General features: G+C 53.7%; 2 protein-coding genes across 2 annotated transcripts; both read right to left on the bottom strand.

Moving 5' to 3' along the window:
* Nucleotides 1–44,505: 44,505 nt before the first annotated feature.
* On the bottom strand, nt 44,506–73,311 carry SLC7A5 (solute carrier family 7 member 5). Its single transcript, XM_055412984.2, has 10 exons — nt 72,682–73,311; nt 60,795–60,920; nt 52,472–52,577; nt 52,052–52,096; nt 51,534–51,657; nt 51,034–51,137; nt 50,569–50,665; nt 49,725–49,874; nt 47,958–48,135; nt 44,506–46,920 (listed from the first exon to the last, which is right to left on the bottom strand). Exons 1-10 carry the CDS (start codon nt 73,211–73,213, stop codon nt 46,865–46,867), a joined length of 1,518 nt encoding a protein of 505 aa, XP_055268959.1. The 5' UTR covers nt 73,214–73,311; the 3' UTR covers nt 44,506–46,864.
* A 17,141-nt stretch (nt 73,312–90,452) lies between these two features.
* CA5A (carbonic anhydrase 5A) lies at nt 90,453–114,406 on the bottom strand. The gene is made up of 7 exons (XM_055411134.2): nt 114,250–114,406; nt 111,790–111,987; nt 100,127–100,245; nt 97,301–97,396; nt 97,109–97,171; nt 93,346–93,501; nt 90,453–90,596 (listed from the first exon to the last, which is right to left on the bottom strand). The coding sequence occupies exons 1-7, from the start codon at nt 114,404–114,406 to the stop codon at nt 90,453–90,455; spliced, it is 933 nt and encodes a 310-aa protein (XP_055267109.2).
* Nucleotides 114,407–116,561: the final 2,155 nt, after the last annotated feature.

Genomic DNA, 116,561 nt, shown 5'->3' with positions numbered 1-116,561 from the left:
ATGAGATTCTTCAGTCAAGAATACTGGAGTGGGTTGCCAAAGAAGTCCGAGAATCCTGATTAGGTAGCAAAATCAACTTAGAGCCAATCAATTTATTAATCAGTGAGCAGCCAGGGAGGAGTGCTTTTTCAGCCAACTCGAAGCCTTGTCCATAAATCTAGTCTTCAGGAAGGAAAATATAATTGGGGAACTGTGAGGGTGGGGGTAGACTAGAATTCAGGCTGCTGCTGTCCCCAGCACTGATGGGAGGAGAATGGGAGGACATTCCAGATGACAGAGAAAAGAACCAGCTAGAAATTAGTCAGAAGGGAATGCAGAATTTCACAGGAACCTGGCCCCGACCCTGCAGACATAATTACCCTCAACGGTGAGCAACAAGGGGTCAAAGCCTCAATATTGCCTCTCAGAAATTGTTACATTCCCTCTAGTGCAATATGGCTAAGAACATACCTAATCTTTGTATTCTTTTCTGAGAATTGGGTAATCTAGAGGCAATGCACTTGAAGCAAGATGGCCCTTCAGTCACAGCATGTCTGTTTGCAACACATTATAGTGGTCGCCTCTTAAGAGCTACAAAAGGTGGATCCTATTCCCTACTGAAGATTTGGAAGGATCTGGTAGATGCAGGATTCAATACTTAAATTATCTGAAAGAATCTTGAGGCTAAATTGGAAGGTTCTTGGAATTAATAGTGTCATGGTGATTTACGTGAGGTTGAAACTCTCATTACCAAAAAAGAAGGAGAAGAGAAAATTTAAAATGAGATCAGAATCCAAAAATAGTAGAAAGATGAAGTACAGAGTCCTATTTTAGTGAAATTCACATTTTTGAAATTTTAATGAATAATCTTAAATCTAGCCTATCATTAACATTTGCTGCTGCTGCTAAGTCGCTTCAGTCATGTCCAACTCTGTGCGACCCCATGGACGGCAGCCCACCAGGCTCCCCCATCCATGGGATTCTCCAGGCAAGAACACTGGAGTGGGTTGCCATTTCCTTCTCCAATGTGTGAAAGTGAAAGTGAAGTCGCTCAGTAACGTCCGACTCTTCGAGGGTCATGGACTGCAGCCCAGCAGGCTCCTCCATCCATGGGATTCTCCAGGCAAGAGTACTGGAGTTGGGTGCCATCACCTTCTACAAGCGTACCTTTTGTGTAGTCAGGCGCCCTCTGCTGTCTTCAAGTTGAAATCCAGAAGAGAAAAAAAGATTAACAATGTGTCTAACTTCTAATCATCCTGACCAGGAACAGTGTAACAGGAGAGATGTTCCAAGTGTGCTACAGATGAAGTAGATCTCTGTACTTAACCACTTGGAAAGTGATCATGTTAAACCTGACCACCTACTGCACAGAACTCCTGAGAGAATCAAATGAAATAAATTTTTTCAAAAGCTTAGAGAAAAAGCAAAATACAAATTTAAGAGATTCTGTGTGCTGCACAGTTGGGTCACAGTGGTTGTGGACTGACAGATGATCATTTCATTTAACAACATTCAGTGGTTACTACAACTTGGCAACGTTGTACAGGACACATGAGATACAAAACAGAAGACCCAGCCACCAGCTTCCAGGAGATTTTGTTCTAATGAGACAAGCTTGATGGCATTCCTCAAATGCTTTGTGAAATGAAGCTGGGAATAAGGACAGGAGGAGGGGATAGGGGGAAGGGGGAAGAGAAGGGCAGGAGTGACTTCAAAACCTTTGTTTCATATGTTTTGTCTGGCTTTCTAGACATTTTGTTGTACCCACGCGTTCCGGGAAACAAACTCACTCAGAAGGACAATGCAGATAGTGGAGTGCAGTTTATTACACTGGCGGGCCCAAGGCAGAGCTTCCTCTTAGCCAAGGACCCCGACCAGCATTTGTGAAAATCTTTTATACCCCATGTGTACGTGTCTGAACCCACTACTACAAATTCCTTGAGACTTACAGAAACCAAGGAAAATACAATCCCAATAACTCCATCATTCACGTGCTATGTGCTCATGTGCTCAAACAGTCAAACAGTTAGCCAATAATCAATAAGCCTGAGGTTACACTCCGATAAATACAGAAAAATTTACGGCCTGTCTGGAGGAAGGGGTTGATTAGTGTATGTTTTTTCTTAGGCGATGAGTAACAGAAATACGATCTTCAAGGTTCCCCTGTCTGGAGGGGGTCTAAACACTAAACACATAGGCACTAAACGCAGAGTTCAGAGTCCATTGAAAAGGTGGCCGAGCATGATCAGCATGAACAGGCCTAAGATGGAGTCCAGGCCCTATGAATTCCTTCTTCAATTTGAGGGGAAACAGTAAATCCAGGCTCTTTGCTTCTTCATGGCTGATAGCAAGATTTTCACCTTTCTGGGATTCAAGTGTTTAATTTTCAAACATTTGGAGATGTTTTTTATTATTTATTTGTAATTCAATTCATTGATTTGAGAGCTTTAATTCTGTTTCAGCTTCATCCTACAAAATTTAATATTTGTGCTTTGATTTTCATTCCACTTGAGATACTTCCCAATTCCCTTTTTGAGTTCTTCTTTGGCCCTTGGGTTGTTTAGAAGTGTGTTAGTTTGTTTCCAGATATTTGGAGATGTTCTAAAGATCCTTCTGGAAAGTAATTTTCTTTTTCTCTAACTACTTTTTATTTTACCTTCCTCTCTATTATACTGCTGTCTCACTAAGATATGTTTATTTCTTTTTATTCACCTTGCTTGGGAATGGCTGGTCCCCACGAAGCCATGAGTGGCAGCCTTACCAGGTCCAGGATTTCTCTGTCACCCTCCCTTCAGAAGATGCTGTTGCTCCTTTCTCTTCTGGGGCTCCCTTCTCCTTTCCTTTGGCTTTCTTAACCTCTCTTCATTTCCCCCATTTTCCCTCTGTTTGTCCCTGTGCTGCACTTCTGGATAATCCCTCCTTCTGGAAAATTCCACCTACTGGTTCATGAATTGTTTGCTGAACCCCATCAAATCTGTCTAATTTGTCCATGTAACTTTTGATTATGATTAGTAATTTTCAGAGGTTCTATTTTTCTCAAATATGCTGGGTCACTTTTACAGCTTTCAGTTCTCTGCAGACATTTTCAAGCGTGTCGTGTCCTTAGAGGAAGTATATCAATCCGTTTGTGCTGCAGTGACGCTGCTTCTGTCTTGAAGAACTGCTTGTGATTAACCTTTGAAAGACTTCAGCCAGAGCATCTTTCTCCTGGGGGAATTTCTTTTGCTGCTGCCATGGGCACTGGCAGCCCCTGATATCCAGTCCAGATTGTCTTTTGGACAATCCAGGTGATGCAACTTGAGGCTGAAAATCCAAGGAAGGGCTGGGATGTGGTCACAGTGTCTCAGGGACCTTGCCTTCCCACCCTGCTTGGCACTGGGGTGACTTCCCCAGTTGCTGGGGTTCTGGGGAGCCAGCTTACTGCTGCTGTGTCAGGATCCTCAGGGTGTCTCTCTTCTTCTGCAGGGTATCTCCTCTCAGATCCACCCCCATGCTCCCGAGGATTTGCTGAGATCTCCTTGTACATCAGGGCTTCCCTGGTGGCTCAGATGGTAAAGAATCTGCCTGCAATGTGGGAGACCTGGGTTCAGTCCCTGGGTTGGGAAGATCCCCTTGAGGAGGGCAACCCACTCCAGTATTCTTGCCTGGAGAACCCCCATGGACAGAGGAGCCTGGTGGGCTACAGTCCCTGGGATTGCAAAGAGTTGGAACCACTGAGTGACTAACACAGCACTCCTTACACTTCAAGCTTGTTGAACTGAAGTAAAGTGTGGCAATGCCTGCTCATGCCCAGAAGAGACTCTTCCCTAAGCCCAGCCTCTACCCAATTTTTTCATATGTGCTTCTGGTTAGGTTCCCATTTGGTGATTCTTGACTCCTTGTTAGCTTTCCAATGCCATTAAGAAGACTCATTTCAATGTTTATCCATCATTTTCTAGTTTGTATAGAAGGATTGCTCCAAATAACCTAGTCTACCATACTACAGCACTGCTCAGTCTTTAAATGGTATTTTTCAGTGTGCCATTAATATATACTAAGTTTAAAATTTGGAAAATACAGGCACGTACGATGAAGGAAACCCCAAAGTCACTGGGACTCCCCTGGTGGTCCAGCAGTTAAGAATCCACCTGCCAACGCAGGGAACACAGGTTCAATCCCTGGTCTGGGAAGATTACATGCTGTGGGACAACTAAGCCCGTGTGTCACAGCTACTGAGCCCTCACTCTAGAGCCCATCCTCTGCGACAAGAGAAACCCCCACGATGAGAAGCCTGCACAGATGCAACTAGAGAAAGCCTGCAGCCAGCAATGAAAACCCAGCATCCAGCACAACCAAAAATAAACAAATCATGAATTAATTTAGAAAACCAGGGCTCCATGCTGTAGTTTCACTCAGCTGCTTGGCTCTCAGGTGCAGGGACTGCTTCATTGTTGCTTTTGCCAGCCAATAGTGCAGGAAGTGGAACGGAAGACAGAGCCCTGCGGCTATGCTAACTGCAGCATCGCAGCGAGTCTGGGAGCAAGCAGGGTGTGAGGAAGCTGAGGACCCTGCACGCTGCCCTGTGAGCCTGCAGCCGTGCATCTGTTTACCAGCCACTGGATCCCCTAAACCTACCCAGATGCAGCCCAAAGCCAGCTCCCCCCCACATGGGGTTTGGAGGCACCAGCCTAGAGGACATGCAGTCTGTGAAACTGCACATCTGTTCCTAAGGTTAAATTTGTTTTTTAAAAGGTAAAACTCCTTGACCACATAGTTGGCGACATTGGTGGGTTTTGAGTTTTTAAATCCCTTTAACATCACATGGTCTTCCCAGGTGGTACAATGGTAAAGAATCCCACTGCCAGTGCAGGAGATGTGGGTTCTATCCCTAAGTCCCTGGAGAAGGAAATGACAACCCACTCCAGTATTCTTGCCTGGGAAATCCCATAGACAGTAGGAGCCTGGCGGGCTACAGTCCATGGGGTCAGAAAAAGTCGGATACGACTTAGTGTCAGCAACAACAATATCACCCTCACAACAATTCTGAGTCTCTGGCCCTTTAATCCTCCCTGACCCAGGAACCAGCTCAGCTTTCAAGCTTGACCATCTCACAGTCAACAACTTATGCTCAGGGTTCATAGCTGTAGCCCCTTAAGTCTCAGCTGCCAGGTTTTGAAAACAGATGGCATTCACTAACCCTCCTAATTCTCCAGAAGGACTGTTCTGAGTACCTTCTCCATCTGGGAGGAGGCCACTTTCTAAAACCCTTCGCAGAAACGAAGCTCAGAAACCCAAGTTGTGGGTGCATCCTCCTGTCCTGGGTCACATTCGTGAATGATGCAATTAATAGAAAATATGTAAAATGCAGCAAAGACTGCTTTTACATCAAAATCTACCTGAGGGTTGGAATGTTGTTAGAGGCATTTAGAAACTGGATAGGAGAACTGATTACGTACTGCCTGGTATTTCAGAGGCGTGCCAGGAGTAATGTTCATGTTATCTGATTTCCGAGAAAATCAAGATTTTCCATTAATGCATTTCCTCGAACCGTATGAGCATACTTCAGAGCTTATTGCATCAGTCATCTGTGTACCGTCTCTTTCATCCACTAGATGTCAGTCTCCTCAGGCTGTGTCTTACTCCCCTTTGTATCCCCGGGACAAAAATGTTGCTCTCTGTGTTAATACATTATGAATAAACAGTGAATGAATAAAACTCCCCAAATGACAGTACAACTTTATGCAGAGAACGTTTGTCCAGCACGGTCAGAGAGAGGGTATGTTTCAGTTGGTTAAATATTTCAGAGTAACGACCTGTATATAGACCATTTGTTCCCAAAGACTGAGAACCACACACATTTGAAACGAAAATTCAAGGGAGATAAAAATGAAGATCAAGAAAGATCTATTAGAGGGGAATGTAGGGCCAGTGAGTAAATGGGATGTAAGGCCCTCTGAATAAGATGCCCATCCTACCCACCCTGTGAAGCAGCTTCGATGGCAAGCTTGATCCTCACATTGCAAACTTTTAACTCTGCTCCTTAACATCCCCTCTAAGGGATCCAGGGTCAGCTCTCATCCCAATTCCTGTCTCATCAGTTCAGTTCAGTTCAGTCGCTCAGACATGTCCAACTCTTTCCAACCCCATGCACTGCAGCACACCAAGCTTCCCTGTCCATCACCAACTCCCACAGCTTAATCAAACTCATGTCCTTCAAGTTGGTGATGCCATCCAACCATCTCATCCTCTGTTGTCCCCTTCTCCTCCTGCCTTCAGTCTTTCCCAGAATCAGGGTCTTTTCTAATGAGTTGGCTCTTTGCATCACATGGTCAAAGTATTGGAGTTTCAGCTTCAGCATCAGTCCTTCCAATGACTATTCAGGATTGATTTCCTTTAGGATGGACTGGTTGGATCTTCTTGTAGTCCAAGGAACTCTCAAGAGTCTTCTCCAACACCAACTCAATGTTAAAGCATCAATTCTGCAGCACTCAGCTTTCTTCACAGTCCAACTCTCACATCCATACATGACTACTGGAAAAACCATAACTTTGACTAGATGGACCTTTGTTGGCAAAGTAATGTCTCTGCTTTTTAATACACTGTCTAGGTTTGTCATAGCTTTTCTTCCAAGGAGCAAGTGTCTTTTAATCTCATGGCTGCAGTCACCATCTGCAGTGATTTTGGAGCCCAAGAAATAAAGTCTCTTTCTGTTTCCATGTTTCCCCATCTATTTGCCATGAAGTAATGGGACCGGATACCATGATCTTAGTTTTCTTAGTTTTTTGAGTTTTAAGTCAACTTTCTCACTCTCCTCTTTCACTTTCATCAAGAGACTCTTTAGTTCTTCTTCACTTTCTGCCATAAGGGTGGTGTCATCTGCATACTTGCTGTTTTTCCTTCCTCCCTTCTGTTGAGTGGAAGTAAAAGACACAACATAAAAGTTGTCAGTTAAGCTTTATTTCCAAAAACATGGAGTTTTTAAAGTACCCTTGACATTCATTTCTCATATAAATGCTTTCTTCTTTGCAATCAGCCTCTGTGTTTTTACAGTCTTTTAACTTTACTGAGGTTTTCAACAACTAAATCAAAAATTTCTTGGTAAATGTCACATTGCATTTGAAAATATGTGGGTTATTTTCACTTATTTTTTGATATTGATTTCTAACATAATTCCACAGTGATAATAGAAAGACTCTGTATGATTTCAACACCTTTAGAGCATGAAATTTTTGCACCTTGCTTTATGTCCCTGGATATGCTCCAGTGTCTCCTGGTCTATAGTCTATAGGAACTTGAATAGAATTTGTATCTTGCTGTTGTGTGAAAATTGTATAAATCTTACTTATGTTGAATTGGTTCATAGTGCTTTTAAGGTCTACTATTTCTTACTTTTCTGTGTGTTCATTCTATCAATTTTGAGAGTTTGATATTCAAACTCCAACTAAAAATTTTAATTCACCTACTTAAAAAAAATAACTGTAATATACAGTGGAACTACACGTAACTTTGTTCTGTAGTTCCCAGAAGTGAAGTCGCTCAGTCGTGTCTGACTCTTTGCGATCCCATGGACTGTAGCCTACCAGGCTTCTCTGTCCATGGGATTTTCCAGGCAAGAGTACTGGAGTGGGTTGCCATTTCTGCAGTTCCCAAGTCTCCTGTAAATGTGTTATCATACTTTCATAATTTAAAAGATAAAAAGAAAGTTTTTTCGGGGGACTTCCTGAGGACCACACCCCCCTCTCTCTCACAGGGCTCTGAGGAACTACTCCGAAGAGGAAAAGGAGGGGTCGGGATATAGAAGAACTGTTTTACTGGAAAAAACATGTGATCAAAGACACAAAGACTGCAGCTATTCACAAAGGACAGCCTCCTCAAGTTAATGGTTTTACTGTGCTTCTCTGTGTAGGAAAAGATGTGAGAATCTAGGGTCGTTGAAGGTTTTCCCTAGGTATGTAACCAAACTGTCTGGGAGGCCTGCATCCGCAACAGAGCACTTCCTGTTTTTCTCCACCTGATTCCCACCGCCGCCACCCAGCTCTGTTGGTGGGTGACTGCCAAAGGCTTGATCCCCATAGAACTGGAGTGGAGGGAGACTTTTTTCTCTTTACTCTCCTTTCCTCCCTTTCTTCTCTCTTTCCCTTTCTTTCTCCACCCCCCTTCCTTCCTTAGTATTTTTTGCTCTGGCCTGAGAAGGAAGGCCCGGGGTGGGCAGAGGGAAATTCCACCTCGATGGGCCCCGCAAGCACTGCCAATGATAAGAGTGAAAATATGTGTGTGTGATAAGTTGCTTCAGTCACGTCTGACTCTTTGACACCCTATGGACCATAGCCTGTCAGGCTCCTCTGTCCATAGGATTCTCCAAGCAGGAATACTGGAGTGGGTTGCCATGACCTCCTCCAGGGAATCTTCCTGACCCAGGGATTGAACCTGCATCTCCTGCATTGGCCTGTGGATTCTTTACCACTGAGCCACCTGGGAAGCCCCTGTGGCTGCTGAGTAAAAACAAAAAAAAGTAGATTTTTCGGGGAAATGGGTGTGAAGCAGGAAGGCAGGGGCAGGGTGCAACCTTTGAAAGAATGAAAGAATGTTGAGTCTGAGGACATAACATAAACTGATTAGAACCAAATGGGTCCAAGATGGTGGACAAGATGGCTTCCACTAGATCTTGAGCCTCATTATATGCTCATTGTAACACACCAGTAAATGGCACACCCACAGGCCCTGTGACAGTTCCAAAGCTGACTGTCAAAGATCAAAAAGTGGGTATGGCACGATTCTTGGGAATCTCTGCCTCTTCTCCAAAATAGTTGGAATAATCCTCCCACTCATTGGCCTATGAAATTATTTATAAAAGTTAACGACACCATATTTGGAGGCCGGTCTAAAATGGCTCACATTCTTGTCTTGGAATGTGTTTCTCTCTAAATAAATCCACTCCTTACCTAAGACTTTGTCTCTCACTGAATTCTTTCTCCGAGGAGACATCAAGAACCTGAGCATCATTAAGTCTTAAAACCAAGTGAATGATTTCGGAAGACAGTGGGGTTTGGCCAGGTTCCGTCAGGGGGACACGCTGACTGAAACCTCCCACCCTGGCAGGCACTATAATAACCATTTGCATGAGTTATTTTATGACAGGAGGTCCTGGTAAGGAACACAGGTCTAATTAGCCACCACCAACCAAGAGAGTTCAGGAAAAGTCTAAAGGAGACGCCACGTGTCCAACCATCTCCCAGAATCCTTCTTGCTGGCGTCCATCTTGGCTGAGCATTGCATGCGCCACCAGGAAGGACCCTGAGTCAGAGTGATTGGCCAAAGAAAACCCGGAAACTACTCCTATCACCATAAAACCTGAGACTGTGAGCCATGTGGCAGAGCAGTTCTCCTGGGTTCCCTTACCCTGCTACTTCCTGCCAGGGCATTCTTCCCAATAGTCTCTTGCTTTGTCAGCACGTGTGTCTCCTTGGACAATTCATTTCCCAGTGTTAGACAAGGGCCCGCTCTCCAGCTCCAGAAGGGGTCCCCCTTCCTGCAACAGTTCAAGTCCCAGCCCCATGCGTTCAAGTCCCAACCTGAGGAACATGGTTTCAGGTGGAGGCTGATCAAAGCAAATGCCAGTGACATTGCTATGAAGCTGTGCAAGGCCCCTGTGTTCCCCTGCCACCTGGACCTTCCCTCTGAAGTGGGAGTCCACTCTAAGTCCTTGAATCCCACTGAAATGTCTGCCATCCCAGCCTCTCAAATAGCATCTCTCCAGGATGACACCATCAACTAATGGTCTTATAAATAATGCAGCTGCTCTGCATCACATGTCATCAGGGAAACGCAAGTTACAGCAGCTGGGAGGCACCCTCACACACTGATCAGAATGCCCCAGACCCAGGACACTAACATCCAAGGCTGGTGAGGAGGTGTTGCATATTTTTACGTGAGTAATGTTGGGGAAGACATTTTCCTCTACAACTTCTAGGTTCTTCTGGCTGGTCTATGAATCAGATTAACAGGAGAAAAATCAAAGTTTAATAACATGTGTACATAGGAGAGATCCAGAAAAACTGCACAACTCACCAAAATGGCCAAAACCCTCACCTTAAATACCATTTTCAGCTACAGATGAAATAGGATGATGGAGTGGTTTGGGACATCAAAGGGGCAGAAGATAATTCACCTGGACTTTTTTGCTGGGCCAGCAGAGACAATGGGACATGGAGTGGACTCTGACCACAGACCCTGCTGAGTCCCCCACCCCACCCAACCACATTCTTGTAGACATCTTTATTGACAGTCCTATTCTGGGAACAAGCTCTCTATCTAAATCCTTTGGGCAGTTGGAGAAATGTCAAAGTTTCTTTCTGAGGCTTTTAGGGCCTTGATTGTCTTCAATTTGAAGTGATTTGCAGGCCAGAGACATTTTGGGTGGCAAATTTTGTTCCCCTACAGTAATGTATTTAAAAGAAAATACATAAAAAGAAAGCAAAAGTTGCTCAGTTGTGCCTGACTCTTTGGGACCCTGTGGACTGTATCCCGCCAGGCTCCTTGGTCCATGGCATTCTCCAGGCAGGAATACTGGAGTGGGTTGCCATTTCCTCTTCCAGGGGATCCTCCCAACCCAGGGATCAAACCTGCATCTCCTGCTTTTCAGGCAGATTCTTTGCCATCTGAGCCACCAAGGGCTCTAGTGTATTTAATGTTACAATCCATTCATCCAAAAAGAGAAGCAAACCTGTAGGAGCAATGCTGTGAAGAAGTCAGGGTACAGTGGGTAGGGTCTCATGAGCCAATGAGGGTTGAGGAGCAGCCCCGTGGTGCCAGTGGGTCACCAGCTCCCGTGGCTGGAAGCCAGGCCCTGGACACGGGCTGTAGACACAGTCCCCACAGGTGAAAGGGGCCTGAGGGGTGAGCTCACCCCCCGGCATACACCCTCAGGACCCCCAGCCTGCAAAGGCGCCCGGGGATAGGAAGGGCCTGAGGCTCCCGTGGGGCACACAGGCGGCATAGAAGCTGGAAGGACCATTCAGTTCAGGCCAGTTCAGTTCAGTTGCTCAGTCATGTCTGACTCTTTGCGACCCCATGGACTGCAGCACACCAGACTTCACTGTCCATCACCAACTCCCAGTGCTTGCTCAAACTCATGTCCATCGAGTCAGTGATGCCATCTAACCATCTCATCCTCTGTCGTCCCCTTCTCCTGCCTTCAGTCTTTCCCAGCATCAGGGCCTTTTCCAATGAGTCAGTTCTTCGCATCAGGTGGCCAAAGTATTGGAGCTTCAGTATCAGTCCTTCCAATGAATATTCAGGACTGATTTCCTTCAGGATGGACTGGTTGGACCTCCTTGCAGTCCAAGGGACTCTCAAGAGTCTTCTCAAACACCACAGTTCAAAAGCATCAATTCTTCGGCGATCAGCTTTCTTTATGGTCCAACTCTCACATCCATACACAATCACTGGAAAAACCATAACTTTGACTAGATGGACATTTGTTGGTAAAGTAATGTCTCTGCTTTTTAATATGCTGTCTAGGTTGGTCATAACTTTTTTTCCAAGAAGCAAGCGTCTTTTAATTTCATGGCTGCAGTCACCATCTGCAGTGATTTTGGAGCCCAAGAAAAATAAAGCCTGTCACTGTTTCTGTTGTTTTCCCATCTATTTGCCATGAAGTGATGCAATACAGGAACCTACCACCAGAGGTCAGGCCTTCCCCACTGACGGCCTCTGGCCATGTGACAATGGCCTTGCATGATCCCCGCATGGCATCAGGGAAGAGCCTGCTAGAAAGCTCCTGGCATCGGAAGCAGAAGCACCCGCAGCCTTCCGTGGCTGGAACTGTGCCCCCCGTGGCCATCACACTGAAGGTGGCCGGTCCCCAGGCAGGCGGCCAAGAGGGACCAGACAGGAGGGGCTGGACTAGAGGTGACTGGGAAAAGTGGCTCTTCAGAACTAACTTTCACCTCCCCGATGTGTTAGGAGCAGCTTGGGTTTTTTTGACTGCACTGTGTGGAATTTTAGGGATTTGTGGGATTTTAGTTCCTGGACCAGAGGTCAAACCTGGCCCCCAGCATCAGCTTTGGCAGTTCAGGGTCCTAATCATTGGACTTCCTGAAATTCTCAGAAGGTGTGTTTTTAAGAGGGACTTCCATGCCAGCTTTGGGGTCATTTTACAGGGTGAACCAAGGTCAGACGGGCCTGCCGGCCTTCACACATATAGGACACAGGGGAAGGCCTGGCCTGAGCCCTGGGGCCCCAGGGGAGTGGAAAGACAGTGGGGGTGGGAAAGGATTGTTTGTGATCCCTAGCATCAGCCGCCCAGTGTCCTCAGGCGTCCATGGAGACCCAACAGTCCTCCCTGCTGCCCGCCAGGTGAGGAGAGCCCAACCGGAGCTGAATGGAGGCCAACTGCTTGTTCTTAAAATCTTAACCTTCATCTCCGCCATCAAAGTGTGGAGAACGAGAGCCGACACGCCTCTCTGCTTCTGGCGCTTAAACCCACGCAGCTCTACCCACGGGGTCTAAAATGGGCTCCTGGCCCTGCCTCCTGCCCTCCTGCCCTCCGCCCTGCACCTGCTCTCTCCCCTCCCCACACTTACTGCTTTCACCTTTGGCCTCCTTTTTTTTAAAATCAGATACACATTTTTTTTTCTTTTGGAATATTTTTAGATTTACAAAAAAGTTGCAAGATAGTTCTGAGATTTTGTATGTTCGTCTTCCAGGACATCGGTCGTTCGTTCGTTTGTTCCGTCGCTCAGTCGTGTCCGACTCTTTGCGACCCCTCGGACTGTAGCCTACCGGGCTTCTCCGTCCATGGGATTCTCCAGGCAAGAATACTGGAGTGGGTTACCGTTTCCTTCTCCAGGGGATCTTCCAGACCAGGACATTGGTAAATCAGTAGAAAGGAGAAACCAACACGGGGACACAGGGATGTGACCATCAACTCAACTACAGATGCTATTTGGATTCAGCTGGTTTCCCCATGAATGCCTGGTCCCACTCAGGATCTCACGCAGGTCACGATGTTGCATTCAGAGGTCACAAACTTCTCAGGATGTGGTTTCTAAAGCACCCAGTGCCCGCCAGCTGTGCACTGCACAACCCCCCTCCCCAGCCCCCCACTGCCAGATCCCACCACTGCTGCTCTGGGGAGAAAACACGCCCTTGACTGAAAGTCCAGGTTGTCTCTGAAATGCCTCGGGGCTCCAGATGGAGACTGATGGACCTTGCTTTGCCTGCTCCCAGCAGTCCCCACACTGGCCTTCCTCCATCCATCCCTCTGGGGTCCCCTTGGCCTCCTCTCAGCTCCCAGAGATACAAAGATGCAGAGTTTTCCAGAAAGGGAATAGTCTCGAGTCTTATATGGCATTAGGGATTAAAGCTTTTCTGAGAGTCCCAATGCTTAGAGGTCACTCCTGTGACTCTGGCCCTTTCTACCCTGCCCACCCCTGCAGAGTCTCCCCTGAGCCCCACAGCTGGAGCAGTGACACAGGGCATCATTTGAGACTCACTTCCATGCAGCAAGACAGGTCTTTACTCTAGAAAACAGGAGGGAATCTGTAAGTCTTGCTCAGGCTGAGTCTCCAGGTAACCTCGATGCCTTGGCCAGGGGGTCAGAACAACCCCCTGGGGTAAGGGATGCAGAAATCAAAACATCCCCGCTGGGCACCAAAGTGACTTGTCTCTCCTGCTCGCTCAGGGGCCACCAGCCACAGGGCGATTGCATCCATTCAATCCTGACTTCACTGTGATTGTGAAATGAGGCCAAAGCCAGGGATGAGAGGAGCACTGTTTTTCTGAATCAGTGACCACGGTGGAAGCCACAATAACCTCGCCAGGCCGCGTCACTAACCAAGTCCCTGGCTCAGAACCTCTTGGGTGGCTCAGACTTGGACAGACTGGACCGTCTCCTTTCTAGTCTTTCTGCGGTGGCCTCGGAACAGTATTGGGGTGGGAAAACCAAGACCCCTGCACACCTGGGTGGGTGGTGCTTGGGGAGGCGATGAGGCTGAGGGGCTGTGTCCCGTGCCCACCCGGGGGCAGAGGCTCCACCTGTGAGCTCCGTGCCCACGGCTGTCCCTCTCCTCACTGCTCCTCCCCAGGCCCCAGACAGTTCATTCCGCACGGCTGCCCCCGCAGTCATCTTTCCATTTCCCTTCCCCCTGTGCTGGCCCCGCAGAATACCCCTGGCTTTACTTTGTAAATCTGGGAACATCCGGAAACAGCACAGAGCCGCTGAGTCTGCAGCCAGGACCTGGGGTCCCAAGCCCCGGGCTGCAGGGTCCTCACCCGGGTAGTTTCCGAAGCCAGCAGAGGTCGGGAGCACAGTGGCAGCTGCCAGCTCCTGTTCAGCTGTCCCCTGGCTCAGGGACCATCCCTTCTCCTGGTTTCCTGTGGTTACCCCACACTCCCACCTCCATCTACTCAGGACAATGAGACCCGACAAACCTATTCCTACCACGTGGCAGTGAAGCAGAAATTACCCCCAAGCCTGGTGGTAAATGGACTGGGTGACAGTGACACGTCCGTGTGGGCTCCTGATGGTGATAGGTGCAGGGCTGTGGAACCCAAAGTTCCCCGTGGGTCAGGCTGAATGGGGCCTCTGGGAACCTCTAACAGCTTAAAAAATAAAGGCTAGTTTACTTTTCTTTGTCTGCATTTGCAGCATGTGGGATCTTAGTTCTCTGCTCAGGGATCAACTCCAGGCACCCAGCACTGGGAATGCAGAGTAAAAGTCAACACACTACCGTAGGTAACATAGATAACTAACGGGGACCTACTCTGTAGCACAGGGAGTTTTGTACTCAGTATTCTGTAATAACCTACAAGGGGAAAGAATCTGAAGAAGAATGTATATATTCTAAAAAGCCAGCCACTGTGGCTTGAGCAACCTCATTTCCTCCAGGAGCTCACTAAGGGTCTCAAGGACCCCTGGGATGACAAAATTAGAATGTCCCTTAATTAATCTGTCCCACAATCTTTGTTTCCTTTTCAGTTATAAAAAACTTTTCTTTGCCTTCTACTTCTCTCAGAGCATTATTTATTGTGCTTCTTAACTCTTGCGCTCCTTGTCATTTAGTCTTCACGCCGGAAACAATTTTTTATTTCCTTTTTTCTTTTGGCCCTGCAGCATCTTCATGGTCCAACCAGGGGTAGAACCTTGACCCCCGCCTTGAAAGCAAGGAGTCCCATCCACTGTGCTGCCTGTCAGGGAAGTTTCTTTCCTGTTTTAAATTCTCTTCTTGAGTCTATCATTTCTGAGTTTTAAAAACTGACTTACAGTGGTGTTTTTCTCAGGCTTTGTATCATTGTCTGAAACTTTTTAGCTCACTTTGAGACGGTGAGTTCTGGGTTTATCTCTTTTTCAGATGCTCCTTCTAAGCCTTCCCCTTCCTCCTCTGTAAGGAGTGTCACTCTGCTGCTTGTTCTCCTTTTTCTTGTAGTAACTTGTGTATGGAATTTGACCTTGATACTTTTCTGTTGCTTCTTATGTGAATTTAATCTTCATGAGCTTTTAGCAGGAGGCTTGGCACAAAGGCTTTTCCTGTTTCACAGATGCCCTCCTGCTGTACACACAAAACACACACACACACGGTAAGGGTGACAACCCCCCCGCATCCACACCCTCCCCTCCACCTCATTTGTCTCCATCACCCCTAACGAGCTGTGGTTCCTCAACTTCATTTCTAAAAGCCAGGTGGATCTGTGGACCAGAGTGCGGTGTCAGCCGCCGCTTGCGTTCTCTGCTCCTCTCCTGCACGGCCCACAAGTCTGCATTTGGCGCGTTCCTTGATTCCAACCGGGGCCTGGGAGGCAAGAGGAACCAAGACCAGCAGGGACGTGAAGCTGGAAAGAAGCAGCCTCTCAGACTTGTCCGGTCGGGTTGAGTAGGCCGTTAATCCACTAGAACGAGAGCCCAGCATTCTTGGGTCCCTCCGGCTGTTTCATTCTTTGGGAATTAGCACATAGGATCCTGCAAGTTTCAACAAACGAGGCCAGGAGAGGGGAGCGGGTCATGCCCCAAGCATCTGAGGCCGTGGTCCCTGGTGGAACACGAGGTCCCTGCATCCACGAGGCAGTTACAGGTCAGTTTCAAATGTCCACCCCGCGCCATAAAGGGGGCTTAATGAGGAGACAGAAATTCACTGTGTGAAACCTGTCACGTGCTCACTGTGAGTGGGGTTGTGGGTGAGGGGCTTCTGACGGCAGACCCCCACAGCAGCCCCCAGCCTCTCAGAGGCTACATGTGATCATTCCGGGCGCCTTGGACCCTCTCCTATGGAAGTTTGCTTTTGGCCTCTTTGCCGGGCACCTTGGGGTCTCCAGATCTCCACGCTGTTTTCCATTTCTCTGCAGAACCCAGAGAAGACTCGCCTCACTGGCCTTCCATCTGCTTGGCTGGTGAGCACATCTCTTCAGCCATAGGCAAAAATCCTGCAACATTGCATTCTCCGGAGATAATCTTCTAACTCGCTATAATTAACAAGCACGCCAGACTGTGTGAAGGTCCCTGGGCCTCAGGGCAGGCACAGCAAATGTGCTGGGACCCGGCCGTGGCTGCTTCTTGGGCTTGGCTGCCACTGATCTCCAAGCATCACACCCTCTGGCTCCCCAAAGCTCTCCCACCCAGAAGGAAAGGGCCACACTCTGCTGCCAAGATGTGGGTGTCATTTGTCTCACGGTCACAGAGCTGAGCCAGGCTGTGGCACTCCACCAATAAATATTATCATCTGCTGCCGGTAGCTAAGGCCAAGCTGGGATCTGGGAGTGGAGGTCAGAGGAGCAACGTTCCCAGATGGCACAGGGTTGTAGGGGGGACAAGGGAGAAGCAGGTGCCTCCCTCCCTGGGTTGTTGGTGAGAGTTGGCAGAAACGGCTTCTGCTGAAGTGGCAGAATGAAAGTCCAGGGGCCAAGACTTGGGCCCCGGGGCCAACACTGCTCCTTCTGTTGTCCCCAGCCGAGGCCAAGAGCCCTTTGTGTGTCTGAATAACTGGCCGAGGACCGGACAGCACACTGTGCCAAGACTGGCGACGGGCTGGCTTGAGCTCGGCAGCCTCTGCTGAATCCCTCGGCACTTTACAAACATTTGGCGAGCGTGGTCAGCGAACTCTGGGCACTCAGAGGCCGAGGTGTTCACAGAACTCACAGCTGGTCCTCAGAGAGGGACGGACAGGAACAGATGCATGGACCCACAGGTAACCTGGGGCAATGAAAAGTATGTGAATGCAGTAAACAGGGCAGCCCCGTAGGCAGGATGGAGTCTCCTGTGGGGCAGAGGCTGAAGGGGACCTGCTGTGGTGACCTGGGGTCAGACACTGCTGTGCCCTGAAAGGCGGCTGGGGGAGAGGCAGGACAGCTTCCCACAGGGCAGTGGGCATGAAGAGGGGTTTGGACTCTGTTCTGAACACCAGGGCAGTATGCCGGGCTGTGACACAAAGGGACCTGCCACCTAGAGAAACGGCACTCTGGCCTCGGCGGAGCAATAGAAGTCTGGGGAGGTCGGTGGGGTGACCACGACCTGAGCCAGGGGGACCTGTAGGTGTGCGGCCCCACGTGGCAGAAGAGGCTCTGCAGGGGGATAAAGTGAGGCCCTTGAGGTGAGAAATGGCCCTGGATCATCTGAGGGTCCCAATGTCATCACCCGGATCTTTATCAGGGAGATGGGAGGTCAGGGTCAGAGGAGGAGAGGCGACGACAGAAGCAGAGGTCAGACATGGGGCCTCGAAAAGTTCGAGGGGAGTGTCCATTCTTAACCCTCCAGCTTCTGGTGGCCAGCAGGCCTTGGCATCTGGGCTTGTCACTGCACGTTTCCAACCTCTGTCCAGCTTCACATGGTCTTCTCTCTGTGTCTCCATGTCTTCACATAAAGCCGCCAGTCACTGAATTTAGGGCCCACCCTCACCCAGCATGAGGCAGAATAGTGTCCCCCAGAAAAAACATGTCCAAGTCCTGACCCCAGAGACCTGGGAATGTGACCTTATTTGAAAACAGGGTCTTTGCAGATCTAATTAAGTTACGAACTCCAATGATGGGTATCCTTAAAGACGCAAAAGAGGCAGATTTGAGACACACAGATGCTGACTCTTCCAGTGACCATGTGAGCGCAGAAGCAGATGTTGGAGTGATGCAGCCGGGAAACACCAGGAGCCCCAGGAGCTTGAAGAAACTGCAAGTGTTAGTCGCTCAGTCGTGTCCGACTCTTCGCAGCCCCATGGACTGTAACCTGCCAGGCTCCTCTGTCCATGGAATTCTCCAGCAAGAATACTGGAGTGGGATGCCATGCCCTTCTCAAGGGCATCTTCCCAATCCAGGGATCGAACCTGGGTGTCCGGCGTTGCAGACAGATTCTTTACCATCTGAGCCACCAGGGTAAAGCTGGAAGAAGCAGGAAAAGTTCGAGGATTAATCTTATTCATGTCACCTTGACTGGGCCACAGCTTTGTGTTCCAACACAATTCTAAGTATTTCTCTGAGGATGTCTTTGGATGAAAGTAACATGTAAATCTGTGGGCTGAGTATGCAGATTGCCTTCTGTAGTGTGGGTGGGCCTCATCTAATCTGTCAACGGCCTGAATAGAACAAAAAGGCCAACCTCTTCTGAGAAAGAGAAAGTTCTTCCTGCTCAGTGGCCTTGGAACTGGGACAACAGTTTTCCAGGGAACCTGGAGGAACTGACTTGATGCCTGTGGTGACCAGACCATAGGAGGTTGGTAGCTTCCATTTCCTGTCCCGGGACAGTCACTCCTGGACCCCAGAATTTCCCTGTAAGGCCTCTGACCACAGGGAGACCCTCAGGGTCTGGGAAGCCCCAAGGAAAGGCTGCATGGAGAGAAAGATGTGTGTCCAGCCCCCAAAACTCCAGCCACACCAGGCCAGGACCAAGAAGCAGGAGATGATTCCAGACTCTAGGTCTACCTGCCCCATGATTGCAGCTCTGTGAGACCTGCTGAGTCAGGTCTCAAGAAGCACCTGCTGAGCCCAACTGCCTGGAGCCAGGAGCCCTCATAATAAATTGTTTTAAGCTGTTAACCTTGGGGCTGATTTTGTAACCAAGCAGGAGGCCCCTCCGGGGGCCCTCCGGGGACAGGCCTTCCCCTTTATTCTCTGCTTTAGCTCCTCTCTGAAGTACCTGTTGAATAGATACAATATCTGATGCACATTTCCTGAGTTGTTTTGTAGACATGAAAACTCCCCACCAAATGGAAGATGTAACTACTTGATGACCATGAGCACACAGCCCTAGGCTTCCTGGAGCCTAAGGACTGATAATGTTAACTTCTGTGATACTACCCTAATTACCTCACCACCAGCCAATCAGAGAAGTGTGCACAAGCTGATCACAGACCCCGCGAACTGCCTCCTGGCTTTGAAAAATGCTTTGCCAAAAACCCTGCAGAGAATTTGGGGCTCTTTAAGGCCCAAGCCACCTGTCTCCTTGCTTGGCCCTTCCATAAACCTTGCTCTGCTTTAAACTCCCACGTTTCAGTAGGTGTGGCATCACCGTACGTGGCCTCACTGTGCGTTGGGCACAGGAACTTGTGCTAACAATTTCTTCCATGGCAATAGCTAGAGCAAGTCAGTGGCTTGGGGAGAACTTGAAGTCTTCCCCACTGGGGAGATGCTTTGGGCAGGGACAACCCCATAGGGAGGCTTGACTCGTGGATGGCCTCTCTGATGGATACCCCATCCTCTGCTGGAGGAAGTCCAGGCCAGGGTGCCTTTGTGCAGTGCATGAACTGTGGCACTGTACATGGCAGCTCTGAGTGGAGGCCTCACCACACACAGAAGGAAGTGGGAAATGTCTCCACCAGTGTCCCCACCACTCCTCCACTGCATCCATCACTCACTCATCACGGGGTCCCTCCCTCATCCTGGCCTGTTTTGGCTGCCAGGGAGCTTAGCCAAACATGGAGCAAGGGGAAGGTGCCAGCGGAGGCAGGCCTGGGTGCCAGGAGAGGGCAGAGGAGGTGTAGGGAAGGTACCAGCAAGGCCTTGGGGCCAGTGGGCCAGGACTTGACCCCTCCTCTCGGGCACGGGTCTGTAGTCTCTGCTTGTCCTGGCCTTGTCTAGCCCAAGGTGAGCCCTTTTGAAGTCTGTTGCTGGGGACGATTAACAGGAGCCCCGATCCAGAACCCAGCAGCACTCCCCCGCACCGCACCCCTCTCCTGCAGGCGGGTGTGCCTCCCGCTGCCCTCTTTCTGGCCTCCCTGACCCCTGGTGTCGCAATCCAGTCTGCTGTCTGGACCTGAGAAGCTGGGTGCTGGCGCCTCTCTCTGCCCCTCCAGACGCTGACCCCGCTCCCCCACCCTCTGCAGACATCCCAGGGTCCCCTTGCCTTGGGCGGTCCTGGCTCCTGCCCTCGGCTAACCCTCATCCCGGAGGGTGACCCCTAGGCCGCCCTCCGTGGGCACCGCCTGCTCCACCAAGCCCCTGCCAGTGGGGAACTGAAGGGAGAACAACAGTTTCGAGCACACATGAGAAAAGCCTCGTCCTCACTCTGGCTCCAGAAAACCCCCAAGAGATGTGGAGTAAGGGGCCTCCACCAGGAGAGGGTTGTGTTCTGTATTGCACATCCTCGGGCCTGATGGGAGTTGCAGGGCAGAAAGAGGAAACCTGGCCCCTCCTCCCTCCTCACCGGACGCCGACGCTTCATGGTTCACGTCAGGGCCCCACGTGGCCTTGCCGGTCTCATCCGGCTGCCCGACCGTGGTGGTGGAGAACTGGGGCAGGTGACCCGGCCTCCCCAGAGTCTCGCATCCTCCCGTGTAGTGACAGCAGCAGAGTGAAACTAATGCCCACTGCTTGGCGACAGAGTCTGTCCCCTGACCAGACCCTAGGGCGGGCTCCTCCGAGCACGCTTTCAATGAGGCCTCATCCCTGGGCACGTGCTCAGGGGCCCGATTCCATAAAGAAGTCTGCTTAGTTAGCTCAGCCAGCTTCCCCCACCTTGGTATCTGACCCCCTCAATATACAACCCAACCAACTCCTCCTCCCTACCCTTCCCGGAGGAAGTCTCTGACCCCTAGGCTGCCTCCAGCAGGAGGCCTGTTGGCCAGAGTCCCCTCCCCTCCCTCTTGTCCCTTCCCATGAGGGGACCCAGTGACCCCACCTGCCCCTCAGCTGTGACCCTCCCTTTCCGACGCCGTTTTCCAGGCTGAGCCCAGTCTCTCTCCCTCCTGCAAATCCATCCCTACACCCACTGTCTGGAGGGGCCCCCCCACAACCTTAGCACGTGTGATGAGTCATGCTTTCCTTGACGACCAACCGACCGACCGTGCTTCACTTTGGAGGGAAGGAAGGGAGTCAGAGTCCCTGGCGCCTAGAGCTGGAGGCAGCAGACTCTCTCCCCACCTTCCCAGGAAACTGATTTCTAAGAGGGAGACTTCTGTTCTTGGGACGTCAGAGCAGCTGCTAGGGGCGCCTCGGGAGACCTCCAAGAGGACCCATATGAGCCCACCTGGCCCGGGAATACGTGTTCACGTCAGGCAGTGGGGAGAAACTTCCACTCCTGGGGAGCCCCCTCCCTGCAGCCCAGCCTCGAAGAGGGAAGCAGAGCCCAGGCTGAGGGCAACCAGCCTCCAAAGAAGCCACAGCAGAGAAGCCCGAGGGCTGGGGCGATGTGGGTGTGGCACTGGAAGCCAGAGCTGCAGAACCAGACCAGACAGGACTGGACAGGAGGTCCGCTGGGCAGAGCAGGGGAGGAGAGCTAGGGGTCTCCAGGCCGGCACCCTCAGGATGCAGGGCAACGGCAGGCGGCAGTTTTGACCATCAACACCTGTGGGGGGCAGTGCAGTGGCATCTGGGAGGTGGAGACCAGGCATGCTACTCAACAGCCTACAGTGCACAGGACACACCCCCAGACCCCCAAGCTCATGTGGGGGTCAGGAAGCCCTGCCATTGCCACGTGCTCTTCATACAGGCAACCATGACACCAGGACATTCGTGTGGTCAGCGCCCCCACCCTGGGGACAGCTAGGCAAAAGCGCCCTCACTCTGCAGTCACTCTGCTCCCACATCTCGGAAGCCTCACCGAGCCCAGGACCTGAAGCCCCTCCCAGAGTCCCCGGTGCTGCTGAAGCAAGGCTTCTGTCCCTCCTGGGGGCCTGCCCTGTCCCTGACAGAGGGCGGCATCTGGGGAGATGCTCCCGTGGTCACTGGGGTCTCCCCTTGCCCTCTGCTCTCACAGCGTTGCTCGGGGCTTCAGGAGGGTGCAGGCTCCTTCTGAGGGTCCCCCTCCCCCTCCGGCAGAATTCCAGCGCGCCCGCTGGCTCCCCACCGAGCCGAGCGCTGGGCGGCGCCACCTCCCGCCGGCTCTTTCCGAGACCGCTGCGGCTGTCTGTTCACTCGCACTTCCCACTTGAACGGCTGTTCTGGGAGGCGGCGCAATCTGAGAGCATCTTGCATCAGCCGCCAGCCTCTGCATGAGGGGGAGGGGCGGAGAGCCTGCACCCGGATTCACTGATGCCAGGAGACCAGTGTCCCTGGGGGCTTCTTTCTCAACAGAAGGCGCTCCATCTTTTCTGCCCTGTTCAGCCCTTGTGTAACCGGAGACCAGGCTGCAATGGGCCAGCGCTGCAGCTTGGAACGGCTCCGACAGGTGCCCACTTCCACCTGGCTCTGAGTCACCTCCCTGCACAGAAGGGCAGGGGAGGGCAGGGCAGGGCGGGCAGTACCCGGGAGCCAAGACTGGTGTCTGCAACTCGGTCTGATGCAATGAGGTCTTGGAGAGGGCAACTGTGTTAGAGCGCAGATGTGCAAACCAGGACGCAGGCACCGCAGGGATGAAGAAGAGACCTCTCCTGGGAAGCAGTTCTGATCAACCCCTGAAAGGCATGGGGGGAGGGTGATGCTTGGCAGTGCCTGGAGATACTTTTGGTTGTCACAGCGTGGGGGGTGTGTGGTGAATTGTTACTGGCATCTAGTAGGTGCAGGTCAGAGATGCTGCTCAGTATCCTACAATGCATATGGCACCCTATCCCCACGCCCCACCAACCAGAGTGATTCGGCCCCAGATGTCCATAGCCAAGAGGGAAATGCTGGCTCAGAGAAAGACAGCTATATTACAGCTTTTATTTACGTCTGTCCCTGACACAGAAGAGGAAAGTGGTGGTGCCCACGCAGCTTAGTCTCCATCTCAGGCCTACCTGGATGACAGCGATCCACTCATTCCCCCTTCCCCCGTCTCTCTCTGGGGCCTTTACACCTATAGAGCCCCTTTGTGATGCCAACTGCAGGCAGACGCTAGGGAGCACAGGTGTTTGGACCAGGGCACATGTCACCCTATTCTAGGGGTTCTCTGATGCGGTGGACTTATGTGGGTTACTTCTTTCTCGGAGATGGTCTGTATACTGGCCAGGAGTTGAAATCTCATGTCTCCAGGAGCTGGAGCCAGAAAAGAAAGGAGTTGACTGGGTGGGTGGAGGTGACGGTTACGTGCCTGGGTAGGTGTTGGGCTCACCAGCCAATTCAGTCCCTGGGGACGGAGACTCTTACATTGCTAGATCCTTGGGTGGGTTTCATTTTTTTTTTTTTAATTTTAAGAAAAACTATTAGAAATTTTATTATTTTTTAATGTGAAGTTTACTGATTTTTTTTAATCACAAATAAGGCTTTTAATTATTTAGCTTCTTACAGTACTCACATAACAGAAACTGACAAATCCACGTTGCTGTTTAGTCGCTAAGTCATGTCTGATTCTTTGCAACCCCATGGACTGTAGTCACTGGGCCCAGGAGAAAGGAGCAGTGACCCCACAGGAGACTGACCCAGGCTGCCTGTGAGTGTCCAGGAGTCTCCGGCGGAGGCGTGGGTGGGCGGTGGCCTGCTGCAGGGTCGGGGGCACTGAGCAGGACACTGAAAGATGAACTCCCCAGGTCGGTAGGTGCCCAATATGCTACTGTAGAAGAGTGGAGAAAAAACTCCAGAAAATCATAGCAAAAACAACACCCAGTTATGGATGTGACTGGTGATGGAAGTCCGATGCTGTAAAGAACAATATTGCATAGGAACCTGGAATGTTAGGTCCATGAATCAAGGTAAATTGGAAGTGGTCAAACAGGAGATGGCAAGACTGAACATCGACATTTTAGGAATCAGTGAACTGAAATGGACTGGAATGGGCAAGTTTAACTCAGATGACCATTGTCTTTACTATTGTGGGCAAGAATCCCTTAGAAGAAATGGAGTAGCCCTCATAGACAACAAAAAATCCAAAATGCAGTACTTGGGTGCGATCTCAAAAATGACAGAATAATCTCTGTTCATTTCCAAACCATTCAATATCACAGTAATCCAAGTCTATGCCCCAACCAGTAATGCTGAAGAAGCTGAAGTTGAATGGTTCTATGAAGACCTACAAGACCTTCTAGAACTAACACCCAAAAATGGTGCTTTTGGGTGTTGGATGGATGGATGTCCTTTTCATTAGAGGGGACTGGAATGCTGAAGTAGGAAGTCAAAAAATACCTGGAGTAACAGGCAAATTAGGCCTTGGAGTACAGAATGAAGCAGGGCAAAGACTAACAGAGTTTTGCCACGAGAACGCAGTGGTCACAGCAAACACCCTCTTCCAACAGCACAAGAGAAGACTCTACACATGGACATCACCAGATGGTAAATACAAAAATCAGATTGATTATATTCTTTGCAGCCAAAGATGGAGAAGTTCTATACAGTCAGCAAAAACAAGACCAGGAGCTGACTGGGGCTCAGATCATGAGCTCCTTGTCAAATTCACACCTAAAATGAAGAAAGTAGGGAAAACCACTAGACAATTCAGGTATTACCTAAATCAAATCCCTTATGATTGTACAGTGGAAGTGACAAATAGATTCAAGGGATTAAATCTGATAGACTGGGTGCCTGAAGAACTATGGACAGAGGTTCGTTACATTGTATAGAAGGTATCTTCCAAGAAAAGAAATGCAAAAAGGCAAAATGGTTGTCTGAGGAGGCCTTACAAATAACTGAGAAGCTAAAGGCAAAGGAGAAAAGGAAAGATATACCCATTTGAATGCAGAGTTCCAAAGAATAGCAGAGTTGAGAGTTGGACTATAAAGAAAGCTGAGTGCCAAAGAATTGATGCTTTTGGACCGTGGTGTTGGAGAAGACTCTTGAGAGTCCCTTGGACTGCAAGGAGAGCAAACCAGTCAATCCTAAAGGAAATCAGTCGAGAATTTTCATTGGAATGACTGATGCTGAAGCTGAAACTCCAATACTTTGGCCATCTGATGTGAAGAGCTGACTCATTGGAAAAGACCCTGTTGCTAGGAAAGATAGAAGGCAGGAAGAGAAGGGGATGACAGAAGGTGAGATGGTTGGATGGCATCACCAACTCGATGGACATGAATTTGAACAAGCTGTGGGAGTTGGTGATGGACAGGGAAGCCTGGTGTGCTCGCAAAGAGTCAGACTTGACTGAGGAACTGAACTGAACTGAAAGAATAATGAAATATAAGAAAGGCTTCCTCAGTGGTCAATGCAAAGAAATTGAGAAAAACAACAGAATGAAAAGACTAGAGATCTCTTCAAGAAATTAGAGATACCAAGGGAACATTTCATGCAAAGATGGGCTCAATAAAGAATAGAAATGGTATGGACCTAACAGAGGCAGACGTTATTAAGAGATGGCAAGAATACACAGAAGAACAGTACAAAAAAGATCTTCATGACCCAGATAACCACAATGGTGTGATCACTCACCTAGAGCCAGACATCCTGGAGTCTGAAGTCAAGTGGGCCTTAGGAAGCATCACTATGAACAAAGCTAGCAGAGGTGAGGGAATTTCAGGTGAGTTATTTCAAATCCTAAAAGATGATGCTGTGAAAGTGCTGCACTCAATATGCCAGCAAATTTGGAAAACTCAGCAGTGGCCATAGGACTGGAAAAGATCAGTTTTCATTCCAATCACAAAGAAAGGCAATGCCAAATAATGTTCAAACTACTGCATAATTGCACTCATCTCACACGCTAGCAAAGTAATGCTCAAAATTCTCCAAGTCAGGTTTCAACAGTGTATGAACCATGAACTTCCAGATGTTCAAGTTGGATTTACAAAAGGCAGAGGAACCACAGATCAAATTGCCAACATCCGTTGGATCATCAAAAGAGCAAGAGAGTTCCAGAAAAACCTCTATTTCTGCTTTATTGACTATGTCAAAGCCTTTGACTGTGGATCACAAAAACTGTGGAAAGTTCTTAAAGAGATGGGTATACCAGACCACCTGACCTGCCTCCTGAGAAATCTGTATGCAGGTCAAGAAGCAACAGTTAGAAATGGACATGGAACAACAGACTAGTTCCAAAGGAGTACATCAGGGCTGCATATTGTTACCCTGCTTATTTAATTATAAGTTTAAATAACTTATTTAACATCATGCAAAATGCCGGGCTGGATGAAGCACAAGCTGGAATCAAGATTGCTGGGAGAAATATCAATAACCTCATATATGCAGATGACACCACCTTTATGGCAGAAAGTGAAGAGTAAGAAAGTAAAGAGTCTCTTGATGAAAGTGAAAGAGGCGAGTGAAAAAGTTGGCTTAAAGCTCAACATTCAGAAAACTAAGATCATGGCATCCAGTCCCATCACTTCATGGCAAATACATGAGGAAACAGTGGAAACAGTGAGAGACTTTATTTTCTTGGGCTCCAAAATCACTGCAGATGGTGACTGCAGCCATGAAGTTAAAAGATGCTTGCTCCTTGGAAGAAAAGCAATGACCAACCTAGATAGCATATTAAAAACCAGAGACATTACTTTGCCAACAAAGGTGCATCTAGTCAAAGCTATGTTTTTTTTTAGTAGTCACGTATGGATGTGAGAGTTGGACTAGAAACGAAGCTGAGCACTGAAGAACTGATACTTTTGGACTGTGGTGTTGGAGAAGACTCTTGAGAGTCCCTTGGACTGCAAGGAAATCCAACCAGTCCATGGTAAAGGATATCAGTCCTGAATATTCATTGGAAAGACTGATGCTGAAGCTGAAACTCTAATACTCTGGCCACCTGATAGGAAGAACTAACTCATTGGAAAAACCCTGATGCTAGGAAAGATTGAAGGCAGGAGGAGAAGGGGACAACAGAAGATGAGATGATTGGATGGCATCACCAGTTGGTGATGGAAGTGAGTTTGAGCAAGCTCTGAGCGTTGGTGATGGACAGGGAAGCCTGGCATGCTGCAGTGCATGGTGTTGCAAAGAGTCGGACATGATTGAGTGACTGAACTGAACTGGACTGTAGTCTGTCAGGTTTGTCTGTCCTTGGGATTTCCCAGGCAAGAATACTGGAGTGGGTTGTCATTTCCCTTTTCACCAATTTTTAAATATTAATGAGTATTATTTGAAAATATTGTGTGCAGGGGAAAGTAGTCTGTGGTCCCCTATCAGCTGACCCTGTGCTGATCAGGCAGGTCCCAGAGCCCAGAGTGACTGTGGCTTCACCCGCTCAACTGAGAGCTGTTCCCACGTGGTCCGGGCAACAAGCTGTGATGGACTGTGTCACTCAGCTGCTGAAGGACACTCACTTCAGGGCTCGAGGCTGAGAACATGTGAGAAGGGGATGGGAAGCGGGAGGCGGTGAGACCCAGGATCTAGTCTATGGTTGTGAAACAGGAGGGAAGAGGATAGGGCAGAACTTTAAAAGAATGACATAGCTGTAGGACAAGACATAAACTGGTTAAAATCCACTAGGACCAAGACGGTGTAAGATTTGACCTTCATTGGACCTTGAGCCATCCAGACTTCCCTGGTGGCTCAGAAGGTAGAGCGGCTGCCTACTATGCGGGAGACCTGGGTTCAAACCCTGGATCGGGAAGATCTCCTGGTAAAGGAAATGGCAATCCACTCCAGTATTCTTGCCTGGAAAATCCCAGGGAGGGGGGAGCCTGGTAGACTACAGTCAATGGGGTCGCGGACAGGACTGAGCGACTTCACTTTGAGCCTCATCCTACGCTCATTGTAACACATCAGCATGAGCTAGGTGACACACCCACTGGCACCCTGAAGTCTCCCTTCCCTGAGAGCCAGAGGGAGTCCGGGTCCTCTGAGCATGAGCTGCTCATATTTCTTTTTGGCTGTCTGATTTCCTGGGGTTTCCCAAACCCTAGTCATCCCACGACTCAATCAACCCCCTCACTTTCTCTTTAGTTGCTTGTCCTCTCAATATTTTTCTATAAATTGACTCTCTTTATTTACTTAAAGGGAAAACCAGAAATAAACAGAAGCTCTATACAGTTAGCAAAAACAAGACCAGGAGCTGACTGTGGCTCAGATCATAAACTCCTTATTGCCAAATTCAGACTTAAACTGAAGAAAGTAGGGAAAATCACAAAACCATTCAGATATGACCTAAATCAAATCCCTTATGATTATACAGTGGAAGTGAGAAATAGATTTAAGGGACTAGATCTGATTGATAGAGTGCCTGATGAACTATGGACGGAGGTTTGTGACATTGTACAAGAGACAGGGATCAAGACCATCCCCATGGGAAAGAAACACGAAAAAGCAAAATGGCTGTCTGGGGAGGGCTTACAAATAGCTGTGAAAAGAAGAGAAGTGAAAAGTAAAGGAGAAAAGGGAAGATATAAGCATCTGAATGCAGAGTTCCAAAGAATATCAAGAAGAAATAAGAAAGCCTTCCTCAGCGATCAATGCAAAGGAATAGAGGAAAAAAACAGAATAGGAAAGACTAGAGATCTCTTCAAGAAAATTAGAGATATCAAGGGAACATTTCATGCAAAGATGGGCTCGATAAAGGACAGAAATGGTATGGACCTAACAGAAGCAGAAGATATTAAGAGGTGGCAAGAACACACAGAAGAACTGTACAAAAAAGATCTTCACAACCAAGATAATCACGATGGTGTGATCACTGACCTAGAGCCAGACATCTTGGAATGTGAAGTCAAGTGGGCCTTAGAAAGCATCACTACGAACAAAGCTAGTGGAGGTGATGGAATTCCGGAAAGATGATACTGGAAGTATCACTGAAAGTGCTGCACTCAATATGCCAGCAAATTTGGAAAACTCAGCAGTGGCCACAGGACTGGAAAAGGTCAGTCTTCATTCCAATCCCAAAGAAAGGCAATGCCAAAGAATGCTCAAACTACCTCACAATTGCACTCATCTCTGCTGCTGCTGCTGTTGCTAAGTCGCTTCAGTCGTGTCCGACTCTGTATGACCCCATAGACGGCAGCCGACCAGGCTCTGCCGTCCCTGGGATTCTCCAGGCAAGAACACTGGAGTGGGTTGCCATTTCCTTCTCCAATGTGTGAAAGTAAAAAGTGAAAGTGAAGTCGCTCAGTCGTGTCCGACTAGTAGCGACCCCATGGACTGCAGCCCACCAGGCTCCTCTGTCCATGCGATTTTCTAGGCAGGAGTACTGGAGTGGCTTGCCATTGCCTTCTCCGCACTCATCTCACACGCTAGTAAAGTCATGCTCAAAATTCTCCAAGCCAGGCTTCAGCAATATGTGAACCGTGAACTTCCAGATGTTCAAGCTGGATTTAGAAAAGGCAGAGGAACCAGAGATCAAATTGCCAACATCTGCTGGATCATGGAAAAAGCAAGAGAGTTCCAGAAAAACATCTATTTCTGCTTCATTGACTATGCCAAAGCCTTTGATTGTGTGGATCACAATAAACTGTGGAACATTCTGAAAGAGATGGGAATACCAGACCACCTGACCTGCCTCTTGAGAAACCTGTATGCAGGTCAGGAAGCAACAGTCAGAACTGGACATGGAACAACAGACTGGTTCCAAATAGGGAAAGGAGTACGTCAAGGCTGTATATTGTCACCCTGCTTATTTAACTTCTATGCACAGTACATCATGAGGAATGGTGGGCTGGAAGAAACACAAGCTGGAATTAAGATTGCCGGGAGAAATATCAATAACCTCAGATATGCAGACAACACCACCCTTATGGCAGAAAGTGAAGAGGAACTAAAAAGCCTCTTGATGAAAGTAAAAGAAGAAAGTGAAAAAGTTGGCTTGAAGCTCAACATTCAGAAAACTAAGATCATGGCATCTGGTCCCATCACTTCATGGGAAATAGATGGAGAAACAGTGGAAACAGTGTCAGACTTTATTTTTTTGGGCTCCAAAATCACTGCAGATGCTGATTGCAGCCATGAAATTAAAAGACGCTTACTCCTTGGAAAGAAAGTTATGACCAACCTAGAGAGCATATTAAAAAGCAGAGACATTACTTTGCCAACCAAGGTCTGTCTAGTCAAGGCTGTGGTTTTTCCCGTGGTCATGTATGGATGTGAGAGTTGGACTGTGAAGAAAGCTAATCGCCGAAGAATTGATGCTTTTGAACTGTGGTGCTGGAGAAGACTCTTGAGAGTCCCTTGGACTGCAAGGAGATCCAACCAGTTCATTCTAGAGGAGATCAATCCTGGGTGTTCATTGGAAGGACTGATGCTAAAGCTGAAACTCCAATACTTTGGCCACCTCATGCGACGAGTTGACTCGCTGGAAAAGAGTCTGATGCTAGGAGGGATTGGGGGTGGGAGGAGACGGGGACGGCAGAGAATGAGATGGCTGGATGGCATCACTGACTCGATGGACATGAGTTTGAGTGAACTCCAGGAGTTGGTGATGGACAGGGAGGCCTGGCGTGCTGTGATTCATGGGGTCGCGGAGAGTCGGACACGACTGAGCGACTGAAGTGAACGGACTGAACTGTAAAAACATGAACCAAGTGGCACCTTAGATTTCGAGGGGAACAGAATTTGCCCCCCAAATGTGTCTTTTTGGAACATTACTGTAAGCTGGTTATTTTCCAGGAAACAGCAGACGTGGCGGGGGTGGGGGGAACTCTGAAAAGCAAGTAAAAGTTACCCTTTTGCCAGAAACACTGACATTTGTAAGAGAAATCTCCAGCTGTCAGGTGGCCTCCCCCTCTGTACTGAGAAGGAAAGAACTGTGTCTCTAGAATGTCTCATCGATGAGGAAGTCATGACCTAAATTTGCATCAGTCTCACTCTGGGCCACTGGGCTTTTCCTGCTAAGCCCCACACCTGACTCTCCCCCACGCTCAACAACCTCTTTTGTCTTTAGCTGAAGACTTTATTTAAGGTGAGGGTTTTGGCCCTTATACTTTCATTTGAGTTTTCTCCTATTAGTCAGTTTCCTGTCGGTTTTAATTCCTAGACCATCCACAAGAACCTAGAAACGTAGAGGAAAGCTTCCTCCTCCAATCACAGACAGTAGCGGGTTTGGCTGTTTTGCCAGAGAATCAGGACTCCAGGTCTGCCAAAAAGGAGATTCACAAGTGTTGCGAGGCACCCTAACTGGGGCTTTCTCGATGCCACTGGAGGGGCTGTGAAGGGGCGGATGAGGGCAGGGCACCTTCAGTGGGGCTGCCATGCCCCTGGCTACCTGGCTCAGCTGGCTTGCAGAGCCTGGGAACCAGGCCCCCTCCCCCTCCTAACTGGGAGCCTGAGGCCAGCAGCTCCTGGGAAGGTGGGGTAAGAGTTGGGACAGAGCATCCAGTCAGAGCAGAGGAGAGGCAGGTGACGGGCACCTGCACCCCAGGCATGTGCCCCCAAGAAATGAGAATCATCAGTGATCACCACGGCAAAGCAGAAACAACCCAGACATCCGTCCACTGAGTGATAATACTCCAGCCAAACAGCAGAATACCGCTCACCGTCAGAAGGAATAAACACTGACACAGCTATGATTTGACAGACCCTTGACAGCATCATGCTGAGTGAAGGAAGCCATCACGAAAGCCCACATGTCGCATGGTTCTGATAGCTTAACGGTGAACGGTGTCAGATTCGTGATCTCTGAAGATTTAACTTCAGGACCAGGGACCAGACTTGATCACTCAAGAGCTTTTGCATAGCAGAGTTTTATTAAAGTATAAACAGGGACAGAGAAAGCTTCTGACATAGACATCAGAAGCGGGGCGGAGAGTGCCCGCCTTGCTAGTGTTAGTAAGGGAGTTATATACTTTTTAAAATTAGTTATTACAATAAATCAAAAGATTGTCTCAAGGTCGTAAAAATTTTCCCAGACCCACTCCCATAATTTACATTTTAAGATAACAGGATTCAGTTCAGTTCAGTTCAGTCGCTCAGTCGTGTCCGACTCTCCGCGACCCCATGAATCACAGCACGCCAGGCTTCCCTGTCCATCACCAACTCCCGAGTTCACTCAAATTCATGTCCATCGAGTCGGTGATGCCATCCAGCCATCTCATTCTCTGCCGTCCTCGTCTCCTCCCACCCCCAATCCCTCCTAGCATCAGACTCTTTTCCAGTGAGTCAACTCGCATTGGAGTTTCAGCTTCAGCATCAGGATTAGCCAGAAGGTTTTTGGGAAGGAGAAACTGTCCTCAAGCAGGATACATTGTTGTCATAAAATCCTTAGTACAGAGTTCAAACTGAGTTGTTTGTTGTGTAATCATCAGTTCCTGGCTTAAAGAAAAAAACGTTTTATGTGACTAAGACTAAAGAATGTAGAGGAAAAAAAAGATGTTTGTCCTTTCCTCCTCCTTGAGAATTCCAGACCCCTTTCTCCTCCTCAGGGACCCCAGACTTCTTATCCACCTGTGTAGGAATTGACTCTGTCAGTTCTGCATGTGTGAAACGGCAAGTCCAGAGCGACAGTGCAGGGGCTGGGACAGAGGATGGGGGTGACCACCAGTGGCTGCAGCGGTTCCTTCTTGGGTGACAGAAACATTCTGCGGCTAGACAGAGGTGCTGGTTGTACAACACTGTGAAGGTACTGAATGCCACTGAATTGTAATTTTAAAAATGACTGATTTTACATTGCATGAGTTATTCCTTTTTTTTTTTTTTGCTGCACTGCACAGCTTGCAGTTGTCCGTTTCTCAACCAGGGACAGAACCCAGGCCAGTGCAGTGAAAGCTCTCAGTCCTAACCACTAGGGCACCAGGGAACTCTCTATATCTCGATTTAAAAGTTTTTTAAAAACAAATTTTTGAAAAGAAAGAAACTCGGGAAGAGAAGAGACAGAGATGGCTTATGACCTGAGACTGACGAGAAGCTCAGTGCAGTGGGCTCCCCCAAGCCCCCAGGGCAAGGGCCATCATGCTCAGCCAATTGCTCTGGCCCCCGAAGGACATAAAGAATGGACACAACCAGGAGAGGAGGGGACCCTGAGGCCCAGGCCTGCGTTTTGTGGGGACCCCTCCTGCTTCCCCTGTGCAGTCCCTCCTCAATCCCCCAGGCCCTCTGGGACATTGTTGCTGCTTCTCCCCAACCGCCGTCCTCCTCTGACCAGCGGCTCCTCGCCCGGCCACGTGGCCCACAGTGAAGAAACAAAGCGCGGCCAGTGTCCAGGCTGACAGAGATGTCCTGAGGTCACCGTCTCTCTCCAGACTCATGGACACCCACACACACGCCTGACGCTGGGAGGTGACAGCCGTCTGCCAGCTCATCTGAATGGTGGCGCCCACGTAATCCTCCTGCCGGACGGGAGATTCCTCCCCATTAGAAAAACCTACCCACATGGAAATGATGAGGTTGGGCTGTGGGGGGCTAGAGACCAGTCAGGCCTGCAGGGCTACCCTGACCTGGGGCACCCCAGGGGAGTGGCCGGGACCACCTATGCCAGATATGCCAGGGGCTGGTGACAAACGCCTTGTTTATCAGTGAGACGGTGATCCCCTAATTCACCTCCACCCGGAAACACAGATGTGATCTGACTTGGAAACAGGGTCTCTGCAGATAGAGACAGCTGAATTTAGATGAGGTCCAAACTGAGGTTAGGGTGGTCCGATGAGCAGTGTCCTTACATCTGAGGCGCATACACAGAGGAGATGCCATGTAACAATGGAGGCAGAGCCTGGAGGGAGACAGCCACCACCCGAGGGACGCCTGGAGCCCCTAGGAGTTGGAAGAGGCAAGAGGGACCTTCTCCAAAAGGCCTGTGGAGGGAGCCCAGCCCTGCAACCCCTTGATTTCAGACTCCTGGTCTCCAGGCTGGAGGAAAGAGATTTCTGTTATTCTAAAGCCCCCCAGCTCTGGGTCATCTGAGCCCAAGACACCCGGCCGGGGGGAATATGTGGCCTCAGGGCCCAGATCCTTCACAGGCCTCTGGGCTGATGCTGAGACTGGCTCCGGCCTCACCCACAGCTTCCCCCAGCCTGCCTCTCACATCCCCATGGGAGCGGCAGCTGCTGTACTGAATGGCCTCAGCCTGGCATCCACGTGGATCTGCCGCACGGTGACTCACAGAGCTGGTTCTGAGAAGCACGGCTCACCGTTAGGGCACTGCGGAGGCAGACGGAGCTCACCCATATCCACACAGCCATGACGACCACCCAGAGCTTGGGACGCTGAGGGCAGACATCCCTGCCCTGCCTCAACCCAAAAGCAGTCCCACAGGACAGCTAGGGTGCCCATCCCTCCAACCCAGGCAAAGCGTGGCTCAGGGGGGCCTGGACGGGCAAACAGCCACAGGCTGGAGCCCGATGGCCGTGGAGGGAGGGGCGGCCGTACCCGCTCGTACTCATCTCCTGCTGGAACCAGAAGTGGTCAGTGCTCTCTTCTGAGTTTGAGTCCTCAACACAGCCAGGACACCTGTAACCCCACTGCGGCTTGGCTGCCTGGAGGGTCCCTGGAGAGGGTCTTCTCTGAGCCGGAGCCGGGAGTTCTGCCCAGCCTGACCACAGCAAAGGGCCTGCATTCCCTGATGGTCTGAGTCCTTTGAGACGAAGCTGCCTGAAGGAGGAAGAGATTCTCCTCAATAAGGGGCACCTGGGCCCAGGGCAGACCCAGACCGATCAGGACAGAGCGATGGACCTGATGGGGCCCTTGTCCTCCGGGGACAATCCCCAGCCTCAGACCCAGGGCTTGGCTTCTGGTCACCGTAGAGCTCTGGTGCTGCTGAAGAAGGCTGAACCCCTGGGTTTGGCATGCCTGGCCCCAGCTCCAGTGCTGGGTGTAAATTAGGAAACAGAGAAATTCTTTCATGGAAGTCTGCTGCATCCGAGTGCTTATTCCAGAAACACAACTAGGAAAATGCCTGGAGAAGGGCGCTGGGCTCTGGGATGACAGGTGACCCAGTGGGGTTAGAGGTCAGTCTGAAAAGGCCTCGCTGAGCACGTGACACATGACTGGCACCAGGAGGAGACAGGTGAGGGAGATTTGGGGCCATATAAGGCTCCCAACGGAGCCTGGTCTGCCTGCACTGGCTGGGGATACGGGGCGGGGCGACCTGGTGAGTGAGGGGAAGGCAGGGGGTGGGACGGACCACCAGGGTCTTATGGATTTGGGGGTCTGTTAAGTGTGACAGGAAGCGGCACCTAGGATAGGTTGTCTGGTCCTAAGAGCAGGGTGTGGAATGGTCATCCAAGTTGTGGGGTCCCACACCCTCTGGCCATTTCTGTCTGGGTCTGTGGTTCTGACTTAATCCTAATTAATTAGCCTAATCAACGCTAATCCAGAAATGGAAGTGCGGGCTATCACAGTGTGCAGGGTCAGTCCTGGGAGATGACCCTCATGTTGGGGGCACATGGAGGCTGAGAGGCTGGCATCTTAACCAGGAGCCCATGGTAGCCCAGCTCTGCACCCCCTCCCTCCCACCCCTGGCCTCCTCCTCGCCCTCACTGTCCAGGGCAGTTATCCTATAGGGTGAGGGCAGGGAGCAGAGACAGGAGGCCCCACTGGTCTGTCTGCTTCACCTCTGGCTCCCCATTCACCATTGTTTGCAGGGAGTGTTGTTTGCTCCGAAGTGTAAAGAGTCCAGTCTGGATGGGGGTGTTGTCAAGTTTTCTGAGACCCCCCAGCTTCACCCCCCCCACCCCCCCCCACCACCCCCACAACCATCTGGGTCGAGTTTCCAGGTGGACTTCGGCACAGACCAAGCTTGGAGATCTTCACATCAGGATGCAGGGAGAGCCTGATGCTGGCAGAGTCCCATGGAACCTCCCATGGGTTAAGATGATGCCCCACCCATTCATGTCCACCCAGAGCCTCAGGCTGGGATGCTGTTTGGAAATAGGGACATTACAGATGGAATTATGGTGAGGATCTCAAGATGACTTATCCTGGACTAGGATGGGCCCTAAATCCCGTGAAAGAGTTCTTATAAGAGAAGGGGAAATGCACACAGCCTCAGAGACACAGGGAGAGGCCACTTGAGGATGGAGGCTGAGGTTGGATGGATAGAGAGGCAGGAAGGACCCTCCCTGGAATCTCAGGGGATCACTGCCCTGCCCACACCTTGACTGTGGACCTCAGACACCTGGACCTCAATGGGATAGATTCCTGTTGTCAAAGCCTCTGGGTTGCGCTAAGCGGAACAGGACACTGGTTCAAAGGTGTGTCTCCAGCACAGACTTTCTGGGACGCCGTCACACAGGGCAGCGTGCGGTCTGGGCATCTCTCATCCAGCATGCGGTTTGTGGAACTGCTGAGCGTGGCTGTGGCTGGCTCTTCGTCCTCACAGGCTTCCTACCCACAGGTGACCTCGCCACAGTCCCTGTCTTCACAGTTCATGGAGCCCCGGGTAGTCCCCAGTGTGAGCTGCAGTGACTGGAACGTTCTCAAACATGCCCTGCACACATCTTGAAATCTGTGCTGGGTACACACCCAGAAGCGGATTTGTGAGTCATGAGCTCCAGCAAGTGCTGCCTCACCGTTTCCAAAGGATTGAACTCACTTATATCCCCCCCCGCCTGGGAGAGGGAAAGGGATTGAGTGATCTGGGGGAGAGTTGGCCAAATGGAATTTGTGCCGCCTGCATGATCCTGAAAACCAGGTAGAGAGCTTGACTAAACCGGTCCTGATCCCTGGGATCGAGGTGTTTAGTTTGTCTTGGCAGAATTAATGATTCCCCTCCTTGCCCTGGCCTGTGGGGCCCTGCACTCTGGGAGACGAGCATCAGGACCTAGGTGGGAATACACTGCCGCGGGCCTAGTCTCCCGAGTGGTCCCCAGTGCCTCGTGGTTGATGAGAGATGAAGATTTCCCTTTGGAAGGAGCCAGAGAAAGAAGCAGGCATGGAGAGGAGCCCAGACCAGGAGGATGGACTTTCCAGCTCCAGAAATGAGTGGGAATGCTAGTGAAACTGTCCAGCTCAGGTTGGGACTCGAACCCAGCCAACACCCTGCTTGGGGCTCTAACTCACGTGGCTGTGACTTGATCCAGCCAAAACCCATGGTCTTCCAACTGACCTGGTTTCAGGACCTACTGAAACTCCGGTTCTTGGTGTCTCACTGCAGAAAAGATTCAGTAAGAGACAAACTGATAACTAAGAAGTGGATTTATTCAAAGAGAAACTTCACAGTCAGAGTGTGGGCTGTCACAGAGGGCGAGTGTGGCCCCGGAATGTGGCGTGGTTAGCGGTTTTTTTTTTCACCTTTCAGCTTTTAAGGGCTGGGTATCAGTCCTGGGTGTTCATTGGAAGGACTGATGCTGAAGCTGAAACTCCAATACTTTGGCCACCTCATGCGAAGAGTTGACTCACTGGAAAAGACTCTGATGCTGGAGGGGATTGGGGGCAGGAGGAGAAGGGGACGACAGAGAATGAGATGGCTGGATAGCATCACCGACTCGATGGACATTAGTTTGGGTGAACTCCAGGAGTTGGTGATGGACAGGGAGGCCTGGCGTGCTATGATTCATGGGGTCGCAGAGTCGGACACGACTGAGCGACTGAACTGAACTGAATTTTGTAGACTAATGAGTGGGAAGATTATTCCAACTATTTCTCAGAAGTGGTGGAGATTTCCAGGCATTTTGCGAGTCAACCTTGACCTGTACTGGCCCCTCTGGTGTGTCATTTTACTCGCTGATGTGTCACAACGAGAGTGTACTGAGCATCCAGGTCTAGCTTGACTTGTCTGCCATCTTGGACCCAGTTGGTTCTACTCAGCTTACATTGTGGTCTCAGGTTCTGTCATTCTTTCAAAGGTTGTGCCCTGCCCCTTCCAGTAGGCGGGTGCCCAGGGTTTGGTCCGGGCTGCCCCATAGCACCAGCCCCCACAGCCCCTAGCCCCACTTTCCATGTGGACCACTGAAAAGGGAAGAACGTATAAGTGGAAGAGACCCTCCTCTCTTGGGTGGGCTCCCAGCAGCACCTCCGAGCCAGGGATGTAAGGCTTATTGGGGTGGCCCTGTTGCAGGAAGGGGGACCCCTTCTAGGGCCAGAGAGCAGGCTCTTGTCTAACACTGGGAAATGAATTGTCCTAGGAGATCCACGAGCTGACAAAGTAAGAGAACTTATTGGGAAGGGGTGCCTGGGCAGAGAGCAGTAGGGTAAGGGAACCCAGGAGAACTGCTTGGCCACGTGGCTCCCAGTCTCAGGTTAAAGCCTGAGATGTGATGGATTAGTTTCCGGGTTTTCTTTGGCCAATCATTCTGACTCAGGGTCCTTCTGGGTGGCGAGAGCATTGCTCAGCCAAGATGGACACCAGCGAGGATTCTGGGAGGTGGTTGGACACGCGGTGTCACCGTTTGACCTTTTCTTAACTCTTCCAGTTGGTGGTGGTTTGTTAGTTGCCTGTTCCTTCCTAAAATAACTGTCGTAAATAACTCATGCAAATGGTTACTCTGGGGCCTGGCCAGGGCGGGTGGCCTCAGTCAGCGTGTTTCCCCTAGCAGCTCCACATCCCACTGAGCTGCACTTGGTCACAGCCAAGGCCCCAGCTGACCCCACAGGAGCTCTGGGGCCGGGGAGGCTCTGGGCTTGTCCTGAAACTGAGCAGGTTCCCCTGGGGCTCCCAGGCGCAGAGGGCCTTTCGTCCCCTGTTTCCTACAGGCAAGTCTCCGCACTCCATGCCCTTTCCTGAGTTCCAGAGGCAGGTTCCAACAGTTGCTAATCAAGGGAGAAGCAGCCAGGAAACCGCTGAGATGAGACCGCCATGTGAGGTGAGATCGAGGGCGTGCAGGCCCTGCTCACACCCTAAGCTTGTCAGGGAGCCCACCTTTGAACCGTTGTTATAAAACCCTCATCAAATCCTTTTGGGTCAGCACACATAGTTTTTTTGGGCAGGACCCCCCGCTGTGGTCCCCTTTGCCTGACGAAGCAATAAAGCTATCATTTTCTACTGCTGCTGCTAAGTCACTTCAGTCATGTCCGACTCTGTGTGACCCCATAGATGGAAGCCCACCAGGCTCCCCCATCCCTGGGATTCTCCAAGCAAGAACACTTGAGTGGGTTGCCATTTCCTTCTCCATCATTTTCTATTTCTCCCCAAATTCGATCTCTGAGGTTTGATTCGGCGCTGCAAAGAGGGGCCGATATTTCGGTAACGGCTGGGGACAACCAGGGACATGTCCAGTTGTCCCTGGATGCTGGGGTTAGCGCTGGGTGAGGGGTCCCCTAGGCCAAGGGCAAGTGGGGAGGCCCAGTTGAGAGCGATCAGCGGCCACCCGGGGAGGTGGGACACCTGCGGTCCTGGGCACTCGGCTACTGGAGCTCCTCGGGGGAGAGGTGTTGGTGGCAGCCTCTCCCCCGCTCCTGGGGAGCCGTGCTCTGAGTGTGTGGAGCTCTCTCTCAGGCTGCATCCAGAGCAGTAGCGGTTTAAGAACTCACACCGCGTCCCAGGGAAGAAAACGGCCTCTTCCTGGCACTGTGCCAGAGGCCCCCCACATGTTTCCTGGGGGTTCCCCCAGCCACTGGCTGCTCCTGGAGCAGGTGCTGGACCTGTCTGTCCCTGGAGTGTGCAGTGGGATTAGGGTCCCGGAGGGAAGGCGGATGCTGCACTGACCTGGCCGCTTCCCTTAGCCCTCCCCACTTCCCACACCCACCTTCCAGGTGGAAAAACCGAGGCTCAGGTGGAGGAGGTGGCGTTGCTCAGGCTGTTGTAGCTGGAGAGTGGAGGGCCACGACACTACACAGACACGGCCAGTGCTCATATCCTGCAAAGCTCACGGGGTAACTCATCCCCTTTCTCTGGCTTTCATGCGTTTCTGGGAGCCCCCAGCTGCCCACATTTTCTTAGAGACAAGTGAGGGAAAGAAATGCTAACAGGCAGCTCATGATATTCTGTGGACCTTGAGGTGCCAAGAGGCCCCAGGATCCCAGGGCCCAGAGAGGGTGTGCTCTGTGTGTGGGGGTGGGGGGGCAAGAGGAATTTGCAGGTGAGGAGGAGGAACAGGTGCAAAGCTCTGGGGGTCTCCCAGCTGCTGTGAGAACATGCTGGTGCGTGAGGTACAGAGGGAGGGGCGGTGGGTCAGTAAAGTCAGAAGGGCAGGTGCAGGGGCGGATGTGTAAGGCCCTGGGGGTGTTAATGGAGGTGGGTCTTTGTCTCAGATGCAATAGACCCTGAGTCATATCCGACTGAGGGGTGTGATCCTGGGGTCTGCAGGGCACATCAAAGACCCACCGCGAGATCCAGGGGACGGCCAGGCAGCCGAGCCTCCACTGCACATTTAAAAACACGTCCAGGGAAGTGTGTGAATGTTTCGTGCCCAGCAGGATAAACTTCCACCCGACTAGATCTAAACACAGAACAGTGCCAGCATCCCAGGGAGCCTGCTGAGTTTTTAAAAGCTAATTTGAAAGTAATGCTTTTGTGAATGTGTAAATCACCCGTGTGATCGAAAACTCCAGAGGTGCAAAGTGTGCAAGATGGGCATCCTTCCCCAGGGACTCAAGGCTCTTCCTGCAGGCACCAGGGCAACGACTACTGCAGGGTGGAGCACCGCCCCGCAACAACTCCTGGCCACCGCCCACCTGCAAAGACCCTCCATACTCAGGGAAATACACTTGATAGTCTTTTCTCCTTTTTTTGGTATAAATGGTAGGTGTTGGAGAAGACTTGAGAGTCCCTTGGACTGCAACGAGATCAAACCAGTCAATTCTGAAGGAATTCAACCCTGAATATTCATTGGAAGGACTGATGCTGTAGCTGAAACTCCAATACTTTGGCCACCTGATGTGAAGAGTCGACTCATTGGAAAAGACCCTGATGCTGGGAAAAATTGAAGGCAGAAGGAGAAGTGGGTGACAGAGGAAGATATGGTTAGATAACAGTACTGAATCAATGGACATGAATTTGAGCAAACTCCAGGAGATAGGGAAGGACAGGGAAGCCTGGTGTGCTGCAGTCCAGGGGGTTGTAAAGAGTCAGACATGACTGAGCGACTGAACAGCAGCCACATCCACCATTCCACACACTGCTTAGCAGCACACTCTGTTTATAAGGCAAGTCTTCCATCTCTTTCTTCCTTTTTTTGCTGATGGGTTCATTGAGACATAGTTCACACACTGAACAAGTCCCCCGACAGTTTCCAGAGCATCTGCCAGGGTTATGCAACTGCCACCACAGAACTGTCTCATCACCATGTTGGCCTCCACGGTCTCCATCCATCGTGGGCTTGAGCCAGTTTCTTTTTAAAAAACATTTTTTATTTAAAACATTTATTTAATTGCAGGATAATTACTTTATGATATTTTGATGTTTTTTGTCATACATCAATAGGAATCGACCACAGGTATACATGTGTCCCCTCCATCCTTAAAGCCAGTTTCTTTAGCCAGCTTCCTATTGCTCTGCCGGCGGTTTAAAGAGATCAGGTGGCCTCAGCACCTGTTTCCTGCTTCCCTGCGGTGGGCATGTGAGTCAGACTTCAACCATGCATGCATACTCATCACCCTGGGACTCTATGCAGCACCCGGGTTACTGGCCGATGGGCTATCTACCGCTGGACAGGTGGCCCTGGTAACCTGAGGGCTCGTGGGTGAACAGAGGTGGGCAAGGCCAGGCTCACGTCCACGGCCCTCAGAAGGGTGTCAGGCAGCAGGAAGCAGTGGGAGCCGGCAGGGGTGGGGGGCAGTGTGCCAGGTACCACAGGAGAAAACAGCCCAGCTTCATTAAGATGGGACTGAACTTCCTGGAGAAGAACCCCCGCTGACAGCCCCTTCCCCTGTGCTCTGGAACTGCCCCCAAGACCAGAGGACACTTCCTGTTCCCCTGTGACAAGGCCACATGTGGCCCCCGGAGGGACCGCTTGTCCTTCGCCCTCTGACCCAGGGGATGGATTGCTCATAACCAGACTCTGGTGACTCCCCTCCCTGCCCAGACCCCTGAGCTGACAGCTGCTCCTGAAACAGGTTGCCTGGAGGGGTAACCTCCCCACGGCCCTCCTGGCTGCACTCACCCCACACACACGCTGGCCCTCTCTGACCCCTTCCTCTCCCTGTGGAGACCCTTGGCCTCCTCCCCTCTCTCCCCCATCCTGCCCCAAACGCGGGCCCAATCTTCAGTCAGGCCCTCTCTGCAGTGACCATCCCACATCCCTCCTTCCTCTGGCCAGATCTGTCTCCTGCGTGTCAGCTCTCTCCCTGTGAGGTCCACAGCCCAGAAATAGAACAGGAACAGCTCTTCTGGAACAGTAGGGGCTCAGCCCCTCATCCCCAGGGCTCCTTGAGACCCAGGCAGGCTGTCCCATGGAACCACTGTCAGAGCCTGGAACACATCATGGCAGCTAAAGGAATGGGTGGGGGTTGCAATCAGGTCCAGGCGGCCTCCCGCTCCCCCAGCTACCAGGACAGAGCAGACCTGACAATGGAAGAACCAGCTTCGGGGGCTGTATAGGCAGATTAGGTGGAACTTTCCTGGAGGTGAGGGGCAGCCCAGCCTGTCTTGGCTGGGAGGCCCAGTCAGCCCTGAGGACCTTGCCCTGGACACGTCCCTTTCCCAAGTTCAGGGGCCTGGTTAGGACCCAGAGTGCCTGGGTGGCCACTACCTGCCCAGGCTTGGAAGAGCTGGGACCAGAGGTGGGCAGGGACAGGCGCACACCACTCTGGGCCCTGAGCCCTCCTTCTTGGGGAGGAAGTAAGAGCCCTTCTGGGGGACACGTGCTGTCCTCCAGCCAGCCTGCAGAGGGCTACGAGGGAAACTTCCGTGCGCGTCTTAGATCCAGAGAGGAAATGTTCTCCTCCATGAAAACGGGTAGAGACAAGTTCTGCGAAGATCTGATCACCCGGGGCGCTGGTGTGATTTAAACTTAAGTGTTTTAGTTAATTACAGTTGAGTTCCTACTTGCAGAATTAAGTCACCCTTTGGCTGAAGGACAAAGATCTGGGTCTTGCCAGAGCTGGACCCCTAGAAGTAGGGCCTGCAGCCTGGACCTGTGTGACGTGGCCATGCACAAGAAGGAATTTAGGAGCAGTTTCTGGCAGGAGGGCAAAGGTCCTGGGGCCACAAGGAGCTGCTCGCCTGGGGCAGACTCCTGAGCACAGAGATCCCCTTTGGGGATGGGGGTATTCTCTCCAGGTCTTTGGTCCCGCTTCACCATCTCGGAGGCCAGGGAAGGGTCATGTATTTAAGATGCACAGAACCGGTCTTGTCCCGAAGCAGGAGCACAAGGTGGGCACTGCTTCCTCCCTGGGAGCTTGTGACAGCTCAGTTTCCCAGCTCTCCCCTGGGCCCCTCCCACTCTGCCTGGGATCCAGTTCTGTGTGCCTGGCCCCCATCCCCAGAGCCAGGCGAGATCCCACGCCCTTGTGGTGGTTTTGGCTAACCCCTGATGTTAGAGACCCCTGCCTCGCTGCCCACACCCCCATCCTACCAGCCCCTTCCCAAGAATATGGGGACCACGAAGAGAGAGGTCTCCTGCAGGAGTCAGCACCCCTCCACCTTCTTCCCATTCTCCAAACAAACATTCTCTCTGCCTGGATGTCCGGGGTTTGAGCGACACAGGCTGTTGGGTGAACATGCCCGGTTCTTCTCCCAGCCCCCAAGCGACATTTCTCTTCCCCCCACCCAGAGGACCCAGACCCGCCAGCTCTGCACGGACCACGTGTGTGTTGGGCAATTTGCTTGGGCTGGTTTGAGGCCTGTCCTATTTGTGTCCAGCCCTGTTTCCATCATCGGCAATGGCAGGCACACACCCTCCCCTCACTGCTGCTGTTGGAACGGACGGGGATGTCAATGCGCATGTCCACATCTCACGGAGCTGACCCGGGACTTTGTCCAGCTGGGCCCCTGGAGCAATTGAGGGGCTGCAGGATGGACAAAAGCATGGGCAGAGGACCTGCTGAGGGCAGCACCGGGACCCAAGCCCAGGGGCTGGAGCGAACACCGCAGCGGAGGCCCCAAGGCCCCACGTCCCAACAGATAGGGCTGGCTCAGCAGCTGCTGTGGACAGGCTGTGGCAGCCCAGAGGTGCCCTTCCCATTCTGGCACACCTACACCTGGCTGTGCAAGGCCCCGCAAGGAATGGAGTTTGCCATCAACAAGTGAGGGCTGGCATGGCTCTCGGCCCTGCTCCATCCTGAGGCTGTGTTGTGGAAGCTTGCCTTTCCCTCTGACCCCAAGCTGGCATGTTCCTCCCCCTGCTGCCGATCCCTGCCTGGTGACTCCAAGGCCTACAGGTACCAGGAGGCCAAGCCCATCTGCTCACCTCTTCTCGGCTTCAATACCTCTCCCAAGAAGTGGCTCCAAGTTCCGGCTCAGTGCCCTTGCCTCCTCCCTGGCCTTGCTCACCTGCCTGTTAATGAGTGAATGAGCGAGTGCAGTGACTAAATGAGCCGGGCAAGGAGCTGTGTGATCACCACCCTCCTCCTGGAACCTCCCTCACCCAGAACTTGGCGCGGAAGAAAAGACAAAAAGACCATCAGCAGTGCTTGTAATTCCAATTCTTAAAAAACAAATTCCCCCCAAAAAACACAAAACTCCCCATCCCAAACCAGCTAAGCGTGACACATTAGCGTTAACAGCGTTAACAGAAGAGAAAGGCGCTAAGTCACACACGCGACATCGTGGCTGGCGGCTGACGTGGCCGGAACCCGAGGGGCAGCACGGCTGCACATTGCCCCACAATAAATAAACACGGTGCCCTCCCATCAGGGAGACGTGAGGGTGAAGTGAAGCACAACGCTGGACAAACACGCGCCTGTTATGCCAAAATCTGGCTTAAAAAAAAATTAACCCACAAGCGGGAACGCTCAGGACACCTGTCAGTAGTGTGGTCAGGAGTGGAGTCAGCCCTGAAGGCCGACATGGCAGAACCAGGGTGCCCGGGACCCCAACCTGCCTTCAGACGCTGGGGAGCCACACCCTGGGCTTTCAGTATAAAGGGAGCTCAGGGCCCCTGCCCCTGCAGGGGTGACAGGACTCCGCCCACAGGTGCACATTCCCGGGAGGCCACCGAGCACTGGACAGTTGCCTGGCCCCTGCGCTCCGCCAGGTCACATCGAGAGCCGGTGGTGGACCACGAGGTAACCCAAGTGCCGCCATTAGAGCCCCATGGGAGGAGGCCAAAATCTGCCACGAGGCTGCTGGAGCCCCGTGGAGAGGCATAGGGCAGTGCCCCATGTACACCCAAGAAAACCGAGGCCCCAACAGTCTCACATCAGGCCTCTGGCTTCCTCAGTGACATTCTGCCTTCAGACACTGAGCCGGGCCCCAGACGTGTGGACCGTGGCCTGGGAGGATTCAGTTGGTGAGGAGATGTTGCCGGATGCTGTGTTGGGAGCCGCAGGCTGGCAGGGTCTCCTGACCAGTATGGGGAGGGAGGGCTGGACATCTGGCTGCCTCCACTTCAGCCTCAATGTCTATCCTGAGTCCCCCTAAGCTGCTCTCTCTGGGCCCATCGGACCACATGGGGCCCTGGAGCCCAGGCGGGTGGCGGCTGGACTGGCCATGCGGAGCTCACGTGGCCCCTGGAAACCGGCAGCAGCTTCTTCGGCTGTAGCTGAGCAACAGGGCCCAAGGACTCAGCTCAACCCCACCCTGGTGGCAAGGTCACGGGTCATAGGCCAAGTCAGGGCCCAGAGGGAGACTGACCACGGATGACACTGCTCCCCAAGCGGGCTCCGTTGAAGACGGGGAGAACGCTATGGGAACCACAACAAAAGCACAGCCTCTTGTTGGGGGCGGAGGGAGGCTGGGTGTGCATGCTGGCCCCAGCAGGACTTAGGCGGCCTCCGGAGCAGGTGCAGTTGGGGTGCTGAGGCTGGGCGCCAGGGACAAGTGACGGGGGCGGGGCCGGCGGGGCCTCAACCAGGAGCGGGGAGCACCCCAGACAGCTGCCAGGGCTGAGACCCAGTCCTTGAGGCCTGCAGCCTCATGGGACACAGATGAGAAGCTCCTGAGGGGTTGAGGCGTCTGCTTACAGATTTCAAGTGTGAGGCTTTGAAAGAACTAGAGCTTGATTCCAAAACTGATGCAGAACAGGCCTGAGGCCGCACTGCCCACCACCTGCCACAGGAGCCACCGGACTCCTTGGGCCTCTGCTCAGGCTGGCGTTCAGGAGGGGGTGTACAGACAGGACCTTGGAGATGTTCTGAGTGACAGGGTGTAGCCCCACCCACAACTGCATGTACTGACGGGAGTCGCCCAGCTGCTCCTGACCTCTGCTTGGAGACCCCTGCCCGCAGCAGGTGCCAGGGCACTGCTGCTCCACCAGCCTGAAGCCCCTGCTTCTACAAGCCTCTAGGCATTCTTTCTCTTCTCCGGGGGAGGGGAGGGAGCTAGCGCAGGGCTTTAAGGCAACGAGACGTAAGCCCAGAGGTTAGTTTCACGAAAGTCACGGTATCTACAACAGAGAAACAGGGAAGCCGAGCACATGTGTCCAGGCCACCGTCCAGAATCTGGTGACAGGTCCTGGCCCCTCGGAAGAACGCTGTGCTGCAGACAGCGTTCAGGGAGAAAACTTTTCCACCCCATTTCTTTAAAAAATAATTGTCTTGGTAATGTCAACCCGATCCAAGACTTAAGTTAAAAAAAATAATACAAATAAACGAAGGTGAGAAGGGAGGAGGCCCAGTTCGGGAGGAAGCCCGCGGCCTCCTTGGTCCGATGTTCCTGCCTCCATGCTCGAGAGGTATCCGCGGACGTCCGCCTTCAGGGACTAAATTCGTACCAGGGTTCACCGTGGCCTGGCCGCCCCATGGAGTAGGGACAGCGGGGGCCCCGGCAGAGCTGCCTGGATGGTGGGACTGAGTCGCTCTCTCAGGGCGGCCTCCTGGCTCTGGTTGCTTACGTCTCCTGGGGAACCACGTGCATGAGCTTCTGGCACAGGACTGTCGTGGAAACTGCCGGGAGGAGAGAGCATTATTTGGGTGCCCTGCCTGGTGCCTGGGGGTCAGGGCTGCATGGGACGTGGGCTCACCCAGCCCTGGTTGTCATGAATCCTGAGGTCATAAGAGAAGTCAGGAATTTATGTGTGGGCATCAGGCCCCAGGCCTCCTGCTGGGGTGGCATGGCCTGCACCCCTGGCTATCTGCTGGGACTATTACTGGAGGGTGGCGGGGGTGGTCAAAGATCCTAGTGAGAGAGGATCCTAACAATGGAGGCAGCAAGTGAGCTGCTTCCACCCCTCACCCCAGTTCAGACCCCAGGACCCATAACAGGATGATGGGCCTGGCTGCCCGCACGCCCACCACGGGCCTCAGAGGGGCTGGAGCAGACGGGTGTGTGTGCTACGGCCCGAGTGAACCCATGGATGCTCCGCAAGCATCACTGGGTGGCATTTCAGGACAGAGGGGTCCTGCGTGTGTGTGGCCACTCACATCATTTCACTGACAGACAGTGCCCTGGGCCCCAGGCAGGTAGCCAGCAGAATTCTGGGACAGCTCCCTGGGGGGTGTTTAAGCCCACCCAGGAGCCCGTCATACTAACAGCGGTCTCGGCGCAGGTTCTGAACAGGCCTGTCAACAAGTCCCGTGACCGCCGTGAGGGATCCCGTTTTCTCCTCCCCTGCTTTTCTAGGTCAGCCGGCTGGCTTTAAGCTGGCGGCAGACGGGGGGGATTTTGTTACTTGGCAAGAGCAGCCTGGTTTTCTGGAATCCCTTGTTTTGAGATTAGCTGGTGCCAGGCTCAGCGTCTTATCCTGAAATACGTGGGCCAGGTCACCGCCAGACAGGCCTGGCTTGGACACTGCGGGCCCCTCAGCCAGGACCTCGCACATCCTGATGCTGACCCCCCCTCCCCCCCGCCAGTGATCCAGGGCGGGGGGCACTGCCCGCTGTGCTGCTCCTGGCCACTGGACTGAGGTCAGAGGAGCACAGCCAGGTGGGCGGGACAGACCCCCGGGGAACAGAGGAGGCCCAGCAGGTAGGGAGGGACTTACAGATGCTCTGGAGCAGCCACTTGGGCTTGTCTCTCCACCAGACCCCAAGGAAGTAGACAGGCAGGCCGCTGAGGATGATGGTGAAGCCAATGCCACACTCCACGGGGGTCTTCCAGAAGGAGACGGCGATCAGGAAGAGGCAGGCCAGGATGAAGAACACTGGGAGGGCCAGATGAACCTGCCAGGGGGGCCGCAGCTGACGCCAGGGAGCCTGGAGTCTCCTCCATGTGTCTCCTCCTGTCCACACCTGCTACGACCCGGCCACCCCTGGAGCCCTCCCTCTGCCCGTGCTGGAGCGGGCCTTTCCCGGGGCCCACCCGGCCTCTCCCACAGACCCCCAGAGAGCCCTGTGCCTGGCTGAGCCTTCCTGATCCAAAAGGGCCACCATGCTGCCTGAGCAGCATCTCTGCTGTCTGTCAGGGCCTGAGGTTCCCCTGGGCTGGCCTCCCTGAGCCATGCCGGCCTCTTGAGAAGCGGGACCCTGCTGTGTTCTCCATTTACCCAGCTCAGCACCGGGCAGCAGGCAGTAATTACTCAAAGACCAGCGGGAGCCAGTGGCTGAGCAGGAACAAGCAGGCTTCTCAAGGTCAGGGGAGGGTGGACTCCCAGGTTCCCACATCACAAGGAGGGAACCCTGCCCCTCCACCACAGTTGCCTGATGGGGGTGACGCCTCTGGGAAGACTGCGGCCACTACTAACAAGCAAGGTGTGCCTGACTTCTCAGAGAGCCCTTGTGAACAGGCTGGACCACAGGTCCACAGCCGCTGGGCAGAGAGCCCCATCCACACACAGCCAGGAGCCCAGGGACGCTCGTCCCCCTCTGCAAACACTGTGCCTCCCGCCAGGCGTCCTGTCTACACTCGGACTCCACCCTCTGTCTACACACTGACAAGAGACCTGGGGAGAGCGAGGGTCCCATAAGGTCAGCCCAGACTGCCTGCACCACGCCTGGCCTCACGGGGACAGCATCCCCCACAAGCAAGGAGCCAGGTGGACCAGGGCACTGAGGTCGCCCTGGTGCCCAGGGAACCTGTCTAAGGCAGGAAGGCCAGGCCTGGCCTCTGCAGGACTGTTAGGTGGGGAAGCAGGCAAGAGGCCTGTGTCAGCTGCAGAGGGGCTCCGCCCTCAGTCTGACACCACTGTTGGGGGGCAGAGCTAATGTGCTCGCCAGGGCCTCGACAGGCATGTGGCCCACTTTGTGCAAAACAACGGTTGCCCTTGGGGAGCTGCCCCCAGTACCAAGTGGAGGAAAGGGAGAGGCCCTCTCAGGCTAGGCAGACAGGGGGCAGACAGTCTGAATGGACCAATCGGGGACAAAGTCAGGGGACATGTCCCACGCTGCAGCCTGTCGCAGCACCCCCATCCTTGGTCACGCCAGCACCCGCCCCTTCCCAGACAGCGTGGTAATCCTCACTCTCCCACCTCCTTGGCCAGGCAGCTCAGTGCTGCCCCAGGCTATTCAGTCCCCTTGTCCCACACACCCGCCTGGCGTGGCAGCCTCCTTCTGCCCATCTTCTTTTGGCAGAAGACAAGCTCTAGGACAGCAGGGCTTTAGGGGGTCATTTGTGATCTTTTTTTTTTTTTTTCATTTGTGATCTTGAATGAACCCCAGCACCTGGAATCACACGCTTGGCCATCAACAGTTATCGACCAAACTCAGTCCCTTGTCCAGATCAGAAAATGTTCACGCACTGATCAAGGTGCCCTTGGGGAAGGTGCCCTGAGCCCTCGTCTGTGGAGGGGACAGCGTGGACGCCCAGCCCTCACCTTGATGGGCCGCTCCAGCTCTGGTTTCTGGTAGCGAAGCCAGAGCATGCCAGCGATGGCCAGGGCCACGCAGAGCCAATTGAAGAAGCTGAAGAAGTTGATGACGGAGAAGATGTCTTTGGAGAAGGCATAGAGCAGGGTCATGACGCACTGCAAGCAGAGGGCAGGCCATGAGCCTCAGGACGCTCCGGGGGGAGGGATGACCGCACACGCCCCTTCCCGTCTTAGTGGAAGAAGTGGTCCACACCACGCGAGGGCCCTCAGAGCAAAGGGACGTGCTGATGGCAGGGTGGCTGAGGTCCTGGGCTTCTCGGAGGTGGCAGAGGCCACGTCTACCCTGGTCGGGAGGTTTGGCTTCAAGTGCCTCTATGCTGATTTCAGATTTTTTTTTTTAATAACTGCTGCTGCTAAGTCACTTCAGTCGTGTCTGACTCTGTGACCCCATAGACGGAAGCCCACCAGGCTCCCCCTTCCCTGGGATTCTCCAGGCAAGAACACTGGAGTGGGTTGCCATTTCCTTCTCCAATGTGTGAAAGTGAAAAGTGAAAGTAAAGTCGCTCAGTCGTGTTTTTAACAACTACCGTGTATTAATTCTGGAGAAACAAAACACTATCTTGCTTTCTCTGGCACCCAGGGGCGCATGTGATGAAGGGCACAACACTTATGCTAACCTGTCTACATCTCATCTCAGGTTCTGATCCCCAGCCTGGCCGACACCAGGTGGAGCCAGGACAGGCGTCCCCAGACAGGGCATGCCCCCCATCTCAAAGCTCCCAGTGATCCCCAAGGGACACACCTGTCCTCCACCTGCCAGTGACCCCCCACATGGAGGGCGGGGACTCACTGTGAACACAAGCGAGGGCACTGGCGTCAGCAGCCGCGGGTGGATCATGGAGAGGATGGAGGGCAGGTGGCCCTCCCGGGCCCCCACGAAGAACAGCCTGCGGACAGAGGGGTGGTGGTCAGCCTTGGCCGAGGGACCCAGGCAGGTGGGGGTGGAGGGGCCTGTGCCATGGGCCTCGGTGTCCCTCGTGGACGGCTGCTTAGGGGTCCCATCAGCCCCAGCCCCGCAAGGTCCAGATGAACCCATGAGAGTCTGGATGGACAGGGTAGCTGTGGTACCTCTAGGCAGGGACATGGGTTATTTCCGAGTTACGTGAACTTCCTGATGGCTATGTTATTACTCAAAGTAACAAGAAAGAGAACCCTCAGAGCTCACGTGAGGAAGCCGTGTGCAATGGCGACCCATACCCTGTCCTGTTCTGGCCCCATGGGGCCCACATGACAGAGCTGCCCTGGCCGCGCTCACCTGGAGGACGTGAAGAGGGACCCATTGACGGAGCCGAAGCAGGACAGGCCCACAAAGACAGGGATGATCCAGGACATGACACCCAAGTGGTAGTTCCCGAAGTCCTGGATGGACACGGACCATGAGCCCTGTCCCCGAGACACCCCTGGCCCCAGAGTCCCCTCCCTCATCCACACGACCCTTCCGGAGGAGCTCAGTATTTATTTAGATGGTGGACCAGTCTCTGCGGTGGGGCTGGAGGTCTGTAATGGACTCAGCCCCTCAGCTCTAAAAACAACTGGTGACGGGACCAGCACCGCTGAGCCAATCTAAAACCGTCTGGGTGGCCTGAGCACCAGAGCCATGAAAGCCACAGGTGGTCCCCACGTGCAGCCAGTACCCTGCACGCCCGGAGGGCCTGGCAAAGCACCGGCTCAACCCCTCCTGGTAGGAGGGTGGGCTGCACAGGAAGGGCCCACTCTGCTCCTGTCTGAGCTCGGAGGGCAGGGCTGGCATCTTACCACGGCCACGGCCTCCGACGTGAGCATCTGCTCGGGGGTCAGCGTGGTGAAGTAGGCCAGGTTCGTCAGCACGTACACCAGGGTGACGATCGGGAGCGAGATGATAATGGCCAGGGGCAGGTTTCTGAGAGGACCGGGCGGGCATGTCAATAAAACAAGGCCCAGCATGGGGCCAGCCGACACCTCAATGGCTGAGCCCACACCTCACTGCAGGGGGAGCGGCACGAGACCAACAACGGCATGTGGCTGGAAGGCGGTGCATGGGGCAGGGCAGCTGTGCAAACATGGGCCAGCAACCCAACCCTCCAGCCTCCAGGACCTTATCTGTGAAGTGGGCTTCCTACCCTTTCTGTGGGAGTACGCTATTCCAGGTCACACAGCCCCCGTGAGCCCAACCCCAGGGACCCTCCCTGCACTGCACTGGGCTGGGCCCAAGGATGGGCTCTTGGATACAGCCAGGCTTCTTCCTCCTCTCCAGTGAAAATGATGAAAACACAAACCTTTGTTCACACACATACCTGTAGGGATTAATCATCTCCTCTGTGACAAAATTCAAATAATTCCTAGAATTCAGAGAGCAGACTTTTACTATACATTCCTTGTGTCATTAGAACAAAAGAATGTAGGTTCCATGGGACCCTTCCTGGCTGCCCTGGGAGGGGAGAGGGGACCCCCACAACCCCCAGGCCCCTACTGGGATGGCAATGGTCCTGCCCCTCCCCACACCCTTGGCAGCAGCACAGTCTCCAAAGGGTCAGCAGCGTCCCTAGAGGTTTATCTGGGCCCCTTCTTGGGGGCCAAGAAGAGCACCAGGGCTGCTATAGGGCCCCTCTGTGCTTCCTTGGGATGCGAGGGGTTTCCTGCCCCTAGAATCACCAGGGACGACCGCAATATGTGGGTTTCTGGGCACTCTGGGGCCCAGGTGTTCTAGAACCTACCATCCCCCGTAGGCAAAGAGGCCGCTGTACAGCGCCAGCACAATGTTCCCCACGTCCAGTTTGGTGCCTTCAAAGGAGGACTTGGGATCCAGATTGGCTACATCACCTGGCAGAGGCCAAACAGACAGAAAGGAATTCTGGGTTAGACAGCACGGTACCGAGGTCAAGCCACAAGTTCCGGAATGTTCCTGGAGCAAAACACGGTAACAGACAAAAATGCGACAGATTAAATGCACCTGTGAGCCACCTGGGGCCGAGGGAGCTCGGCTCTGCCCTGAGCACGAGGAATGCAGCCCCCAGGGGCCTCCTCTGGCCCCAGATGGGACTGGTGGCTTTGCAGACCCCCAGCTGTGCTGAGCACCCCTGTCTGTGTCTGGGGGATAGGACACCCTGTGACGTGGCTCTGGGCCAGAGATCTGCTCTCCCCCTCAGTGCCAGGAGCCCAGAGCTGTAAACCCAGGCTTCTCACCCCTGCCCCTGGACACAGCAGACCCAAGGGGCTGTAGCTAGGGAAGGACGGTGGACTGCTCTTTAACCCAGAAGGACATACTGGCTCTTGGACACAAAGGGGCTGGCTTCTCAGCTGACCATTTCTACCCCAAAGGGCCCCAGGTGTCCTGGGCTTGTGGCTGCGTGGCTCGACCTCTGCCCCACCATCACCTGGCACCTCTGTGACCCCTGTGTCCCAAAAGGACACGTGTCACTGGATTCAGGGCCCCAGCAAACCAGGGTGGCCTCAGTTCCATCCCTCCCTTTTTCTAAATGAGGCCAAATCCAGATTCCATTAGACATGTCACGGGGCCCCCCCCCCAACCTGGTACAATAGACATGAAACATGGAGGCCTCAGAAGGGTCCTTGGCTACCAGCACAGTGTCTGGCCTGCCTGTCCTGGACTGTTACACCATTGGTGAAATAGCCCCTTTACACCCAGGGCGGAAAGACTTGCTCCATAATGAGGCGCCAGCCTGACAGTGGGTGCTGACACAGTCTCCACGGGGGGTCAGTTCCTGGCTCCCCAGCTCTGGAGGCGGCAGCGGCACTGATACACACCTCAGCGACCATCACCTTCGTGGGAGAGGCTTGCAACAGAAGCGGAGGTGCTGAGGGGAGCAGAGCCAGTGTGCCGGGCACACGGGGCTGGAGAAGCTGAGTGTCAAATCGGGACAGGGACAGGTCAATCTCTCACCTGCAGATGAGGGTCTGAGAACAGCTGGCCCAGGTCCCCAGGGGCCAGGTTGAGACCTGCTGCCACATGGGTCCCTGTGGCCCACGGCCAGCAGGTCTGCAGGCCCCTCGGGGGATGGGGAGATGGAGGCTGCGACGCCACCCCTGGGGCACGACAGGGAGGCTCCTGTGAACCCCTCCTTCCACCCAACTGAAGCCTGCACTTCCTTCCAGGCAGCACCCATTTCCTCCGGTAAGCTCCTCATGGGAAAGATGGACCTTGAGTGCCTGTTTCTGGGTCCGCATGCCTGCACTGTCTGCCCTTCACCTCCAGCCTAAGCTGGGAGATGGATGGGGGATGTGTGAGGCCTCTTCTGCCCACCAGATGAAGCCACGGTCTCGTGATGAGCATGGGCTCTGAGGCGGCTGGCACCTCACCCAGCCTGCCACCCACACGTGATCCGAATAGGATGCCTGGGTCCCGAGACTGCCCGGTCACAGGATGGTCAGCAGGGCCGGGGGCGGCGCAGAGAGCTGGACAATGCACCTCAGCATAGCACCCAAGAGTCTGGCCAGTCCCCACACAATGTTCGGGAATGTACATCCCTTTACATCTGTCCCACCATCAGGGACACAGAGGCTGAGGCCACCTGCCAGGGGCCTGGCTCTGGGACCATGAGGCACCCGCCACTCTCAGAATTCTGCAGCTGCCCCCGAGAGCCCAGGGGAGCCCCTAGCGGCTCCACCATCCCCAATCTGCACCAATCCCGCACCCCCACATGCTTTGCTGCCGCCGCCACTGGCTTCTAGGGCATCAAAGGTCTCTGCCAACAAGGGCTCCTTCCAAGGAGTGAACCTGCCTTTCTCCTCAACCTGCCCCACTTCCCCACCAGGACACGCCTCCTCGTCTCCTGCGGATTCACAAGCAGCTTCTTTGCACACAGGCTACGAGACAGACCTCAGTGCGTCTGCTAGAACTGGCTCCCACCTCAAGCACAACCCTGAAGTGGTGAAGCCGCCTGCATGTGTGTGCGCGTGAGTGTGCACCGATGGATACACACACATGCACTTGTGAGCTGGAGACACCGCCAAGCAGAACAGCTGCTGTTTTTGCCAAGTATGAAATTCGAGGCTTGAAATACAGGCTGGGTTTTCAAGTAAGAACCACGGTCTTTAGCCCTGACGTCTGGAAGCTTCTGTTTTCTTCAAGGGTTTACTCAGCTCTGTGGACACCAACCAGCCTGGTGTCCTGATGTGAAAGCATCATCATCCCAAGTCGGTGGATGGAATTCCTGTCCCCAGAATTTCCTGGATGTACAGGGTGACTTGTAGCCTTGAAACCCCAAGAAAACACAGCGGCTCTGCCCGAACTCAGACTGAACAATCTCATTGGGCTGCCCAGAGGCCTCTGAAGGACAGGCGTGGCTGGGCCATCCTGAGGGGAGTTCCTGGGTTGTCTGGGGCCTCATTCCCTGTCTACAAAGTGTCCGTCTCCCCAGGAGAAAAGTGGACATCCCTGCATCCCAGACCCCACATTCCCCCACGCCACTCCTGGCACAGCCTAAGGGCTGGGGGATCTGGCAGCTTTGGGCTCCGACCCACTACCGCAAGCCCCTCTGGACTGCCCCACCCAGTCATCTCCCTCCTGCTGAACTGCCCCAAGTGAACGCACACAGGCCCCCGCATCGGAGCTCCTGGGTCTGTCCAGCCTCTGTCTGCTGGAGGGCCTCCCAGATCAGGGCCACAGCTGCGCCGGGCACCCAACCAAATGCTGTCCGAGCACTGCCCTCCTCTCCACGGGCGCCTTGGAGCAGGCGCCGGCTCTGCTGGCTCCACACAGCACTTGGTCGGGGCCCCCCAAGATGGGCACAGCTCAGGGGTGACTGCGAGGGGGCAGTGGCTCCACCTGCCCATGCCATCCACGCATCCTGTCAGGAATGGAGCCCTCAACGCAGGACTGGAGAGCTGGGGGGGGGCCACCCGCCTGTCTCCAGAACAGCAAAAAGCTGAGTGAGGCCGCCAGAGCCCCACGGGGTGATGTGTGCGGGCAGCTGCCCGGTGCCAGCGGCCAGCGCAAGGGACACACACGGGGGAGCCTTTCTGGGAGGGCAGACCCCAGACTCCACAAGGTGGTCTCAGCCACCCACCAGCCCCAGCAAGCAGGGGACATGGTGCTGACCAGAGACACACCTGGGGTTGTCATGCAGGATAAGGGTGGGGGTGGGGGTCATTTGGTGGGCGAAGGCGTGTGCCGCTGGACATGGCATGAGGAGACTCCCCCAGCAGACACTGCCGGGCAGGATCCCGCTCTAGAGCGATGGCAGGTGTCTGGGCCACATGTGAGGGCTCCCATGGACCCCAAGCTGGAGTTGCGAGTCTTATTTAAACAGAGCTCCAGGCACCAGACATACACGAGAGAGATGACTGTGCCGATCCCCTACCCTTGCCCAAGACCACAGAGCTCCCCACTCTGGCTCTGTCCTCACAGGGCCCCTAGGCCCATGAGAGGCAGACAAGAAAGTCACCAGGGCGGACAGACAGGGACTGTGCAGGCCCTCTTGCGGGGCCGGGGGTGTGGGAACTCCAGCAGTTCAGTGGGGTCCCCTAGGCCCCCCCCGTCTCTGGGGTTTCTCTGCAGGCCTCACAGGGCCGCAGGAAGGTGAAAGCTAGCAGACAGCCACACACTGGCCCTCGCACAGCTCTGGGCACCAGGCAGGCCCGCCTGCCCGCCAGGATCCCTCTGAGAACAAGGGGGATTGGGAGGGGAGTATTCACAAGGCCCCAGGGAGCCCATTTCAGGAAAAGCAGCCCAAACTCCTGCGTCATGCAGACAGGGCCGTGGGAACCAGCCAAGAGAACCCGGGGGTGCAGGCACCCCACCCTCAGAGGGGCCGTGTGCACACTGGGACGTGCCAGCCCCTCTGAATCAGAGGACAAAAGCTCGCCAAGGTCTCTGTGTCCCCCTGGGACTGGCCTGGCCTGTCACCCTCACCGCGGCTGGGACTGGCCTGGCCTGTCACCCTCACCGTGGCTGGGCCTGGGCCCGGGCATGGGAACCCACAGCCAGTCTGGAGATGGCGGCTGGCGGAAAGCCAGAAAAATCTCAGAGCCTCAGGGTGACCAAGACCCACCCCTCTTGCCACAGCCCCCAGAACCCCTCCCCGGATGGGAGGCCGACTGTGAGAAAGTCACCCCCCCAACCAGGGCAGGGGATGTCAACTGTGCTGGAATCTCCCTCCGTAACTCTTGGGGTTCCACACAGTGGTCATGTACGTGGTGCCAGGTGCTGAACAGTATACCCATGACAGTTCATGTCCCCCCTGGAACTTCAGAACGTGACATGCTCTGATAAAGGGTCTCTGCAGATGTAATCAAGGCAAGGATCGCAAGGTCAGACACCGTGGACTAGAGTGGGCCCCATTCCCTGAGCGTCCTTGTAAGACAGAGATGAGGGGTCCATGTGAGGATGGAGGCCGCGTGATGTGGCCACGAACCTGGGAACCACTAGGCAGGAAGGGTCCTCCTTTGGAGGCGCTTCGGAGGGAGCCTGGCCTGGACTGTAGACTGCCAGCCCAAGACTCTGAGACAGAAACTGCAGTGTCTGAAGCCCAGTCCGTGTCCTGTGCTGCGGCCGCCCCAGGACACACTGCAGACCGAAGGCTCAGACGCCCCAGTCTCCACTCTGCAACGCACGGGCATGGCTGGGACATGATACAGCCTGGTCGCGGACCCCGCCTCTCCATCACTGGCCGAGCAAGCAGGTGCTTGGCCGCAGGGCTGAGCTCTGCTGAGAGTCAGCTCTGCCCTCTACTCCATCCACAGACCAGGCATCCCTGGGCGGGGGTGGGGTGGGGTGTTAACATTTACAGTGGGCTTGTCGGGGGTCCTCTCTCCTGTTTCCTCACCCTGGGCTGGGCACCTGGGGTCCAGTACCTGTTCTTTGGCTCTGCCTAAGTGGGTGGGGGGCGAGGACAGGATGGTTCCCACGGCCAGCCTGTCTACTGTGTCGTTCATCTTTTAAACTCCTGGAGGAGCTGCCGCTGGACGTCAAGACTGGTGTGAAGATTCAAAAGACCCTCTCCCCACTGCACAGGCAGGCAGACCCACGAGCACCAACAGCGCCCAGCACAGGGCTTTGCCCTGCTGCCACCGGCCTGCTGCTGACCACCCAGGGCGGGGCTGAGTGGGAGCGGCAGGGAGACAGAGCCAGCTGCCAGGCCTTTGATTTCTTCTGGGCGGGCCACACAAGCAAAGCATGTGAGCTGCACAGGCCGACAGAAAGGCCTCAATTAAAAACCATCAAAGAGCACCCGAGCGGCTGAGCCGCCTGCATCAGTCCTCCCACCGCGGCTGAGGCGCCCCGTCTGTGCGTGACCTGCTGCTCTGGGCATTTGGCCAGGAGTAGACGGCCCACCAAGCACCGGCCCTGTCTCCTGGGGCACAGGTGACTGGGGGGGATGGAAGCCCAGCCTTGTGGCCCCAGTCAGCGTCCTGCAGTCCTAGTGTGATCTTGACCCCTCTAAGACAGACTCTGTCACGGGCACCCTGAGTCCTGCACTGGGGTGGCCGGGTCCAGGAGCATCCGAAACATCTCCTTTGAAGAGACTTTGAAGAGAGCAGCTCTGCTCACGGGCTGCCCGAGGCACCTGCCCACAACCCAAAGACAAGCCTGGGGCTGCTGCGGCCGCTTATCAGATGAGGATGCGAGGCTCCAGGAGGCACAGGGCTTTGCCTGGAGAGACCGGTCCGAGCCCCAGATCCTCCTGGGATGAGGGTCTCCTCCAGGCCCCACAACTCCCCAAGCCACCCCCCACCCCGCTCTGCCGCAACCACCAGCAGAGCTGCTCAGGGCCTTCCCCACCACCTGCCGATACCGCCCTGGGGCAGGATACAGAGTGGGCCAACCCCTAGGGAGCTTATGTCCCCGCACACGGTGACCATCCACAGTGGCCTCCACACCCAGGACTCCTGCGGGGCCCAGTGTCAGGTGAGCTTGCGGGAGCTGCTGTGGGGGGTGTGGGGCAGGGCTGCCTGGTCCCCTCCCATGACCTCCATCAGCGGCACCCTTTATCTGCAGGGTGACCCCAGCCACCGCATCCTCACACCCACAAGGTCCCCATGGTGTGTCCTCTGGGCAGGGCCTGGGCTCCAGGGACCCTCATGCTCTGTACCTCTCCCACCCTCCAATCCAGGAACAGCCTGACCTTGGGCCGAGGGCCTTGCAGGTGCTACAGGTAAATGGCCAACAGACAAAAGCAAAAACACAAAAAGCTGCCCACGCTTCTCTTCTCGCTCAGCCCTGGTCCTCAGGGCTCCACCGCCTGACCCTGCCGCGGGGCCTGCTGCTCTCTGTGGCCTCCCCCGGCTGAGCCGTGCCCACTGGGATCTGAGATAATCTCAGTCTTCCCCTTCCTGAAAAGGCTGGGAGTGGTCTCGAGGGCCCACACGCCTGACTCCCCCACCCCCAGTCCCAGCGAGCCCCTCCCACACCTGCAATCTCAGTCCAGGACTGCAGAGTGGTCCCTGGTCACACCAACGCCCCCTCCGGCCCTCAGAAAAGCCATCCTGGTCAGGGCTGACCCTCCCCAATCCAAGTTTCTTATTCATGGGTCTGGTCCTGGGGAAGGAGGATGGGAAGGGGGGCAACACTGCCTGTGAGTCTCACAGCATCAAGGACGAGGCCACAGAGGCCTGGGACCGGACCTGCTGGCCCCACGCCTCAGCCCCTTCTGCAGCCCCGGGACCCCTGGGTTCCAGGCAGGCTGGTGGGGCCAGGCACTGGGTGAAGGACAGCAGGGACAACGCGTGGGCCAGTCTGTGAGACACAGGTCACGCCCTCCAGATGCAGTGGGCCCGCAGCCATCCGGGCACCGTGGTGCTGAGCCCCGCCTGAAGAGCCCTGGCCCTCCTGCCGACGTTCAGCACGGGACCCTGGGGCATCTTCCGGAGCGGAGATCAGGCGGCGGTCATGGGGAAAGGGCGGTTTCCACAAAGTCCTCTAGAAGGGAGGGGACCATTTGGAGGAAAACCCGTAGACAGGAATTCTGCAGACTCTGCACTGCCTCCCAGGTTCAGAAAGGAATGGCTTCAGGGGGAGGATGTTTTCGACAGCAACAGAATTATAAACACGTTATGTATTCAAGCTGAACAAAAGCTCTTTGCTATCCCCGCTGAAATCTGTTTTCACAGAAGTCCAGTCCCCCTGCATTCTGTCAGTCTGCATCTTATCACACCAGCCAAGTGAACCTCCCTCAGCAAGTCCTCCTCCTCAGGAGACACCACACAGTTCCCAGCGGGACAAGCTGGTGGCACAGGAGGGGTTTCTTCTCCCACCTGTCGGTTCCCACCGTAAGCTCCAGACGGCAGGGAGTCCCCCTCCGCCCTGACCACCTCCCTCAGAGCCGTCAGCCCCTTGACACCTGGAGCCTGGCCAGCGTGCTCTCGACACAGTCTTGTCTTCAGGAAAATGCTGGGGCCTGAGATCCCAGGAAGCCAGGGGACACAGGCTGGTGTCCCACCTCCTGCCCCTGACTCTATCAGCACCCAGATGCAGAGTGAGGCTCCAGGGGCCCTCCTTACACACGGGGCTGGGGTGGGCACCTCAGCCCCGCAGGACCACTGACCTGAGGCAGCTGAGCAGATGGGCACCCCGGCCTGCCATCCAGCTGTGCCTCTGTTCACAGAGACACCCCCCTTCAGAAACGGGATCGACTCCACCTGCTTCTGCCCCGCTCCCGGGATAAACTCTGTGGGCCACCCATCAAGCCATGTGGGTGGCCATCATGGGAGGGGTGGGGATGGTGGGTGGGCATCCACATGGCACCAGGGTCCTGCAGAGGGCTGGGGGCACGTTCCCAAGTGGAAGATCCACCAGCATTGGCAACAGCACCTCTTGGCCACACTCCTGACACGGCAGGTTCATCGCCAAGCTCTCCCCTTGAACCCCCGTCACCACCACACCCGCCCTGGTGGACCCACTTCTCCCACTGCTCCAGGACTGACAGCCTGCCGGTGACCACGTTCACTCGGCCTACCTCAGCATAAGCGCTTCCCCTGGGACTACCCGACCCACTGACTCCAGCGAATCCCCTTAGCCAAGGCGGTGGATCTGGGGCCAGGTGTCCAGAGAACAGCCCCCCCAACCCCAGGTGCACTCACCCTTCCCGATCTGGATGAAGCCGAGCAGGATGATCAAGGCCAGCGCCAGCAGCTTGGCAGCGGCAAAGGCGTCCTGGACGCGGGTGGCGGCCTTCACGCTGTAACAGTTCACGGCCGTGAGTAGCACTGTGAAGACAGGGCAGCGAGTGAGTGTCGTGGGAACATGGGCAGAGGGGCGGGCACTCCCCAGCCCCTTCCCTGGGTCTGACCATCTGGACTCTAGAAGGGAGGGGACCCAAGGCCACAGGCTGAGAGCTGCGAGCCCAGGTGCCCCCAGGCTGCCATAGGGAATGTTTCCTGATGGACATATTTCAACCTCCCACGGGGAATCAAAACACCTCCACCCGCACCTGAGTCCCTCCAGGGGGCGCCCTTGAGAAACACAAGCTGCCACGGTTGGGGGTATGTATGCACGCAGTCACCTTTCTGCTCCCACCTGACACTTCACAATTTATCTGACACCCTAACCTCTCAAGGGGGGAATCCTCTCTTCAGAGGGTCCTCGTAGGATCCCCCGGGGACACAGAGGATGAGGCCTAAGCCTGACAAGCCGGGGGTGGGGGGGATGAAGGAGACGTACAGCCGGGGGTCCCAGTGGTTAGACCAAAGAACCAGAGCCAACTCTGCTGCTGGTGTCACAGCAGGTACTGAAGACCCCACCCCAAGGCAGTCCCCCCATCGGGGTGGGGACGTGCGGCGGGGGACAGGGCAGGCAAGCCGGACTCCACAAACTCAACGACACGGGCAGGCCCCACCTGGGACCCAGGGAGACCCCAGACCTGAGCGGGGGCGGGGGCTGAATGCTCAGGGGCCTGGTGAGCTGGCGTGAAGGGAGCCAACTCCGTAAACTCACAAGCAAACAGAATGAGATGAAAAGGAAGGAAGGAACCAGACCCACCCGTGCCCTCCTCCACCACATCCCTTGTGGATGAGATGAAAACGAACGAACCAGCCCCCCAACACCCATGCCTTCCTCCACCGCGTCCCCCGTGGAAACACTCCCGGTGTGACGGCTCTCGGGGTGGCTCTGTCTCATGCTGCTGTTCACACCAGCTGCCCAGGGGATGGTCAGGGCGCAGGTGGGGCCTTTTATGCTGGGCGGGCTGGCAGTCAAACATTAACCAGCCAGCTTGGACCCATGGGAAGGACATCTGTCCATAATGCCCCACACACAGCGCTTCTCCAGAGAGAACCAACCCAGGCTGGAGGGTGCCACGTGGCTCCCTCCCCAGCTAAATTAATTACATGTACTTTTACAAAGTGAGAGAAAGGCCCCCAAAGAAATAAATCCACGCTAATTAACTAAATTGAGACATGACAGCCCAGGTGGGTGAAAAACAGGAAATGGCCCCATGGGCTCTGGTTAGGACCAGCCCCAACCCACAGCCTCTCTCTCAGAAACTAACTGATACCGGAATACCACCCACCTGTCCTCTTCTCTTTGCTGCTCTAAGCCTGGCTGATGCAATGGCTGATCAGGACTGTCTGCCACGCCCCAGAAAGTAGAGGGTAAAATCTATCTTAAAACCAGTTGCTTTTGGCCCCTGCTCATAAACTGAAACCTTCAGACGTTCCCCACACCAGGTACGACAGTGAAGGGCTGTGACAAATGGACCCGGAGTGGCCCTCACTCGTGGGGACCCTGGCCAGGTCCCCTGGGCTCCCAGGTGGTGGTCCTGCACTTGTCAGAGGCTGGTGGTGGACAGCCGCCTCAGGGCAGTGGGGCCCATGCGAGGCCTTGAGAACATGGGGGCAGAGTCCCTGTCAGGGCACCAAAGCCGTCTCTAGCAGCAGGAGCTGAGCCCTGGCTGGCAGAGGCTCCGATAAAGGGGCCGACATGTGCAAGGGGCAAACAGCACCAGTGACCCTCAGCATCTGGCTCGGGGGTGGACACACACTCAGTCCAGGCCATCCAGATCAGCCCCAAGACAGCTGTCCTGTATTATGCACATCAGCACTGCCACTCCCAGCACAAAAGAGGAGCCGGAGGCTCAGAAAGGACCCCTGTCCTCCGTGACAGGGGCAGACCTGAGACTCTGGGGCCCCTCTGATACACACACTCCTGCTGTGGGTGGGGAGAGGTGGAGCAGCAAGGAATTCCTTCTCCTGAGCATCCAGGATGATGCAAACCACCACGTGGCTGGGACCCAGGGTGAGGGGCCCTGGGAGGGCAAGCCCAGGTGCCCTCCCACCAGTGGCCTGAGGAGCCTGGGCACAGCAGAGGGCGGAGAAGGGTGGTGAGAGGAGGGACCTTTCCGGGCAGTCCTATCTTAGGTGGAAAGTGACAACCCTGAAGCCTTGGTTTCCGCATGTAGCAAGAGGCTGGCAGATTGCATCACTTCTCCATTCATGTTTCAGGCCAGGCCGGAAGCGGGGTGGGGCGGGGGAAGAGGCGTGGCCAGAGCCACGGGGAGGGGGAGACCGGCGCTTCCCGCCGGCAGTCAGCCCCTGCCCAGCAGCCCTGGCTGCTGTCATCTCTGCAAGCCTCAGCGGGTTTGGGGTCTCCGCCCTAAGGTGAGCGGGGGCTCCCCTCCCCACCCCACAGATGAGGTCTCTGAGGATCCAGGAAAGGGGTGTGGCTGGCCAAGCCCAGCCCCAGGGCCCCGTGGACCCTGAGCTTAGCTCTGTCTCAGACAGAGGAGGCTCTGCGGTCAGGAGGGAAATGGGCCGGATCCCAGGACAAAGGGGACTCTGTAATATTCCTTTCTTTTACAGAAAGAAAAATAAAAACAAAGAACGAAACGTTAATATTCATTGACTTTGGCCGATAAGTAAATGCTTTACTACTCCCCATAATGTCCTTTCTATATGGGGCTCCATCCCAACCTTAGACAGCAGGGCTGGGAGGCCGTCTGGGAAGCTGGGTCAGCCTCTGGCTGCCCTGGCTTTAAGTCCATCACCTCAACAAGGCACCTCAGCTTCCACACCGCAGGATGAAGGGGTCATCCGGGTGAAACTAGGGTCTCTGCTGTCACCACCATGGTTAGGGGCAGCCCCCACCTGTGCTTCAGGGCAGGGGCCACAGTCTGTCCCAGGGCACCAGCGGGAGGCACTGGCTGGAAGCCGGCCCCCTTGGGGTTCCCAGTGCTGACACCCTCCAGATAAACACCAGGCAACAGCTGGGGCCGGAAGATAGAGCCTGATGGGCTCGGGAGAGGAGCGGCTGTGGGCTGCGGGCAGATGGCAGAGAAGGCAGGGCCTGGTGGCTGGTCCCACAGGCCTTCAGGGCCTTGTCTGGCCTTGTCTGGCTGTGACATGGCACCTTGCTACCCTGCAGGGGCGCCCCAGTTCTACCTTGCAAGGGGGGTCGGGGCATCAGGTTTCCACTAGAGGGCCAGCCACCTCCTGCGAAGTCACCATCCCCCCATAACGAACTCACAGACTTGCACTTGTACTCTTGTTCCCTCACTTGCACCCACCCTCATGTCTGGGAGGGCAAGACATGCTGCCCAGTGAGGGAGGGACAACCCCTGGCCAGCCTGGTGGGCTGCTCGCAACCCATGGCCCCCTGTACCGCTGGTTACGCTTAGAGCCTGACCAGGAGCGCCTGGCCGACCAGGTGGCTTGAGTTCACAGTCCTGTCTGCAGACCGCAAGCCACACCCACCCCGCGATGCCTACTTGCAGGTAGAAGAAGGCACTCTAAGCGGGGTGAGCATACAAACGGGAGGCGTGCACCAGGGCACTTATCTATCTGAGCAGCACCCAAAGGCTCTGCCCAGCCTTGCCCAGCCTGACCTCTTACCCCGGACCGGTTATCTCACTCTCCAGGCCTAGGGTCCACCTCCAATAACTCTTCACACACAGGCTGTCAGCTGTCAGCCACTGGTGGCAAGCCTCCCAGCCTCCAGCAGATGCTGGACTTGCAACACAGCGGGGGCTATTTTCACTTAAAAACAAAAAAACAAAACACACCAAAACCCATTTCCCTCTCTGACCGAGGGTAAAACCCTGATGAGCACTATCAGGGCTGCCCCTGGATTCTGTGCATGCCAATAACAAAATAACCTTGACAGCTGGGGCGAAGCATGAGCATCCACTGTCTACACCCCACTCGGCGTCCTCAGGGTCCCTCACCCTCAACGCCTCTGCCGACTCGAGGTCAAAACACACCAGAGCAAGGTCGTGGGCAGGCAACAGAACCATCCAGAACCACAGCATCTGGGGACTGGCTGCCCCCACTCATCAGAAAATTCAGCCACCGTCCCCATGTCTGTGAGGGGGCTGCAGCCATGGACCCTCCCTTGTCCCCAGGTCTGCAGGGACCATCCCCACCCCCCGCCCCTAGAATGAAAGGATGAAGGGCCCATGGGCCAGAGAGCCCCAGAGCCTGGAACCTCGCTATCAGGAAGCTGCCAGTGAGTCTCTTTGAAAGAGGTGCCTTCTTTTTAGGGTCCTTGATAAAAAAGGGCCAACACTTGAGAAAAAGACAGTCTGAGGCCCAGGAGTAACTGCCAGTCCCGCACAGGTGGGAGGGGCTGCGATGCCAGGGAGATGAGCACCATTTTATCAGAGCTTTGCTGGCAGGCCCCCAGCAGCGCCCCAGGACAGCCCTTGGTGAGCCCCAAGATAGGAGAGGAAGTGGCTGGCAGGCTGTACGAGTTGTAGGAAGCCAGGCCAGCTGGTCTCCTGGGGCAGCAGCTGGTACCGGGCCAGAGAGCAGCAGCTGCTGACCACTGTGACCACGGCCGGACAAGCCCCGGGCCTAGGCAGCCAGCCTGCCCGTCGTCGGAGCCTCTACCCATCAAACAGAGTCACTCACTGGGCATCCGGACCCAGAGCCCTGGCTGCAGGTGGGCCAAGGTGGCTGGGAGAGTGGCTGGCAGTGGGGTGACTGCTGAAAAAGCAGCGAGTTGCTCCGGGGTGTGTGTCTTGCCTTGACCCTATTGTTCAAATCGGCTCGGCATGCAGGGACCCAGGGCTCAGAGGGTACTCGGTGAACCAGGCCCTCCGCTCTGGTCCTGGACTCCCTGACATCCTTGGGGCCTGGGGTGAGCCTCCCACCCCCAGGCCCAGCCCCATGGTGGCCCGCGCCCCGCACCCAGCATTTCTTCCCTTCGTGCCCTAACTCCCCCCACCCAATAACAGACTGGTCTCCCACTGAGTGTACCACCTCCCAGAGCATCTGACTGGGCAGGCCCGAGAACCCATGTTTCTGACAGTTGAGGGGTGCTGTCCAAGGACCCACGTGGAGAACCAGCAGCTAACATCACGACGTGTAATTCCCCTTTACTGGCTCCGAGAGAGTGAATGCCCGGACCCCCCCGGCCCCCAAACATCTGCGGAGGCAGGCCTCACTTCCAGAGGCACTGGAGTGCAGAGCCTATGCAGGGCGACCCCACCACTGGCCACTCAAGATCGGAGCTTCCAGAGTCTGGAGAACTGAACGAAAATGAGGGAATTCCAGGGGCAGGGGCTGCTCGGATGGCACCCAGGGCTCCATCTAATTCCCATGTCCAATCTCTGCAGAGACAGGCCGTGGACGCAGGAGCAGGCAAACACAAAACTTCAGTCCAGTTGGGACACGGCCAGTGTCGATCACTGATTTCCTACGAAAACAATTATTAATAGGCCAAGTCACATTTTCAAATGTGACCAGCCCTGGAACATGTGTTTCGTGTTTTCCATTTTTAACCTGGGCTGGGTGACACCCGGCTAGAGCTCCCCCACCCTTGCTTGGAGGCAGAAGTCTCAGCCAGCATCTGAAACCAGGACTGACACTTCATTTCAAACACACCAGAAAGAGGCAGGTTCAGTCCAGTCTGAGATCTGCTCACACACAAGCCCTGAAGTTAGCAGGAAACTCCACAAATAGCCACATCTCATTTTATTGAGTTCTTACAAAGCAGAGCCCTGCAGAATAAACAGAGGTTCCCAAAGGCAACCCACCCCCCTCAAGAACACCCAGGAGCCACAGGAAGGAAGTTGGTCCTGATTTCTCACATGCTGTGTGATCTTGGGCTGGTGACTTAGCGGGTCTGAACCTCTGTATTTCCTCATCAGCTAACTGGGAATACTGCTGCAGGCCCTGACTGTCAAGCCTGCAAGTTATTAAACTGAGCGGTCATGGCCGAGTGAAGATGTGCTAAGGAGCCAAGGCTGTGCGTGTGGGTGTCTCCACAGTTAGTATCCATCCCCGGCTCGCACCTCTATGGTCTGGAAACCCCCACCCCATTGCAAAAATGCTGCACCTGAGGGTGACGGGACCCTGAGGCCCCAACTCTGCAACCTAGTTTGCTAGTTAGGGGAGGGGGGTGAGGACGTCCAGGCCTCCCGAGTCCCACTCCTGTGCGGTGGCCCCTTGCCTGGGGTCTTCAGCCCTGGTGCCTGTGACAGGCTCCCACACTGGGCTACTGCAGACCTGGTCAGCCTGGAGCCTGGGCATCACACCTCCCAACCAGGTGGTCCCAAGTGCAGTCAGGGTAGGGATCCATCAACTGGGCCAAGTCCTTAGGGCCCCACCACACACACACTGCTGACATCCCTGGAGAACGGCCCAAGCTGGTTCTGAGCCGACTCTGAAGCAGGCTGTCACATTGGTGGGGGCCCTGGGGCAGGGGTCCCGAGCAGGAGGTGGGGAAGCACGGTGAAGTAGCCTGCCCTCGGCTGTGAATATGCCCATTCATGCATGTCTGCCTCCCAGCGAGGCTGCCCCCATCCCCAACCTGTTCCCCTGCTTCAGCCTCGACACCCAGCACGAGTCCTCATGTGGACCAAACAGGGCTGACTCCAGGGCCCGAGGACCCTGCACACACAACCCGAGGACACTCCCCTGGTCCTCTGTGATGGGCCAGCCATCAACCCCGGAGGCACCCCCCCACTCATCCCCACAACCCAGGGAACAAATGCATGACTGTAAAGACTCTGGTGACCTTCCCTCCCTGCCCAGACTCCCTGAGCAGACAGCCCCTCCCTGTACCCAATGGGGCTGGAGCTCCTGGTCCCCTTGCCAGGCACACCTGCTCTGTCATTTCCTGCCTGGACAGTCCTTCTGAAACTGGACCCCTGCTGCGATGGGTCAGGAACTCACACACCCTCCGCAGGTACAACCTGCCTGCGCTGCTCTGCTCCAGGTTCTGAAACCCAGGACCAGAGAGGCCCAGGACCCAGCCTTGGGTCACACAGCCAGGGCCCTCAGGAGCCTTTTGGCTGACAGGATGTCTTTGACGAGGACCAGTTGAAGAAGACCCAACCCTGTAGCCTGTGTCCCTGCTGAGGGTTGAATCCCGTACTGGCCTTGGGCAGAGGCCTCGGTTCTGTACTGGCTACACTTGGGGTGACTCTCCTCTGGGTAGTCAGCCAGTAGCCAAGGTCAGGGTGACTCAGAGCGGATTGGGTTGCCTAAAGCATGCTGGAGGCTTCTGAACAGGCAAATCCCCTGGGGGTGGGGCGGGGTGGGTGGGGCCCAGAGAACTGCCCCTGCCTAGAGGCTGGTCTGGATGGACCAGGGTGGGGGCAGGACACCCCTCCCTCCGGCACAAGAGGGTGTCAAGGCCACCCACTAGCCCACCAAGCAAGAATTCAGGACTCCTCCAGGACTAAGGCAAGAGTTGGGTGGGGACCTCCTGCCAGGATGCAGACAGGACCCCAACCATGAGCCAAGAAACCACTGCTGGATGGAGCAGTGGTCCCACTGTGGGGAAGGGAAGGGGCAAAACTGCGGGGCGGGGGGTCAGGTATGCTCTGGGAGCTCCCCTGGTCAATGATCCAGATCCAGCAGACCCAGGAAGGTCACACCAACTGGGGATGTGGAATCACGTACGCCCGGTCCCTGGCACCTCTCACGGAAGGAGAGGACAGGAACTGGAGGCCAGTGTGGGCACAGGGTAGGGCCCATGGCCACGGGGCAGCTGGAACCCATAGGGCAGCTGTTGGCCACCCTGCTCTGGAAGGTCATTTGCAAAGGGAAGGTTTTGAGAGGAATATGGCGTTTTCCTAGACAGCTCCCTGTAAGGGGTCTGACTCCCCACAGTGGGGGAAGGTACGGGGCAGGGGGTGAAATATGGGGGGAGTCCTTTCCAGAGAGTCCAGGACACAAATCTCAGATCCACTAGTGTTTGCCCTTGATGACGAGGCACTTGGACATGGTGACGGACACTGTCCCAGACCCCGGCACCCTCCACCCTCACCACAGACACGGCCGCGTCCCCACACGCCGGGTGACAGGGGCAGCTCAGAATTAGGACACCCTGTATCTCTGGCTGGAAAGTGGGGGGATGGCAGATCTGAAAGGCTGGGTGTTTCTGCCGAGATAGAGGCAGCAGTCCCAGGGGTCTGGGAACCTGTGATTGAGGGTTTGGGGTGGACATCTCTGGGCAGGGTCTGCACACTCTGCGGGATCATCAAGGGGCCCGTGACCAGAGGAAAAGGGTCAGAAATGCCCACGTGGCATCTCCCGCCTTCCTCGGGTCACGCGCTCTGTCAAGTACCCGCCGCGCCCCGTGACTGGGCCGGAGCACTTTCATGTCTGGCTGGGAAAGTCGGATTTCAGGGCTAATTACCCGGCTGTCATCTGCACTCAGCTCACAGTCTGCAATCCCAGGGTCGCCAGCTCCCTGGAAACACCCAGAAGCCTCTGCTTCGCGAGGTGAGGGGCTTAGGCCGGGCAGCTGGCAGACATCCAGACAGCTTGCAGTGGGCGCGGATGGTGTGCTGGCCTTGCTGGGACAGGCCTGGTTTGAGGCCCAGGGACACAGTGGTGGACACGCCAGGAGGGTCTCCCATCGCCAGGAAGGGGGGACCACAACGGGAATCCTGGGGGAGGGGTGTGCTGCCACACAGCCCCTCTTTGGGTCATGACCTCAACTGACCATCCTGCCCTGGAGCCAGCTAGCAATGGCTGCCCCAGTGCTGGGAGGGGCTGTCAGGGGGGCGGGCTGAAACGCCGCCATCCCCCACGCTAAAAGGGGGTGCGGGGAATGGCTTCCAGCTCAACATCAAGGGGCGAGAACAATCACGGCCACGGTGTGACCCAGTGTGTGGGGTGCCACGTGCATTAGACACATCACGGCAGAGTTCCCACAAACACCAGGGACCCGAGTCACAGACGCAGAAACAGGCTGGGAGGTCGTGTGAATTTCTCTAAAACAGAACCCAAGTCTGTCCACACGTAGAATGCAGGCTCTTCACCTGACACGAGTAGAAGACATCCCAGGTCATGGGTCCCCGAGGACAACAGCTGAGGATCCCACCCTCTCTCCCCGCCGGGTTGCCCCAGTGAGGGTGATGTGGGTGGGCCAGCTCACCCTAGGGAGCCTTGGCAACCCCATCCAACCCCTGGGAGAAGGAGGGAAGCTTGCTCTCCAGGCCCACTAAGGGCCACCAAGCTGGAAGGGGACGCAGAGTCCTGCTCTCGGCCACCAGCAGACCTGCCAGGTTCCACCAGATGGGTGATAACTAGGGAGTTGTGGGAGAAGGGGAGGGGGAGGTTGGGTGACTCGAGGTCACCTTCTGTGTCCACAACTCAGACAGCTTCTGAGTCTGGCCTGAAGAGATCCTCAGTCACTCACCTGAATGACCTCTGCTGCCCTGATAAAACCCAGGGTCACCTGAATCGCAAGTGCTATCAGTAAGTGATAGATGACCCCTGCAAATCTAGAGGCACAGCAGACTCCCGGGCTGCCACAGCAGACTCCCGGGCTGTCGGCAGAGTCACGGAGCTTGTGTCATTCACCTTCATGACTCATTAGAAAGATGGAAACCCCAGGGTCACACCATGAAAGGGCCCCACGCTGTCATTTCCACGTCAGACCTACAAGAAAAGGGACCTTCCCCCATTTATTTTGTCCGTAGGATCATTCTAAGCACCAGAACCAATGCGAGCCACCTTATGTAGAGAGCAGCTGTCTTGGGGCGTGCCAGGGGGCAGGAAAGACAACCGGCAAACTGTGGCTCCACAATACACTGTTCACAGGGTGGGCCCCTGGGCTGTTCACCAGGCATTGGCTCAGGCCGTGGGCTGCTGGGCTGGGGTGCACAGGCTTGCTGCCACAAGGGGGGCTCAGGGAGCGCGTGGTGGAGGGTCCCTTCTCCTCTTGAGGAGAAGTTCTAGAACCCAGCCTGTGTGCAATAATCAAACAACAGTTAGAAACTGTGGCTTTTCACTGACATCTCAGATGCACCCAAGAGCAGACCCTTTCTTGGGTGGTTGTGACCTTCCTGCCAGCCTCGGACAAGCCCCCATCCCCCTCTAGACGAGGCAGGCTCTAGACTAGTGCTCCCTCCTTCAGACAGCGTATCCCTGTGTTACTGAAAATCTCCTTTTCACCAGAAAATATAATACACACACAACACACTCGCGAGGGTGGTTCAGAGGAAAAGAGCAGAGAACGGCCGATGGACACATGAAGAACGTCATCCCAGTTCCAGAACTTATATGACCCTCCTAGCCGCCCACAGGAGTCCTGGTGAGGGCATACCTGCCACAACCGCTCCAGAATCCATCCTGCGGCTTCACCTGCTTAAACCCAAAAGGTTGAGAAAGTGAGGGATCCACTTTCCAAGATCACAGAGGGGCCCTTTAAGGCAGTGTTATGTCATCACATCCTGGGCCCAAACATTAAACAAGACCTAGCAACGATGAAAAATGGACAATGAAAATTCTACTGACAGAAAGTCAACAAAGAGGGGTTTTTCCTTGCTTGGCCCAAAGCACTGTCTGAGAAGCCCACTGGAAGCCACAGGTTCCCCCGCCCTCTGGCAGATCAACTATCGCTGTGTTATAAGCTGAGATGTTCACGGCTGAGATTCCCCTCAAAGGCAAGACGTCCCCCTCCCCCAGCACGGCCGCTCTGGGGGGGGTGTCTCAGGTCTCCCAGGGACACCACTTCGTAGAGTGTACTTCTGAAAGCCCCCCACCCAACACACACACAGTGAGCTGGTGTCCAGGCTCCAGGATTCCAACAGCGCCAGCGCGCACTGCTGGCCAAAAGTTGATCCAAGCGATGGCACAGCTCCCTGAGTCTCGGGGCTTGGACAGAAATCAGCCCTGTTGGCCCCACACCTCTGTGCACCTCAAGGTTTAGGCAAAGCCTCAAATCAGGTGGCTGGACATTTCCACCCTGCACGTCTCCTGAGACGTTTGCAGCCATAGACAAAGATAAGAAAATCGTGTGGCTTTCAGTACAAAAATTTTTTCCTGAAATACCACCAGAAAACAGCCCACCAACATACCAGGACCTCCTCCACCAACATCCTGGGACCTCCTCCACCACTGTGCCCAGTGGCTTTATTTCAGCACAGCTTGGGATCCCAAAGCCAGCGCCCACCCTGCACACACTTAAGATGCAGTTAAGCACCCCTTTTTTAAGACTGGCTAGAGGATGCAACCTTCCATTGTCTAAAAGAGCAACTCATTCACTGCCCACGCACAATTTTACTATTATTGGTTTTGTATGAGTCAGCCCTTCCTGACTGAGCACGTTTGAATGACGTTTGTTGATTTTTTTTTTTAAACTAGGATCTCTCTCCACAAACAGTAAGGCTTGGGGAAGTCAAAGGACACAAGAAACAGACAGGCTTCTCAGGCACTCCACGTGGGTGCCTCTCAGGAAGTAAGTAAGGGTCTGCTCAAAGCTCCGGATGGACGGAGTGGGAAGGCGCTACCAGCCAGCGGCTCAGGGAGGGGACCTTGCTGTGTGACTCACTGCGGAGTTCCCAAAGCGGCGTGGAAACGAATGAATGAAACGCACGTGGGTATTAGGGCCGCTGCCCTCAGTCTAGAACTGCGGGGTCGGACCGGGGTGGGAGGCGGGGGCGTGGGGTGTAGGGATGCTCCAGGAGTGCGGGGAGGGCCAAGGATGCGGCGACCACGCCTCGGCACCCACACCCCCCGACTCCAACCCTCCCCGCGCCCGCCGGTGTCCCGGGGCCCGGTACTCAGTACTCACGCACGCAGAGGCAGGCCACGAGCTTGGCGGCCTCCTCGGGGACAGGGCAGGTGGGGAAGATCGGCTTGAGCAGGTAGGTGGCGAAGACGAGCGCCACGATGTACTGCGAGGAGGGCCGGATGATGAGCAGCTCGATCCACAGCTTGAGGAAGGCGGGCAGCGAGCCGTACACCTCCAGCATGTAGGCGTAGTCGCCGCCCGACTTGGTGATGGTGGTGCCCAGCTCGGCGTAGCAGAGCGCGCCCACGATGGAGAACACGCCACATACGGCCCAAACCACCAGCGCCAGCCCGGGCGAGCCCGCCTCTTTGAGCACTCCGGTGGGCGTCACGAAGATGCCCGAGCCGATGATGGTGCCCACGATGATGGCCACGCCGTTCAGCAGCGTGATGTTGCGCTGCAGGGTCACCTCGCCCTCCGCGCCGTCCGCGCCCCGCGCCGCCAGCATCCGCTCCCGCGCCTGCCGTTCCTCCTCCTCGTTCGCCGGGAGGGTGGCCGCCGCCGCGCGCCGCTTGGGGCCTGAGCCCGCCATGCTGCCGGGCAGGGCCGGGAAAGTCCGGACACCGGGCGCGCGCCGCCCACCGGAGAGGACCGGCTCTCCCAGCGCGGTCGCTGCGTCAGCCAAGAAACCTCCGCCATTTATACCCGGACGGTGGCCCCGCCCCTCGGGCCAGGCTCCGCCCCCGGCCCGCCCGCCGTCGTGACGCGCCTCGCCCCGGGGGTTTGGTCCCCGCAGCCGTTGAGAAGAACCGGACGCCCCAACCCAGTGCGCGCGAAGTACGCGGAGACCTGCATGGCTGGCGATCCTGGCCCCACGTAGTCCCGGGAATCCCGGCTCCGCCGCGCGTGCACGGAGCGCTGGGCTCCTCGCCCCCCCTCACTAGCCCCCTGGTCATCGCCGCCCCTCTACCGCGTGCACTGGGGACCCCCGCTGCTCGAGTGGAAGCGGGTGGGTTACAGCAGGGCCGACGACCTGGGGCCACCGCAGAGGATGAGTGGGATTTGGGGCGCCTTGAGGGCTCAGTCAGAGGAGGCAATGCCTGCCGCCCTGGAGGGCGCCCAAGGCCGGAGATGGTAGGACCCCGGTTGGTCCGCTTATCCCGGGGTCTTGGGGAGTATATTAAGATGGTCTTGGGAAGTATATTAAGATGGTCAGAACCGCCTCTGGGAAGTCGGGGGGTGGGTGGCGAGCTCTCGATATCCAGGCTGGGCCTGGGACCCTAAATCCCAGGGCTGAGGGAGCGCGATTTCAGAGAAGAGGGGAGCGCTGAGGCCGCATCTGAGCTCATTCATTCCTGGGCTCGGAAATTCTCATTCTATCGCAGGAGGAACCGCTTTGCCAATGAGCAGCGTTCAAGGGATCGTGGCCTGGAGAAGCAGCGACATAGAATCTGGGAAAACCGGACTCTGCAGAAAGCTCCGTTACATTGACAAAATGAGGGTTTCCTGAAGGAGCCCGGTCTGCAGGGTGAAAGGGCCTTAGCCTTGAAGGACCCCAGAGGCACCTGGATCGGAGGGTCAGCAGGTAACCAGTGCTCAGAGTCAGAAGAGGAAATGCAAGCTGACCAGTCACCGCAGGCCTGCAAGCAGGAAAGAGTCAGACATGTTTGCTGATGAAATTGACGTGTGCACAGAGAAAGAATTTAGGATCCCATCTCAGGGTGGGGTTAGCCAAGGCATATCATTTGGACCTTCCACATTCCTCCCCCCCAAATTAAAATCCCCTCCCCCCCCCCCCCCCCGCTGTCCCCAACAGGCCAGCCCTGCATCTGCAGTGTTCCAACCAAACACTTCCACAAGCCTTGGCAGCTGGAAGATCACACAGCACAAATACTAGCTTGCAAGATGTCTAAGTCAGTGACTTGGTGGAATCAGGAATAACCTCTCAGCTGTTGTTCTTCCCACTGTCCTTTTAGAGGGTGCTGCTTGGCAAAGACCAGACAACCAGAGCTAAGCAAACTTTCCGAGCCTTTATCAGGCGTGAGCCCTTGGTGTACAAAGTCTCATTTAATAGAGGAGCTGCTGATGTTACTGCAGATGAAACAGTCTCAGCAGAACAACGGGACTTGTCTGTACAGTGCCCTGAACCTACGTGGTGCTCATTCTGTCACCTCTCTTCTTGTGGTGTATTTATCACTAAACTTGTTTCACGAAGATGGCAGTTATTTGCAATGCTCTAAGGAGAGGTCCTGAGCTCCTCCACCCTGTACTCCAATAGCAGGCACCTCCTGGAGCACCTCCTGGAGCACCTCCTCCAGACATAGACAGGCAATCAATAATTGCACATCAGAGTGTAAAATTAACAACCAAGATAAGCCCGGGGCTCTAAGGGGCCAGAGAGCCAGGTGGAAGGAACCAGGCCACTCCACTACAGCTTTCCTAGAGTAAGAATTAACAAGGGAGACAGGAGAGACGGGATATGCACGTGGCCTGTCGGTGTCTCCCGTCGGGGCTCCTGGGAAACTACAGAAGACTTAATAGTTGGATGATGACAACCTCCAGTGGTGTTTCCACCATCTCATGGCAGCTGTGCCACCACTGTCAGTTTCTACCTGGTTTTCATAGGAGACTGTACTAGATTTCCAAGGGTAAACTTTATTTGTGTGTGTGTGTGTGTGTGTGTGTACCTCAGACTTCCCTTACCGGAAATCTAGGACTTTAGCTGGTGGTAAAGAACTCACCTGCCAATGCAGGAGACACAGGAGACAGGAGACTTGGCATGCAGGATGCAAAAACCTTAGCTAACAGCACCATCTGGTGGACAGCAAAGCAACTTTTTGTCCCAGGCATGTTCAGTTCTGCTCATTCTGAGGTACTCTTCAGTTGTTTTAGTCCCTCAGTGTCCAACTCTTTGCAATCCCATGGACTGAAGCCATCCAGGCTCCTCTGTCCATGGGATTTCCCAGGCAAGAATACTGCAGTGGGTTGCCGTTTCCTTCTCCAAGGGATCTCCCAGACCCAGGGATCAAACCCGGGTCTCCTGTATTAGCAAGCGGGTTCTTTACCACGGAGTCAACCAGGGAAGCCCACTCTTTTCAGTGCTATCCAGTACTTTCTTAAAAGTTATGTCATTTATTCTCACAAGGATTGGTGGAGAATAGCTTAGGAGTTTCAGTGAAAAACTTTAAAACCATGTGTTTCACCTGACCTGTAATTCCACTTGCAGAAATAGATCTAAGGTGGTAAGGATTATGCTGACTTTTGGCCACATGATTGTTTACTGTAGTTTTAAGAACAGAGTCACCAACCGTGGAAATAATCCAAACTTCCTGAGGACTTGCTTTGGTAAATGTTGCTACATCCGTGTGGTGGGATCCAGCGTAGCCATTAAAAACCCGGAGGTACACCTCTAAGCACAATGAGTTCTTGATACACAGATGAGTAAAACAATGGAGTGCAGCGTTCCAGAGTCCTATCTGGTGGGCCCTGGGGGTGCTCTGGTGGAGCCCAGGTGTGTGCTGAGCTCTGGGAGAGTTGCCACATTTGGAGGAACAAGCAGTTTGATTCTCGGCTGCCGGATGCAATCTGGGCCCAAAGTCGCTGCCTCTTCTGCTGAGGAGTCTTTCCCAGGGCCTTTTGGAACAGGGAGTGTTGGCCTTGGAGAAGCTGAGCCCAGCGGGGACCTGTCCCCAAACTTCAATGGGAGGAACTGTGTCTCTGGGTCAGGGGTTGCACACTATGATCCCTTTGGGGAAGTCTCTCCTGTCTGGGGGCTCGGCGGCTCTGGGTCCAGCCTTGGGAGAGAAAAGCCCATCACAGGAAGGGTAAGCTGGACGTTGGGCCAGTGTAGGAGCTGCCTTGAAGATTTTCTGTCGGCTCTCTGAACTCTCTCCTATTATTTCCAAACCTTCAGTGAGTTTTCAGATTCCTCATGCCAAAATGTGGGCTGCAGAAAACGGGGACAGGGTGGGGAAGCGGGTGAAGGTGGACAGAGGCACAAGCTCCAGTTATGACATGGATAAGTTCCAGCGGGGGGGGTGTCTAATGTACAGCCTGATGTCCATAGTTAGTAATGCCATACAGCATACTTGAAAGCTCCTCAGAGAGTAGATCTGAAAAGTTCTCATGACAAGAAAAAGGGTGGAGCTATGTGAGGTGGTGGATGAGAACTGAACTTACTGTGGTCATCATACTGCAAAATAAGCACATATCAAATCACTGCGTTGTATGTCTGAAACGCGCACCAGTTTATGTGTCAATAAAACCGGGGGCAAAGAATACGCGAAGGCGATTTCACAGCAGCAGCAGAGACCACGGGCTTGAAGGTCAGGCCGCCTGAGTCCCCACCTTGGCCCGCTGCATACCTGCTGAAGGAACTTGGGCAGACCTACCCCTCTCTGGGCCTCATTTTCACTTTCTGTAAAATGAACATAATAGTACCTACTGCCAATGAACTAACATGTGTGAAGTGCTCAGATCAGTCTATCCCAAAGGAACAACTCAACCCCCGGAAGTAGTAGTGCCTATAAAGTGGCTGGAAAATCAAATAAATTTATACCGAAATGGTAACAGCAGCCACCTTCAGATGGGGGGTGCACCTGCTGTATGACCTTTTATTCTTTCTATTTCTCTGTTGTTCCTAAACTATCTACAGTGAAACATACTCTTTTTACATGGTGAATCTTGTTTAAGAGCTCAGTTTCACATTCCCAACGTTGAAAGAAAATTCAGTCACAAACACAGAAACAGCCTTGTAGTTCAGCCTTCCTTTCCAAACTCAGCTGCACCCTTCTCTCCTGCCCTGGTTTGCAATCTTCCTCAGGGAACATACAAGTCTCTGTGAAGACGCCTTTCTGCCTGTCTGGCTTGGTCTCTGCCTGTTTGTGGAGAGGGACAAACTCTGAAATTTTTCACCTTGGGAAAGAAACAGTTGGGGAGAGCTGAATGGCCTGAAAAAATCTTTAATCAGCAGAAGTGAAGTCAATGTCAAGTGGCATTCGAAGCAAAAGTCATCAGGAGGTGCATTTCACTGGAAGCAAAGACTACTGTTTCTTTTTTTTGGGGGGGGGAGCGGATGCTGTGCCATGTGGCTTGCAGATCTTAGTTTCCTGACCAGGGATCGAACCCAGGCCCCAGCAGTGAAAGCACCGAGTCTTAACCCCTGGACCGCCAGGGAATTCCTAAAGCCTACTGTTTCTATGGATACAGACAACCTACGAAACAGCCACCAAGAGCGAGTGACATTCTGCGGCACCTACAGACCCTGGGCTCTGACAAGCAGGGCATCCCCAAGGTCTAAGAGGTGCCTGTGCCCCTGGGTTGCACTCAGGGCGCTCCTGCTTCGACAGCTGGTCCAGAATTGCATGTGCGGATGGGCTGGTGGCCCAGGCTCCAGGAGATGCTCTGGGGGTGGGGGTGAGGGGTCAGCCTGAGCCTCGCCTTCCACATTTGCACCAGGGTCGGGGGAGTAATGGTGCTTCTTTCTCACATCTTTTCAAGTTTCAGTGAGACACGGCATGAACAGCCTCTCAGAGAGCGCGAGAGTTAGCAGCCTCCCTCTTTGGCTAGGTTGACCTATAATCATCTCTTTGTCCCGCTGGAAGTGACCACAGATGGTGGCAAGGAGGCAGAACGCTGGGACACTGGTAAATGGATGGCTCTTTGCTTGCTGTTACAGCCTCAAACTTCTTACCACTCAAGATTTGTGGCTGCAATTCCTCCGCAGAATCCAAGGGTGATGGCCTGAGTATGCATACTCCTATTAGGGCCTGGATCGTTTTCTCAACTCACTCTTCTTCCTGGAAAAAAAATGTACCCGATAAGCCCTTCACTGATGTGGAAGCCACCCTGCCTTGTGCGTCTGTCCTGCTGTGTCTGTCCGCAGTCGTATGGGACTCACTCACGTTTGTGTCCTTTTCACGTAGCAAGTGTCTTTTCGTCTTCAGGAAACTCGTTCTTAAAAGTCATGCTTTGGTGGTACTCCGCTGTTAGTTTTTTCCTGTCTTCACGTGTGAACAGGGGACTGCCCTCAGCAGTCTCAGAACTTCAGTTCTGTTTCCCCAATACATGTGTGGCATCTCTGTCACATTGACTGTCGAGCCCAAACCAGGACTTGAAGATGTTTTGTGTCATTTGATTATTGCATCAGCCATAGCTTGACCTTGATTGTGTCTGGAGGAATAAGACACTGGCTCATTATAAGACACTGAGTGGCCAGCCAGGTTCAGACCCACCACGTGCGTTTGATCATAGCTGTGATGCTGTGACCTCCCACTCAGCCAACCAGGCCACCTGCCCTCCGGACCAGATTGATGAGTGTGACTTCTTCTGGCCACGAGTGGCTTTATTTTAGCTCTCCTGGGGTCTCCTGAAAGTTTCATTTCTCTTGTTGGAAACCCCCCATTCTTATGGAGGGCAGGCTTTGTGACTTCCCCCACACAGGCTTTCCAGCACCTTCCAGTTGCTCAGCAAGGTCACCCAATTTTCTGAAGTTCACAGGTGGACCTGGTGATTGTCTGTAATTCTGAGTGAAACCAAGGCCTGGGGATTTCTGAGTAACGGTAGAAGCAAAGCTGAAGACACTGAGGCTAGGTTTTCCATGGTGGTCTCCACTAAGTTAAAAACAGAAAAATCGGAGTTTGCCTGGCACCCAGGCTCTAGGCTTGTGGCAGCCGCTGTGGGGGCTGATTGATGTGCTCAGAAGGCCGACCCTGCTCGTTGAGGGGTCTAGAGAAGCAATACTGTGGTGGCAAACAGGGCTTGAGAGTTCAGGACTGCCCGTCAGTGAATCGATGGATGGATGGATAAATGCAGGCGGTCCATGGACGTAAGGGACTGTCCAGTTTAGCCATAAAAAGCAGTGAGACACTGACCTACCACGATGTGGACGAACTGTGAAAAGCCTCCGCTCAGGGCAATGGCTGGATGCCTGGGAGTGTCTGGTATCATTTACACAAAATGACAAAGAACGTTGAGGCTGGAGAGATACCAAGTACGTTGGTTGTACCTGGGGCGGGAGAGGGACATGGGAGTGAGTGGCAGCAGGTTTGTGGTGATGAAACTTCTTGGAACCAGATGATGGTGAAGGTTGCACAACAGTGTGAACACCCTAAATACCACCAAATTGATCACTTTAAAATGGTTAATGGTTAACTTCATATTATGTGAGGGGTGTGTGTGTGTGTATGTGCTTAGTTGTGTCCAACTCTTTGAGACCCCAGAGGCTGTAGCCCACCAGGCTCCTCTGAACATGGGATCCTCTGGGCCACAAAACTGGACTGGGTTGCCATTTCCTTCTCCAGGGGATCTTCCCAATCCAGGGATTGAACCCATGTCTCTTGCGTCTCCTGCATTGAAGGCAGATTCTTTAACACTATGCCACCTGGGAAGCCCATATTATGTGGATTTGTATCTAAAAAAACAAAAAAGCACGCAGGCCTACAGTCAGAAGCCCTGGGTTCAAACCCTGACTCTGCATCTAAAGGAGAGGCTAATGGAGCTTCAGGGTGGAGGTGGGAAACGCAACTCAGCTTCCAGGATTCAGGGTCCCTATCCACGCAGGGTATGGCATCACCTCTGGCCTCTGCAGGGTGGGTGAGGTAGCAGGGTGAAGCCCCCATTCCTGACAGAGCTATGGCTGGTGGGCTGGTGTGAGTGTGAGACAGACAGTGACCTTCCGGGGCCTGGGGACTGGCTGGCTGGGTGCCCCGTTTCTGCGCTCGACCTTCTGGTCAGAGCCAAGCTGGACCTGGTGTCAGAGGACACATGTGACCCACCCATGGCCACCCCTTGACGAGTGCTGGCCCCTGGTCAGGCCTGGCCGCCCGTCTGGGTCCTACCCCCGCACATCTGGGTTAGAGATGCAGAGTCCTTCTCCCGGGCTTTGCTCCAGGCACCTGGCTTGACCAGCAGAGGACTGGCCACTGGACTCTAGTCCGATTTCTTCACACAGATAAAGTGCAGTCTACACTTCTGCTCCCTTCCTGCCCCGCCCTGGGGTGGGGGGCTCCTCTGGGATGTACTGTTGCCCTGCCCACTGTTACAGTTGAAGAGTGTCCCCCCCAAACAGGGCGCTGAAGTCCTAACCCCAGAGCCTCAGAACCTGACCTCCTCTGGACGTAGGGCCACTGCAGGTAGAACTAGTTAGGAGGAGGTCATCTCGGAGCAGGGTGACCTCTAACCCCGTACAACTGGTGTCCTCATAGGAAACGGCCACATGACGATGGACACCAGGTGTTGGTGGAGGCAGAGGCTGGGCGGATGCGGCCACAAGCCAAGACCACCGGTGACATGAGAGGCAGAAGAGGCAGGGAGCTTGGCCCTGATGTCAGACTGCAGGCCTGCAGACCCCGAGAAGACAAACTTCAGGTGTTTAAAGCCTCTGGGTTTTGTCACATGGTCTCAGTGGCCCCAAACCACTGTGAGATGTTATAAAAGGTGGGCTTCTCCTCGTGGGTCCCCCTTGGGTCTCGCTGTTTTTTAGTCTGGGCAGGCACAGGGAAGGCCCACCTGGCTGGTTCACCATGTCCCCCACCAGCCTCTCCCTCAACACCAACACCAGCCCCGTGGGCAGCCCCGGCTTTCCTGAGAGAGAGGGGATGGGGCCAGAGCCGCAGCAGCTGGGGCAAGTGCCCTGGAAAACCAGCCTGGAAGGAAGGAGAACAGGTGAGTTGCTGTCCTGCCGGGACCCCCACTATGGTCCTGTAGACGCTGATGTGAGCCTGCAGGTCATCGGGACCCAGCGTCCCCGCCCTCCTTGGACTGGCCAACTCGGGGACATCTGGAGTGAAGCGGGGAGGATGAGGTGGCTCAGAGCACTAAGCCAGCTCCCTGTGGCCAGTTCGGGCAGGCAGGAAGGACTCCGGCATGATCTATCCTGGCCTGTCCATGATTCCATCCCAAGTAGACACGGCGACGGGAAGGCCTCTGCTGTCTCTGTTGCTCACACCCGTGTGGCTGGACAGCTCACTTGGGAGATCCCAGATGCCCCAGGACGTGACCCTGCTCCCTGCTCCTGATTGCCAAGTGGTCCATTTTGGAGGCATCACCCATGTCGCCCCAAAGCAGCTTGGGCTCCCGTGTAGCCCGTGGGGCTGCCCTGCTGGCTGAGGGCCTGAGACTGTTCCTCCACTCAGCGTATGCTCCTGCTTTAGGGTTTGCCCCTTTTAGGTTCTAGAAATGCGTGGGTAATGGAAAAACAAGGTGGCTAAGACTAAAAGCACAGCTCTTGAAACTTACAATGACCACAAAGGGACTTCCCTGGTGGTCCAGTGGTTAAGACTCCATGTTTCCACTGCAGGGGGCCCGGGTTCGATCACTAGTTGGAGAACTAAGATACTGCATGCCACATGGTTGTGAAAAAAGAGAAAACGAGCAAGAATTCAAGAGCTTCTTGGGAGTAGGAGATTTCCAGCCTTGATCAGCTTTCTCTGTCACCTCCTGAGAGCTTCTCCACCCCGCCCTCCCAGTTCAGCTGAGGGCAACTCCATCCTTCAAGCTGTTTGCACCAAGGCCCGTGGCCTTATCCTTTTTTTTTTTAGGGTATTATTTATTTGTTTTATTTTTATTTTCGATTGTGCTGGGTCTTAATTGCTCGCAGGCTTCTCATCGCTGTGGCCTCTCTTGTTGGGGGCACGGACTGTAGCACGCAGGTCAGTAGCTGTGGTGCACAGGCCTAGTTGCGCTGTGGCACGTGGGATCTTCCCAGACCAGGGATAGAACCCATGTCCCTTTCATCAGCAGGCAGTTTCTCATCCACTGGACCACCAGGGAAGGCCCCTTGGCCTTATCTTTGACACCCTGCTTTCCCTTGCACCCCAAACTGGTGGGGCTGGAATCACGACACAAGTGTGTCCTGCCCCTGACACTTCTCACTCCTCCTTCAGGGGGCTTTCCACCTGGGGTTTGTCCATCGCCCAGCGTCTCCCCTCTTTGAGAACCTGGGTGAGATGTGCATGTGCCCCATAGCTGTCCTCACGCCTCTCAGAGCAAAGCCCCCCATCCCTGCATGTGGCCCTGACGTCCACTCGGATGTGGCTCATCTGGTCAGTCTCTGACCTCCTCTCCTGCTGCTGTGACCCTCACGCACTGCATCTCGGCCACGCTGGCCTCTCTACTGCTCCTGAACTTTCCAGAACCATCCTGGTATCTGTGTGGCCCATACCCCCATCTCAGGCAAGTCTTTGCTCCATTGTCAGCTTCTCAGTGAAACCCATCCTGACCAGGTACCCAGCATCCTGCCTCACTGTGCTTTTTCCGGAGCCCTGGCCACCTGTTGCTTTGCCCCCCACCCGCCTGCCGCACCCGTCGTCTCTGGACCGTCTCCCCTGCTGATGCAGACACCACAGGGGCTGGGGTCTCAGCTTGTTTGCTGTCTCGCCCCCCAATTCCCCAGATGTCTTGCCCACAAATGGGTACACGCGGCAGGGGGTGTTCGATAAACAGTGTTGTCAGACAGGAGTGGAGCTGTGTGTGTCATTACGAAACTGTGAAACAAGGCAGAGACCATGGCGAGTGGAGCCTGAGTGTCAGGCTTGTATTTGATGTTCACACTTTTGATTTGTGTTTATGTGTTCAGGGAGCTAGCGCACCTGGAGGGTGGCCCCTCTCTGGATTTCCAGAGTTCAGTAAAAAGGATCAGACAGTTTTGCCTTGCTTAAAAATAATTTTCCTATTTCAAGTCCAGTAAAAGAAAACAAACTCACTGACTGACAGAGGAAATTCTGACAGAATAATCTAACACTGAAAAAATATACAGCTTTTATCTTCAATGCAGTGGTTGGTGAATGTATCTTAAGGACGGCGGAAACAGAAGATTTTTCTTTCCTGTTGACGCACGTTTGAACTTTTCCACAGACGCGGGAGCTGGGCGTTTCTACTGCAGAGTCCCCAAGGTGTGACCCAACCTGTGGGTCAGGGAACCTGAGCTGGGCTGTCTCTCATGGTGAAATTGTCCCAGACTGAGCCCGCACCCGCGCTGTGCTGAGCAGGGCCAGGGTCCAGGCGGCTCTTGCGATCCTATCGCTTCTGGAGGGACCTGCGCTCTCTGTCCCCCTGGTTTTCAGAGCTGCTCACCTGGGCTACCTGGCCCTTCCTCCCAGCCCTTCTTCCCAGCTCCAGCACAGAGGCTGAGGGGACAATGCCACACATGCCAGGGCAGGGACAGCAGGTTGGAGCAGCGAAGGCAGATTTCGGGAGCCTGACGTTCAATTCTGCATTTCAGAAATGTCTGGGAGGATGTTGTTAACTCCTCCACACGATGCCTCCTGTTGTGAGGGCTGAGCAGTGTGGCTGCTCCCTGCCTCTCCATGGTGAACCATGCATGCTCGACACCTGTCCCACGTTTGCCCCACTCCTGCCCCACACCTGCCCCATATCTGCCCCACTCCTGCCCCACACCTGCCCCATGCCTGCTTCATGCAGATTCCACACCTCCTTCACACCTGCTGCACTTTGCTTACTTTCTCTGGACTTCTCAAGTTATAAGCACCAGATTCCCGATTGGAGGGGAATTTCTGGTGATCTGAAACATCTAATACCTTCACTTTCTTCCATCTACTCAGCTAACATGCCATGATGGCTAACTTCGGAAGGACAAAACTTTTGTCTAAGAACCCATGGCCTGTGGGTGACTTGTAAGCACCTGAGCACGTGTCATACAGGTGAAGCACGCATGGGCGGGAGGCCCCTGGCACTGACGGCTGGGTGATGGAGGAGAACATCATAGGAGGGGAGCCTGGGATGGAGAAAAGTTCAGGCGCAGACCTGGAGGGCTAGGGCGCTCCTGGGAGGGGGCAGCAGTCCAGGGTCGGGGCAGTGGGCACAGCTGATGGGGGCGGCCGGCAGCACCTGGAGCCAGAGCATTTTGGGCAGTGTCCGCCCAGCGGGTATTCACTCAGCACTGAGAGCAGGCAAGTGAGAACACTGCTTTCGGGAAAACAGCAGGGAATGAGGTGCCAGCGCGAGAACAGCGAGGGTGCCTGGGTGTGGCTGGGGTGAGGAGGCAGGGACTCCATGATCTGGGCAAAGCTACAGAGAAGGGACTGACTGACTCCCAGGCCCATGGACGGGGCACAGCAACCCCAGCTGGGTGGGGGCTGCACCCCAGACCTATGGAAAGGGAGCTTGTGCTTGCTCCTAAGTTTAGCAGAAGCCGTGGTCTTGAACATGGAAGCAGGAGGAATGGTCAAGTTGCTGTTTCCTGCCCAAGTCTCTGCTAAGAGAAGAGCGGGTGGTTGGGGGAGATGCTGGACATGGCAAAACCAGAGGGCTGGCGACATAATGCTGTCTGGAGATGGGGCAGCCAGGGCAGGGGGCAGTGCAAACGTGGAGAACGGAGGATGGGAGGCTCGGCAGGGAGGGTTGTACCAGCAGGACCCACGGATGCCTGGCATGCAGGAGGAAGGGGCTGGGGTCCTGGGGGACCCTCAAGGCTGGCCCTAGTGCTGGGTGGATGGAGGGGCGAGCCCCACAGAGGAGGAACCCCACTCTTGCTGGGGTACAGGGGGGGCACACCAGCCGCGGTCAGGAGCTCCAGGGAGCGGGTGTCCCGGGAGAGGAGGAGGAGCCAACATCAGGCAGGTGGGAGTGGGCCTCCAGGGATGGTGTGGGGGTGCTGGTGGGAAGGGGCTGGACTCCTGGTTGGCACAGAATGGACAACGGAGTGGGTGTGGACAGGGTCCACATTTGCACTTTGACAAAACAAGAAAATAACATGAAAGCAAAGTGGGGAAGCTTTGAAGTTAAAGGCTGGCCTGGAATTCCAGGGCCCAAGGCTCAGCCACAGTCGCCTCACAGTGAGCGGGTCCCGCAGACCCGATGGCTTCGGCCCTGCGTCTGGCCGCCACTCAGAACGGGGAGTGGCGGGACCTGAGTTTGTTTTCTGTCCCATGGCTTTGAGGGCTGACACAGACGTCCTTCCTCCCCCGGTGTTTGTGGTTTCGCTCAACGCGTCCGGGCTCCGCGTGGTTCCCAGGAGAAGCTCAGAGTCCCAGGGCTAATGCCAGATTTTAAAAATAACCTACAAAGCAGAACACCTGCTGGGAGACTAAGACTTCTGTGCGCAGAGGAAGGCCCGGCATGGACAGGGAAGAGGAGACGAAAGCACCCACCTGCTCTCGGGGCTCTTGTTGGGACAGGATGTCACCAAGGGGTGGGCGTTGTCCGTTTCAGGGCCCCGGGGTCCTTTCTCCTCCAACAAGGTCCCTCTGGATACCGGCCTTTCTCTGTCCTGAAGTCTCCATGGGAACGGATGGCCTGTGGACTGTTGATGCATGGCTGCTCTCTATCAACCCCAGCTCCCAACCTGAAGACCCCCCTCCAATTACTGTACTTCTTTCCACCATCCTGAGAACCCCACCCTCATAAGCTGCAGGCTGCCTGAACACATGCCTTTGGGTCGGCGTTTCCATCAAGTCAGAACTGCAGGTCATTAAACGACGAGATTGTTAAGTTCAGGCCTTTGGGTTTCTTCCATGGGGCTGTGTCTCGCCTTCAGTTGCACACATCAGACAGGAGAGAAAGGCTGTGCCCAGCCCTATGGCGGCCTGCAATCCAGATGGGCTTCCTGCCGGTTCCGTCGCCTCCTGCCTCCAACCTCTCCAGCAAGCCCGACTTCCCCTTTAAAACCTGGGGGTGACCCCACAGAACTTTCACAGAGCTTCTTGTAACAAATGTAAGTGGGCTGACCTCATCTCAGCCCACCCAACCCAGTTGCCTGGGTAGTTTTTTAAAAACATCATTCCTCAGACCCTGGGAACCACAAGCACCAGGGGTCAGCCCCGTGCCCCCATGTGGTTCTGACACAGAGCGGGGTCGAGGAGGATGGCTGAACGTCATGAGGACGCTCAGCCCAGGCTGGGCCAGGAAGGCGGCCCAGCTGTGTCACTGTCATGGGTGGTGACAGCCCTGATGTTGGACAAACGTCTTTGAATGATCGATTATAATTTAGTGGGGATGTCAGCTCAGAGGCTGGACAAAAACATGTCCTTTTTTATCTTGTTTCTCAGCATCTGTTTTGACTCTTCAAGCCAATCTGCTTTCACCAGCATCACCACTCAACTAGATCCTTGTAAGGCCACATTTGTTTTAAACCATCTTGTCTGAGAACAGTTACCTGTGTCCTGCTTCAGTAAACAGAGGCCACCTTACCTGGTGGTGCTGGGTACCTGGTGGCAGTGACTCTGTGATGCCTGCATAGCTGAGGAAGGATGTGAGCAGAGGGCTGACTGCTCAGCTGCCTCTGAGTGACCAATGTCCCTGGATCCATCCTTCTGCAGTCCCTGCACCCCGGTCCACCTCCTAGCACTTCTGACTGTGCCCTGCACCACCTGCTCCTGAAAGAGCCTCGGAAACCTCAGCTCCCAGGGGGATAGCACAGTATTTCCTGTAAATGGGATGCAACATACACCCCGAGGGTGTGTTTACAAACGCACAAACCTGTTCACATCAAGTCCAGCACGCTGGCCGCAGGCCTCTCACATGTGATGTTTCAATTCTCATTGATTAAACTTATGTACAATTAAAACTCAGTCCTTTGGGACTTCCCTGGTGGTCCAGTGGTTAAGAGTCTGCCTGCCAATGCAGGGAAACGGGTTCGATCCCTGGCCTGGGAAGATCCCTTATGCTATGGGGCAATTAAGAGTGAGCCTCAACTACTGAGCCGGTGCCTTAGAGTCCGAGAGTCACGACAAGAGAAGCCACCACAAGGAGAAGGCTGAATACTGCAACTGGAGAGCAGCCCCGCTTGCAGCAACTAGAGAAAAGCCCAAACACAGCAACAAAGACCATGCACAGCCTAAAAATTCAGTCCTCAACCACACAGAACACATTCTAAGCGCTCAACGGCTACGGGTATCCCAGGTTTTCCCTAGAGGATGGTAGAGTTCTGGAACACTCCACAGTCAGAGAACGTGTCCACATTCTGATCCCGTAACCTATGGACGTGTGGCCTTAACTGGCAGAGGGACTCTGATTGAATTAAGCATCTCCAGGTGGGAATGATCCTGGCATCTGGGTGGGCCCAGTGTCCCCATAGGGCCCTTACAAGAGGCAGGCAGGAGGGCTCTGATTTGTGGCCACTTGTTCTGGCAACCACAGGAAACTCTTCTAATGGGCTAGAGACTCAAGAAGGCTACAATTTCCCAAAAGACAAGAAACAATTTGGCGTCCAAATCAAACTTTAAAATATCCCCTTCCCTCCTAGATACTGCAGGTCTGCAGCCTTGGAGTCACCCAGCACCCAATGCTCTGCACCAGCCAAGGCAGCTGCACTCAAGCCTGTCACCAATACACCCAAACTGTCCTGTTTTGTGCTGAAAAGTGACCGCGTCCCACATAAACTGACGGTAAGCTTGCTGTGCTGCCTTTGCTCGGCACTGTCATTTGATGGGTGCTGACGAGCAGCTGCACTTTTTTAGGAAAAATGTGTATAAGGAAGTTCAGGATTGTTTTCTCTGTAGTGGGTGCCAGAAGATGGAATAGCCCAGGGCCAGACTATAAATTGTTGATACTGTAGGAAGTTCTGGGATTGGGGAAAAACTCTGAACCTCCGCCAAAACAAACCACATCCATAATATAGGTTCTCCTTGATCTTAGATGCTATTCATGGACTGTGATGAATCTATTTACCCTTTATCTGCTCAGATGAAATGGAGGGTATCACTGCACCTTGCTAGATGGATGAATGTTTGCCTTCTTGTCTGGCTTGTTTTTCAGTGTTAGCCTGAGAGTCAGGTAACGCTGGAAAATAATACGATGAAGGGTTTCATGGAGCTTGATCTCTACCAGAGGGGAATGTGTGTGATGCTACGAAAAATGAAAATACCATTATCAGCTAGGATATTCCATTCAGTTCAGTCACTCAGTCATGCTAGGATATTATTCAGCCTTAAAAAGGGAGGAAATTCCCACACCTGCCATCATATGATGAATCTTGAAGACATGATGCTCAGTGAAATAAGCCAGACACAAAAAGACAAATATTGCATGATTCCATTTATGTTTGGTTCATATAGCGGTCAAAATCTTACCAACATGGGACTTCCCTGGTGCTCCAGTGGCTCTGCTCCCAAGGCAGGGGGCCTGGGTTCGAACCCTTGGCAGGGAACTAGGCCCCATATGCCACAGCTAAGAGTTCACAGGCTGCAACCGAAGATCCTGTGTGCCACAACTAGGAGCTGGCACAGGCAGATAAATTAGGAAATATTTTTTAAAAACCTTAGAGACAGAAAGTAGGACGATAGGTACCAGGGACTAGGGTGGGGGGGCGTTTAGTGGGGACAGAATTTCAGTTTAAGAAGGTGAGGAAGTTCTGAAGGTCGATGCTGGTGATGGCCGCACCACACTGTGAATGCACCTCAGACCACCGAGCTGTGCCCTTAAGGGTGGTTAGGATGGTAATGTTATGCTATGTGCGTTTGACCACAGTTAAAAAAAAACCCACAATGAAAAATCATGACACACCCCGCAGAACGATCACAATTAAATGGCGACATGTCCCAAGCAAACACTTTGTAAAACTCCTTCTGGCTTTGAAGATGGGGGAGGGGCTGCCAGCCAAGGAAGCAGATGCCCCTGGAAGCTGGAAAATGGAGGAGGCAGACTAGAGACTCTGGAGGAGCCAGCCCTACCGTCACCTTCAATTGGGCTTCTGGCCTCCAGACTCTGACTCAGTAAGTTTCTGTTGCTTTAAGTCCCCCGCCACCCCCCCCGCCCACCGGCCCAGTTTGTGACTGTTATGGGCTAAACTGTGTCCCCTGCACTCACATGTTGAGGCCCTAAGTCCTCGCTCCTCCAGACCGCCAGCCCTTGGCAACACAGAGCCCGGGACTAACGTCCCTCCTTCCCGGTTCCAAGTTCCTGGTGTGTCGGTATCCTGGGGCTTCTGTGACCAATGATTTGGCTGGGGACGAACACCCTGGGGGTGCGGGGTACTCAAGGGGTTTCTAGGAGGTACTTAAGCTTAAGTGAGGTCCTACAGGTGGGGTCCTAACCCAGTAGGGTTGGTGGCCTTATAAGAAGGGGAAGAGGGATTTCCCTGGTGGTCCAGCAGTTAAGACTCCACGCTCCCGATTCAGGGGGCCCGGGTTCGATCCCCGGTCAGGGAACTAGATCCCATGTGTAACTAAGGGTTCACACGCCACAACCAAAGATCCTGAGTGCCGCAACTAAGACCCGGCACAGCCAAATAAATAAAGAAAATAAATATTAAAAAAAAAATAAGGGGAAGAGAGAGAATTCTCTCTGTGTGCATACACCAAAAAAAAAAAAAAACCCACACAAGGACACAAGAAGAAGCCAAGAGAGATCTGTTTACAACCGAGCCAAGCTGGCACTTGATCTTTGACTCCCAGTCTTAGTGCTGTGGGAAGAAAGGTAGGCCCTGCTGGGTACCCCGCACTCACAGCGTGTTGGTCTCCGGTAGCATCATCGGTCAGCAGACCCAGGACACTGACACACTAGGAACTTGGACTTGGGAGGGAGGGACCTCAGTCCCGGGCTCTGTGTTGCCAAGTGCTGGCGGTCTGGAGAGAGGTCTGTGGACCTAAGAGCAGGCAGGGCGGACGACCTTGGTCAGCGGGGCCAATGCAGCCCCTGAGGCCTGGGCACTGCTGAGAGTCCTCTGAGAGATCCCATGTCCCAGACTTCCATTCCCTGGGGTGCTCAAGCTTCTTTGAAGCCATTTTTTCCCTTGCAAAGTACATTGACGGAAATCATAACCTTTTGCTCTCTTTTTATTTTCAAAGGTTACACAGGATCAGACTGTGAAGCCCAGGAAACAATACTTTCTCTTGTTAAAGTCAGTTCTACCTGTTAGCGTGGACAGAGTGAATTTAGAGTCTTGCTCCCTCGTGAGTGGCCTGGAAGGATGAACGGACCTTCCGGTTCATCAGGGGTTGGAGTGGGCGGTAGTTGTTTACCATCATCTTCTCTTCTTCACCAGGCACAGAAAACAGGAGCGAGCGAAACACGGCCAGCTGAAAGGGAGGGTGTCGATGTAAGCTGGGTGCAGGCGTGGAGTGAACCAGCCCCTGTGCCTGTCCTGTCTTGTGCAGGGCCCTCCCAGCCTGAGTTCGGGACAGCCCTGTATGATGAAACCAAAGTGGCGGAACAGCAATGTCCTTTCAGGCTCTTCCCTGCCATCCAGCGGGTGCTCATATTGCCTCTACAGCCGCCCAGCCCCACCCTGCATTTTTCTGTGATACTCACCACTCTGCCTTAAAACTATTGACTTACGTTTCTATTTTCCAGCTGGGCAGCGGTGTGCAGCGCCTATGGTCACTGCGCTGTGTTGCCTCCCCCGCCCTTGCCCACCCTCTCCTACTATAACATCTGACTCCTAACAGGCATTTACTACACATCTGCTGAGTAATAGAGGGGTGTTGGTGAGGATGGCCAGTTTCAACCATGTCTGTAACAGTTCTATTCTGTGGGAAGGTTTGTGATCTCACCTTTAACCTTTCAAAGCAAATAGCATCACCTCAGGGAAGCCTGGTGTGCTGCAGTCCATGGGGTCACAAAGAGTTGGACACAACTAAGTGACTGAACACACACATGGCCATCCTCTCAAGGGTTTTTTTTTTTTTTTTTTTAATTTGGCTTCACTGGGTCTTAGCTGCGGCAGGCTGGATCTCTGATCTTTGTTGTGGCTTGCGGGATCTAGTTCCCTGAACAGGGATTGAACCCTGGTGCCCTGCATCGGGAGTGTGGAGTCTTGGCCACTGGACCACCAGGGAAGTCCCATCTCATGACTTCTAAATAAGAGGATGTTTTACAGAAGTGAAAGGCTGGAAGGACATCCAAGTACTCATCGAGAGCCCTCAGGAAGTGCAAAGCTGAAACCAAGGTGGTGAATGCTGCTGTGATCGATTAGAAATGTCTGTCCTGGGCAAATACTGGGCAAGAGGAGCCTGCCTCCTGCACAGTTGTCATCTCGGAACTCTGCCCTAGACAGACAGACTTTCTCCAGATTCTGGAAATTCCCGGAGAAAAAGATACTTCAACTTTAAAAAAGTGAAGTTGATACTTCAACTTGAATAAATGAGTAATATCTACTGCTTCAGACTGTAAGAAACTCACCTGCCAGTGCAGGAGACCAGAGTTTGATCCCGGGGTCGGGAAGATCCCCTGGAGGAGGGAATGGCTACCCACCCCAGTATTTTTGCCCGGAAAATTCTATGGAAAGAGGAGCCTGGTGGGCTACAGTCCATGGGGTCACAAAGAGTCAGACATGACTGAGCAACTAACACACACACACATATACACAGACACACAATATTTAATAAAGGAAGAGAAAGAAAATAAGAACCACTGCAGACCTGTGACCCTGGTACAACCAGGGTTAACTTTTTGGTGCACCTCTGTGTGACAGCTTAGGGCAATGTACAGCAAATAGATACTTGCCTCCTCCCTGCCCCTCTGGCCTTGACCTGGCCATCATAACTTGCTTTGGTCAACAGGATGTGAGCAGGTGTGATGCAAGCAGAGGCCATAAATATGCATGTGTGAGTTGGCCTTTCTTTTGCATTGCTATCTTGTGCCATGAGAAGGCAATGGCAAGCCACTCCAGTACTCTTGCCTAGAAAATCCCATGGATGGAGAAGCCTGGTAGGCTGCAGTCCGTGGGGTCGCTAAGGGTCGGACACGACTGAGCGACTTCACTTTCACTTTTCACTTTCCACTTTCACACATTGGAGAAGGAAATGGCAAACCACTCCAGTGTTCTTGGCTGGAGAATCCCAGGGACGGGGGAGCCTGGTGGGCTTCCGTCTATGGAGTCACACAGAGTCGGACATGATTGAAGTGACTTAGCAGCAGCAGCAGCCATGAGAAGCAGCCCTGGGTGGCCGCCGGTCCAAGAACCATGAGAGACATGGCCTGACCCAACACCCAACTTTGGCCAAAACAGTGTCCTAGCTCCTAGATATCTGTGAGTAGGGAAAAATAAATGCTTGTTTAAGCTGTTGAGTTTGGGGGTGGTTTGTTAGGTGGCATTTTGCAGCAATAGCTGACTGATATAACCCTTTTGGAATTTTCTCTGGGCATTTATATTCTATAACTTCTTATCATAGTATGATTTCTTACTGTTCTGTCAGCCAAAGAAGTGGGACAGACCCTAATCCTCCTGTTCTCCTGCAGCGACCCTAGTTCTTTCACAGTTCTCCAGCACTCATCTATGACATCCCCTTATTGCCTAATTTACTCATCTGCAAATACCCACAGAGGTCCCTGAATGAGCAAGGACCCACATCCCAATGATAATATCACTTCTGTAAAGCTGCTTTACCCCAGTGGAGACCAAAGAGCAGGTGCTGGCCTTGCCCCAGTGACTAACATCTGGGAAACTCACCACAGCTGAGGCTGACCACTAAGAATAGAAGGTGCTGGACACAACTGTCTGTCCCCGCCTCTGTCCCCTCCATCCACTGCCTTCTGCCCTTTCTCTGTCTCTGTCTCTCTGCCTCTGTTCTGTCTCTGTCTCTCTCTGTCTCCATCTCCCTCTCACACACCAACATCTCTTGGTCAGGAGAAGAGCTGCAATACTGGGAACTTCTGTCCAACCCCCACAAGCTCCTATTTAAACTGGAAATTGTTCTTGTGAAGGAACATCAAAAATGCACCAACGCATGAAACCCCACAATGCTCGCTCACACTGTCTCAGTGAAACTGCCAAACCAGAGGGATCCCCGTGTGAAGTCCCGTGCACTGGATATAGGTGCCACTCACCTGGTCCTGAGCCACCTCGATGGGCTTCTTGTGGATGATCCAGGTGACTGACTCGGACAGTGGTGGCGTGGTCAGGGAGCCTGGGTACGTCCAGTAGTCCCGGCAGGCAGGCAGCAGGCAGGAGGGCTGGAAGGGGCCCAGGGCTGCTCGCGTGTCCTGGGGGAGGAGACCATGTGCTGTCAGGTGGGCGGAGGAGGCCAGAAAGAGGGCACCACGCTCAGCTTCATCTCAATGACTGGCCTGGAGTGGAGCACATCCCTAGGATAAAGGCCATGGCTGCGGCTGCCACATTTGGAAACTGTAACAAGAGGACGTGGCCTTCTGCATTGAGCAGTGGTGTCCACCGCAGGTTTGCATGTTTTCTTTTAAAGTTACTCATGTTCCTACACCTTGGCTGTGAAAATATCACACTCTTCAAAGTTGATGTCAAATAACATGCATAACACAAAATGTGCCATTTTAACCATTTAAGACACACAGTTCAGTGGGGTTAAGTACCTTCACCTTGCTGTGCAACCATCCCACCATCACCTGTGGAAGATTTCAGCATTTGAGACTGAAACTCTGTCCCCAGCACACACTAGCTCTCCTCCCCTCTCCAGCTCTCCTCCCTCCCCCAGCTCTCCTCCCCTCCCCCAGCCCCTTGCACTCATCATCTACTTTCTGTCTCTATGAATGTGACTCCTCTAGGGATCTCGTATAGATGGAATAACATGTGATTTGTCCTTTTGTGACTGGCTTATCTCACTCAGCACAATGTCCTCTAGGTCCATCTGTGTTGGGGTCTGTGTCAGAATCCTCCCCCCTTTTAAAAATATTTGTTTATTTATTTTTTAATTTAACAGCACCAGATGCTGGATCTTTAGTTGTGGCATGCAAATTCTTTGTTGTGGCATGTGGGATCTAGTTCCCTGACCAGGGCTCAAACTTGGGCCCCCTGCACTGGGAGCTTGAAGTCTTAATTACTGGACCACCAGGGAAGTCCCAGAATTTCCCACTTTTTACTGTCAAGTAATATTCCACTGTGCCAATGGACCATGTTCTGTGTATCCATCATCACTAACCAACACTCGGTTGCTTCCACATCTGTGCTGTTAATAAAGCTGCTATAAACACGAATGTACAAATATCTCTTCAAGTCCCTGCTTTTAATGATTCAAGGATATACCAGAAGCAGAATCGTGGGACCCCATGGTAACTCCATGTTTAGATTTTTCAGGGACCACTAAACTGTTTTCCATAGTGGCTGCACCAGAAAATATTACACTTTTGAGACAGCTGATCCTCTCTTTAAAGCAGCCCTCCCTGACATGAGAGCCGTGCAATCACACATGTGCAGGAGGACACGCTGCTTGGGCCAGATTCCCTGACTCATATCAGAATTTCCCTTCTCATCACAGTGGCGGCAGGTGGGGGGGGTTGATGGACTAGGACAGCCTAGTGCTCCAGGCTGCTCTATCAGCTCCTGCCATGCTTGGGAGCCCCGTGTTCAGAATTCACATTGGCTTGCTTTCCATGCTCTAGGAAGGACAGAAACTTGTCTCCAGGATCCTAGTGACTGGAGGGGTTCCATGTCACTTGCCCACTCAGCTATTCGATGAGCAGCCATGGTAAACCTGACACTGTCTTAGGTGCTGGGGCTACAGGAGCACATGGGTGGACCCGCCACTTGCCATCGTGGACCTCCCTTCTAACGGAGGAAAGCAATAGCAGGTGGCTTGTAACCAGTGTCTAGGCAACAACTTTAGAGGGCGTCACAGAAACACAATTCCCGTAGTGTGGTGCCCACCTATCTAAAATTCACAGTCCTATGGCTGCATGTTCACAGACATGTGAACCCTCAGTGCAGTCGATTCTAGAACATGTTTGTCAAAACAGAACTCCAGAGAAAAAGAGCCCCAGTAAAGACTCTCAAGCTGTCACTTCCCCTAACCTCCACCCCGCCACAGGCTCCCTGATCTGCCCATTCTGGACGTTTCCTAGAAATGGCATCACATAACCTGGGGAGTTCTGCATCTGGCTTCTTTCACTCAGAATGATATGTTCAAAGTCCATCCCCATTGCAGCCAGTGTCAGAACTTCATTCCTTTACCTGGCTGAGTAATATTCTCCCATATGGTCTACTCAGTTCTTAAAGGGCACAGGCCACATATGCACACAGGACAAAATGCAGAAAGTCCTACCAGCAGGTGTAGGGGGAACAGATAAACCCCTTCAGACCTCCTCCCCCCAGACCCTGGTCCCAAGGTGCTGACCTGCCAGATGCCCTCTGAGGCTCTCACCTTGGATTTTCAGAACCAGCCTTTATGTCTGTTTCACCGATTAAGACAGAGAGATAAGACCTTTCCACAGCCATGTGACCAGACAGCAGCGGGACTCAGGTGCTACAGGAGGCCTGCTCCGTCCCTCAGAGCTGGACCTCATGGAGGTGACCCCTACTGCTGCCAATGTTCAAAGTCCACCCAGACGTTGGGGAACCCAGGAGGGAGTGCAGACTGACAGATGACTCAAGCTGTCACTCTCCTGACCTATGAGGCACGGACCCCTGCCCTCCAAGGTGGGGCCTTTCTCTCCTAAGCTTCTAAATCTTATTTTTCAGCTGAGGAAGCTGAAGCCCCGGGACAAGTATCAGGACCAGAAATGGACCGGCAGCTTCCTCCCTTACCCCCTCCGGCACCATTTCGTCTGTGTGTTTGCCCAGAGCCTTTCAGAGAAGCACGGCCCCGTTAGCACACAGCCCCTCACAGCAGCTCTTTCTTTCCCACCAGGAGGTAGGACCACGCCTGGGGGTGGATGCTGCAGGGAACAGGCCAGGTTTACTCTGGCTGCGGACCAGCAAGGAAGAGGGTCCTCCCAGGACCTTGACCTTGCCGAGTTCCTGAGCTGGCACATGGGCAGTGGGGGAGCAAGCTGCTCTGGTCCCAGGAGGCCAACATCAAGGGGAGTGTGCCGCACAGATCAAAGGGCCCCTGAGAAGCGTCCGAGGAAGGGCCGGTCCCCAGCTCCCCTCTGGAGTCGCTCTGGCCATTGTCAAGACACGCCAGAGTCCCATCCATCCCTACGGCCAAGGACCCTGCGGTGACTCATTCCCTCTCGGAATTCTTTTGTTCGGCACTGAACAAATAAACTGCAGGTTGTATAGGAATTTCCATTTCTCCATCAAAGTCCTCTCTTAGCTGGCACCTTGCTGGCCATGCTGTCTGTTGGGCTGTGCTGGGTGCAGCCAGGTGCATGGGGGAGCGGGCCGGATGGGACCCCCCTCGCCCCACCTCCCTCTCCTCCCAGGATGGGGCTGACTCTAAGGAGGCCAGGTGGCTTGCTGGTGGACATTCTTAAATGGCCATAGTAGGGAATTCATTTCAATTGGTTTTAAAACTAACATTATCACTTGGTTGAGGTTGTTGCCTGGGACAAGGCTAAAAATTTTGAAGTGGATTAATCTCATGAAAAATACTACATAACTACTGGTGGCAGATGAGGCAAAAATCTTCAAGATGCTGCCTGAGTGGCTGAGTATTGGGATACCCTGTTACACCCAGTGGGGAGGACTTGGGAATAGCAGGAACACATTCAAGTGGGTGAACCAGCTGGAGACAGCTGGCATCAGCCCCAGGGAGCCCCAGGTTCAGGACTGGACTCAGACCCCCTCAGCACTGCTCCTCCCTCCCAACTAGTTTGTTTGTTTGTTTTTCTTTGCAAAGGAACCATTATTCTAAGCAATCTAGCTTTTTCGGTTATGCTGATTTCAAAGTATGTGGCTTACCTTGTGCTTTATGTCCGGCAAGACGGCCACCAGCTCCTGCAGTGCCTCATGGCGGGCCCCCAGCTGCACAGTGTGGCACGGGGAGTGGTCACGTGACAGGGCCGGGGACAGGGTGACAAGCACATGTCATCCTAAGGAGACCATGCCTAGAAAGCAGGTCTCACTAGGATAGCTGCGCCCTGGCCCACTTACCTTTAAAAATACGCCTACCACCGCCAAGCCGTCCACTCCCGTCATGGCATCTGTGTAGTTCTGGTATTTCACAGCGTTCCAGTGAACCAAGTGCAGCTGGAACCCAGGAGGAGAGAGTCCCCATCACCAGGCAGCAGAGGCCAGAGGTGAATGCTCGCTCCTCTCTGTGTGGCTGTCATGAGTTCAAGGCCAGGTCGCCCAGCCTGTGCGTGTGCGTGCATGCGTGCTAAGCCCCTTTAGTCCTGTCTGACTCTTTGCAACTCTGTGGACTGTGGCCCACCAGGCTCCTCTGTCTATGGGATTCTTCAGGCAAGAATACTGGAGTGGGTTGCCATGCCCTCCACCAGGGGATCTTCCCCACCCAGGGATCAAACCCATGTCTCTTATGTCTCCTGTAAGAGGGTTCTTTACCACTAGTGCCACCTCGCCCATACTGGGCTCACTCAAACCCCAGAAAGCAGAGCCTTAGTTCTCAGGGGGAAGGACAGGAGGCTCGTTTTAACTGTCTAACACACATGGGTGGTTGGACTATTTGCTACCGCTCAGACAGCTCAGGCTTCCCTGGTGGCTCAGATGGTAAAGATTCTGCCTACAATGCAGGAGACCTGGGTTCGATCCCTGGGTTGGGGAGATCACCTGGAGGAGGGTATGGCAACCCACTCCAGTATTCTTGCCTGGAGAATCCCATGGACAGAGGAGCCTGGTGGGCTACAGTCCCTGGGGCGGCAAAGAGTCCGACTTGACTGAGCGACTAAGTACACGCACACACGGACAGCCTTGAAGCAGCATTGCCAGATCACACATAGGATTCTCAGTTGAATCTGAGTTTCAGATAAACAGAGGATAATTTTAAATGTGAGTACACCACCCAAATGGTACTTTTTCTGTCACCCTCTCCTGAATTCCTTGTTCTTCACACCTTCCGCTGGTTTTCCTAAGTCTAAACTCCGCATCACAGCTGACCAGATGATAAGGATTTAAATCAGCAGGGAATGGCTGGGGGAATGGGCATTCCTGGGGCACTGGTGAGCAGGAGGCAGAGCCAGGACCCCTGGGTTCTGCGTGATGAGAACCGGGATGGGGCCTGAGTGTTGGCATTTCCTGCTGCAGCGTATGTGGTGGTGGAGGCCTTTCTGAACCCTGACCTAGGCCTTGAGTCCATGAGGACTCGGCCCAGAGAGGCCTCCAGCCTCTCACAGTTGGCAAGACCCTCCCCCAGTCGGCTGATGGACTCGAGGGCATGGGGAGCCCTGCTGGGGTGCTGGGCCCAGGTGGCACCTTGCTGCCAACAAGTCCCACTGTCCCTGATCACACAAACTAGGGACCATTAGCGTGGCGTGGGTTCCCTCTGTCCTCCCGTGTCTCACCTGGAACTTCTTACCTGCTGTCCTGTGGGGTCTTCCAGAAATAGAAGAAATCTTGGGGCCCCGCCCAGAGCCTACCTCTTTCTCAGACTCTGCCATAGGGGGCTGGCCTTGCCTTCCGAACCCCACAGGAAACGGCCTGCTCCAACAGGGGCCAGAGGCATGGCCAGCACTGCCTCGCAGCCCCTGCCCACCTGACTCAGGGACAGTCAGGCTCTGGTGGGTCCCAAGCTCTGATCCGGCTCCTAGATGAGCACATTGCAGCGAATTCCTCTGTTGAAATAGTTACTCATTAAAGACCAAGGGGCAGGAACACAGATATTAAGAGGAATGTGGCTTGCTGAAAGCAGGTGTGTTACAAGCTGTTATTCCTTCATTTTTGTTATACTTGTAAAAATGTGTGCAGTTATGAAAGTGAAAGTGAAGTCGCTCAGTCATGTCCGACTCTTTGCGACCCCATGGACTGTAGCCTACCAGGCTTCTCAGTCCATGGGACTTTCCAGGCAAGAGTACTAGAGTGGGTTGCCATGTCCTTCTCCAGGGGATCTTCCCGACCCAGGGAACAAACCCGGGTCTCCCACATTGTAGGCAGACGCTTTACCCTCTGAGCCACCAGGGAAGTTATAACAATCACTAATTGTTTGAGAGATAATGTCACTCCCTAATTATCAACTGTCTCCAGAGGCCACCTCTGGCTGTGTGATCACAGCAATGTTCAGGTTTTGGTCTGACTGGACTCTGGTTCTATAGTATTACTTCCATAACGATGGTGACAGAAACAGTCCAGAACTTGAAATGCATCAGAAAGCCAGGTGGTTGGTGGGTGGATGGGGGTGAAATAGAGTGAATACGGCAAATATCAACACAGGATCTATATGTGTTACCCAACTTTACGGGCTCTCACTATGCAGTTCTTTCATTTTTTTTGGAGGGGGTAAGTTGGAAAAATTTCATAATAAAATATTGGGGGGCATCTATAAGGCCCCACTTACCATCTGAAACTCAATTCCTGACCTTTGTCTTTGATCCTTTTCTTTACTGACTCCATTTTGGAATGTCCCAAATATCACTTTGTTTTAAGGAGGTAATTTCTATCGCAAAGATTTTCTATTCCCAGTAAAAGGCCTCAAATGCCTCTAAGGACAGGAAGCTTGTCCCTAGTGGACCAGCCTCAAGCGAGGCTGACCTCAGGGCACAGACTCTCTCCTGAAACCCAGCTTTCTGACTCTGGCAAGTTCCAGTGCCACTCAGAACCTGTCTCTTCTTTTAGTCAGTGAAAGTGCTAATGTTACTCTCCCCTTAAGGATAGTACTGAGAGCGAATGGACTGGGTGGCCTGGTTCTGGCTTGAGCACTGAGTTCCACGTCCCGGGAAATCCTTTCTGAGCAAGCAGGATGCTTGGTCACTTGACCTCAGGTGACCGAGGCACTCGGGAAGCCCCCACGTATTAGCTGCTACGAACCTCTGCCGGGTACACGTGGTCCTCCACTGTGTGCTCTGAGCCCCACTCGTTCACTGCTCCCCAGTGGAAGTGGAATTGCTTTAGTCTGTAGTGGTTTTCCAAGGGGCCACCGCTGATTCCTGGAAAGTGAAGCCGTGGACATGGTGTTAGTCTGCTTGTCAGACTGTGGGGCTGCTGTGACCCTGATGACACTGAGGTCACATGCTGTCACTCTTAAGAGATCCATGTTGCTGAAACCACAAGCTGAAAGGTGGGACCCTGTCTATCCCATGTCACCTGGCCCTGGTGGGCCCCTAGTGACTCATGGGGAACCCGGGAGAGATGCAGAGTCCAGTACTGCCACTAGGTGGCTGTCGGGCAGGCAGCAGGAAGGCAAGAAAAACCATTTCTGAGATGCATGCCAGTCCTATAAGACTTTTCAACTTTCCTTTAGCTGAAAAAGAGAGACGAGAGAGATGTCTTTTGAATGAAAGAATGGCAGACAGAATTCTATCACCAAATAATTTCATAAGCTAATATGCAATGAGCAAGATGTTTAAATACACAAATTCTGAGCTACAAGGCGCTACTTTCCCACCAGGGCTGATCTCCAGGCAGCCCCTGCTCGGTCCAGCCTCACCAGATGACCACTGTCTAAGTCACTCCAGATCCCTGGAGAGCCTCCCCAAGAGCTGTGATAGTGACGCACGCGGACTCATCCCTGAGCATCCACATGGAGGCAGCTTCCCTGAACTGTGGGCCCCAGAGGTCCAGGGACGGGGCTGGGAGCCTGCATTTGAACAAGCTCAAGGGGGTGGGGCAGAGCTCGGATGCACAGGGTTTAGCCCATCTCCAGCTGCACTTTGCTAACAGAGCTCCACCACCAAGGGCAAGAATGTAATGGTAACTGCTGGACATTCCACCCGTGTTTGAGGTGAGTGTCCTGGGACGATGGGACCCTGGGATGAGTCTGGAAGACACTGGCAGAGTGTGGGGTGGGGGTGGGGGGTTGCTTGTATCAGCTCCTCCATTCAGCAAAAACAGGGAAAACATTTAGTGACGCAACAGATGCTATAGCAAGTGTCAGATACTACTGAGCTTAGGGTGCTTTGTGAATGCTTTTGCCTCTGAAGGTGTTGGTGGCAGAAGGCACTGAACCGTGAACCAGACAACGAACTTAGCCCACGATTCTGTGCTTGATCTGTTCTCATGAGAAAGTGAACACGCAGCTCCAGGACATTGTTATGGGCACCTCGTCATGAGAGTCTAAGACTTCATTCTCCTGAACACACACATTCTATCTCACTTTAAATGCACACAGAGAAGGACCTCTTTGGTCCACAAGTTATTATATAAAAACACAGTAAATCATGAAGCCTGAGTCCACGGGTCAGGAGAAGCCTTTCTATAGGCAGGGAACCTCCTTGTTGGGATCAGATTACAAGACTTTACTGGGTTTTCTGTGGCTGGAAATACAAAAGGGTGGTGTTTTCTTTCAAGGAGTCAGGATACCTGAGCCGACCGGCTTCTGTAGTTTTGTACAGTTTTTGTTTTTTTGGCTGCACCTCTCCGTTTGCATGATCCTAGTTCCCTGACCAGGGATCGAACCCATGCCCCTTGTAGTGGAAGCTCGGAGTCTTAACTACTGAACCACCAGGAAAGTTCCTTGTGTAGTTTTTAGGTCAAAGAGGTTTCCGGTTATCCTGGCCACGGGAGGTAGGATTCAACATCAGGTCTGACTCCCAAACCCAGGCCTTGGGTACAAAACATCACCTAAGGAAATTACGCCAATACCGGTGGTGGGATTTTTGTGCCATTTCTGATGGCAGGGGAGGTGGCAGCCCTGGCCAGCAGACACGTGGGGTCACCAAAACGCACTAACGCGTGCGTGTGCTGTGTGACCTTGACCAAGTTGCTCAGCCTCTTGGAGGCTCAGCTGTCCCACCTGTGAGAAGAAAAGTGTTGGCAGGATGGCCTCTTCATGCGCAGTCATCAGATGGTAATGACAATGATGCTGGTGACCACGCACCGCGCCACCTTTCAGGGACTTGGCCTCTTCACTGATTAAAGAAGAAAAAGAGTCCTAGCTAGGTGGTCCTGGTGGTCCCTTCCAGCTCAAGCACCTGAGGACTCTGGAGACACCACAAAAGGTCTCCAGAAAGAGTGATACCAACTACAGGAGGCACAAACCCATCAGGAGATGGCACTGGCTCGACCAGCCAAAGCTTACCTTGAAAATGCCCTGCCCGCTGGTGGTTACCAGCAGAGACTAGGGGAGTGGGAAGGGGGCTGGGCATGGGCATCGCCCCTTCTCCGGCAGGTGAGGACTTTCCCCAGGTCATCTTCCAGCCAGGCCTGGACCAGGGCCCAGGCCCCATGGTCGCTCCCCTGCCCCGCCCCGCTTGCGCCCCCGCCCTCTGCATCCAGCTTCCCCCAGAACCCTCCAAGGCTAGCCTCTCGCAAGGGGCCTCTCTCCTGCCTGTTTCCCAAAGAGGCAGCCATTTAAGGAAGAGACTGTGGACGGAGGTCAGCTTTGGAATCCGGGCCACAGGGAAGACGAGCTCCTGTCGGCAGCGGGGCCTCTCCTCCTGGACACCTGGTCATCTATCAGTGGGCGGCGGCCATCCCTGGCTGGGACCAAGCACACCCCGCGGGGCTGCTGCCCATTGCCAGCTCTGCGACCTGCAGGTGAGGATCAGGAGCAGAGCACTGTGCGAGGAGCGTTGGTGCTGGGCTGGGCTGCAGCGGCGCCCTGTGGCCAGCCGGTGGAGGTGCAGCCGGGAGCCTGTAACTGTGATGCCTGTTGGCCTCCCTCCTTCACGTGCATTTCAGCAGAGAAGCAGTACCGTCTGGTACAGGAGCTGCTCTAGTACAAGCTCTGGTGTCCCGTTTCTACACCTCGAGCGTCTTCCTCCTCCTTCTCTGGAACCATGTCTGTAATGGTAGATGGATGGGCCCACGAGCCGGGCACCAGTGTCTTTACTTCAAAACCAGAGAACAGTGTTCTGTTGTTGCAGTGGTCGGGGGTTTACTCTGGGTTGGTGCTGGCACCATCACCTCCAAATGCAGTGATCTTGATCCGGTTACCAAACTGCTCCTAGCCTCATGCCTATAAAATGGGGAGGATCCTAGCAACTACTCCGTAGGGATGCTGCAAGGATTAAATACAAACTTCTGAGCAGAACACCCAGTCTTCTGGAAGCACCAAAGGACACAAAGCCGGCAGCCACAGAACTCATCTCTGCAAAGGGATGAAACGGCTGATTGAGGATAGGGTCCCATCGGTTCTCAACAGTCAGCGTCTCCTGTGCCCTGGCACTGTGTGTCCCCACCTGTCAACGCCTGGTGGACATCCAGCACGTGCTCCAAATGCCGTTCACGGGTGAGCCAGCCTTCGCCAAAGCATCATGCATAGCCCCCACCTTTCCCAGTGACCGCTCCTCACAATGACTACTCCTCACAAACAGCTACTACTGGCCCAATTTCAAGGTGAGAAAATTGAGACTCACAGGAGCCTAGTCACCTGCTCCAGGTCCACCAGCGACCCCAACCCAGGCCTGCTTGAAGGTCCAGCCCTTGGCTTTCGTGGTGGAGTTCAAGCTGAACACTTGTCCATTCTTGTAGCAAAATGTTTGAAAACAACTGGCGGCCACCCCGGATAAACTAATCTTAGTGACTTTTCATAATGACAGCGTCAGAGTAACTCCCTTCAAGAAAACAATTGAAAAGATGAGCCCAATCTGTGACAAGGGGGCTTTTAGTTTGCCAGCCCCAGACTCCACCAGCAGCGCCACTGTTCACAGACTGGAGGCCATGCATCCTCCGCCCACTGCCCACCTTCTCCTCCCCCTCTCCCTGCCCCCCGCAGGCTCTAGTGCAGGTGCTCAACACACAGCTGGGGAATTGCTTCCCCAAGGACATCGATGTTGCAGCCTGACTCTGAGCCCAGACCTACCGTCTCTGTTCTCATAACAGCCGCTGATAAAAGCCATCTATTAGTACTTTTGGTGCTTTGACCAGGATAAACAGGCCGTTTGGCAGGCACAGTTGTTTTAAGGCTTAAAATAAGTCTGAGAGCAGTTTGAGATGTTCTATTTAATCAAAACTGCAAATAACTCAGTGGTATTAGTTTGAGATGTTCTACTTAGAATGGCTGGACCTTCCTGGTGGCTCAGATGGTAAAGAATCTGCCTGCAATGCGGGAGACCCAGGTTCGATCCCTGGGTCAGGAAGATTGCCTGGAGAAAGGAATGGCTGCTCACTCCAGCATTCTCACCCGGAAAATCCCATGGACAGAGGAGCCTGGAGGGCTATGGTTCATGGGATTGCAAAGAGTCAGATGTGACTGAGCAGCTAATACTTAGAACTGCAAAGAACTCAGTGGCACTGAGGATCAGCCTGTTCTGGGTGCCCCCCTGGGATTTAACATCTTAGCGCATCTGATGATCTGATGCTCTAAGTGTTCTCTGGATCAGGGAGGTCTTTCTCATTCTCTCCAGGTAAGCAGGAGCCACAGCTTGGGGCCAGCGCTGAGGGGCACGACCCCACTCCAGAATTCCAAAATCCAGAAGTGCGGTGGATCAGGTTGCTCTTGGGGACCTAACCTCTGGGATCACTGCACGTCAACTCTGGGTCTGAAGCCAGGCAAGCATGAGCACAGCCCTTGCTTTCAAGCAGCACGTCTCTGCACAGTGGTCTTATCTCTCTGCACCTCAGACCTGACATTTATACAATGACAATGACGCCTTCCCCATCAGAACATCGCTGGCCCTTACAAAATGTTTCCTGGCCTGGCCCCTGGCACCGGGAGGAGTTCCACCAGTGGGAGCACCTTCTGTTATTGTTACTGTCTCATTGTTATTATTAACATCATGGTCGCCATCTTCATCATCAAGGTGGAGATTTGCTGTCATCAGAAACAGCCACTATTACCCCTAAGATAGGACCTGCATATAAAGACTTCGAGGGATAAATGTAGTTTAAGAAAGTGTCCTTAAGAGGGTGCTTGGCCAGCCACAAAGCATAAAAAGGGAAAATCATTCATTCATTCAACAAATATTCACTGAGTTGCTACAATGTGCCACAGCTTCTGCTAAGTGCTGGGGATGCAGAGGATGAGGCAGGGCCGCCCTGGCCTCCTGGGGTGTGGATAGCACAGGGGCAGGTGGAACTAAATGCCTTGAAAAGTATACCCTGATTCACATACTCTCATAACAGGCATTCAAATGCACCTGGTGGCGGTAGAGACGTCACCGCTGGTGGTAAACTAGGACCTGGTTCAGAGAACACAGGCATCTCTCCAAGGAGCGGAGCGGCAGGATCTACCTGTGGCCTTTGGCCATTGACCTTCAGCCCCATTTTCTGCACCTACACTGCCCATCAGGTAGAAGTGGCGCTGTCACTCCTTAAGAAGAGGATCTCTCGGGAGCTGAGATGAGGTGGGCGTGGCCTGTGAGGGGCTTGTGGGGTGTGACCACGAGTCTGTTTGGAGCCGGCGCTGTGTTCCTCCCTGCCGGCAGCTTTCCTTCCCTGGCCTTCAGTTGCACATTCCTTGGAAAGAACCACTGGCTCCAGCTCTGTTGCTCATTGTTGCTGGCAGACCTTGATCTCGAGCACGCCTGTCCCTCACCCCGTGGAACCCCAGCTCCCTCTGTCTTGACTCTGGGGTTCTGGGGCTCCTACGTTGACCTGCTGGCGTGACCTGACCAACGTGAACATTTTGTGCATGGTCACTTCTGCACCATGTCCTTCTCTACTCACCTCCCTTCCTGCCCTGAGCCTTTCTCTCTCTGTCTATGCATTTTAAAAAAAAAATCATGGGAGTGTCTCACGATTTTCATTTTCTTACTGCAGAACTTTTTTGAGCTCTTCCCATCTTTCAGCTGCATTTTCCATTTCCTCTGCTCCAGGCAGCTCCCAATTTCCATTTGAGGTGAACAAAGAAGACAGCAAGTCTGAACTGAGGGGGCTCAAGGCTGGAGGGCGGGAGCAGCATGTGAAATTTAGCAGGAGAGAAAGGCAGAGGAAACTGGGCTTTGGGGAAAATGACAAGTAAAGTGAAAGCAGATTGGCGGGTGTGGACCCAGGCCACGGCGGGATTTATCCAACTAATTTATATGGCCGGTGAGAGACACCCAGATATTTCTTTCGGTCTGTGGCAGGACAGGGTGGGGCCCTTCAAGCCAGACTTAGAAGTAGTGGAGGAGCCAGAAAGTGGGGGTCAGGACCCGGTCAAGGCAGAGGCCTGGCTGCTACAGGGCGCAAGAGCCTTCAATTTGAGAGCGATCAGAATCAGGGGGGCCCAGGGTCAGCCCAGGTTCAACCAAAAGGTGGGGGCTCCCAGGAGACAGGGAGTGTGCCCCTCTCCTCCTCAGTGCCCCTGGGGTCCTCCCCTCTCGGCTCTCTCCTGCTCCAGGCAGGCTCACCCCGCGTGAGTGATTGAAACAGGGTGAGGACCATTAGCGGGGGGCCGGCGCAGCAGTCATGGGGATCGACATGCTGCCCCTTGTGCTGCTCTGCCGGGGGGCGGCCCGTGCTGCAGGTGCCATCATCCCCCACTTAGGAATCCCTCTCCTGGAACAAATTCGCCCAGAGGAAGGCAGAGTTGGGGGAGGCAGGGTTCTGACCAGCCGTGCCTGGACGTGTCAGTACTCAGCTGACACAGTGATGCAATGCTGGCTTTAGAATCAGGGAGAACTGGACTTGAACCAGACCCCTCCGGCCCTGCCCCCAGCCTCCTCCTTACATAGAGTGAAGATGCTCAGAGCCTCCACGGCGGCGTCTGTCTATGGCGTGCTGTCGTTTATCCAACAGGAGTGATTGTGAAAGGGAGTGTTTGCGTGTCTGTCTGTCCAGCATACATTCCCCCTTCGAGAAACAGTGCCAAGATTTCCCCTGGACTCACACGTCCCTGGCATGTGATCTTGGTGAGGATCTTGGTCAGGGTGTTGGGAGCTCTGCCGACCAGGGGGCAGAGTGAGTGCCAAGCTCAACCACCAGCCCCTTTCCCCTGGGGGATCAGAATTATTTTGTCAAATGTATCTTAACAATACACACACAAAAGTTCAAAGTCACCTTTGGAGTTTTTCATATTTTATGCCTCTTGAGAAATCTGTTATGCAGGTCAGGGAGCAAAAATAGACAGGAACAACTGATCTGGAACAACAGACTGGTTCCAAATAAGGAAAGCAGTACATCAAGGCTGTATATTGTCACCTTTCTTATTTAACTTATATGCAGAGTACATCATGAGGAACGCTGGGCTTGATGAAGCACAACCTGGAATCAAGATTGCCGGGAAAAATAACAATAACCTCAGATATGCAGATGACACCACCCTTATGGCAGAAAGTAAAGAAGAACTAAAGAGCCTCTTGAAGAAGGTGAAAGAGAAGAGTGAAAAAGTTGGCTTAAAGCTCAACATTCAGAAAACTAAGATCATGGCATCTGGTCCCATCACTTCATGGCAAATAGATGGGGGAAACAATGGAAACAGTGGCTGACTTTATTTTCTTGGGCTCCAAATTCACTGCACATGGTGACTGTAGCCATGAAATTAAAAGACGCTTGCTCCTTAGAAGAAAAGCAATGACCAAGAAAAGCAACAGATCAATGATTAGACAGCGTATTAAAAAGCAGAGATATTACTTTGCCACCAAAGGTCCATCTAGTCAAGGCTATGGTTTTTCCAGTAGTCATGTGTGGATGTGAGAACTGGACCATAAAGAAGGCTGAGCGCCAAAGCATTGATGCTTTTGAACTGTGGTGTTGGAGAAGACTCTTGAGCGTCCCTTGGACTGCAAGGAGATCCAACCAGTCAGTCCTAAAGGAAATCAGTTCTGAATATTCATTGAAGGGACTGATGCTGAAGCTGAAGCTCCAATACTCTGGCCACCTGATGCAAAGAACTGACTCATTGGAAAAGACCCTGATGCTGGGAAAGACTCAAGGCAGGAGGAGAAGGGGATGACAGGGGGTAAGATGGTTGGATGGCATCACCGACTCAATGAACATGAGTTTGAGCAAGCTCTGGGAGTTGGTAATGGACAGGGAGACCTGGCATGCTCCAGTGCATGGGGTTGCAAAGAGTCAGACATAACTGAGCAACTAAACTGACTGAACTGAATTGAACACACAGTTCCCGGACCTACTGGAGCCTAAGGGTTTATCATCATCAGCCGATCACAGAATTGTGCACAAGCTGATCACAGCCCCCGAGACACTTCTCCCTTACCTGGCCTTTAAAAATGCTGTGCTGATGATGCATTAGGCTGGGCACCCAAAGCCAGTGCTCTGGGATAATCCAGAGGGATTGGGTGGGGAGGGAGGTGGGATGTCATATTCAGGATGGGGGGACACATGTATACCCGTACCAATTCATGCTGATGTACCACAGAAATCATCACAATATCGTACAGTAATTATTCTCCAGTCAAAATAAATCAATGAATTTGTAAAATAAAATGGAAGGCACACAAAAAAAAAAAGCCACTCCAAAATATATTTAAAAAAAAAAAAGCTGTGTTGAGCAACCTAAATGTCTCCTGATCAATGAGTGGAAAAAGAAGATTTGGTACATGTATACAATGGAATACTACTCAGTCATAGAAAGTAATGAAACAGTGCCATTTGCAGAGATGTGGATGGACCCAGAAATTGTCATACAGAGTGAAGTAAGTCAGAAAGAGAAAAACAAATAGCGTACACTAATGCATATATGTTAAATCTAGAAAAATTATATAGATGATTTTATTTGCAAGGCAGAAAAAGAGTCACAGACAGAGAGAACAAACATATGGACACCAAAGTGGGGAAAGGGAGGTGGGATGAATCAGGAGATGGGGACTGACATATATACACTATGGACACCATGTATAAAATCAATAACTGGTGAGAACCTGCTGTCCAGCACAGGAAACTCTACTCAAGGCTCTGTGGTGACCTAAATGGGAGGGAAATCCAAACAAGAGGGGATATATATGTACATATGGCTGATTCACTTTGCTGTCCACCGGAAACTGACCTATAGTTGCAGTGTAAGTGAAGAAGAACTAAGAAGCCTCTTGATGAAAGTGAAAGAGGAGAGTGAAAAGTTTGGCTTGAAGTACAACATTCAGAAAACAAAGATCATGGCATCTGGTACCATCACTTCATGGGAAATAGATGGGGAAACAGTGGAAACAGTGTCAGACTTTATTTTTTAGGGCTCCAAAATCACTGCAGATACTGATTGCAGCCATGAAATTAAAAGACGCTTACTCCTTTGAAGGAAAGTTATGACCAACCTAGATAGTATATTAAAAAGCAGAGACATTACTTTGCCAACAAAGGTCCGTCTAGTCAAGGCTATGGTTTTTCCCCTGGTCATGTATGGATGTGAGAGTTGGACTGTGAAGAAGGCTGATTGTCGAAGAATCGATGCTTTTGAACTGTGGTGCTGGAGAAGACTCTTGAGAGTCCCTTGGACTGCAAGGAGATCCAACCAGTCCATTCTAAAGGAGATCAATCCTGGGTGTTCATTGGAAGGACTGATACTACAGCTGAAACTCCAATACTTTGGCCACCTCATGCGACGAGTTGACTCGCTGGAAAAGACTCTTATGCTGGGAGGGGTTGGGGGCGGGAGGAGACGGGAACAACAGAGAATGAGATGGCTGGATGGCATCACTGACTCGATGGACATGAGTTTGAGTGAACTCCGGGAGTTGGTGATGGACAGGGAGGCCTGGTGTGCTGTGGTTCATGGGGTTGCAAAGGGTCGGATATGACTGAGCGACTGAACTGAACTGAACTGAAAGCAACTATACTCCAATAAAAATAAATAAATAAAAACGCTGTGCTGAAATCCTTCAGGGTGTTCAGGGTTTTGAGGGGCATAAGCCACCTGTTCTCCTTGCTTGCTCCTGCAATAAACCTTTCTCTGCTGTAAATTCAGATCACTGAGTGGTCTGGTTTCTATGTTTTTTAAGATCTGGCCAACATCCTAATTTCCCCTCTCTTCTGTGAGCTAGCCTTTCCTCCTAAGAAGATCCTTTGGTTTGCATTGGCTGGAGTTGGGTTCCTATCACTTGTTTTTGCGAGCCCTACATGAGAAGCCTCCCTGAGGGATCCTGTAAGAGCTTCACCAGGCAGGTACACTGTGCCTAGGACACACGGACTCCTTCTCACCTGCAAGATGAGGAAAGAGACCTTGGAAACTGAATCACAATGTGTAAGAAGCACACAGGGCCAAGCACAGGGAAAAAGGGTTCCTGACCCTGTTGCACCATCGGCCCATCAGAGTTGGGGAGGGTCAGCCTGGGCCTTGCTTCACTGATCAGTCCCTCTGCCTGGCTCGTTCATACCTTTAACTTTTCATTCACGGTTTATCCTCCAATTTATTGAGCACCTGCAGTGTCCAGCAGGAGTGATCCTGCCCTTGTGGCGTTCACGTCCTCACCGGGGTGATGGGTTAGTGAACAAGACTACTGGGTGTATGGGAGGAGGTGGACTGAGGGCTGGCCTGGAGGGGGTTGGGTCTGGGGGCTGTGTTGGGGGTCTACAGGTTTGATGGTTCCCTAGGACAACTCCCAGAACTCAGGTAGAGTCTGTTTTATAAAGTTGCTGTGTAAAATTGAAAAAATTTAATACAAAGCATATTAAACCTGAAAAGGCAACTTTAGTTGCTCCTTGGGAATCTAGACTTGGAACAGACAGACGAAGGCAGAGAAAAGTTGACATACTAAGTCATAAGCATGGCTAAGACATATTACAGAGAAAGGGTGCAAGCAACATCAGCAGAGGGCAAGGCAGTGTCTGGAGGAGACCAGGCTTCCAGAGTCCTTTCTGGAGTGACAAGGGATGCCCTGAATCCTAGCAACAAGCTATGACAACACACGTGGAGCACTGCCCACCAGGGACGCCCACGGGAGACTTGACGCCGGTGTTTTCACTGGGGGCTTGTCACATGGGCACCCTTTGCCTGTCATAAATTCCTCATTCCCAGAGGGAGAACACACGTTTAGTGTAAACAAGGCTTATGATGATGTGTCTAGGTGCTGAAAAAATTCCAGCACAGCCAATCCTGCCAAGTAAAACAGAAGTGGAAGGAAACTTCCCAAACCTACAGATTTCCCACACTACACGTGTAAGGCATCCCGGTGAGGCTTCAGTGAGATAGTCACCAGATTGCTTGGCAGGACGCTGAGCCCTGTCCCGCAGCCTCCATCACCAGCACTCCACACAGCCTCCTGCTCGACCCTGCTCCCCACCTTTTCCTGAGGCAGCTTGATGTCAGCCACATCACTGCCCCGTCTCACTCTGAGCGAGAACCAATGAGATTCCCAGACCCTGGACGCCTGGCCACAATTCTTCCTCCTCTCCTTCCAGGACTCCCCACCTCCGTGCCCCTCTCCTCCACCCCACTCTGCTTTTCTCCTCAGAGTGCAATGTATTTAATGTATTTATGTTTTATTTGCTCCCAATTTCTTTCTTCCAGCCCCTGGAATGTAACCCCCAGGGGAGGACTTCATTGTTCCGTTTCATCCCCCAGTGATGAGACACCAACATAGCTGGTCAGCATCACCAGCTTTAGAGTGACCATCACTCTGTTCACCCCTGCCGCCAGCCTCAGCCTTCCCCCCTCTGCTGTGACCCACTCTCAGGACTCACAGGAGCAATGGGCCCGGACCCCCTCTCGGGCTCACCTGACACCTCGGTGGAGTCGTCGAATTCCACCTGGAAGAGGTAGCCGGTGTTCCAGACATAGAGGCAGGCCGCCGCGTCGTAGGAGACCCTCAGGGGCTTCAGCTGGGGATCGTAGACGCTGTCCCTCCAGCGGATGTTGATGGGGGACTGCCGGGTGCCCCCTGGCACAGAGCCTGTACCCTTCCAGACGTGGTGCACTGGGGGCAGAGACAGGGAAGAGGAGACCCTCATGGTGCGTGGGCGCCATTCCAGCTTCAGAGCGAGGAGGCAGAAACTTGCAAACTTGGTCCCAGAGGAGCCAGCACTGGGGAACCTGGCCCCACGTGGAGCCTGGGACCACCTGACCCTCGGCCTCGTAACCCCGCCCCTATAGGCGGGGCCTTCGCTCCATCTCCTCCGCGGGACCACGCCCAGGACCGATTCCTTTTCGCAGGGAGTGCAGCTCGCAGTGGCCTTGTGGCTTCGCGGAGTCGTTCTACCTGTGGTCATTGTCACAGCGCGGTCAAGGGAGTTGTGCCGGGGAGGTGAGGGTGGGAGTCCAGCCCAGCCCAGCCCGCGCAGGCAGGCGGTGGAGGACTGTGGACTCATGGGGGTTGCTACAAGTGTCAGAGAACAGGAAATCCGAGGGTCCTCCGGGAAACCAAAGTTCCAGGATCCACGGAAAAACCTGCTCAGAAGGGCCTGGAATAGAAGCTTTGGCACCTGCAACCCCCAGGCTTTCAGTTACGCAGCACACAAGGTCGGGTCCCCAGCCTAGGTGGCCGCCAGTGGTGAAGAACCGGCTTGCCAGTGCAGGAGAGGTAGGAGAGGTAAGATAGGTGGGTCCAGTCCCTGGGCCAGGAAGATGCCCTGGAGGATGACATGGCAGCCCACTCCAGTATTCTTGCCTGGAGAATCCCATGGACAGAGGAGCCTGATGGACTACAGTCCGCGGGGTGGCAGAGTCTGACATGACAGCACACCCTCAAGGTGGGTCCCTGCCCGTTGGCAGCTTGCTAGAGATGCAGAACGCCAGGCCCCACCCAGACTCCCTGCAAGAAGGGTCTGCTCACGGAGGAAGACCCTCCCTCCTGGATTCCCAGAGGCAGCTGCTCTGGCTGACATAGAGCTCAGCCTCTGGCACTTACCTCCAAGCTCAGAGAAACACACTCAAGGCTTCTCAAAAGAGCAAAACCACTGCTCAGTACAAAGTGGACCTGAGCCTTGGTTTTCTTCACTTAACTGTAGATGTCTTCACACCTGGCTCCTGTTTTATACTTGGTGTATAAAGAGCATCAGGCCCCCCAAACCCGAGTCCTGGCCCCACCACTCTGTGGCTGTCTGTCCCTCAGCAAGTTTCTTAACCTCTCTGAGTCTCAGTTTCATCACCTGTAAAAGGTGGGTCTTAATGGTACCTATCACACAGTGTTGGTGGGAGTATATGAAGCCAGGAGAGACTGAGGACAGCAGAGAGATGGGCATTTTGGTATCATCCTCAGGTGTGGACCCACGAAAAAATTGGAAAATGTAAGAATGTTTGGGCTTCCCTGATGGCTCAGTGGGTAAAGAATCCGCATGCAATATAGGAGACACAGGATGCGTGAGTTTGATCCCTGGGTTGGGAAGATCCCATGCAGAAGGAAATGGTAACCCACTACAGTATTGCCTGAAAATTCCCATGGATAGAGGAGCGTGGTGGGCTAGAGTCCGGAGGCTCACAAAGAGCCGAACACGACTGAGCAACTAAGGTAGTATTTTTAAGGGTCCAGTGTGTGCCAGGCTTTCTGCTCGAGTCACTTCATCTTCACGTGGCCCCCTGTGGGATTTCATCATCCTGTTTACAGATGAGGAAACTGAGGCTTGGGGAGATGAAGCAACCTGCCAGCTCTCCCTGCTGACAAGTGTCACCAATGCCCAACACGGAGGCTAGCTCCGAAGTCCAAGCTCTTCCAACTGTCCTAACCTGGAAAGTGTGGAATACTGACGTCAGAGGTGAACTTAGGGGTGCCTGCAGGCCCTGTGTCTGACACAGGAAGAACCTGAGGCCCAGAGACAGGAAGGGGTGAGTCCAAGGTCCCAGGACACCAAGGACACCACCGCCAGGATGAGCCTGACCTGGGCCAGTCTCTGGACGGACCTGGCTGGTGGCCTATTTCTCAAATTTACTGAGATGTTCTCTGCTGGGGTTTAGACCCCTAACGACTGGCTGGTATGGTTCATTCTGGGAGGGCAGGATATTGAGTAATAACAACTTGTCTTGGGGGGAGAGGGGGTTGTCACTTGCTCCCTTCTTGTTCCGAGCATCTCACCCTCCTGATGGATCTGAGGGTAAGGGCCAGTCCACATCTCCCACAGGAAAGACGGAGTAGAAATCTGAACCCAAGCCATCTAACTCCAACCATCTCCCATTTTGAAAGACGCCATGACATGAGACACACAGCGCGGGAGTCTGTATCTGAGAGACCGGAGGCTCTACTTACAAACGTCATTTCTCCTTCTCTGTGCACAGGGAACCTGCGAGCACCATCGCGCCGGCCTTAGCAAGTGGCTACGGAGGGTTCCCCATATCTGCTTGGCCAGGAAAGATGGGCCTGAGGACTTCAGATGACTCCAGCCCAGCACTGGGGGCCTGATCATCTTGCCTCTGTTCCCAGGGGACCCAACAACCAGAGAGGGGTTTCCCCACTCTCTGCCTTCACTTCAGGCAGGACAGCCGAGCGGTGGGGTGGGGGTGGCCCACCTCTTTTGTAAAACCTCACCCAAAGCACTGATGGTTAAATTTCAACCCATGCCTGCCCCAGCTTATCAAATGACGTGGGGTTTGGCTTAGGGAAGGGTGCCCTGGGACTGGGGACATTTGCTGTGGCCATCCCCTCGGGTCACTGTGCTTTGACCAGATAAACAGAGGGGTGAAGGCGCCAGGGAGTGAGGGGAGCTTATGGAGAGCCTGCTGCCAGACCAGGAGCAGACCAGAGCAAACAGACCGGAGCAAAGTCCCTGTTTGGGTGTGACCCTGGCTGTGGGTCCCTCCAACCTCGGGCCATTCGAGACCTGGCCCAGAGCTGTGCTGTGTGTCTCTAGGGAGCGGTGGGGTCAGAGGGGCAGGATAGGAATCTGCCAAAGCTGCCTGCGGACAAGGCAGGGGAGCAGGTGGCCCCTCTGCCCAGGGCTCCTGGGAAGCAGCCCATCCTGTGTCCATGAAACAGGCACGATCTGATAGGAATTCATTCTGCCCAAAGTACGATGTCCTGCTTGGCTTGGGACACTTCTAGCCTTTGCCTCCTGTCTCAGCATCAACATTAACATGCCCCTTTTCATGCTCAAATGTCCACATTCAGATAATAAATCAGATGGTTACCCTAACTACACAACTTGTAATATCTGTAGCTGCCAGACAACAAAAAACATGCTTTGGACTATACAGCAGTTTATTCCCCCAGATACTTCCTGCTGCGAAATGGAGTTGGCAGGGTTCAGATGGAAAGGTGTGTAAAAATTTGGGGGCAGGGTTAAACATATAAGCTTCAAGAGAGTGGGTCTATTGTAACTGATCCTAGAATCCTGGATTCTTCGACCTGGAAACCCCACAGGATGGGGGTCCTGAACTCTGAGTCCACTTGGTGCTCCCAAGGGCCCAAGAAACCTGCTGATTGGACCCATAGTTGGGTCTGCAGCTTCCGTGCAGTTCCCTGACATGCCCGTAAGTTGATTCCCTGGGTTGCAAGCAACAAAACCCAACTCTCGAACATAGATGCCTTTCTTCCTGTGGAGTCATTTTAGAAACATACCCACCTTCGGGCGGCTTCACTCATCCATTCTTTCACCCGTTCATTCTTTCGTCGACTTTTGCTTCAGTGGAGTGGGGAAATACTAGCAGGTATTCTGTTATGTTACCGTGGGAGTTTAATGAGCTGATGCAAGGAAAGTGCTTAGATGATGCCACTTCCATTAGCTACTGTGTGCTGAGCACTGAGTTGTAGGATCTGACTGTTCCCTGAAGGAGCAGATCCTGGCATCACAAATCCATCAGCTGACACCCCTAGGGCTCCCTGGGGCGTGTCCTCAGCACCCACAGCTGCCCTGCCACCTTCAGCCTCCCTACCGTAGGTAGACCACTTCCCTGGCTGTCTCTGTGGATCTGGCATCTCCCTGCTCCCTGCAGCCACATGGCAGGGCCCTGCTTCACTTAGATAGTACATGGTGGACATCCTCACTCTCAGCTTGTCCTGGACATCCTCAACTGCTCTTATAGTAGGAGCTAAACTCTCTGCCTTTAAAAAAGTACGTAAAAGCCATATACATGCATGTTACAGAAAACATTTTAAGGGCTTCAAAAGTGAAAAGTCTGTCTTTCACAGAGTGAACTGCTGATAGCAGTTTCTTGTCCCTCTTCCTGGAAATTTCCATATATATAAGCCTATATATGTGTATATTGCTTTTGTTTAAAATATAGGAGATGGAACTTCCCTGGCAGTAACCAGTGGTTAGGACTCTGAACTTCTACTGCAGGGGGCATGGGCTCAGTCCCTGGTCCAGGAACTAAGATCCTCTAAGCTGCACAGTTTGGCCGAGTAATAAATAAATAAAATAAAATACAGGAGACAATCATATCATATGTAGAAGGTATATATCTAGTCGCTTAATAATTGTCAAGAAATATCCCATGGAGCCTGGTGGGCTACGGTCCATAGGGTCACAAAGAGTCAGACACAGCTGAGGCGACTTAGCATGCACTTGCTGCTGCTGCTGCTGAGTCACTCCAGTCGTGTCCGACTCTGTGCGACCCCATAGA

The sequence above is a fragment of the Moschus berezovskii genome, chromosome 22 (genome assembly GCF_049115385.1).
Source record: "Moschus berezovskii isolate FMDL1 chromosome 22, NW_MosBer_1.0, whole genome shotgun sequence".
In the NCBI taxonomy this organism is placed as follows: domain Eukaryota; kingdom Metazoa; phylum Chordata; class Mammalia; order Artiodactyla; family Moschidae; genus Moschus; species Moschus berezovskii.
The sequence above is the reverse complement of the archived record's forward strand: the minus strand, read 5'-3'. Positions and strand labels throughout refer to the sequence as shown.

What these genes read in the sequence shown, in the direction of transcription:
- CA5A (XM_055411134.2), bottom strand. Translation starts at nt 114,406, where the DNA reads ATGATCAGGCCCCCAGTGCTGGGCTGGAGTCATCTGAAGTCCTCAGGC. An exon ending in GAGAAGGAGAAATGACGTTT is followed by an intron (nt 111,988 to 114,249) that starts GTAAGTAGAGCC and finishes CTCTGCCCCCAG; the next exon opens with TGCACCACGTCTGGAAGGGT. An exon ending in TCGAGGTGGCTCAGGACCAG is followed by an intron (nt 90,597 to 93,345) that starts GTGAGTGGCACC and finishes CCTCCCTTTCAG; the next exon opens with CTGGCCGTGTTTCGCTCGCT.
- SLC7A5 (XM_055412984.2), bottom strand. Translation starts at nt 73,213, where the DNA reads ATGGCGGGCTCAGGCCCCAAGCGGCGCGCGGCGGCGGCCACCCTCCCG. An exon ending in CGTCGGAGGCCGTGGCCGTG is followed by an intron (nt 51,138 to 51,533) that starts GTAAGATGCCAG and finishes GTGTCCATCCAG; the next exon opens with GACTTCGGGAACTACCACTT. An exon ending in TGCCCTCGCTTGTGTTCACA is followed by an intron (nt 49,875 to 50,568) that starts GTGAGTCCCCGC and finishes CTCTGCTTGCAG; the next exon opens with TGCGTCATGACCCTGCTCTA.